The sequence below is a fragment of the Tachyglossus aculeatus genome, chromosome 5, assembly GCF_015852505.1.
Source record: "Tachyglossus aculeatus isolate mTacAcu1 chromosome 5, mTacAcu1.pri, whole genome shotgun sequence".
Lineage (NCBI taxonomy): Eukaryota > Metazoa > Chordata > Mammalia > Monotremata > Tachyglossidae > Tachyglossus > Tachyglossus aculeatus.
Window position 1 is genome coordinate 72,397,742 of NC_052070.1, and position 144,179 is coordinate 72,541,920.

Genomic DNA, 144,179 nt, shown 5'->3' on the forward strand with positions numbered 1-144,179 from the left:
TTCTCTCCGCGCTCCCTGCCAGAACAAACAAGAGCAGAGACCCAGCGCTCTGGGGAAATTTTCAAAGACAACTTGTTAGAAAAAAGGAACTGAGGGAAGCGGCACAGGTGGTTAGTACAGTGCCGCGCCTCTCGGAGTTGGGGCTTTTGTTTGGGGGTGATGGCTGCACTGCTCACTTGCATGGGGGTGCTGCTGTGTGGTGGCTGTGAAATCAAATCCATTTAGACAACAAACGAGATGCGCTTGCTCCAGGTCCCCCGACTGAAGGCAGGGTGCTGAGCAGGAGTGAGAAGAGAGGATGCGGGAGGGAGAGAGGATAACACAGGGAAGGAAGTGGAGTCCTCAGGCCCCCTAGGTCCAGGCAAGGAGAAAGGGCCAAGTATGTCCATTCCCAGCAGAAGCAGCAGAAGGGTGGGCAGGATACTGGCCCCAGTGCCGAGCCTGGGGGGTGGGAAGTGGGTGCAGTGGGGAGGGGGGCTGGCCTAGTCCCATTTCACCTCCCTAACCCTGATGCCATATCCCCATGGTAGTGTGACCCTAACTCCAACCTGGGAATGCATGGAGATAGGAAGCTGGGAGACTGGGAGCTTGCTGTGGGCAGGGATTGTCTCTCTTTATTGCTGTATTGTATTTTCCCAAGCGCTTAGTACAGTGCTTGGCACACGGTAAGCACTCAAATATGATCGAACGAATGAAAATCATGGCTTCGGTTAAACACGTACTCTGTGCCAAGTACTAAGTGCTGAGGGAGATAAGCGTGGTGGACACAGACCCCGCCCCGCATGGGGCTCACAATCTAATGGGAAGGGAGAACTGGCATACTCAATCGTATTTACTGAGCGCTTACTGTGCACAGAGCACTGTACTAAGCGCTTGGGAAGTACAAGTCGGCAACATATAGAGACGGTTCCTACCCAACAACGGGCTCACAGTCTAGAAGGCATTGAATCCCCATTTTATAGTTGAGGAAACTGAAGCACAGAGAAGTTAAAAAATAATAATAATGATGGCATATATTAAGCGCTTACTGTGTGCAAAGCACTGTTCTAAGCGCTGGGGAGGTTCCAAGGCTATCGGGTTGTCCCATGGGGGATCACAGTTTTAATCCCCATTTTACAGATGAGGTAACTGAGGCACAGAGAAGCTAAGTGACTTGCCCAAAGTCACACAGCTGACAATTGGCAGAATCAGGATCTGAATGCATGACCTCTGACTCCAAAGCCCGTGCTCTTTCCACTGAGCCACGCTGCTTCTACGTTAAATGGCGTGTCCAAGGCCACACAGTGGGCCAGTGACAGAGCCGGGATGATGGAAATGGCCACCAGAAAAGGACCAACTGACTCTCTTTGCTTGTCAGACCCAGACCACCGTAGGAGAAGTCCTGTATGGTATCAGATTCCCTGGAGCCTCTGGGAATGGCCATTCCACCTGCCCCCTCCTAAGGGATTGGGAAGGTGCTCATGAACCAATAGGAGCAGCCTCCCTATTGACCAGCGTTTATTCTGGGGCCGTTCCACCGTGCTTCTTGGCCAGCATGTTCCCCCTTGGATGCAGGTATCAGGTGTTTGCTCGGCCCCTCAGTCATGAAGGGGTTAAAGGACAAGTTATGCTCAGTGGTCCTGGTTCAGCCTTTCACTCAGGCTGACTGGGGCAAGGGGGCGAGGAGGAGCCCCCACCTGCCCGAGGAGTAATGATGTTTCCAACCTCCAGCGCAGGTTTGCCTGCAAATTACTTCAATTAACGGGCAGTCTCACCCATCTGCTTCCAATGAATAACTCTAACGGGCCGTGGAATGGGCTTTGTCTGCAAGAACGGAAGAGCTTCCCCCCCGCCCCCTGGTCTCCCCTGTGGAGCAAGGAGAGGGCTTCTGGGTCCTCACTCTCTAATTAGAGCTCTCAGCTCTCTAGCTTTTGCAGGAGTCAGGTCTTATCCCACTCCCCACCCTGCCTCGTACAACTGGGCCCTGCAGAAAACTCTCCCATAGGTGAACCCTAGGGAGAGTCGGCCTCCCTCAGCATCCCAGAGGCAGAGGAGCAGACCCGAATGCAGATATCCCTAAGGAATAAATTGCAAGTGGAATCTTGGGCCGGCACTCTTTTGCCTTTATCTTTAAAGAAGGTCAGTGACCAGGCGAATAGCCAATGGAGAAGGGTTTTGTCCAATGTGGCAGCCCAACAGTATTTGTTAAGTATTTACTATGTACAAAAGAGACACAGGAGGGCCGCATGCTCTTGGATCCTTCCGGCGCCGCAGAGAAAAGCATCTGTAGTGACTGCCACCGAAGGGCCCTGATCCCAGAATGTGTTGTGCTCACTTGGCCAGGGATAAAAGCTGTTCCCGTACACACCCATGGCATGAGCCTTCCACGAACCCTGAGAAATCTGGTGGCTGTGGGATGCCCTGAACCTTGTGCCCCAAGGTACCTGAAATTCTGTTCCTCTAGCTGCTGATTTTATTTTCATTTTATTAACTTGTGTTGTATTTTAATGCTTCGTTATTCTTGACGTGTCTCTCTCCAGTCCCTTCTCTTCATTTACACTCTTAGAGACCGTGTCTAATTCCCACCTGTTTATTCTCTCTCAGTCCTTAAAACAGTGGGGTTTGTTACGGTATTTAAGTGTTTACTATGTACCAGGCACTGTATTAAACGCTGGGGTAGGTACAAGAAAATCAGCTTGGAGTCCATGTCCCACATGGGGCTCACAGTCTTATTTCCCATTTTACAGATGAGGGAACTGAGGCATAGAGAAGTTGTGACTTGCCCAATGTCACGCAGCAGGAAAGTAGTGGAGCCAGGATTAGAATCCAGGTCCTTCTTACTCCCAGGCCTGTGTTCTGTCCATTAGGCCATGCTGCTCCTCACTGCTATGTTCTGTGCACAGTAATACTTTGACTCCTACTACTTATAATAATAATAATAATGGTATTTGTTAAGCTCTTACTATGTTCCAAGCACTGTTCTAAGCGCTGGGGTAGATACAAGGTAATCAGATTGTCCCATGTGAAGCTCCCAGTCTTAATCCCCATTTTACAGATGAGGTAAACTGAGGCACAGAGAAGTGAAGTGACTTGATCAAAGTCACACAGCTGACAAGTGGCAGAGCCGGGATGAGAGCTCATGATCTCTGATTCCCAAGCCCATGCTCTTTCCAGTAAGCCACGCTGATTCTTGTGGCTTATCCTTGTCCCCATTTCACAGATGAGAAGGCCAAGGTCCAGAGAAGTTAAGTGAATTGCCTGAGTTCACACAGCAGGCCAGGGAGGAGCTGGAACTCAAGTTAGTCTTTTTCACTGTTCTCTTTCCTACTTAGACTGTGAGTCCCATGAATTACAGGAACTCTTGTCCAACCTAATTGACTTGTATGTGCCCCAGCACTTTGAACAGTATTTAACTCATGCAGGAAGCACTTAAAAAATACCAAAAAAAAACAAATGAATAAATAAACAAGGTTGCACTGCCTGTTGGGTCAACATAGGCATTGCTGGTCATGCCATCATGCTGGCCCAGAGGCCTCATCATTCATTCATTCATTCAGTTGTATTTATTGAGTGCTTACTGTGTGCAGAGCATTGTACTAAGCACTTGGTAAGTACAAGTTGGCAACATATAGAGATGGTCCCTACCCAACTGCGGGCTCACAGTCTAGAAGGGGGAGATAGACAACAAAACAAAACATATTAACAAAATAAAATAAATAGAATAGTAGATATGTACAAGTAAAATAGAGTAATAAATCTGTACAAACATATATACAGGTGCTGTGGGGAGGAGAAGGAGGTAGGGCGGGGGGGATGGGGAAGGGGAGAGGAAGGAGGGGGCTCAGTGTGGGAAGGCCTCCTGGAGGAGGTGAGCTCTCAAGTAGGGCTTTGAAGGAAGGAAGAGAGCTAGCTTGGTGGATGTGCGGAGGGAGGGCATTCCAGGCCAGTGGGAGGACGTGGGCCGGGGGTCGATGGCGGGACAGGCGAGAACGAGGCACAATGAGGAGGTTAGCGGCAGAGGAGAGGAGGGTGCAGGCTGGGCTGGATCCGTTGCTGATGAGAATGCTTTCTCTGATGGTCATCAATCAATCAATTTATTAATGGTAGTTATTGAATTGGTAGGCATGTTCTTTGGCCACAGTGAGTTTACAGTCTAAAGGGAGACACAGGAATTAATATGAATAAATTATGGATATGTACCCAAGTTCTATGGGGCTGAGGGTAGAGTGAATTGGTACAGATCCAAATGCATAGACAATGCAGAAGGGAAAGGAAGTCAGGGAAAAGAGGGCTTAATTGGAGAAGACCTCTTGGAGATGTGACCTTAATAAGGCTTTGAAAGTGGGAAGAGTGGTGGTCTGGTATATATGGAGTTTCAAGCCAGAGCAAGAATGTGGGAAGGTGTTTCATGGTAAGACACGTGAGATTGAGGCACCATGGACAAGCTAGTGCTAGAGGCTGGACTGTAGTAAGAAATCAGTGTGAGATGAGGTAGGAGGGGGTAAACTGAGTGCTTTACAGTAGATGGTAAAGAGTTTCTATTTGACGTAGATGTGGCTGGGCAACCACTAGAGGTTCTTGAGGAGTGGGAAGACATGGAGTGAACATTTGTTTAGAAAAATGATCCATGCAGCGGAGTGGGGAGGGACAGGAAACAGGGAGGTCAGCGAGGAGGCAGATGCTGTTGTCAAGCAGGATAAGGCAATTGCTTGGATCAGGGTGGTAGTAGTTTGGGTGGAGAGGAAAGGGTGGATTTTAGTGTTGTGAAGGTAGACCTGACAGGATTTGGTGACTGAGTAGGAGGGTTGTATGTAGAGCTGGTGAGGTTAGTGAAGAGGCCAGGAAGATAGGTGGAAGAGCAGTAAATTGCTTCAGAACTCTTCTAAGTGCTCTAGCAACTCTGATCACAGCAAAACCCCCTCTCCCTAGCTTCCCCCCTGCCCCCGGCCCCATCTGAGCCTACTGCTAGCTGAACCCAAAGTGTCTGGGGAGCTTAGGGTGAAGAAGAAAACCAAAGGAAATTATATTTTAATGGTCTCAAAAGAGCACCTGAGATGTAATTCATCTCGTTGGTGAAAAACTTTAGATTTGTTGATGTCATCAATTAATCCCTGGCAGCTCCAATTACAGAGTAATTAACCTTTTTCAGGCTCCAATTACCCAGGCTCTCTGCACCCAATGCACACTCCGCCCTTCTGCTGTTGATTAGCTGGAGCATCTTGCGGGGGTGGGGGCCTGGAAACCACTGGCATATGCTGGGGAGTGGGAGTGGGTGGGCATGGCTGGACCCCTTGGGAGTCCGTTCTGCCTTCTCTCCCCAGTCACTGCTCCTACAGACCTTAGAAACCCAAGGGGCACAAGGAATTAGTTTCAACTCAGTTCTGCAGAGTCCTAAAATCCGTGTCTTTGTCATATCATCCTCCCTGTGTGACTTGGGGGCCAATGAAAGTCCACTGGAGGTGGGGGGGGGGACATTGTATCCTGCCATATCCTTCCTCCTCTGACTGGTGCCCAGGTAAACCAAGGAATGGAGGGTCCTGTCCTACTGCCTTCTACCCACTCGGACTTTTTCCCAGGTGAGAGTCTGAAGGAAACCCCTGGGGAACTAGTCCAGCTGTAAGCAGTTAGTGGCTCTTCTCCTAACCTCAGCATGGAGGTAGGACACCTTGCTAAGTGTTCTTCAAGCCACTAAGCAGACAGTTCTCTACCCTCTGCAGGCTGAAACAAGCCACGGAGGTGGAAGGACATGATCACTTCTGATATCTGTGAAGTATACTGAGCAAATGCTGTGCTAAGCAGTGGGATAGAGAGAAGGTAATCAGATAGGACCCAGCGCCGGTCCTACATGGGGCTCCCGGGTAGGTGGAGAGGACAGACACATCGAAAAGAGGCATGAATTCCCGACAATGGGACCGTTTGTAGAAGCACAAGAATTTCAAACTAAAAGCATAGGTAGTGGGAGCATCCTCAGGCTCCTCTCTGCTTCTCCCAGAATCCCACCCCTGGCTCAAAACCAGAGAACCAGCATGGTGTAGTTGATAAAACAGAGGCCTGGGATTCAGAAGGTCATGGTTTCTAATCCTGACTCCACCACTTGTCTACTGTGTGACCTTGGGAAAGACACCTAACTTCTCTGTGCCTCAGTTACCTCATCTGTAAGAAATGGGGATTAAGAGTGTGAGCCCCTTACAAGACAGGGACCGTGTCCAACTTCTCTGTGCCTCAGTTACCTCATCTGTAAGAAATGGGGATTGAGTGTGAGCCCCTTATAGGACAGAGGCTGTGTCCAACTTCTCTGTGCCTGTTACCTCATCTGTAAGAAATGGGGATTAAGAGTGTAAGCCCCTTGCAGGACAGGGACTATGTCCAACTTGATTAACCTCAGGGTTTAGAACAGTGCTTGGCACATAGTAAGTGCTTAGCAATTACAGAATTATTAAAAGCACTGCAGCTTCCCAAGTGTTCCGGTGGTTTGGCAGTCAGGGTGTTGCTGGCCCCTGATGGGAGGGTTCTGCAGCCTTGCAGGGGTGGTTCAGTGGAGGGCAGCTACTCAACCAGATGACTAGCCAAGATGGAGTGAGTGAGGGGATAGTGAAGCTCTCACCCAGGACCCTGGACTACACTGCATTCAACTAAGCCCAGCAGCTCTGTGCAGCCCCTCCAAAAGAGAGAGGAAAGGGGCTGCCAGGAGGGATCCGGCTAGAGCTCTGAATCCTGGTCCTAAATCCAGGTACTGGGGAGATCAGCCTTGATGATGATGGTATTGTTAAGTGCCTACTATGTGTCAAGCACTTATCTAAAAGCCGGGGTAGATACAAGCTAATCAGGTTGGACGGCCCCTGTCCCACATGGAACTCTTCTAGACTGTGAGCCCGCTGTTGGGTAGGGACTGTCTCTATATGTTGCCAACTTGTACTTCCCAAGCGCTTAGTACAGTGCTCTGCACACAGTAAGTGCTCAATAAATATGACTGAATGAATGAACTCAGTCTTAATCCCCATTTTACGGATGAGGTTGCTGAGGCCTAGAGAAGTGACTTGTGCAAGGTCACACAGCAGGCATGTGACATGTCCAGGATTAGAATCAGGCCCATGTTCTACCCACTAGGCCATGCTGCTTCCCATGCAGCCTTCTCCCTGCAGCTCTCTGGGCCTGAGATCTATGGTGAGGAAATAGTTCCCTCTGTTCTCTCCCTAGCCCTCCCACCACCCCAGCCTACCACATTCTCCAAAACTTACATTTAGGGAGGCGGCATGCCCTTGTAGGCAGGGCACGGAATGGGAAGCAGGAGACCCGGATCCGAATCCCAGTTCTGCCCCTGGCCTGCTGGCTAACCTTGATAATAATAATAATTATTATTATGGTAGTTAAGCACTTACTATGTTCTAGGCACTATACTAAGCACTGGGGTAGATAGAAGGTAATAGGGTTGGACACAGTCTCCATCCCACATAGGGCTCCCAGTCTTAATCCCCATTTTACAGATGAGATAACTGAAGCACAGAAAAGTTAAGCAATCTTAGGCAAGGCTCTTATTCCCATTGTACAGAGAGGCTGAAATGATCCACGGGAGAGTGACTGTGTTTTACTGGATTATCTTGTGTCTGTCCTAGGACTTGGCCCTTAGTAACTGTTGTAATGATTATTTATGTAATCAGCTGACTCCCTCCCACATGACCCTCAGAACCACGCAGCTGCCCTCAGCCACCCCCTGTCCCTGGGGTTATTTGTGGACCTGCAGCCCTCGATCTGTTGCCAGCTAATTGGAGGCTAATAGGAGATGCCTGCAAAGTCTGATCTGTCTAGTTCCCGTCCATTTCCGCTCCCACACCAGAGACCTCAGGAAGAAAACCATGGAGGCTTGTGCTCCTGTTTATAGTGCTAGGGGGACGGAGTCGACCCAAAAAGGTCCAGATTAATTTGGAAGCTTTGGAGAACAGCCCTGGAATGGTTTCTGTCCCTGGATGCAGTAATAGGAATTGACAGGCTGGGAGACTGGGTCTGTCTGCATCAACAGGGCTCAGGGCTATGCTGGTAATCGGCAGAAACTGCCTGCCGCAGATAAGGGACTCATCTCTGGGTGGCAGGTTAGATGGGGAGGGAAGGAAAGGGAAAGAGAGAAAGGTGGGGGGATCCAGGAGGCAGGAACAAGGAGGTGAGTCAGGCAATCATGTTTATTGAGCACTTACTATGTGCAGAGCACTGTACTAAGCCCTTGGGGGTGTGCACGAGAACAATAAACAGGCACATTCCTGGCTCACAACCAGCTTACAATCTCAGAGGATAGAGGGGAAAAGTGGTAGAGGAGATCCAGACTGTCTGCAGTTATGGGGGCTCTTGTCCCGTGATCCATCAAGCAATGTCTTCCAGTGGGTAGCTGTGGGAGGAGTCCGTCCTAACTGATAGGTCAGAGGACTCGATATAAGGATCTGACACCAAGCAGGATCCACCTCCCCAACTGAATTTTCTTTCTTTTTTCTCCAGGTAGGGGCAGAACCAAAACTTAGCTCATGGTAAAGGACCCAACCCAGATTCTCTCTCCTCTCGCCTGTGTGGGGTTTATGTCTCAGCTGAGCACTTGAGAATCTCCAGTCTCCTGTGAGAGGATAAACACTGTAGGAGGAGGAAGCTCCGCAAGCGCTTTGCCAGGGAAGATCGTGAGGAGAAGGGTCTCCAAACTCCATCTGCTTTGCGCCTCCGCTGATGGCCGAACGAAAGGACCTGAGGGGAAAAACAACAAGGAGAGCAAAAGTGTAGACCTGCAGAAAAATGCCCTGGCATCCAGGTGTGTAAAGCACTGTTATCAGGGAATGTTGTTGAAATCGCCTTCTCTGGACCTCTTTGGGACAAGTTAGACACCAATCCATTTAAGATGTTTTAGACAGAGTCCAGCACAGAGACAGGACATGCTAGACTAGAAGACCTCTGGGGTCTCTTCCAGGCTCATTAATCTTGCTATTTTCTGAACAAAAATGCAGGATTATGGGAACTGTATAAAGTGAGACACGGAGGGGCTTTGTATATATGGTAAAAATCAATCAGGGGTATTCACTGCTCACTGTGTGCAGAGCACTGTAGTAAGCACCTGGGAAACTACAACAGAGTGGGTAGACATGATCCCTGCCTGCAAAGAGCTTAAAGTCCACGTGTGGGTGTGTGCGTTATTTCACTCCTCCGTGTGGGGTTGCCTCTTGTCTGACCAAGCCCAGATCGTGTGGATAAATAAAACCTCCAAATCTGAAGCATTACACTAATCATTCCATTTCTCGTTACCACGTAATTGCTGTTGACTCATTGCAATGAACTTGCCTTGTTGGAAGCCAGCTCTGCAGGGAGACTTGGAAGGGAACAGCACCAGGCAATGGCTCAGTTTGGGGGAGGTGTCCGGGCAGAAGGGGGCCAGTTAAATAAAGGCGGACTTCTTCCTGGGGAGCCACAGCATCTGCTCACCACCCCAAGTAAGGGTGGATTTGTGAGACTCTTGTACAGTTCCCCACCCCCACTAGTTTCCAGCAGTTCCATAGCAACTGCTGCTGATGAGACCATCACTTGACATCCTCACCGACGCTCCTGCAAAGCTTCAAACTCTGCAGGGGGAGGACCGGGAGGAGGCATGAGGGGAAGAGGGCAGGGAAGGTTAATGAAAGATCAGCAAGCCACATCAAGCAGCAGAAAGTTGCCTCTAATTGGGTAGACCAGCCAGTTTTAGTAACAGAGAAGTCTGGCTGTCTCCAGAGACAAATAGTGTACCAGATGAGCCCTGTGAGCATCGGGGTGAAATGCACCAGCACGTTTGAGGTCGTCTGGAGAGCCCCCAGGAGAAAGATTGAAATGACCAATGGCAAGAGAGAGAGAGAGAGAGAGAGAGGAAAGAGAGAGAGAGAGAATGATCTGAGGTAGGCCCTTTGAGGCAAATTAAATTAATCAAAGGGAGGTTGTACTAAGCGCTTAGTACAGTGCTTTGTACACAGTAAGTGCTCAATAAATATGACTGAATGATTGAATTTAGGTGTTTAAAAACAAGATCAACTCCCTCCTGTCTGTAATGGTTTAGGGGTCACCCTGCCTTCCCTTTTCTGATGCCCTGGGTTTGAAAGAAATTTGTCACATGGGTCTGACTAAGAGTTACTTACTCTCCCCCCTTCAAAGCCTCACTGAGGGCACATCTCCTCCAAGAGGCCTTCCCTGACTAAGCCCCCTCTTTTCTCTTCTCCCACTCCCTTCTGCATCGCCCTGACTAGCTCCTTTATTTCATCCCCCATCCCAGTCCCACAGTACTTACGTAATTTATTCATTTATATTAATGTCTGTCTCCCCCCAGGTCTAGACTGTAAACTCGCTGTGGGCTGGGAATTTGCCTGTTCATTTTTCTATTGTACTCTCCCAAGTGCTTAGTAGGTGCTCTGCACATTGTAAGTGCTCAAGAAATACTATTGAATTAATAAATGGATGGATGAATGACTCTGGGTGACTTGAAACAGTGGATAGGTCTCACACAAATATATGGGGCCTAGTGGATAGAGCCCAGGCCTGGGAATCAGAGAACCTGGATTCTAATCCCAGTTCTGCCACTTGCTTGCTGTATGACCTTGGGCAAGTCACTTTACTTCATTTTTCTGGGCCTCAGTTTCTTTATCTGTCAAATGGGGATCAAATATCGGTTCTTCCTCCTATTCAGAATATAAGTCCCATATGGGTCAGGGACTTTGCCTGATCTTCTAACAGTAATAATAATAATGGTATTTGTTAAGTGCTTACAATGTGCTAGGCACTGTACTAAGTCTGGGGTGGGTACAAACAAATGGGGTTGGACACAATCCCTGTCTCACAGTCTCAGTCCTCATTTTACAGATGAGATAACTGAGGCACCGAGAAGTGAAGTGACCTGTCCAAGGTCACACAGCAATTGGTGGAACCAGGACTTGAACCCATGACCTTCTGATTCCCAGGCCCGTGCTCTATCCACTACCCAACTTTTCATTCATTCATTCAATCGTGTTTATTGAGCGCTTACTGTGTGCAGAGCACTGTACTAAGCACTTGGGAAGTACAAGTAGGCAACATATAGAGACAGTCCCTACCCAACAGCGGGCTCACAGTCTAGAAGGGGGAGACAGACAACAAAACAAAACATATTAACAAAATAAAATAAATAGAATAAATATGTACAAGTACCCAACGCTGCTTCTACTTGGGTCTTCTATTAAACCCAATGCCCAGTACAGTGCTTGGCACATAGTAAGCACTTAACAAATACCATTATTATTATTACTGTTACAAGATCAGGCACCAGTCCCTGACCCATATGGTACTTATATTCTAAATAGGAGGCAGAACCGATATCTGATCCCCATTTGACAGATGAAGAAACTGAGGCCCAGAAAAATGAAGTAAAGTGACTTGCCTAAGGTCATACAGCAAGCGACAGAACTGGGATTAGAACCAGCGTGGCTGAGAAGCAGCATGGCTCAGTGGAAAGAGCCTGGGCTTTGGAGTCAGAGGTCATGGGTTCAAATCCCAGCTCCACCAATTGTCAGCTGTGTGACTTTGGGCAAGTCACTTCACTTCTCTGGGCCTCAGTTACCTCATCTGTAAAACGAGGATTAAAATTGTGTGAGCCCCCCGTGGGACAACCTGATCACCTTGTATCCTCCCCAGCGCTTAGAACAGTGCTTGGCACATAGTAAGCACTTAACAAATACCAACATTATTATCATTATTATTATTATTATTAACAGATACCATTAACAAAGAAACAATCAGAGCACAAAACAATATGGAAAACTGACTAAAAGGCAAAAGTGCAGGGGACAGTTTCCTTTTCCGAGGGACAAGAGGTTGGGCTACTGGTCACCAGAAGATTGGCTCCTTATTCTCTGGCCTCACAAGGAAGTTTCTCCCCATTCCTTTTGGGGGCCCAGATTTCAGATGCAATGTCAGACAGCCTGAGCCACTCTCTTCCTTGGCCTCCAGTCCTGTTGATCTGGATCTCTGATGGCTTTCCAATCCCAGGCAATGGCTGACCCCAGTAGCTTAACAAAACCTCGTCATCATCATCAACAGTAATAATAATAATAATAATGTTGGCATTTGTTAAGCACTTACTATGTGCAAAGCACTGTTCTAAGCGCTGGGGGGGATACAACGTGATCAGGTTGTCCCATGTGGGGTTCACAGTCTTAATCCCCATTTTACAGATGAGGTAACTGAGGCTCAGAGAAGTTAAGTGACTTGCCCAAGGTCACACAGCAGACATGTGGCGGAGCCGGGATTCGAACCCATGACCTCTGATTCCAAAGCCCGGGCTCTTTCCACTGAGCCACGCTTAGTGCCTACTGTTGGAAGCACTAAGCTACTGTTGGAAGCACTTTGCAAGTGCTTGGTAACCTACATCAAAATCAAAATCATCTTTCTTGTTCCCCTTCTATCTACACTCACTCCCTTGGTGAACTCATTCGCTCCCACGGCTTCAACTATTATCTCTACGCTGATGACACCCAAATCTACATCTCCGCCCCTGCTCTCTCTCCCTTCCTCCAGGCTCGTATTTCCTCCTGCCTTCGGGGCATCTCCATCTGGATGTCTGCCCACCATCTAAAACTCAATATGTCCTAGACTGAACTCCTTATCCTCCCTCCCAAACCCTGTCCTCTCCCTGACTTTCCCATCACTGTAGACGGCACTACCATCCTTCCCATCTCACAAGCCCACCACCTTGGTGTTATCCTCGACTCCACTCTCTCGTTCACCCCACGCAGCCAATCCGTCACCAAAACCTGCCGGTCTCGCCTCCATAACATCGCTAAGATCCTCTCTTTTCTCTCCATTCAAACTGCTACCTTGCTGGTTCAATCTCTCATCCTATCCCGACTGGATTACTGCATCAGCCTCCTCTCTGATCTCCCATCCTCCTGTTTCTCCCCGCTTCAGTCTATACTTCACTCTGCTGCCTGGATTATCTCTTTACAGAAACGCTCTGGGCATGTTACTCCCCTCTTCAAAAATCTCCAGTGGCTGCCTGTCAACCTACACATAAAGCAAAAACTCCTCACTCTCGGCTTCAAGGCTGTCCGTCACCTCGCCCCCTCCTACCTCACTTCCCTTCTTTCCTTCTCCAGCCCAGCCCACACCCTCCGCTCCTCTGCCGCTAACCTCCTCACTGGGCCTCGCTCTTGCCTGTCCCGCCGTCAACCCCCAGTCCACGTCCTTCCCCTGGCCTGGAATGCCCTCCCTCCTCCACGCATCTGCCAAGCTAGCTCTCTTCCTCCCTTTAAAACCCTACTGAGAGCTCACTTCTTCCAGGAGGCCTTCCCAGACTGAGCCCCCTTTCCCTCTCCTCCTCCCCATCCCCCCTGCCCTACCTCCTTCCCCTCCCCACAGCACCTGTATATATTTGTACAGATTTATTACTCTATTTATTTTACTTGTACACATTTACTATTCTATTTATTTTGTTAATGATGTACATATAGCTATAATTCTATTTGTTCTGACGATTTTGACACCTGTCTACATGTTTTCTTTTGTTGTCTGTCTCCCCCTTCTAGACTGTGAGCCGGTTGTCAAGTATGGACCATCTCTATATGTTGCCGACTTGTACTTCCCAAGTGCTTAGTACAGTGCTGTGCACACAGTAAGTGCTCAATAAATACGATTGAATGAATGAATGAATAGGCATATTCCTACCCTTGAGAAACTTAGTCTAGTTTCCTTCTCTACCTTTCCTCATTTGAGCTGTCTCAAATTACCACTCAGGCATTTCCAAGCGACTGGTAACATTATAATTATCCCTGGAGTCAACCTTGTGGACTCAAGATTTAGTGTTTGAGGGACATCCTGTAGCAAGTACCCAATTCTCACTTACCAGCATGGCATAGACCTGCCCTAGCCAAGGTGATCATAATTAGAGAAGCAGTGTGATTTAGTGGAAAGAGCACCGACTTGAGAGACAGAGGAAATGGGTCCCAGTTCCTCCACTTGTCTGCTGTGTGATCTTGGGTAAGTCACTTAACTTCTCTGTGCCTCAGTTACTTTATCTGTAAAATGGAGATTAAGACTGTAAGCCCCACATGGGATAACCTGAGTACCCTGTATCTACCCCCAGCACTTAGAACAGTGCTTGGCCCATAGTAAGCACTTAACAAATACCGTAATTATTATTATAATAACTGTGGTATTTGTAAAGCACTTACCGTGTGCCAAGTAGTGTCCTAAGCACTGGGTAGATGCAAGATAATCAGGCCAGACACAGTCCCTGTCCCACATGGAGGTTACAGTCTAAGGGGAGCAGGGAGAACTGGTATTTCATTCCCATTTCATAGCAAAAGGAAGTCAATGTCCTTATAACCCAGGTCCTTTGGCCCCCATGCCCATGTTCTTTCCACTAGGCCTTACAGGCTTTTTGATGAGAGTTATACATATTGTCTGCTTAGACCATCCTTAGCCATCATCATATCCCGTTGTAATGCAAATCCCATTAAAAATATCTTCATTTCAATATCACTTTACCACCTCGGGTTCATTCAGCCTAGCATATTGTTGGCATGGGCTCAGTAGTAATTAAGTCTACAGGCTGCTCAGCACGACTCAAAAACCATTAAAATTGGACGGGAGATGGTGGAGGAAAAACCAAGATCTCTGAATCCATTCTCAAGGGAGATAGAAGAACTGGAAACATCAAGATCAAACAAGAAAGGAGCTTTGGGCTATAGTAGATGCATAATTGTGATGATGAGGCTAGCGAGGTGATGATGGTGAATATGTATCCATAATAGCCAACCACAGGGTGCTATAACCCAACTTTCTGCAGAGCTGATAAGAACTAATTTTGCCTTGTATGGCAAGAGGATAAATCCTGATTGGGGAGAATAAGGTGGTTGGTTCTGGACGAGGGGATACAGAGAGGGCGAGAAGGAGACTAAGGAAGAGAGAGATATTTGGGAGAAGAAGAGATGGCTGACCAAGCCAGGCAGAATGGGGCTGATTTCAGTCAGTCTTATTTATTGAGACTTACTGTGTGCAGAGCACTGTACTAAGTTCATGGGAGAGTACAGCATAACAATAAACAAACACATTTTGAGCTTTAGAGTCTAGAAGGGAAGACAGGCATTTATGTAAATAAATAAATTACGGGTATGTACATAAATACTGTGGGGTTGGGGGGGGGGGTGATGAATAAAGGGAGCAAGTCAGGGCAACGCAGAAGGGAGTGGGAGAAGAGGAAAGGAGAGCTTAGTCAGGGAAGGGCTCTTGGAGGAGATTTACCTTCAGTAAGCCTCTGTAGGTGGGGAGAGTAATTGTCAGATAGGAGGAGGGAGGGCGGTCCAGGCCAGAGGCAGGACGTTGGCAGCAAGATGGAGGTAATAATAATGATGGTATTTAAGTACTTACTATGTGCCAAGCACTGTTCTAAGTGAGAAGGTTTCCCCCTCCCTCCCTGAATCCCTTTCAGCTGGACATATCCCCGGGATGGAGGGGCCCCCAAGGCTCCCTGGAGGGAGGGCGCTCCAGGCCAGAGGCAGGAATTGGCAGCAAGATGGAGGCAGCAATAATGATGGTAATTCGTTAAGTACTTACTATGTGCCAAGCACTGTTCTAAGTGAGAAGGTTTCCCCCTCCCTCCCTGAAGCCCTCTCAGCTGGACATATCCTTGGGATGGAGGGTCCCCCAAGGCTCCCTGAAATCTGCTTGATCCCATGCTCCCCTGGAAGTTCTTCCCTTCCTTCTCCAGGCCTGTGAACTGGGAGCTCCCTCTAGACTGTAAACTCACTGGGGGAAGGGATGCTGTCTACCAACTCTGTTGTATTGTACAATCCCAAGAGCTTAATACAGTGCTCTGTATACAGTAAGCACTCAATAAATATGGCTGATTGGTTAATTGATTGGGAGGCAGGGAGGCAATGAGGTCCCTGGTATAGTGAAGAAGCGTGTTCCAGCTGTGCCTTACTCACTGAGGCAGCGTGGCTTAGTGGAAAGAGCCCAGGCTTGGGAGTCAGATGACATGGGTTCTAATCCTGCCTCTGCCACTTGTCTGCTGTGTGACCTTGGGCAAGCCACTTAACTTCTCGGTGCTTCAGTTACCTCATCTGTAAAATGGGGATTAAGACTGTGAGCCCCACGTGGGACAACCTGATGACCTTGTATCTACCCCAGCACTTAGAACAGTGCTTGGCACATAGTAAGCGCTTAACAAATACCATCATTATTATTATTGGAGGGAGCCCAAGAATGCCTGGACCAGTGGCTGTGAGGGACAGTGAAACTAGACCCCATTCCAGGTCCACCCTCCCAGGCCCCCAGCCCCCCACCAGCCAATCCCAAGAGAAGAACAGGTGGAAGAGGTTGGGGTTCTGGCCGCTCCAGAGGTGAATCTGACCCAGCAGCCCTCATTCCCAGAGCCTTTCCTTTCCATTAAGTTAACAAAAGAAAATTTCATTGCCGCTGACCTTTAAGTATTAGATAATTTATCGTGTGTTTACCCACAGTGACATGGACTCCCTGCTGGGGATTTAATTACTAACCCAGATTGTTTCAATAAAGCTGCAGGGAGACAATTACTAGGTGATATTTATGATCAGGTGTAAATGTCTCTTTCTTTTTCTGCCTCTGCCATATTTGTTTATTCTTTACCCTCTGCATTTTCTTTGCAAATTCACTGAAACTCCAGGGAAAATCCTCCCCCAGATATCTTTCTGGCTGCCGCAGAGAGAGAATCGGAGTTGGAGGGGAAGGTAATAATTGAGCAATGAATCAGGAGCAGGGCATCTCAGAGATAAGACTCTCCCCTACTCCCAGCCCATGCCAACCATCAGAGGTTCCATACCATGCCAGCTCTTCCTAACAGTATTTAGCCACTGACAAAGTGCCAAGCACTGGGGAAGATACAAGATAATCAGGTCTAAACTGTAAGCTTCTTGCATGCAGGTAATATGTCTACCAACACTTATACTGTATGTACTCTCCCCGGCCCTTAGAACAGTGCTCTGCACAAAGTAAGTGCTCGATAAATAGGATTAATTGATGAGCTGAGGTCAAACAAAGTCCCTATCTGACAGGCGGCTCACAGTACACAGAGTGTGTATCCTATCCCCATTTCACTGATGAGGAAACTGAGGCCCCGAGAAGTTAACTGATTTGCCCATGATCACACAGCAGGCTAGAGTTTGGAGTGGTATCTGTATATTCTGTGTCTCAGTCCCGTGATCTTTCCTCTAGGGCAAACTTCCTCCCTCCCCTGATATTCAGTTAATTCTATGTATAGAGCACCCACTGAGGCTATGACAAGGAGATGCCAAACCAAGTGCAGATCCCTAAGTGCACAGAGGCTGTAGCCCGCTTCTACGCATCTGCATCTCTGCACACACTCTGAATCTCTCAGGCATCACCCGACCCGGATGGAAGCATCTCTGGTGGGATCCAGAGCCCGCCACTACTGCCCACTCACCTCCCACTCCCTTCTGCGTCACCCTGACTTGCTCCCTTTGCTCTTCCCCTCTCTCCCAGCCCCACAGCACTTATGTATATATCTATAATTGTATTTATTTGTATTGATGTCTGTCTCCGCTCCCCACCCCATCCTGACTGTGAGCCCGTTGTGGGCAGGGATTGTCACTCTTTATTGTTGTACTGTACTTTCCCAAACGCTTCGTAAAATGCTCTGCACACAGTAAATGCTTAATAAATATGATTGAATATATGTGATATTTGTCAAGTACTTACTATGTGCCAGTACTAAGTACTGTAGAGGTACAAGTTAATCACATTGGACACAGTCCGTGTCCTACATGGGGCTCACAGTCCTAATCTCCATTTTGCATATGAGGTAGGTAACTGAGGCACAGAGAAGTTAATTGATTTGGCCAAGGTCACCCAGCAGACAGGTGATGGAGCTGGGTTTAAAATCTAGGTCCTTCTGACACCCAGGCCCATGCTCTATCCATTAGGCCTGCTTCTCTAACTCTCTTACTGCCTCATCATCAGCATAATCATCATTATTTCACAGATATTTATGCCTCCACTGTGTACAAAGTACTCTCTCGGCACCAACAGGAGAGCTACCAACAGCTGTAACTGTAATTTATTTATAGTCATGTCTGTCTCCCCCTCTAGTTTGTAAGCTCCGTGCAGGTAGGAAACATGTCTATTACCTCGGTTTTACTGTACTATTCCAAGTGCTTTATTCCAGTGATTTCTTGATTGATTGACTGGTTGATTGAGGAAATGCAAGACTGCAGAGAAGGAGAGAAGTTAGGACTGAAGAGGCAGAGTTGGGAATCATCTACACAAAGATAGTAGTTGAAGCTGTGGAAGCAAATTAATTCTCCAATCAATCATATTTATTGAGCACTTGCTGTATGCAGCGCACTAAACCAAAGTGCTTAGGAGAGTACAATATAACAGAATTGGCAACACATTCCCTGCCCACAGTGAGCTTATAGTCTAGATGGAGTGATAATGTACTCTTCCAAGTGCTAGTACAGTGTTCTGCACATAACAAGTGCTCAACAAATGTGATTGATTTAAGTAGAGAATGTAAGAGGACCTAGAACAGAGTCTTGAGGGGCTCCCAGAGTTAGGGGGTGGAAGCATTCATTCATTCAATTCAGTTGTATTGAGTGCTTACTGTGTGCAGAGCACTGTACTAAGGGCTTGGGACAGTACGCTATAACAATAAACAGTCCCATTCCCTGCCCAGAAGCTTGTGAAAAAGATGGAGAGTGAGTGGCCAGAGAGATAGGAGGAGAACCAGGAGAGGACAGCCAAAGTTGGATAATGATTCCAGGAGAAGGGGGTGGTCCACAGTGTTGAAGGCAGCTGAGAGGTCGAGGAGGTTTTAGATGCAGTAGAGGATGCTGGATTTGGCAAAAAGCAGATCAGGACACCAAAAATGGCTGTTCTTGGTGCAGGACTGTGTGGGGCAAAGATGCTAATAAAATCTTTTCCCCGCTCCAGGCCAGGACCCAACAAAATCCCAAAAGCCTTGGTGGTGAGGAGGGGCACAGCAGGGGAAAAATCCAAGCTGTAGCAGGGGAAATGGGGAGGCAGAGGCAGAGTGTGGGCCAGAAGATGAAATTTTTGCCCAAAACTCAATTCTGACCCGAACTGATGTGGTCTAGTGGATAGAGCAGGGGTTTGGGAGTCAGAAGGACTGGGTTTTGATCCTGGCTCCACCCCCTGTCTGCTGGGTGACCTTGGGCAAGTCATTTCACTTCCTGGTGCCTCAGTTACCTCATATGTACAATGAGGATTCAAACTGCAAGCCCCATGTGGAACAGGGACTGTGTCCAATTCGATTTGCTTGTATCCACCCCAGTGCTTAGTTCAGTGCCTGGCACATAGTAAGCACTTAACAAATGCCACAAAGGATTATTACTATTACTATTATTATTATTGTGTTCCAGGATGAAGAGCACGGAAGGCTGCGGCACTGACGGATGGGGGATGACAAGGACTTTCCTGTCCATGTTATGTCTGCGCTTCACACCGGGGAACAGTGTAGGTAAGCTACAGAAGGAAGGAGGCAGTTTGCAGGCTATAAAGAGCAAGACTGTGACTCAGAGCCCGAAGGGAGGGAGTAGCAATTGTTCCAGAGAGAGATGGTGATGTGCTGCGGGGAAGGAACAAAGAAGCAGGAGAGGAGGGACTCGGAAACCCACACTTCTCTAAGGGCACAGGGCATTAACAGGACACTGCCAGGAGAGGAACAGGAAACCTCTGCCCTTACCCCAGACCCATCCTCCCGCCCCAAATCTGAGCAACTCGGAAAGAACCCTCCAGCCTCTGAGATGATGTCACAGCCCAATAACTACACTCCAGAGCGACAGTGAAACGAGAGCAAAATCCCCGAGTCTCTGTGGTAACCATTATATATTCATACCCTAATAGATCTGTATTAAATTTCACAACTCAGACGCTGATGTATTTAATCTACCTTCCTCCTGCTTTTCCAAACACAGGAATGGATTTTTTTTTTTCCTGTTTTGGCCACATATTCCTTCAAGAACATCTATTTTTAAGTTGTAGTTGTCATGTAAGACTTGCCAGGGATAATACAAGAACGTATATATGAATCACCGTGGGCCAATGAATTTAAAAATAACTGAGACATCACCAAAGAACATCTGATGCCTCCTGGAAAACATGAAAAGAAAATTGGATTTAGAAATAATTATGCTTTTCCATCACCCACTTTTTTCTGCTCTCGGCTCTCTCTCTTGACTCCCCACTGCTGCTGGGAGCCACGTTGCCTGGAAGGAAGCTGGTTTTCCTTGCTGGGATGGCCATTTCCTCCAACAGCCCCACCCAGCATATAATGCTGCACCTGAGCCTCCACCAACCACAAACCTGCTTTCCATAACTAACATCTTGACCTGAGTGTCTGGTGATGTGCAGTTTTAAAATACCCAGGTGGATAGAGAGAGAAAGAGATGGGGAAATCGGCATGGGAGATTTCCGCTTGCCTGGGGCCAGTGACAATTTACAGTGGGCCACTAATGAAGATGCGTGATTTCATTTTGGTCTCCTATCTGTGTATTTCAGCAGGGTATATGGCAAGCACACACATGTCTTATCTCTGAGCCCCAAGAGCCTCTGGCTGCATGAGACTCCTTAGGCAAAGTTTAGGAAAAAGGAGCATCACCAGCCATGCATTTAGGCCTAGTGTGGAGGGCTGGTCAATTTTTTTAATCTAAGGAAGTAGCATCAGAAAGAGCATGAGCTGGGAGTCAGGAGACTTAGATACTACTTCCTATTCTGCCACTTCCCCGCTGTAGGTCCTAGGGTAAGTCCTTTAACTTCTCTGTGCCTCCGTTTTCTCATCTGTAAAATGGGGATAAGATGCTTGTACTCCTTCCTCCTTAAACTGTGAACCCCACAAAGGACAAGGAACTGTTAGATCTTCTTACAGTGTATTAAACTCTCCCAAATGCCTAGTATGGTGCTCTGCACACAGTAAGCGCTTAATAATAATAATAATAATGGTATTTATTAAGCACTTACTATGTGCAAAGCACTTCTAAGTGCTGGGGAGGTTACAAGGTAATCAGGTTGTCCCACGGTGGGCTCACAGTTTTAATCCCCATTTTACAGATGGGGTAACTGAGGCCCAGAGAAGTGAATTGACTTGCCCAAAGTCACACAGCTCACAGTTGGCGGAGCTGGGATTTGAACCCATGACCTCTGACTCCAAAGCTCGGGCTCTTTCCACTGAGCCACACTGCTTCTCCAATAAATATGATCAAATGAATGTAGCTATTCCTGGGCTTAGTTTAGTGTTTGGCATGTAGTAAGTGGTTACAAAATACCACAATTATTATTATTAGGCAGACAGGCAGATGGAAAGGTAGAAAAATAATATTCAACAGTGAGAGTTGATAGATATTGGAATGGAAGGCAGACGGAGACTTCGGACTCTCCTTTGACAGGTTTTAAAAGGAAGAGATGAGGCTCTCATGATGATGATGATGATGATGATAATGATGATGAATGACTATAATAAGCAGTGCCATTCTTATTTCAGACCTAATTAGGGAGAATGGCTGTAATAGCCTCTCAGAGCTTCTCAAAGTGTGACCTTGGGCAAGTTACTTCACTTTTCTATGCCTCAGTTCCCTCATTTGTCAAATGGGGATTCTGACTGTGAGCCTCATGGGGGGCGTGGACTGTGTCCAACATGATTATCTTGTATCTACCCCGGAGTTTAGTTCAGTGCATGGTACGTAATAAACGCTTAACCAATACTATTTTTAAAAAGCATCTTCTGTCTTTAGGATTCAGTGGCTTTGTAGCCATTTAAGGGTCTCCCAAGATGATATTTCCCAATTGATCAATCAGTCAGTGGTATTTATGGAGCACTTACTGTGTGCTGACCACTGTATGAGGCACTTGGGGGAGAACAACACAGTAGAGTTAGTAGTCACAAACCCTGCCCACAAAGAGTTCTCAGTCTACAAGAAGAGACAGATATTAAGATAAATTACTGGTAGGGAAATGGGAAAGTATAGCCATATGTACTTAAATGCTGTGGGATTAGGGGTGGGGAGAGTATCAAGGGTTTAAGGGATACAAATCCTAGTGCCAAGGTGACATAGAAGGGAAGGTGTATCGGAGAAATGAGGGCCCAGGAAAGAAGTCAAAGAAGTTAGACAAGGAGATGGCACTAGCTATAGGGTTGGGAAATGCAGAGGGTCAGACCATGAAGCCCCCAGCCCCTGAGACTAAGGTCACCCCAGACACCCCCTCTAACTGTAAACTGTAGTGGATAGAACACAGACCTGAAAATCAGAAGGTCAAGGGTTCTAATCCTGACTCTGCCACCTGCTGCTGTGTGACCTTGGGCAAGTCATTTCACTTCTCTGTGCCTCGGTTACCTTATCTGTAAAAGGGGGATTGAGACTGTGAGCCCCACATGGGACAGGGACTAGTGTCCAACTTGATTTGCTTGTATCCACCCCAGCACTTAGTACAGTGTCTGGCACATAGCGAAGTACTGGGAGAGAATACGTAGGTGGGAATTAGATACATTCCCAGTGATCTTCCCACTGGGGCATGGAAGAGTAATGAGAGAGGGACAACCCATTGTGAAGTGCATAGGCATAATAATAATAATTAATAATTATGGTACTCATCAAACACTTACTATGGCCAAGCACTGTTCTAAGCGTTGAGGTAGATTCAATGTAATCAGGTTGGACAAAGTTCCTGTCTGACATGGGGCTCATAGTCTTAATCCCTATTTTATAAATGAAGTGACTGAGGCCCAGAGAAGTGAAGTGAGTTGCCCAAGATCACACAGCAGACATGTGACAGAGCCAGGATTAGATCCCAGTCCTTCTGACTCCCAGGACCGAATGCTATCCCCCAAGCCACGATGCTTCTAATGTGAGTACTTTGCCCACATTAGCCAGCTATGGATGGAACTGAGCCCAGACGCTCAGTCCTCCTTCCACTAGATCAACAGCAGGCCTAGAGTAGATGACAAGCACCTATTTGAGTGTATCTCTTGCTTCTGATTAACTCTCCCAAGCGGTTAGAGCGGTGCTCTGTGCCAGGAGATGCTCAATAAATAACAACGATGTCACAAACCCTGTGAAGGTAATATGGTCAGGCAGTCTGACTCCCCAGAGCTGTTGAGTAGAAAGAACAGTAAATCAGTCAATCATATTTGTCAGTCACTCGTATTTATTAAGTGCTTACCGTGTTAAGACCACTGTACTAAGCACTTGGCAGTGTACAATCTAAAAATATTACAGACACATCCCCTGCCCACAACGAGCTCACAGTCTAGAGTCAACGAAGACTCCAAGATAGCTTCCCTGAGGAATCCCTGATGGCGTTCAGCCTGTCATCCTACAGTTGTGGTTTGGATGATTTCTCCCAAGGCGTGTGATCTCACGGAGATGAAGCCGAAGGCAGGACACAATGGGAGCAGACCATCGTCCTCAGATTCTGGCAGGCGGGGAGGGAGTCGGGGTGTGTATGTGTGTGTGTGTATGTGTGTGTCTGTGTGTGACGGGCAGGGACGGACGGTCGCACCTTGCTGAAGGCGGCCAATGGGTCTGCAGGTGGGCCCATGGCTCACCGTAATGTGGCAGGGCCCCCATGCACCGGGGCTGCTTTACAAGCTTGTTGGAGGCCCAGATGGGCTTTTCATTAGCAGGGAGCCCCTCAGCAGCCCCAGATCAATAGCCTCATTAGCAGAAGACGATGGGAGTCGGTGGAGGGAGCCGGGAGCTGCTAACAGCACAGGAGGGAGTTTAAGCGGTGTTTCACCTGTCAGCACCGTCAATCACCTTAACGAGGGGATCGGATCCGGATTAAGGAATCGGGGAGGATAAATAATTTTTATAGGGTTTGCGGCTCCTGTTTGCTAACTGGGATCAATACGAGGCCAAATTGGGTGCACAACGCCCAGCAGAACACAATTACTTAGCTCAGGTTGGAGATTTTTTAACATTCTCTGTTCTCTCTATCTCTGCCTGTCTCTCCCTTGCTCATTTCCTGGTCCTCTCCTCTTCCCTTACCACCTTCCTCTTTCTCTCTGTTTTCCTTCATGTCCCTGGATAGCCGCGGAGACATGACCACGATGCGAAGGAACGAACGACGCGATGCGGACGTGAGGAGCATCTGCCCCAGCTTCGAAGGAGGTGAGAGTTGTGGATTTCAGGGATGAGGCAGGTTCCTACTTATGGACCCCAACCTGAGTGAGGAGCAAGAGGGAGACGGTCTTCTAGACTGTGGGCCCACTGTTGGGTAGGGACTGTCTCTATATGTTGCCAACTTGTACTTCCCAAGCGCTTAGTACAGTGCTCTGCGCACAGTAAGCACTCAATAAAAATGATTGATTGATTGAGAATTTTCAGGCAGAAATGGACTGGAGGCCTGCTCCCAGGGCCCTTTACTCCCCTTGCACCAACTTATGACCTTGAGACCTCAATCAAACCTAAGCCTACAAGCAATATCGCTGGCCTTACCTCCCTGTCTCCCCTCTCAGCTCTTTTAGGAAGGGCAGAGATAGGAAGCAGTGTGGCCTCATGAAAAGACCACTGGACTGAGAATCTGAAGACTCAGGTGCTGGCCCCCACTCTGCCACTGACCTGTTGTTTGGTCCTGGGCAAGTCACTTGTGTCTCAGTTTCCTCATCATCAATCGTATTTATTGAGCGCTTACTATGTGCAGAGCACTGTACTGTAAGTACAGTACATCCTCATCTGTAAGCACCATGGCTTAGTGGAAAGAGCACGGGCTTGGGAGTCAGAGGTCATGGGTTCTAATCCCTGTTTTGCCACCTGTCAGCTGTGTGACTTTGGGCAAGTCACTTAACTTCTCTGTGCCTCAGTTACCTCATCTGTAAAATGGGGATTAAGACTGTAAGCCCCACATGGGATAACCTGATTACCTTGTATCTAACCCAGTGTTTAGAACAGTGCTTGGCATATAGTAAGCACTTAATAAATACCATCATTATTATCATTATTATGGGAATAAGATACCATCTCTCTACCTCTTAGCTTGTGAGCCCTTCATGAGACATGTACGTATCTAACCTGATCAACTGAGAAGCAGCATGGCTCAGTGGAAAGAGCACGGCCTTTGGAGTCAGAAGTCATGGGTTCGAATCCTCACTCCACTCACTCCATGTCTGCTGTGTGACCTTGGGCAAGTTACTTAACTTCTCTGAGCCTCAGTTACCTCATCTGTAAAATGGGGATTAAGACTGTGAGCCCCACGTGGGACAACTTGATCACCTTGAATCCCCCCACCAGCGCTTAGAACAGTGATCTGCACATAGTAAGCGCTTAACAAACGCCATCATTATTATTATTAATATTAACCTGATTATCATGTATCTATTCCAGCACTTAGCACAGTGTTTTTGGCAAATACTAAGAGCTTAATAAATGCCACAGTTGTCAACTGACTGGATGGGTCTGGTCTGGTCTGGTCCTGTCTTAGGACAGGTCTCTTCCCTCCTCTCCTGACTGTTCAGCAGATTAACCAAGCAACAGGTTTTAATGAAACTGGACAGGCTGGTAATGGAGAGCAGAGGGATAACGGGTACAAGGAGGAAATACAGGATCAATACCCAAATCCAATTCATTAGGCACTTATAAGGAGACAGAAATAGCCTGCCAATAGTTTGTGCCAGAGTCATCTAAAGCTCTTTAGTTCAGCCCAGATGGCCCCCTGCTTGGAATTGGCTGCTCAGGTCAGCTCTAAAACAAAGGCAAAGAGTCTCCATTAAAGTCACCCAGGGGTCCTGGACAGGGAGACTATGGAGTAACTTAGTGGAAACAGCACAGGCCAGGGGAGTGAGGGGACCTGGGTTCTAATCCCAGCTCCACCGCATAGCTGCTGGACAAATCACTTAATTGCCTCAAGTTCCGTTACCTGCAAAATGGGGACTCAGTACCTGTTGTCCCTCTTACTTAGACTGTGAGTCCCACGTGGGACCTGATTATCTTGTATCAGTGCTTGGCACATAGCAAGTGTTTAACCAATACCTCGGTTGTTATGGGTGAGAGGAGCTCAGGCCTTGTCCCCTGTGTCAAAAGAGGTTGTCAGCAAGCACAAGGCTCCCACCCATCTTGGAGCTTCCGGGGGGTCATCAGTCTTCGACTGGAACTGAAATCTATCACTCAGACCGATAACCCTTCTGTCCTGAGGGCCCTTACAGCAGGAACAGGGATCTGGGGAGGTGGGACCATGATAAGAAGGCAGGAGTCGTGGTGTGCAGCCATTACCCTGCTGTGGGCCCAATGGAGAGAGCATGATTCTGGAAAACTGGAGACCTGGGTTCTAGGAAACATGTCTACCAACTCTGTTATATTGTTATAATAATAATAATGGCATTTATTAAGTGCTTACTATGTGCAAAGCACTGTTCTAAGCTCTGGGGAGGTAACAAGTTGATCAGGTTGTCCCACAGTCTTAATCCCCATTTTACAGATGAGGTAACAGGCACTGAGAAGTTAAGTGACTTGCCCAAAGTCACACAGCTAATTGGCAGAGCTGGGACTTGAACCCGTGACCTCTGACTCCAAAGCCCGTGCTCTTTCCACTGAGCCATGCTGCTTCTCTCCCAAGTGTTTAGTAGAGTGCTCTGCACACAGTAAGCACTCAATAATTATGACTGATTGATTGATTCTAGTCCTAGTTCTGCAAGTAGGGAATGCCGGCTGAGGTTCTGCCATCAGTGGTGAAGGCTTCTGACCAAATGACCACCAAAGGGCATTCCATGAGGTGGACAGGCCTAACAGGAATCCTGAAAAATGCCTGGCTAACGTGGATGGTGAGTACCTTCTGCCAAGTTACGGTGCCACGGTAAAGCATTGACACTGCGGTCACTTTTACTTCAGCCATAAACGGGCCTGATAAATTTGCTTATCCTTCACTGTAGCCCACCCCCTTGCTCACTGCATTCTGAGTCCTAAAGGGTAGGGATTGGAGAGTGCAAATGGTGATGAACAAACCACTATCACTCTATTCAATTCCTGAAGTCTCTGGAGCGAGGCTCTCCCATCCCTCTCGATGGTAGTTTCCGTCGTCATAAATGGAACTCCACCAGACTCCGAAGGCCTGTCAGTTCTCCATGGTGGCCCCGGATCAGTATTAGCTGATTAGTGATGAACCCATGACGTTCAGAAGCCCTACCAACGTCCAATGGGTCTCTACAGTGGATCCCAACTGGGCATTTGGGGCTGAGTCTTCCTCTAGCCTGGGACACTGTAATGAGAAGAGGGCATGGAGCGTGGTGGGTTCTGGAAAGCAAGGAAGTTTTCCTCCCTCTCACGCCTTGCTACCTGTCTCTGTTTTATGGGTGTGGGGATGTGAGAGGGTCTCCCTAGCCCTGCGTCCTTTTTCCTAATTATAAAGTACCAAGCATTAGGATAGGTACATGGCATTTATAAAGTACCAAGCACTAGGATAGGTACACGGTAATCAGATCAGTCGCAGTCCCTGTCCAACAAACGACTCACAGTCTAAGAGGTAGGGAGAGTGGGTGTCTTATCCCCAGTTTACAGCTGATCCTGGCTCTGCCGCTCATCTGCTGTGTGACCTCAGGCGAGTCACTTCGCTTTCTGTGCCTCGGTTACCTCATCTGTAAAATGGGGATTAAGACTGTGAGCTCCTTGTGGGACAGGGGCTGTGTCCAACCTGATTAGACTGTATCTACCCCAGCTTCTTAGAACAGTGCTTGACACATAGTAAGTGCTTAACAGTTACCATCATTATTACTATCATTATTATCGTTATTATAGAGATTAAATAACTTGCCCAGGACCACCACACCAGTAGTAGGATGAGCCCCCACTGGTCCTCTTACACTGGGCCCCCCGGCTACCACATGAGAGACAAACTGCCTCTTAATAATAATAATGGCATTTATTAAGTGCTTACTATGTGCAAAGCACTGTTCTAAGCGCTGGGGAGTTTACAAGGTGAGCAGGTTGTCCCACGGGGGGAAATCACAGTCTTAATCCCCATTTTACAGATGAGGGAACTGAGGCACAGAGAAGTTAAGTGACTTGCCCAAAGTCACACAGCTGACAAGTGGCGGAGCCAGGATTTGAACCCGTGACCTCTGACGCCAAAGCCCGGGCTCTTTCCACTGAGCCACGGTGCCTCTTGCCCCTGGCACTCCCATTAGTCCCTGCTCCAGCCAGGGCCAGGCCTTAAGCATTGGCAACAGCCTGAGTGCTTCTCAATTTTTAGAAGGCCACGGTTCTGGTTGTGACTTTTATGACTGTTGGGCTGAGTGGAGCCTGAACTTCTGCTCCTCTAATCATAGCACCCTACTGCTCTTGTGGCATCAGTCGTGTTCTTATCTCTTTTTTTTTCACCTTTCCTTTTGTGTTTTTCACTAAACTCCTCTCCAGCTGACTCTTAGATTGTGAGTCTCCTGAGGACCAGGGATCCCTTCTATATCTCACTTAGTGCACTGCTTTGCACACTAAAGGAACGGATTATTACGAATATCACAGTGGAGTTGGGACTAGAATCTGGCTCTCCTGACCCTTCAGGCCCAAGCTCTTTCCATATCCTGCCTCTTTTTTTTCCCCCTCACAAAAGATACCGAGAAGGCCAAGTCAGGAGGGGTACGATTTCCAGGGCCAAGTCCCTGGGGATGTACCTTCCTGGTGCTGAGCAGGTGATGGAAACTCAAAATGGCCCTGAAGACTTCAGGGAAAGCCAGGGGGAGGTTGAAAATAAAACAGAATCAACTGAAGAACCTGAGGGAAATCTCACTGCAGTAGAGAGACAAACCCTGGCTTGAAGCCCGACTAAATTCTGAAGGGGGTTGGTGATTTCTGAGTTGGAAACCCAAGCAGACAGACAGACAGACAGACAAATGGCCAATTCCAGGCTCCCAGTGGACCCCGCTACCATTCATGATGATTCAGGAAGAGAGAAGACAGCATTAAAAGCCTGTCTCCGAGTGGGGAATGGGCTTGTAATGGCCCCACTGAAAGTTTATCCACAGAGACAACTGCTGGGTAAATCTCCCTTGTGCCACTTCAGTGAGTTTAACTCCTCTGGGAAGCAGGCACTTTGAGTGGGGGGGAGCAGGAGAGAAGGGGCTGTCTCCCCCTTCCCCCTAATTCCATCTCCTGGTTTCCTGGCTAGGAGATGGATGGGCCCAGGAATGACTCCTTCCTTGAGGCTGAGTAGAGTGGGAGCGAAGTTGGGAGAGAGAGGAGACACCCCCCCCACCATCTGTCAAAGAACCCCTGACAGAGCTGGCCCCAACCATGTTCCCCTCACCCAACTCCTCACCCCAGGAACACCCCCCTATTCAATTTCGGGTTTCTCAAAACAGCCAGCCTGGCACTACAATTTGATTAGCAATTTACACCTTTATAAAAGGATTAGCAGAACTCAATTCTTTTGATGTCTGATTCTTAATTTGCATCCTTAATGAGGTGGGATCTCATCCAGCAGTGTTCAGTGCAGGCGGGGAAGAAAGAGGGGCTGGGTTGGGCTGGCAGGCTGTCCGGGATGGTTGGCGATGGGAAGGCAGAGTCCAGCTAGGAGGGTTAGGAGCCCCAGGACCCAGACCTGGGGCAATCGGCAGGGTCAGTGCCATTGGGCAGAAGAGAAGGGCTCCCAAGCATTTCCCCAGGGCTACTGACCACCTTTGACCCTTTGCTCAGACCTTCCCTCCTTTCTGGAACTCCCTCCCCCTTCTTAGCTGCCAGACCACAGCTCTGGCCCATATTTAAAGCTTTCGGAAATCCCTGGAGACCTTTCTCAATTACACTCCCTTGGTTTCAGTGCTTTAATGCCAACCAGGCACTAATGTACTTCCAACCACCTGGCACACTGTTGTACATTCTCTACTGCTTAAGGATTCACCTAAATATCCACTTTCCCCTTCTCATCTACACTGCAAGCTCCTTGAGGGCAGAGATTCTGTGGCTTCCGTGTTCACTCCCTATCCAGCCACCTCCAAATATGTCCCCTCCACCCAACTTACCCCTTGTCTCCAAGACCACCACAAGGACTGGTGGGGTAAGAGGCAGTGGACCCCACCCCCCTCAAGATTTTTCCTTTGTCCCAACCGATTCATACTTCCCAAGTGCTTAGTACAGTGCTCTGCACACAGTAAGCGCTCAATAAATACGATTGAATGAATCCCATCCCACCCAATACCAACCCCTTCCATATCATTCTATCCCAATCTGGTTCCCATGCCTCTGCCAGACCTAAAACAAGAGGCTTCAGGCTGGGAAAAGAAACAGATATGGTAAGACAATATCAGAAAAAGGGCACCAGTCTCTGATGGAGTTTGGGAAGAGAAAAGGAGGGTATGCAGATGTAGGGGCCATGGGCTGAAGGTTCTCTCATGAACTGAAGGGAATTGAGGAAACATTTTAAAACAGCAAGACAGGAGATGAAGCCACAAAGGATGGGATTTGGGAGGCTAGAGGTGAGGGTGCCATGCTACAGGAGGAAGCCAAAAGGATGAGGGACAGGGCAGGGTGTCAATCATAATAATAAATAATAATGATGATGGTATTTGTTAAGTGCTTACTATTTGCAAAGCACTGTTCTAAGCACTGGGGAGGTTACAAGGTGATCAAGTTGTTCCACGGGGTGCTCACAGTTTTAATCCCCATTTTACAGATGAAGTAACTGAGGCACAGAGAAGTTAAGTGACTTGCCCAAAGTCACACAGCTGACAGTTGGCGGAGACAGGATTTGAACCCATGATCTCTGATTCCAAAGCCCGTGCTCTTTCCACTGAGCCACGCTGCTTCTCAATCAATCAATGACACTTATTGAGTGCCTACTAGGTGCAGAGCACTGTACTAAGAGCTTGGAAGAAGTTAGAAGACATGATCTCTGTCTTCAAGGTGTTTACAGCTAAGCAGGGGTGACAGACATTTAAATTAATCACTTGGAGGGAGTGTGGCAGTACAAGTATTTAGGTATGAGAGGCTAAAGTCATAGTCCAGGGATATAAGGTAGGGAGATGAGAGATTAATCGGGGAAGGTCTCCTGGAAGAGACTTACTCTCAAAAGGGTTCTGAAGATAAGGAGAGTAGTGATCTTCCAGATATGAAGAGAGAAGGCATTCCAGGTAATGGGGAGGGGGTGAGCAAGAGATCAGTGGAAGGAAAGACAAGAATGAAGCACAGCGAGTAGGTTAGAGAGGAATGAAAATTATGAGCTGGAGGGTAGTGGGAGAAGAGAGTGGATAAATAGGCTTTAAAGTCAATAGTCAAGAGTTTCTGCTTGGTGGAGAAAGGGATGGGCAACCTTTGGAGGTTTGTGAGAGGTGGGGAGATGTGTGCAGTTTTAGAAAAATGATTCAGGCAGCAAAGTGAAGTGGAATACAAACTGAAAAGGGGAGAGACCAGAAGACAGAGGATCAGTGAGGAGGCTCATGGGGAAAGGATGGGGTGAGGGTAGGTTTGCCGAATTGCCATTCAGGGATGCTAGCATGGGACCACACAATAATTTAACTCTGTGTGAAAGTAAAGGTCTGACCCACTGCCTTCTACCTTTTGAGCTAGGGCCAGTGTTGAGCTTGTGGATTCTGGGCAGATTAAAATGTCATAGGCCCATTTTGTAGATGTACATTCGGGTCCACCGTAACCTAGACTGTTTCTCTGAGGGGGATCCCTGACACTCAACTCCCCTCTTTGCTCCAGAGCCTTTGCTTTCCCCTTTCAAGCTTCTCTTCACACAGGCATCGCTTCTGAGCTGGCGAACTCGGACACTGGAACCTAGGCGGAGGGACGCTGGGAGCTGGGAATCGAAACAAAGGGCACAAAGGTGGCCTAGACAGGGGACAACCAGCTGAAAACCAGACCGTCTGATATGAAGCCAGACAACTGAGCCCCCTCCTTCTCTGAGACCAAGCTCAGTGAGGAAGAGCGGGCCCAAATCCTGAGCATCCTTAAGGGATTTTTTTAATGGTATCTGTTCAGTGCTTACTATGTGGTAGGCACTGTACTAAGTGATAAGGTAGATACAAGATAATCAGGCTGGACACAGCCTATGTCCCACATGGGACATAATCCCCATTAATCTTAATTAGACAGATAATCACCATGAGGTAACTGAGGCACGGGGAAGTGAAGTGATTTGCCCAAGGTCACGTAGCAGAAATGCGGTTTATCTTGGATTAGAATCCAAATCTTTCTGACTCTTTGGCCCACGCTCTATCCACTAGTCTGGGTCCTAATCCCGGCTCCACCACGTGTCTGCTGCGTGACTTTGGGCAAGTCACTTTATTTCTCTGGACCTCAGCTACCTCATCTGTAAAATGGGGTTTAAGAGTGTGAACCCCATGAGGGACCGGGACTGTGTCCAACCTGATTAACTTGTATCACTTAGAGCAAGGCTTGGCACATAGTAAGTGCTTAACAAGCGCTACTATTATTATTATTACTAAACTATGCCGCTTCAGGTATGTCCCCAGCTGCAGGGACTGCAGTGTCCTCAGCCCCTCCCTGGCACGTCCCAGCCGGCTGCGGGCAGCAGGAAAGGTGAAGGAGCCGGCCCACACAGCCACGGCTGGCTGCTTCCCAGATGGCCGCCAGGACCCCACCGAGGCAGAGTGTACGTCTGCTCCTCGCTTCTTCAGCATGCAGCCTGCACGCTTGCAGTCTGCTGTAATTAACTCCACTTAATTGTAGTGCACTGGATACAGAGATGGGGATGGAGGGAAGGACAAGGGGAAAGGGACCTCTCTGGCTGGGAAGTCTCCCCCACTCTCCATTACCCACTCTCCCTAAGTTGGAGAAAGCTCTGAGGGGTGGGGACGGGGGGAGAAGGGGCCAGAGCAGCATCTTGGTCTTTGAATCCACAGCTTTGACTTGCCTGTTGACTCAGAATGCAGCCAACTAAACAATCTGCCAGTCACATTTATCGAGCACTTACTATGTGCACAGCACTGTAATAAGCACTTTGGGAGAGTACGATTCAACAATAAACAGATAAATCCCCCGCCCAAGACAAATTTACAGTCTGGAGCCCAGGAGGGACAGAAATATAAACCGGAATCCAGGCAGGCAGTGTTTCCAGATGTTTTCAGCCCACTGGACTAGCAGGACTGCTGTGCTGAATTAAACAGCTGTTCATCCGTTTAGCCCCAGAGGTGACTGCAACCCCCCCATAAGGTGACAAGGCACCATAGGGTCACTACCGCTAGAGAAGCAGCGTGGCTCAGTGGAAAGAGCCCGGGCTTTGGAGTCAGAGGTCATGAGTTCAAATCCCAGCTCCACCAACTGTCAGCTGTGTGACTTTGGGCAAGTCACAACTTCTCTGGGCCTCAGTTACCTCATCTGGAAAATGTGGATTAAGACTGTGAGCCCCCCGTGGGACAATCTGATCACGTTGTAAACTCCCCAGTGCTTAGAACAGTGCTTTGCACATTAGGTGCTTAATAAATGCCATCATTATTATTATTATTCCCACTGGCCTGGCCTTTTGGGATCCTACAGAAGGGAAGATATATGGCCTGGGAAATGTCCATGGGGAGAGAAAGATCAGAAGAGATGGGAAAGAAAGTCAGGGAGTAAGTACCAGAAAGAAGGGTTGAAACCACCCTTCCCACGGTGTTGTTAATGTCCCTGGAGCCCGTGGCTGGTGGGGATCTTTCATTCATTCATTCATTCAATCGTATTTATTGAGCGCTTACTGTGTGCAGAGCGCCGGACTAAGCGCTTGGGAAGTACAAGTTGGCAACATATAGAGACAGTCCCTACCCAACAACGGGCTCACAGTCTAGAAGGGGGGGACGGACAACAAAACATGTGGACAAGTGTCAAGTCGTCAGAATAAATAGAATTAAAGCTAAATGCACATTATATCTTCTCTTACAGGTATATATCTGTCCCCCTCTCTAGGTTTTAATCTCACTGTGGGCACAGAATGTGTCTGTTTATTGTTAGAGTGTAATCTCTCAAGCGCTTAGAACAGTGCTCTGCACACAGTAAGCATTCAATAAATACAACTGAATGAATGAATGAACAGCAGCCGTTCCAGTCTGGATTGGAATCCGCTGCTAAGGAGAGGAGCTGGAGGTGGGGATGAAGAGTCCTGCCCCACCTCCAGCTCTAACATGGGGAACATTAGAAAACGACTGGTTCCTCCCCCCCACCTCCTACCCATTCATCTCCCACTCCCCGCCCCTACAGCGGGCTGGCAGTGTTGGGGTTAAGACCCCAAGCCGTAAAAGCCGGTCACAGCGGTGTCACTTCCACCTTTTCAACCCTGACATTTAATCCATTCCCACAGATCAAGGGGCCGTCTTGATTTTCCCTTTAATTATCTCTTTCCATCCAGGAACATGGCCTTCCTCTTGGCCCCACCTGTCAGAGGGATGGCACCTGTGCCGCCCTGCAGCTGGCTCCAAGATGGGACTGACACCTTTTCCCCTCCTTCCCGTTTCCCCCTAATCCCAGCTCCTTCCCCACCCTCCACCCCCAATCTGTCCCACCTGGCGGAGGGCCTACCTGGGCCCAGCTCTGGTCCTGCCGAAAACTTGGCGAGCTAAAGGAGATGGTGGGGAACACCAGCGTGGGATGTCTTAGTTCAGCTGGGCCATCAGGTGGGCTGGGATTCTTGCTGCTGATAGTCCTTCATGGAGATTTCAGGAGGAGCGGGACAAGTAAGGGAAGTGGCGGAGGAAAGGTCGGCACGGGACATTGGAGGAGAGAGGAGAAGAGAAAGGAGATGTGGGGAGCTCTTCCTCTTCTGCTATTCTGAGACCTCTCTGTCCTCCATAATAATAACCGTGGTATAATTGTGAGAAGCTGCGTACATAGCCTAGTGGAAAGAGCCTGGGCATCAGAGGACTTGGTTCTAATTCATTTGCCACTTGCCTGCTATGTCATCTTGGGCAAGTCACTTCTCTGTGCCTCAGTTTCCTTATCTGCAAAATGGGAATTACATCCTACTTAGATTGGGAGCCCCATATGGGACAGGGACTGTGTCCAATCTGATTATTTTATAGCGTGGCTCAACGGAAAAGAGCACGGGCACTGGAGTCAGAGGTCATGGGTTCAAATCCCGGCTCCGCCAATTGTCAGCTGTGTGACCTTGGGCAAGTCACTTAACTTCTCTGGGCCTCAGTTACCTCATCTGTAAAATGGGGATGAAGACTGTGAGCCCCCCGTGGGACAACCTGATCACCTTGTAACCTCCCCAGCGCTTAGAACAGTGCTTTGCACATAGTAAGCGCTTAATAAATGCCATTATTATTATTATTATTATTCAGAACAGTGCTTGGCACATATTACACACTTAAAAAATACCAAAATTATTATAATTGTTATTATTTGTTAAGCGTCTACTGTGCGCCAAGCGCTGTACCAAGTTCTGGAGTCTTGTTGTCTCATGCTGAGGAGTCATCTCCGACCCATAGCAACACCATGGACACATCTTTCCTAGAATGCCCCACCTCCGTCTGCAATTGTTCTGGTAGTGTATCCACAGAGTTTTCTCGGTAAAAATACAAATGTGGTTCACCAGTGCCTCCTTCCGCACAGTCAAGTTGAGTCTCTGCTCTTAACTCCCTCCTATGCCCCTGCTCTGCACATAGTAAGCGCTCAATAAATATGATTAAATGAATGCTGCTCAGAACAGGGGAGTCTTGACTTGGAGCAGATTGCCTTCCACTTGTTAGCCACTGCCCAAACTAGGATTGGAATGAGTATGCCTCTGCTTGACTCTCCCTCCCATAGTCGAGACTGGTAGAGGACTGGAAACTCTCCAAGTGCAACCCTAAGAGGGAAAGCTCTGGAGTAGAGACAATCAATCAATCAATCAATCGTATTTATTGAGCGCTTCCTGTGTGCAGAGCACTGTACTAAGTGCTTGGGAAGTACAAGTCGGCAACACATAGAGACAGTCCCTACCCAACAGCGGGCTCACAGTCTAGAAGGGGGAGACTGAGGACAGAACCAAACATACTAACAAAATAAAATAAATAGAATAGATATGTACAAGATAGAGTAATAAATATGTACAAACATATATACATATATACAGGTGCTGTGGGGAAGGGAAGGAGGTAAGATGGGGGAGGTTCTCGTCCCCGGCTCTGCCACTTGTCTGCTGCGTGTTCCTGGACAAGTCACTTCGCTCCTCTGGGCCTCAGTTCCCTCCTCTGTCAAATGGGGATTAAGGCTGTCGGTCCCATCTGGGCCAAGGACTGTGTCTAATAATATTAATCAAAGGTCAGGGGTTCAAATCCCTGCTCCGCCACTTGTCAGCTGTGTGACTTTGGACAAGTCACTTTGCTCCTCTGGGCCTCAGTTCCCTCCTCTGTCAAATGGGGATTAAGGCTATAGGTCCCATCTGGGCCAAGGACTGTGTCTAATAATATTAATCAAAGGTCAGGGGTTCAAATCCCTGCTCCGCCACTTGTCAGCTGTGTGACTTTGGACAAGTCACTTCGCTCCTCTGGGCCTCAGTTCCCTCCTCTGTCAAATGGGGATTAAGGCTGTCGGTCCCATCTGGGACAATCAAGCAGCAGCATGCCTTAGTGGAGAGGAACTAGAAGCTCCTTAGAGAAGCAGTGTGGCTTAGTGGAAAGAGCACGGGCTTGGGAGTCAGAGGACGTGGGTTCTAATCCTGTCTCTGCCACTAGTTTGCTGTGTGATCTTGGGCAAGCCACTTCTCTGTACCTCAGTTACCTCATCCATAAAAATGAGGATTAAGACTGTGGCCCCATGTGGGACAACTGGATTACCTTGTGTCCACCCCAGTGCTCAGAACAGTGCTTGGCACATAGTAAGCACCTAACAAATACCTTCATTATTATTACAGTTTAAGTGGGAGGGAGAACATTTTGCAGGGGAGGACCTGAGTCGCCTAGAACTTAAGTGACTTTCCCAAAGTCACCCAGTAGGCAATCAATCAATCATCAGTAGCATTTATGGCAGAGAAGCAGCGTGGCTCAGTGGAAAGAGCCCGGGCTTGGGAGTCAGAGGTCATGGGCTCAAATCCCGGCTCCACCACTTGTCAGCTGTGTGACTTTGGGCAAGTCACTTCACTTCTCTGGGCCTCAGTTCCCTCATCTGTAAAATGGGGATTAAGACTGTGAGCCCACTGTGGGACAACCTGATCACCTTGTATCCCCCCAGCGCTTAGAACAGTGCTTTGCACATAGTAAGCACTTAATAAATGCCATTATTATTATTATATTATTATCATTACACATTTACTGTGGGCAGAAATCTATTCCAAGTGGCAGAGTCTGAATTAGAACTCAGTTCCTCTAATTCCCAGGCCCCAGCTTCTTCCACTAGGCCTTGCTGCTTCCCTGTTCTGGTTTACAAAGGAAGAAAGGAATGAAAGAAGAGGGGTCTCAGTTGAGGAGGGAGGGGAAGCAGGGTGGAAACCTTGAAAAGGCAATGTCTGGGCAGCAGAGACTGCGCTTGCAGGACCAGAGGAAGGGAGAGCTCAGAGAAAAGCAGCAAAAATCATGAGGGGGATGGAAGTGTTGACTTGTAGGGAAAAGTAAAGGTCCTGTGTGTATGCAGCCCATCTCAGTGACGACTGGAGGGGAGGTGGGGGCATATCGGAGCCCGTTAGCGAAGCCAGAGACCCACCATGGGTAGGCTCGAGTAGAGCCGGGGCAGGGACTGTCTCTATATGTTGCCAATTTGTACTTCCCAAGCGCTTAGTACAGTGCTCTGCACATAGTAAGCGCTCAATAAATACGATTGATGATGATGAAGGAGATAAGCACCAGTCATAGGACTCAACCCTCAGGCTCCACCTGCAGTAACAGCCAGCTAGCTGACTCTGAACCACATGACCAAATGTGAGCTCTTTGAGGGCAGGAATGGTTCTGTTTGTTTTCATATTGCACTCTCCCAAGCACTTAGTACAGTGCTTTGCACACAGTAAGTGCTCAATAAACACGACTGAATGAATGAACTAGGAATAGATGGGAATTAAGGGAAGTAAAACTGTAACTGAAGACAAAGAAGACCTTGACAGAGATACCCCACTTCTCTTTTTATGGCATTTTTTAATGGCATTTATTAAGCACTTACTATGTGCCAAGCACTGTTCTAAACGCTGGGGAGGTTACAAGGTGATCAGGTTGTCCCACGTGGGGCTCACAGTCTTCATTCCCATTTTACAGATGAGGGAACTGAGGCATAGAGAAGTTAAGTGACTTGCCCAAAGTCACACAGCTGACAATTGGCGGAGCCGGGATTTGAACCCATGACCTCTGACTCCAAAGCCCGGGCTCTTTTCCACTGAGCCATGCTGCTTCTCTAAAAGTGTTGAGCACTCACTATGTGAGTAGCAAACAAACACTGTTCCAAGCATTGGGGTAGGTACAAGTTAATTTTTGTAATTAATTAATTACAATTAATTAATTAATTAATGAGCCCCTTCTTTCCTCTCCCCCTCGTCCCCCTCTCCATCCCCCCGTCTTACCTCCTTCCCTTCCCCACAGCACCTGTATATATGTATATATGGTTGTACATATTTATTACTCTATTTATTTATTTATTTTACTTGTACATTTCTATCCTACTTATTTTATTTTGTTGGTATGTTTGGTTCTGTTCTCTGTCTCCCCCTTTTAGACTGTGAGCCCACTGTTGGGTAGGGACTGTCTCTATGTGATGCCAATTTGTACTTCCCAAGCGCTTAGTACAGTGCTCTGCACATAGTAAGCGCTCAATAAATGATTGATTGATTGATTAATTAGGTCAGACACAGTCCCTGTCCCACTTGTGGCTTACAGTCTAAGTAGGAGGGAGAACGGTTATTCCCATTTTACAGATGAAGAAACTGAAGCACAGAGAAGTAAAGTGACTTGACCAAGATCACTCAGCAAGGAATTGGCAGAGGCAGGATTAGAACCCAGCTCCTTCTGACTAACAGACCAGAGTTCTCTCCACTAGGCCATCCTGCTTCTTCCATTGAGCCATCCATTCTAGATTGTGAGCCTGTTGTTGGGTAGGGACCGTCTCTGTATGTTGCTGATTTGTAATAATAATAATAATGGCATTTTTATTAAGCGCTTACTATGTGCAAAGCACTGTTCTAAGCGCTGGGGAAGATACAAGGTGATCAGGTTGTCCCACATGGGGCTCACAGTCTTAATCCCCATTTTACAGATGAGGGAACTGAGGCTCAGAGAAGTCAAGTGACTTGCCCAAAGTCACACAGCTGACAAGTGGCAGAGCTGGGATTTGAACCCATGACCTCTGACTCCAAAGCCCAGGCTCTTTCCACTGAGCCACACTGCTTCTCTGTACTTCCTAAGCGCTTAGTACAGTGCTCTGCACACAGTAGGCACTCAATAAATACGATTGAATGAATGAATTCAGGCTCCGAGATTCACCTGCCTGGGACTAGGTGGAGATAGAATCCTGGCTAGATCGCAGGCAGGCACCTGAGTCCATAGGGAGGGGAAAATAATAGTAGGTAACAATAATAATAATAATATTTATTACTCTGTATCAAGCACTGCAGAAAATACAAGGCAATCAAATCTGATGCAATATTTTCCCACAAAAGGCTTCCAGTCTAAGATGGAGGGGGTGCATAAGTGCTTGACAAATGAGCCTGTAAACCAACTCCCTTCTGATTCCACATGGTTTTGTTCTCTGTCTCCCCCTTTTAGACTGTGAGCCCACTGTTGGGTAGGGACTGTCTCTATACGTTGCCAACTTGTACTTCCCAAGCACTTAGTACAGTGCTCTGCACACAGTAAGCGCTCAATAAATACGATTGATGATGATGATACAGGTGCTGCTCCCTGTTGCTGGGTGTCCTGTGACACCTCAAACATTTCTCTCACAGATACTGTCCGGGAAGGCTGCTCAAAGCTGGCAAGAACCTCCACTGCCTCTACTTGGCTCCCTCTGCATTCGTCACTTTTAGACTGTGAGCCCACTGTTGGGTAGGGACTGTCTCTATATGTTGCCAACTTGTACTTCCCAAGCGCTTAGTACAGTGCTCTGCCCACAGTAAGCACTCAATAAATACGATTGATTGATTGATCACTTCACTCCAGTTTCAGTGAAGCCCCAGCCCAGGGACCCTCAGCTTGGATGTCCTGACTACTGAGAACAGTGTTTTCATGGCTCCACATGGGTCCCAGAGCTTCCAACAGAAGGTTTGGAGGTAGTGTGGTCCAGTGGAAAAAACACAGGATTGGAAGTCAGGATACCCAAGTTTTAGTCCCACCTTTGCTAAGTGAACCTGGGCATTTTACCTTCCTGGGTCCACTTTTCTCTCATTTGAATTTTTTTTAAAGGTATTTGTTAAAGTGCTTTTATTATATGCCAGGCACTGTGCTAAGTGCTGCGGTAGATACAAGCTAATCAGGTTGGACACAATCCATATCCCACATAGGGCTCCCAATCTTCCCCCCATTTTGCAGATTAGGTAACTGAGGCACAGAGAAGCAAAGTGACTTACCCAAGGTCGCACAGCAGATCCAACACAGAGCCAGGATTAGAACCCAGGTTCTTCGGACTCCCAGGTTTGTCCTCTATCCACTGGGCCTCGCCACTTCTCAATAGGGATAAATGGGGATAAACCATCTGCTCTCTCTACCTCTTAGATTGTGCATCCCAGATGGGACATGGACTGTGTCTGAACTGATTATCTTGTATCTATCCCAGCTTAAGCACTTAATAAGGACCTTAACTAACTAATTGAGGGCACATGCCTTCCTTTCGGCATCTCGGCCAACACAAATACCCATCTGGGTGGGGGTCCAGGGAGAGAAACTCACTATGAGGGAGCTTTCATCAGGCAGTAACCTCACGAAGTGGAGGTTGGGGTGGGGAGGGAGGGGGCAGAGGGGCTGCGTAGGCCGGTGGGCTTCACATAGCTGTTGTCTTTGCAGACTTGGATCCAGCCGGAGACTTGGGAGACCCCAGGGAGGAGTAAACACTTCATCTTTCTTCTCTGGAGCTGTTTAAGCCAGGGGGAAACCTGTGGATTTCCCCAGAGAAGTTGGGTCCGAATTCCAGAGCCCAAAGAAGGGGGAGAAGGATGGAGGAAGGGTATGAGAAAAGGAGAAGTGAGAGGTTTGGGGCTGCAAGGTGTCGAACACTGAATCCACCATGAGGGCTGCCCGGAGGGTTGGGGGATGGATGGAGAGGGGGGCTGAGTGGTGTGTAATTAGAATGAGCCGTCACCATGGCAACCAGGGGCAGCTGAAGCTAAGAGACGAGGTAATGAGATGCCACCTGCAGCCCGACCGGACCACCACCTTTTGGGTCTGCTCACCTTCCAGCTCCTCTCCAGAGTAATTGCTGTATCCCGGCAACCAGCATAGCAACCAAGAGACGCTCTCCCTGCCACCCCAGCTGGGCGGCAGTTGCTAGGAGAAGCAACCTTTCTCCAGGGGACATCTGCGTCGCCAAGGGCAGACAGGTGCGGGCCAAGATTTTTCTGGTGCTTGACCCAGCCCCAAAGCTGTGGGTCCTACAGGCCCCAGGATGGGCCCCACCCCAGTGAAGCCCAAAATCAATCAGTGGGAAACACGGACAGGGAACCAGATGTAAGGTGGAAACCTTGGCAAGTCCAGAAGCTGTAGCCCTCTGTGACCTCTTGCTATTCAATCAGTCAATTAATCATATTTATTGAGCACTTCCCGTGTGCAAGATCTAGTGGATCAAGACACAGTCCCTGCTCACGATAAAGGTATATCCATCTTTAGTGCTGTCAGGGACTGGCCACTCTAGGAGAGGCAGAACAAAGCACCCCTGTCCCATCACCTGTTTTTTTTTTAATGCTATCTGTTAAGCGCTTATTATGTGCCGGGCACCCTACTAAGCACCGGTGTAGATACAAGATTGTCAGGTTGGACACAACCCGTGTCCCACATGGGTCTTACAGTCTTAATCCCAACAATAATAATAAATAATTATTATTATGGTATTTGTTAAGTACTTACTATATGTCAAGCACTGTTCTAAACGCTGGGGTAGATACAAGGTAATCAGGTTTTCCCACGTGGGGCTCACAGTCTTAGTCCCCATTTTACGGATAAGGTAACCGAGGCATCCGAGAAGTTAAGTGGCTTGCCCAAGGTCACAAAGAAGACAAGTGGCGGAGCCAGGATTAGAACTGTGGTCCTCTGACTCCCAAACCCATGCTCTTTCCACTAAGCCACGCTGCTTCCCCATTTTACAGATGAGGTAACCGAGGCCCAGAGAAATGAAACGACTGTATATATGTTTGTACATATTTATTACTCTATTTATTTATTTATTTATTTTACTTGTACTTATCTATTCTATTTATTTTATTTTGTTAGTATGTTTGGTTTTGTTCTCTGTCTCCCCCTTTTAGACTGTGAGCCCACTGTTGGGTAGGGACTGTCTCTAGATGTTGCCAATTTGGACTTCCCAAGCGCTTAGTACAGTGCTCTGCACATAGTAAGCGCTCAATAAATACGATTGATTGATTGACTTGCCCAAGTCTGACTCCCAGACCCGTAGTCTGATAATAATCAATCAATCAATCAATCGTACTTATTGAGCGCTTACTGTGTGCAGAGCACTGGACTAAGCACTTGGGAAGTCCACGTTGGCAACATATAGAGACAGTCCCTACCCAACAGTGGGCTCACAGTCTAAAAGATCTAATGATGATGATGATGATGATGGTGGTATTTGTTGAGCACTCACTATGTGCCAAGCCCTGTTCTAAGCACTGGGAGGGATACACGGGAATCAGGTTGGCCCATGTGGGGCCTCACAGTCTCAATCCCCATTTTACAGATGAGGTAAAGGAGGCCCAGAGAAGTGAAGTGACTTGACCCAAGTCACACAGTGGTGGAGCTGGAATTAGAAGCCATGACCTCTGCCTCGCTAGCCCCGGCTCTTTCCACAGAGCCCCGTTGCTTCTCTTGGACTCGGTCCCGCTGCTGCTGGACTTCCCCCTCATCCCCCTCTCCATCCCCTCCATCTTACCTCCTACCCTTCCGCACAGCACCTGTATATATGTATATATGTTTGTACATATTTATGACTCTATTTTACTTGTACATATCTATTCTATTCATTTTATTTTGTTAGTATGTTTGGTTTTGTTCTCTGTCTCCCCCTCTTAGACTGTGAGCCCACTGTTGGGTAGGGACTGTCTCCATATGTTGCCAACTTGTACTTCCCAAGCGCTTAGTACAGTGCTCTGCACACAGTAAGCGCTCAATAAATACGATTGATTGATTGATTGATTGCTGGGGGAGGGACCATTTCCCAGGCCAGGTTGGGCCCTTGCAGCTTTCTGCAGGTGGCCAGAACCCCAGGAAGCATGGACCCCCAACTCCATTTAGCAGCTGCCTAGGCACCCCGTTGTTGCTCACACCCAGGGAAGGTAGCAATTTACACCGTAGGCACCAGGAAGCAACACATTCAATCAATCAATCAATCAATCGTATTTATTGAGCGCTTACTGTGTGCAGAGCACTGTACTAAGCGCTTGGGAAGTACAAGTTGGCAACATATAGAGACAGTCCCTACCCAACAGTGGGCTCACAGTCGAAAAGGGGGGAGACAGAGAACAAAACCAAACATACTAACACAATAATAATAATAATAATGGTATTAAGCACTTACTATGTGCAAAGCACTGTTCTAAGCGCTGGGGAAGACACAAGGTTATCAGGTTGTCCCACATGGGGCTCACAGTCTTAGTCCCCATTTTCCAGATGAGGGAACTGAGGCCCAGAGAAGTGAAGTGACTTGCCCAAAGTCACACAGCTGACAAGTGGCAGAGCTGGGATTCGAACCCATGCCCTCTGACTCCAAAGCCCAGGATCTTTCCACTAAATCATCATCATCATCAATCGTATTTAGTGAGCGCTTACTGTGTGCAGAGCACTGGACTAAGCGCTTGGGAAGTACAAGTTGGCAACATATAGAGACAGTCCCTACCCAACAGTGGGCTCACAGTCGAAAAGGGGGAGACAGAGAACAAAACCAAACAGACTAACAAAATAAAATAAGTAGAATAGATATGTACAAGTAAAATAAATAGAGTAATAAATATGTACAAAATAAAATAAATAGAATAGATACGTACAAGTAAAATAAATAAATAGAGTAATAGAGTAATAAATATGTACAAATATTCAATAAATATTTGAATAAATATTCAAAAATGGCAAGGCAGAAACAACCTGGTTGTCCGCTCTTTGGCCTGTCCTTCGCAGCCCTGCGCGCTCCCGACGCCGCCCGGCGTTGCCTGGCAACCAGCGGGCCCGGGGGGCCGCGCATCCCCGGACCGGCACTGCCCCCTGCTGGTGCCTCGGCCCAACTGCCGGCAGCCCAGGCGACGTCAGGACGCTGGGCCAGGAATAATAATAAAATAATAATAATAATAATAATAATAGCATTTATTCAACGCTTACTATGTGCAAAGCACTGTTCTAAGCACTGGGGAGGTTACAAGGTGAAGAGATTGTCCCAAGGGGGGCTCACAGTCTTCATCCCCATTTTCCAGATGAGGGAACTGAGGCCCAGAGGAGTGAAGTGACTTGCCCAAAGTCACACAGCTAAGTGGCAGAGCTGGGACTTGAACCCTTAACCTATAATTCCAAAGCCCGGGCTCTTTCCACTGAGCCAGGCTGCTTCTAATGGGCCAAATGGGCAAACACCACTTCTTCCCAACGGTGAATACGCTCAGCTTTTAACTTTTTTTAAAATCATTTTCATACATATTTACTCAGAGAAGCAGCGTGGCTCAGTGGGTAGAGCCCGGGCTTGGGAGTCAGAGGTCATAGGTTCTAATCCCGGCTCCGCCAATTGTCAGCCGTGGGGCTTTGGGCAACTCATTTCTCTGTGCCTCAGTTACTTCATCTGGAAAATGGGGCTGAAGACTGTGAGCCCCACGTGGGACAACCTGATCACCTTGTTTATTATAATTATATTATAAATATTATTATTATTTTCCCCAGCACTTAGAACAGTGCTTCATTCATTCATTCAATCATATTTATTGAGCACTTACTGTGTGCAGAGCACTGTACTAAGAGCTTGGGAAGCTTCAATCAATCAATCGTATTTATTGAGCGCTTACTGTGTGCTGAACACTGTGCTAAGCGCTTGGGAAGTACACGTTGGCAACATATACAGTCCCTACCCAACAGTGGGCTCACAGTCTAAAAGGGGGAGACAGAGAACAAAACCAAACATACTAACAAAATAAAATAAATAGAATAGATATGTACAAATAAAATAAATAGAGTAATAAATATGTACAAACATATATACATATATACAGGTGCTGTGGGGAAGTGCTTCACACAGTAAGCACTTAATACCATTATTATTATTATTTAAATAAAGCTGTATAGGGCAGGGGGAGAGGCTCATTGATAAAGGTCTATCCATCTTCAGTGCTATCAATAATGATAATACTGATGGTATCTGTTAAGCACTTACTATGCGCCAAACACTGTTCTAAGCGCTGGGGGAGATGCAAGGTAATCAGGTTGTCCCATGTGGGGCTCACAATCTTAATCCCCATTTTAAAGATGAGGGAACTGAGGCCCAGAGAAGTGAAGTAGCTTGCCCAAAGTCACGCAGCTGACAAGTGGTGGAGCCGGGATTAGAACCCATGACCTCTGACTCCCAAGCCTGTGCTCCTTCCACTGAGCCACGCTGCTTCTCTAAGGGCTGGCCATTCTGGATTAGTAATAATAATAATGGTATTTATTAAGCGCTTACTATGTAAGGGGGAGGCAGAAACAAGCACCCCTTTCCCATCGCCCTGACTTTCTCCCTTTGTTTCTTCCCCCCAGCCCAGCCCCACAGCACTTATATCTGTAATTTATTCATTTGTATCGACGTCTGTCTACCCGGCCGTAGACCATAAGCTGGTTGTGGGCACGGAATATGTCTGTTTATTGTTGTACTCTCCTCAAGCGCTTAGTACAGTGCTCTGCACACAGTAAGCACTCAATAAATATGATTTAATTGAATGAGGGAAGAGCCAGGGCTCCCTTTGTGGACTGGTGGGCGACCTAGTCCTGGACTCCCTCCTGGTTGTGAATTCCGTGAAGGCAGTGAGGAGGGAGAGGAAGAGGAGGAGGGAGCATTGTACTTATAACAAAAAAAAGGGAACAGCCTTCCTGGTATTTTTTTATGGTATTTATTAAACGCTTACTATGTGCCAAGCACTATTCTAAACTCTGGGATAGATGCAAAGTAATCAGGTTGTCCCTCGGTGGGGCTCACAGTATTAATCCCCATTTTACAGATGAGGCAACTGAGGCATAGAGAAGTCACATGGCTTGCCCCAAGTCACACAGCTGACAAGTGGCGGAGCTGGGATTAGAACCCACGACCTCTGACTCCCAAACCAGTGCTCTTGCCACCGAGCCGCACTGCTTCTCCTGTTCCTGTGCCTATTCTCGTTCAATCGTATTTGTGCTTGGGAGACTCCAATATAACAATGAACAGACACACTCCCTACCCACAGTGAGTTTCTCCCTCTCCCAACCAACAAAAAGCAGAGTGGTCTAATGGTTAGGGCATGACTCTGGAAGTCAAAAGGATGTGGGTTCTAATCCAAGCTCTGCCACTTGTCTGCTGCGCGACCTCGGGCAACTCGCTTAAATTCTCTGTGCCTCGGTTACCTCATCTGTAAAACAGGGATTAAGACGGAGAGCCTCATGTGAGCCCACTGTTGGGTAGGGACTGTCTCTATATGTTGCCAACTTGTACTTCCCAAGCACTTAGTCCAGTGCTCTGCACACGGTAAGCGCTCAATAAATACGATTGATGATGATGATGTGGAACCTGGACTGTGTTCAATCTTATTAGCTTGTATCTACTCCAGTGCTTAGGACAGTACCTCGCGCACAGTAAGCTCGTAACAAATACCATTTTTAAAAAAATCTTCTCCCCTCTGACTTACCGGCAAGGTGGAACCCTGGGGGAGGCTGAATCAAGGGGCAGGTGAGGGAGAGGAGAGGCCACTGAGGCTTCTTTTTTAAAAAAAAAACAAGAATTTGCCGCTTAACTGCTTCCACTCCCACCACCACCGGCCCACGCCTCAAAGCCGTAGAAAACCCCGTGGAGAAATCCCTTCTGACTTTGGTGCCGGAGGCTCTGAGCGCTTACTGTGCTCAGTAAGCGCTCAATAAATACGATTGATTGATTGATTGATTGATTGATTGATTGATTACTGTGTGCAGAGCACTGTGCTAGGCGCTTGGGAAGTACAAGTTGGCAACATGAGGAGACAGTCCCTACCCAACAGTGGGCTCACAGTCTAAACGGGGGAGACAGAGAACAAAACCAAACATACTAACAAAATAAAATAAATAGAACAGATATGTACAAGTAAAATAGAGTAATAAATATGTACATACATATATACAGGCCATATAGGGTGGTGCCAAACTAGTAGTAAAAAGGGGAATGTGAACCTCAGGGAAAAGGCCAAGTTTTGTCCCTCACGGTGGACTTCGCGCACTAATAATTGTGGTGTTTAAGCACTTACTCTGTGCCACATATACAGGTTGAGATGGCAGCTCTGCCACCGGCTCTGCCACCGGTGTGACCTTCTGCAAGGCTCGCGGCCCCTCAGTTTTCTCACCTGTACAATGGGAGACCACCACTGCTTTCCCTGTTTGATAGACTGTTAGCTCCAGCAGAGAAGGAGCTACGCCTGCTCTGATGATCTTGCACCTACCCCCAGCTTCTTGGCACCTAGTAAGGGCTTAATCCAACAATTATCACAGACTTTTTTTTTTCTTTTGAAGAGAAACCATTTCAAGTTCAGCTGAAGCGATTCCAAGAGGGGTGAAACAACGTTCCAGTATGATTACACTCCGGCCACTAAGTAGCCCTGTCGTTTCTTCCAATTGGCGAGTGTTTTAGACCGTGAGCCCACTGTTGGGTAGGGACTGTCTCTATATGTTGCCAACTTGTACTTCCCAAGCGCTTAGTCCAGTGCTCTGCACACAGTAAGCGCTCAATAAATACGATTGATGATGATGATGATGATGACCACCAGCCCGCCCAGACATTTCTAACTAGTCGACAAGCTTTGCGGTAGATAAATTTGGGGGAGTGCTACCTCAGAGACCAGGACCGGGCTTGGTTATTTCGAAAGGAAAAGAATTCCATTCACGATTCACAGAAAAGAGAGGGGAGATGGGGGAAATCGTGTGTATTCCTTCCGTCTGACCCTTTAAGCTAGCTGAATGCTAAATACCAGAACCGTGACAGGTTCAGTCCTGAGGGAGAGGAAACGATTAACTCCAGGCTTTTCTATTTATTTTCTTAAGAATACCACTCAGATTGTATAGCACTTGGTCTTCATCCTCTAGTAGTAGTAGCTCTTACTGTATGCAGAGCACTATACCAAGCACTGAAAATATATATGTATATATATATTACATATATATTATATATGTATATATGTTTGTACATTTTTTTTACTCTTTATTTATTTAATTTATTTGTACATATCTATTCTATTTATTTTATTTTGTTAGTATGTTTGGTTTTGTTCTCTGTCTCCCCCTTTTAGACTGTGAGCCCACTGTTGAGTAGGGACTGTCTCTATATGTTGCCAATTTGTACTTCCCAAGCGCTTAGTACAGTGCTCTGCACATAGTAAGCACTCAATAAATACGATTGATGATGATGAAAAAGAATACGCAGTGGGGAATTAGACATGGTCTCTGTCCTTTAAGGGCTCACAATCTAAATATCTGCAGGGCCCAGATGGGAAAGAGAGAAATGCTGATAGAGCCACAGAGGAACTAAAACACAGCTGGTTAACCTACATTTCTGCAGCCTGCCCAGTGCCTTAATTCTTCAGGAATTCAGGGCAACAATCTAAAAACAATTTCCCCAAATTATTGACTCCCTTGAACATTTATTACTCTGAACCAATCGCCTCTTTAAGTGCCGGGAGGGACTTTCCTGAGAACTTGGGTTCTTTTTAGCCTAGAAGAGTACTAGAGCAGGGAGGAAGCAAGAATTGTAGTTTAACCAGTGGCTTAGTGGAAAGGATATGGGAGTCTGAAGAGCAAGGTCCCGGCCTCAGCTCTGCCGGTAGCCTGCTGTGCCACCTTGAGCAAGTCAATTAACTTCTCTGGGCCTCAGTTTCCTCATCCGTAATATAGGAATAAGATGCCTCTCAGATGTCCCTCTCCTCTTAGATTATGAGTCCCCGTGTGGGACAGGGACTGCGTTTGATCCGATTAACTTGTATCTACCCCAGCCCTTGGCTCACGGCAAGTATTTAATAAATGCCGTCATTATTATCATTTACTCCCAAGGATCTAGGCAGCGTGAGAGCTGGAGGCTCGAAGCCCAGTGGTGTTAGTAGCTGCTCCCCTCCTTCCACCCTCCCCTTCTCTCACACACGCCTTTTGCAATGCCAAGCTCAGTGGAAGGGAATGGAACCCACTATTGTCACAGAGCACTCAGTGGGAAGGAGTGTGGCCTAATGGAAAGAGCACAGAACTGGGTTCTAATTCCACACTAACCTGCTGTGTGACGTTGGGCAAGTCACCTCACTTTGCCGTGCCTTGGTTCCCTCATCTGAAAAATGGGGATTTAGTGCCTGTTCCCTCTCCTTAGACTGTGAACTGCCTGTGGGGCCTGATTAGCTTGTATCTACCACAGTGCTTGGCACATAGTAAGCACTTAGATACCACCATATTATTATTTTTTTAAAAGACCAAAGGGATGCTAACCACCTTCCTAAGCCTCCTGAGGTGTCTCAATTCCACATCTTCCCCACCTGAGCTCCGACTCACCCTGAGAGCTCCCTCACATCACAAAGCAATTATGGAATGGCAGGGAGGGAACTGAGCTTTTTTTGAAGATCTTTAAAAAAACAAACCCGCTAGCTTGAACAGCTCATGCGGAAGAGGCGTAACCTGGGAAACAACCCTACCCCTAGCTGGGCGCATCATGATTTCTCTGCAGAGATCTTGGCACAAGGCCAGGGACAAGACTATGGCTCAGTGCCTGAGGAAGCAGTTGCAAGGCAGAGCCTCCCTGCCTTTTCAAATACTGAAGTGAAAGTCATGAGGACGGGGGAGGTGGGTAGAGGGAAACAGACTCTGTGACAAGAGAGTCAATAAAAAGGGGCCGGAGGGGTGAAGATCAGGCTTCATGGGTGACTTCATCCGTTCTTCGCTTATTCTGACTCAGGAGAAATGCCATTAAAACCAGTTGTGTTTTCAAAGGTTATGGTAAACCTTTTGTTCTATAGGAAGCAACAGCTCCAGTTTGGGCGGGGTGGGAAGGACAGACAGGGAGGGAGGAAGGGGAAGGAGAGAAAGGGGGAGGATGAATAGGAAGGGAGGGGCAGGGGGCAAGCGGAGAAGAGATGGAAAGGAAGGTAAGGAGAAGGGAAAGAGGCAAGGAAAGTAAAGAAGTGGGGGAGAAAGGAAGGAAAGGAGGGGGATGGAAGGAGGAATGGGAAGAGAATGACAAGAGAATAAAGACAAGGGAGAAGGAGCAATGGGAGGAGATGGAAAAATGCTAGGGAAGAGAAAATGAAAGAGGAGATGTGAGGGGGCAAAGGACTAAGGCGGAAATTCCCAGCTTTTGCTCATTTGTGTTTCCGTTAACTTACTCTCCTCCGTCTCCTGGGGCTCTGATATGGGAGAGGCTGTTGGAATTGCAGGAGGAGATGCATTGGGGATTCTAGATCCCAAGATGCTTTGGCATCTTGCTGGGGTAGGGGACTGGCTTTGCCAAGAGAAGAAGCCTAACCCAGACTCCTCATAATCACCAGGAGGACTGGGGTGTTAATGACTCGGGACTTGAGAGGCGACTTTAAAAGCTGACCTTAGGAGGACTGTGTGTCTGTACGGACAGGCTTACACACCAACTGTTTATTGTTGTACTGTACTCTCCCAAGTGCTTAGTAGTGCCCTGCACATAGTAAGCACTCAATAAATATGATCAAATGAAAGAATGAATGGGAGAACTCCACCCGGGTCTGTGAGTCAGGGGCGTCAGAGGACACGGGACGCGGAATCAGAAGATCCAGCTCGGCCACCAGCCTGCCCTGTGGCCTTGGGAAAATCATTTAACCACTCAGTGACTCAGTTTCCTTATGGGGACAAGATCCCTGGTCACCCCACCAGTGAGACTGTGAGTTCCGTGAGGGACAGGAACTATGCCCGATGTGACTTTCTGGTATCTACGCTGGCATTTAGCCCAGTGCTTGGCACAATAAGTGCTGAATAAATACCACACCTAAACAGCTCAAGCTTTCCCACCTGGCTTTCACGCTGCTCTGGGCGAATGTAATGACCGTCTGCATCGCAAATGCTCTAGGATCTGCCCTAATGAGCAACAGGCCCTTTCTCCTGCTCCCTTCAACCCCTGGGGTATTCTGGGTCTGGGCTGAGTCCCCAGAACAGCCCGTTTCCCTGGTACAAGGACACCAACCCCTTTGACCACCATTTCTCTCTTTATTGTGTACAAGTGATTTAGCCCCTCTCCAGAGAAGGGGTACTGAGCCCCGACGTTTGCCTGCTGCCCGGGCCACCCCAAGACAAGAGCGATCCAAGTCATCCCTCCTGTGGGACTGTAATTTGGACCGCGTCCGGCTGCGGGGGGTACTGCCGCCTCTTCCCAATTCGGCTTTCTCGTTCAGGGCCCAAAGAACTCCTGCTTGCAGAAACCTGTGTAGAGGGGCTGGGCCTGGACCCCTCGCCTGGAAGAAGGAACAGAAGAAAGGGTGGTGACCGGGGGAGAGGGAGTTATCATCTAGCTTCTAGGAATTTTGGGTCATCCAGTCAATGGGTACTGACTGAGCACTGGTCTAAGTGCTTAGGGGAGTATAACGGAGGTAAAATAAACGGTCCCTGACCTCTGGGGTCTTTAAATCTGAAGAAGTTTACAACTTTATAATCTAAAGAGTTAATCATTTCTACTGTGTGCAGAGCACTGTACTTAGCATTTGAAAACACGATAGACTGTTAAGTTTGCTGTGGCAGGGAACGTCTACCAAGTCTGTTGTATTCCCCCAAGCGCTTAGTGCAGTGCTCTGCACACAGTAAGCACTCATTATATGCCACTGATTGAATACAATAAAACAGACACAATCCCGGCCCTCCGGGAGCTTACAATAAAGCGGAGGAGTTTACAATCTTTGGGAAGGAGGGAATGAACAACAAAGTTTTACTACCCGCCTTTCATAGGTTTGCTTTAAGATGGACACTTTGCAGATTCAACTAATATTGGATTATCTGGGCTAGGTGGTCAGGGCTAAGTCTGGACAATTGAAATTCACATTTCGGCATCGATCCCCTTGTGTTTTACCTGGGCCAGGTGCTATCATTCTGCCAAGGGGTCGAGGGAAGAGGTCACTTCCTCCCCAACCCCCATGGGATCCTCAAGCTGGAGCTTCATTCCCGGGCTGATTGACAACTATGACCCTCAGGATCTCGGTCTCTTCCCGGTTCAGCTTTCTGACTCTGATCTGGTCATTTTATTCCCCCCCCACCCCGTTTCTCCTCTGAAAAATGGGGTTAGGTAAGGGAGTACAGTCAGGTCTGCTCTAACATGTGATTCCTCTAGGTTTTAATAATAATAATAATGGCATTTATTAAGCGCTTACTATGTGCAAAGCACTGTTCTAAGCACTGGGGAGGTTACAAGGTGATCAGGTTGTCCCACGGGGGACTCACAGTCTTAATCCCCAATTTACAGATGAGGTAACTGAGGCCCAGAGAAGTTAAATTAGACTTTTAGACTGTGAGCCCACTGTTGGGTAGGGACTGTCTCTATATGTTGCCAACTTGTACTTCCCAAGCGCTTAGTACAGTGCTCTGCACACAGTAAGCGCTCAATAAATACGATTGATTGATTGATTAAATGACTTGCCCAAAGTCACACATCTGACAACTGGCGGAGCCGGGGTGTGAACCCATGACCTCTGACTCCAAAGCCCATGCTCTTTCCAAAGAGCCACGCTGCTTCTCTGGTTCTCTGGATAGGACCCCTGTATATATGTATATCCTGTATATATGTATATATGTTTGTACATATTTATTTACTCTATTTATTTATTTAATTTATTTGTACATATCTATTCTATTTATTTTATTTTGTTAGTATGTTTGGTTTTGTTCTCTGTCTCCCCCTTTTAGACTGTGAGCCCACTGTTGGGTAGGGACTGTCTCTATATGTTGCCAATTTGTACTTCCCAAGCGCTTAGTACAGTGCTCTGCACATAGTAAGCGCTCAGTAAATACGATTGATGATGATAATGATGACGACTCCGGTTTGTGGAATTAGACTTCCACCAATGAGGAGAAGCATGGCTCAGTGGAAAGAGCCCGGGCTTGGTAGTCAGAGGACGTGGGTTCTAATCCCAGCTCCGCAACTCGTCTGCTTTGTGACCTTGGGCACGCCATTTAACTTCTCTGTGCCTCAGTTACCTCAACTGTAAAATGGGGATTGTGAGCCCCACGTGGGACAACCTGATTACCCTGTATCTACCCCGGTGCTTAGAACAGTGCTTGACGCACAGTAACCGCTTAACAAATACCATAATTATTATTAACAATGCATGTCTATATGGGTAGAATGCCCAGGCAATGCTGGAAAAAATAGTTGTGTAAATGCACATAGCATCAGACTCAACACTTTGACTACAATGGGAGTTTGTATAAACATGAAGTTCATGCGCTACAGGATAAATGACTTTGTGTAAGACTGGTTGTGGGAGGAAAGGAGAAAATAAAACCACAGCAGCATGACTATTCCTCTCCCATGCCCCTGGATTGAAGCCGATCGAATTGAACCCCTTATTCAAAAGTGAAACTCCTTGCTCCCCGAGAACCACAAATAGCCTGACCCTCCCCCTGGTCTAACTGCAGCACAGTAGAATGGGTTCCCGTACCTGAGGAGCTCACAGCGGAAATCTGCCAGGCGAAGGTAAGCGCTCTGAATGTCTGTCACATCCTTGGAACTCCACAGCCTCTCGGCAACGGCCCCGGCCCTGGGCCTGCAGAACAAAGCACGGGCTTGTGTGACCCTGTTTTCCAGAGTCGGGGAGAGAGGAGGACGGGCAGAGGGGAAGAGGCCTGGATTCTGTTACTCCCGAGGTGGAGTAGGTGGAAGAAAACCTGACAGCTTCTTGGGGCTGCGGGTGTGGGGGAAGAGGAAGAAGGAAGTGCTTTGGAGGAGGCAAGAGGAGTGACAGCCAAGCCGGTTAGCAACTGGTGCCTTTCCTCTGCCTTTGTTCAAGGATCTGGTTTGGTTAAAGCTGCCTGTGACCACTAAGAAAGAGGATGAGGTGATCCTCTATTTATTACTCTATTTATTTATTTATTTTACTTGTACCTATCTATTCTATTTATTTTAGTTTGTTAGTATGTTTGGTTTTGTTCTCTTTCTCCCCCTTCTACACTGTGAGCCCACTGTTGGGTAGGGACTGTCTCTATATGTTGCCAGCTTGTACTTCCCAAGCGCTTAGTACAGTGCTCTGCACACAGTAAGCGCTCAATAAATATGATTCATTGATTGATTGATCCCGCTGAATTCAGCATGGCCTAGTGAATAGAACAGGGGCCTGGGAATCAGAAGGACCGGGGTTCTAATCCTGGCTCCACCACTAGTCTGCTGTGTGACTTTGGGTAAATCACTTTACTTCTCTAGGCCTCAGTTCCCTCATCTGTAAGATGGGGATTAAGAGCGTGAGCCCCATGTGGGACAGGGACTGTGTCCAACCTGATTAACTTGTATCTACCCCGGCACTTAGAACAGTGCTTGTCACATTGTAAGTGCTTAACAAGTACCATTATTATCATTATTATTTCCCTGCAGGACCTAGGTTGGCAGAGCCTGGGCTCTGGGTCCTAATGACTGTGTAACTCCCATGGTGGTCAGTCATCCAATTCTAAATGAACTGGTTTGTTCCCTGGCTGGTACTTATAAAGTAATGAATGTTTTTCTGTCCATTTTGAGGGTTTCCTTTCTTTCAGCCTTGAGCCTCCTCTGCTACAGCTCCTGCCACCAAATTCCATAGCTGACCTGAGAGGAGAAAGCAATGACTTTGAAGCAAGTCGGGGGGTTCGGGGTTCTCCCGGAGGAGCACTTTAAGAATGCGTACAGTTAGCCTACTTCCACAAATGGCAAGTGTGACGTCATTCCGTTAATCTCCGGGCCCGTGACAGCTGTCAGGGGCCGCCCTAGTAACTGCTCAAAGGCCATGGAAATCCCGTGGTTGAGATGAAAAGAAGAAAAGTTAAAAGAAGAAAAAAAGTATCTTTAGGGAAAGAGGAACTCCATGCAAACCAGTAGCAGCAGCTCTCCGAAAACTGACGATAGCCATAAACAGCTGAACAGGCCAGATAGGGAAGATAACCCCAGGCTTAAGAAGGCAGGGATGAAAGAGAGGTCATCAAACTATACTCTCCCTTCCACAAGGGAAATGCAGAACGTGAAGCCTTACAAGTATATATGTGTGTCGGAGAGGGTGGGGCGGGGGGCAAGGGGAGATTTTTGGCTTGGAATAAGGCAAGGTTGGAGTCGATCGAGAATAGGGAAACTGAAAACAGGAAGTGACTCCACATACAAAGAAAAGCAGAAAACTCCAGCCGCCAGCCAGGCCCCGAGGAGGGGTCTGCTGTCCTGGTTGAAGTCATTTGTACTACTGACAACTCATGCCAAATTCCAGACTAAGGGACTGTCACGTGGAGGAGAGGAGCATTATTCAGCAAAAAGCTCTCCAAGACAGAACCCTCCTCCCCTCTCCAGTGACAAGCAGAGGTACTTTACTTCTGCGCCATCAAGCCCAGAGAGGGGAAACTCACTGCTAGTGGACAAGAGTACATCCCCCCTCGAGCCCACAAGGCCCTTCCAACCACCTTGCTGACCTTTCCTTACCAGAGCCTGGGGGTCAGGTTAGTTGCATCCACATACTCGCCCCACATGCAAGCCTCTCCCCCAATCACCAGCGCCTTCTGCTCGGGAGTACCTGAGGAGACAGAGAGCGAGGAGCCTGTGGCTTTAGAAAAAAAAAAGGATCACATGGCAACACCCCAGCCCAGCCATAGCCTAACAGAAGGCTCATGAACTCCAGGGTAGGAGGGGCAGGATGGGATCTTATCAACAGGCGGCCTGGTGCACCGCTGTTCAGGAGACGGAAAAGTTCTCACGCCTACTGAGAAGCCCCTTCCAACCCCTCCGGGGAGCTGTTAGTCAATCCAGGGGTCTTTGGGGCAGGACCGGACTAATCCATGCTCTCTTGCAGGGGCCTTCCCGAACCACCCCCAACACCACGTACCTTCAAACTGCAAGGGCTCCACTTTGTAGGCCTCAACCCAGTCCTGGCCATAACCAATGCGGTTCAGGTACCAGGGGGCAGAAAGCAAAGCTCTGTAGCTGGCGTTGGTGACTCTCTCCAACTCTTTACGGTAGGATCCCGCGTTCTCTCGCCACACATGGACTACAGTGTCACCTTTCACCTGGTTGGAAGGCACAAAAGGCAAAGGCCCCCGTGGAGAAGTCAAGGTCCAGAGCACCCAGGCCACAAACAGAGAACCCCTGGCCCAATCTCCCATGAGTTCAAAAGAAGGCCGCTGATGAACCCGCTCCCGCGTGTTGCCCGGGCAACCCAACACCCCCACAGTCCTCGAGAACCAGAGGATCAAAATGAGGGGAACGTGGAAGTGCTTAATACCACAATCAGGTGCACCACACATTCATGGCCCACACACAAGACACGCCCCAGGATGGGGCCATCCACAGGCCTGGCCATGACCTGCCTCTGACTACCTTGGCACAGACCTGCCCCTGTCTCTCCAAACGAGAAAGAGCATCATCACTCTAAAGCTCTGACCCAGAGACCCTCCCCTCAGGCTCAGTGAAAAAGTTCTTCCTGATGAAGAAGATGGGAAATTGGTAGCATGGGATGGTGCTTTGTGGGACACGCTGTTCGGCATTCACCCTGATCCCTAAGATCCGCTCTCGGCTCACGTCTCCATAAACTAGGGAATCGAGTGCGTGGTCTGGGATCAGAATAGGCTTCAGGAAAGCCTAGTAATGGCCCACCACCATTAGATACGTATGAACGTCCCTGTCTTCTTAGTAATTTTGGTATTAAATGCTATGTGCCAAGCATTGTATTAAGGACTAAGGTAGACAACAAGAAAACCAGGTCAGACACAGTCTCTGTCCCATGTGGGGCTCACAGTCTAAGCGGGAGGGAGAACTGGTTTTTAATTCCCATTTTACAGATGAGGAAATTGAGGGCAGTGAAGTCAAGTGACTTGCCCAAAGCCCCGCACCCTGGCCTACTGGAAAGGGCACAGGCCTGGGAGTCGGGGGACCTGGGTTCTAATCCCAGTTTTACCACATGTCTGCTATATGACCTTGGGTAAGTCACTTCACTTCTCTGTCACTCAGTTCCCTCATCTGAAAATTGGGGATTCAATACCTGTTCATCATCATCATCATCAATCGTATTTATTGAGCGCTTACTATGTGCAGAGCACTGTACTAAGCGCTTGGGAAGTACAAATTGGCAACATATAGAGACAGTCCCTACCCAACAGTGGGCTCACAGTCTAAAAGGGGGAGACAGAGAACAAAACCAAACATACTAACACAATAAAATAAATAGAATAGATATGTACAAATAAAATAAATAAACAGAGTAATAAATATGTACAAACCTATATACATATATACAGGTGCTGTGGGGAAGGGAAGGAGGTAAGATGGTGGGGATGGAGAGGGGGACGAGGGGGAGAGGAAGGGGCTCAGTCTGGGAAGGCCTCCTGTTCTCCTTCCTAAGACTCTGAGAACCATACAGGACCCAAATATCTTGTATCTACCTCAGAGCATAGTAGTTCTTGGTATATAGTAAATGTTTAACAGATATCACAATTATTAATATCATTACCTGAGCCACAGGGAGCCTCTAGAACAAACCCAAAGACACGGCACTGCTCCAGCTCCAAGCTGCAGTGAAACTGGGTTAGATCCAGCTAAGCGGGTGTGCTGGACAATCAATCAATCAATCAATCATATTTACTGAACGCTTGATTGATGGGCAAATGGGCAATTGATGGGCAAAGCTGAGCACTCTGCTGGCCCAACTCAGGGCCTAGAATTTGGGCCCCTGAAGACCTGCCCAACTTGGGACAAGCTTCCCTCTACACTATAAGCTTGTTGTGGGCAGGAAACACGTCTATCAACTCTGTTACATTATACTCTCCCAAGCGCTTAGTATAGTGCTCTGCACACAGTAAGTGCTCACTGATCAGTTAATGCTCCAGGAAATTTGAACCACAAAAGGAGCCGAGTCTCCTGTCCCCTTCTTAGAGGTTAGTCTTGCCCCATACAACCCTCTTCCTACCCCAGCTGGACCACAAGATAACGATAATAATAATTTTGGTATTTGATAAGTGCTTACTATGTGCCAAGCACTGTTCTAAGCACTGAGGGAGATATAAGGTAATCAGGTTATCAAATGAGACCACAAGATAACAATAATAATAATTTTGGTATTTGATAAGTGCTTACTATGTGCCAAGCACTGTTCTAAGGACTGAGGGAGATACAAGGTAATCAGGTTATCAAATGAGACCACAAGATAACAATAATAATAATTTTGGTATTTGATAAGTGCTTACTACGTGCCAAGCACTGTTCTAAGCACTGAGGGAGATACAAGGTAATCAGGTTATCAAATGAGACCACAAGATAACAATAATAATAATTTTGGTATTTGATAAGTGCTTACTATGTGCCAAGCACTGTTCTAAGGACTGAGGGAGATACAAGGTAATCAGGTTATCAAATGAGACCACAAGATAACAATAATAATAATTTTGGTATTTGATAAGTGCTTACTACGTGCCAAGCACTGTTCTAAGCACTGAGGGAGATACAAGGTAATCAGGTTATCAAATGAGACAAGATAACAATAATAATAATTTTGGTATTTGATAAGTGCTTACTATGTGCCAAGCACTGTTCTAAGGACTGAGGGAGATACAAGGTGTCAGGTTGTCAAATGAGGCTCACAGTCTTCATCCCCATTTTCCAGATGAGGTAACTGAGGCACAGAGAAGTTAAGCGACTTGCCCAAAGTCACACAGCTGATAAGCGGCGGAGCCGGGATTAGAACTCATGACCTCTGACTCCCAAGCCCCCGCTCTTTCCATTGAGCCATGCTGCTTCTCTACGCCTTCAGATGTAGAAAGAAGGGCCAATAATATCCCAAAGAACACAAAGGGGCTGCCCAATTTTTCAAAAAGAGGCTTTGGGAACCACCTAGAGAGGAGGAAGGGAAGAGAGGGTAGGGGAGGTCAGGTCTGGGCCCGATCTGCTTCTCTGGGCCACGCCAAGAAAGACTGGCTGGGTCTGTGTTGTTTCCTTTGCTCTTTATTTCTGGGGACTTGATGGAAACTCCGGAGAGTCTGCCTGGAGGCCAGTAGTGACAGCAGGCTGGGAGAGAGGAAACAGCAGACTCGGTGGGACACTGGAAAATGAAAAAATGAACAGCCCATAGGTCTGGGTTTGCCTCCGGACCGGTGGGGAATAGAACCCATTAAGTCCTCAGTTTAAAACAGTTCTCAGGTCCCATGCCTTTTTAGGGATGTCATGGAAAAACAAGACGGGGGAGAGCATTCCAGGACCCCTTTCCCATCGAAGCTTGGCCCAAGTTCAGAGATTAAAGGGCACTTTAGAGAGAAGGGTAAGGAAGAAGGAAGGTTATAAATGAGGCCATGGGTAAAAGCTTCTCACCACAGTGCATGATTCCCCAAAGCCATGACAGGGGCATAGGAAACAAGCGGGCAAGGCTGCCAGACCCCCCCAGCTGGCCATGGGGCAGTCGCCGACCCTTTCCAGTCCTTCTCCCTCCCTCCCTCACCTTCACCCCATTGTCAAACACCTCCTGCCACACCACGTAGCCCTTGCCGTAGGAAGAGACGATAGACAGCAGCCTGCAGTGGGAGAGAAACCGACAACATCACTGGTTGTCCCCTCGGCAGTTGGGAGGAGTGGAGGACATGAGCTTGGGATCAGGGGTCTTTGCAGCCCAAGCAGATGCCCTGCAAAGAGCATCTAGGGGGGAATTCTCCACTTTAACCTCCACCCAATCAACCAGGGTTGGCTTCCCTTTCCTGCTTAACCACTACTGCTGTAATTAAGACCGCAATCTGCTGCATGGAGCCATGACAAGATCTGGTTCTTAGCATGAACAAGTGGAAGGCAGGAAAGGTCAGCCCCTGGGAAAATGGAGAGTCAGTTTCCTGGTCAAGGGAGTAGAAGGATGATCATGGAGGGAAGATTAGTATTATAAAAGGCCACCTCCTGTAAGTTCTACTGTGTCAGGGGGAAGAGGAGGAGACAGGAATTAGCTTGCACCAGAGAAAATGGAATTTTTTGGTCAAGTCTCTCTTCTAGGGTGTAGGGGCAGGCCATGGCTAACCACAATTCCCAGGCCCCATTCCACGTCCACAGCCCGCTTAGCATACCACGGTGACTCCGCTCCTTACTTCTGAATGTACAAAGATTCCAGTTTTGTGAAGTCTTGGCCGAAGCCTACTTCCTCCATGAAATACCGGATGTCTGGATTGGATCTCCTGCATTCCAAGAAAGAGATCGAATGAATCCCTCCAAGTCACAGATTCCCGGAAGGGACAGAGCCTAGGCCCTTGGGGTGGGGAAAATTTTAGACTGTGAGCCCACTCTTTTAGACTGTGAGCCCACTCTTTTAGACTGTGAGCCCACTGTTGGGTAGGGACTGTATGTTGCCAATTTGTACTTCCCAAGTGCTTAGTACAGTGCTCTGCACATAGTAAGCGCTCAATAAATACGATTGAGGATGATGATGATGATAATCTGAGGGCCTGTCGTCTTAGGTAGGGAGAGTGTTGATCATGGTGGCTAAGAATGGGATCATAAAAGTCTGTAAAACCGCCATTTCCCCCTTTCCTCCTACTTCAGGGAAGAGGGGAAAGGCTAGACTTGTCACTTGGATGATATCTGGGACTAGGGTTTCTCCACCCACCCACGGAGCCAGACCTACAGCCAAAGAACCAACTGGAAGACCCCTACCCCGTGGAGGACCCCTGTGCCGTAAGCCAGACCCACTGCTCCCTCCGGGCTCCACAGTTCAATATGGCAAGAAATATCTGGACAGCTAGACGATTGTACCAATCAATCAATCGTATTTATTGAGCGCTTACTGTGTGCAGAGCACTGTACTAAGCGCTTGGGAAGTACAAGTTGGCAACATATAGAGACAGTCCCTACCCAACAGTGGGCTCACAGTCGAAAAGGGGGGAGACAGAGAACAAAACCAAACATAGTAACAAAATAAAATAAACAGAATAGATATGAACAAGTAAAATAGAGTAATAAATATATACAAACATATATATACATATATATAGGTGCTGTGGGGAAGAGAAGGAGGTAAGATGGGGGGGATGGAGTACCAGCAAGTGAAGTCGACTTCATCTCCCCCAAGATGCAGGTAGAAGTCTGGGAAGACGGAGCTGATCTCCGAGAAGAGTTTGGCCATGAACTCATAGGTGCTGTTGAGGATGGGATTGACTGGTCCATAGGTTCCGGAGGGTGCGGGTCCCACGTAGCAAGGCGTCAGCAAGCCAGGAGCGCCTGGTCCAATGGAAATCCAACCTCAACACACACAGACATACACCCACTGGGGGAAACAATGGGGATGGGGGAGAAGGCTTTCCTGACCACCGGGAATGTATTGCTACAACCACTCTCCGTCACCCAAATCCTAACTAACCCTAACCACGCGCCCAGATCTCATTCAGGTCCAGACTGGGATCTTACTCAGGACTTTCTCAAGCCAACCAACCCAGACACTTCAGTTTAAGCCATTATCCAGAATCCACCTCTCTCTTCCCCAATCCCAAAGAACTGTGGCCACGTTGAAAACACTGGCAAACCTTTGCTGGCTACTCCCACCCATGGCCTAGAGCCATTCCTTCTGGGGAGTGACCTGGGTTCATTCCTGAATTTTTTTTTTATAAAGGGTTTATGAGTGACCTCATCTGGGGCTGCCCTCCCCTATGTACTCAGCCTACAGTACAAACAGGAGAGGCTATTGGAGTCCCTGCAGAGCCCATCAGAAACACTAATAATAATAATGATGGCATGTATTAAGCGCTTACTACGTACAAAGCACTGTTCTAAGCGCTGGGGAGGTTACAAGGTGATCAGGTTGTCCCACGGGGGGGCTCACAGTCTTAATCCCCATTTTACAGATGAGGTAACTGAGGCCCAGAGAAATTAAGTGACTTGCCCAAAGTCACACAGCTGACAATTGGCGGAGTGGAATTTGAACCCATGACCTCTGACTCCAAAGCCCGTGCTCCTTCCACTGAGCCACGCTGCTTCTCTACCCACAATTCCCCCCATCTTGTGTCGTTCTGACTTTTTCCTCCTTTAAATTTTGGGCCAAACTGAGCTCTCAAGAAGCAGGTTTAATAACTGTAATAATCACTGTGGTATGTATTAAGCGCTTACTATGTCAGGCACTGTACTAAGCGTTGGAGTAAATACAAGGTATTAGGGTTGGACAAAGTCCCTGCCCACACAGGGCTCTCAGTCTTAATCCCCATTTTACAGCTGAGGTAACTGAGGCCCAGAGACGTTAAGCGACTTATCCAAGATCACACAGCAGACAAGTGGTGGAGCCAGGATTAGAACCCAGGTCTTTCTGACTCCCAGGACCATGCCCTATCCACTAGACCAGACTGCTTCTTATAGGTAGGTTTCTAAGACCTACCACTAAATATTCCTAACAGATAATAACTCTGACAATACACGGCCAGGACAGGGCACATCAAGCCATCCAAAATATTTATCGACTGCTTACGCCGTGCACAGCACAATACTAGGTGCTTGGTAGAGTACAACAGAATTAAGAGGGATGATCTCTTCCCTCAAGGATCTCACATTCCCTGGATTGTGGAGGGTCAAGGAGGGAATTAGGAACAGGAAGCGGAGGCAAAGAGTGTAAATAACCCATTCAAAGTGTTTGGACAGGAATGATAGGAGGGAAATGGGGCGATAGCTATATGGTACGATGGAGTCAGGGTTTTTGCTTTCTTTAAGGTGAGGGATATGTGAGTGTGTTTAAAAGCAGAGGGGAAAGAGCCATCAGAGGCTGAGCAGTTGAGGATTATGGTCAGGGAGGGAAGAAGAGTGGATACAAGTGTTTTACTAAGACGTGAAGGGAAGGAGTAGGATGTAAGTAAAGGAAATAGATTTTGAAAGGAGGCAGTTGATCTCACTTTGAGAGTGGTTGTGGGGGCAAGAAGAAACTGAGGAGGGTGATTTGGGGGAGTTCATGCCTGATGGTTCATATTTTGTCAACACAATTATTAAAATAATTAATAATAATGATTATGGTATTTGTTAAGCGCTTACTCTGTGCCAAGCACTGTTCTAAGCGCTGGGGTAGATACAAGGTAATCAGGTTGTCCCACGTAGGGCTCACGGTCTTAATCCCCATTTTACAGATGAGGTAGTAAATGAGGCACAGAGAAGTTAAGTGGTTCGCCCAAGGTCACACGGCAGAGAAGTGGTGAAGCCGGGATTAGAACCCACATCCCAAGCCCGTGCTCATTCCGCTAAGCCATACTGCTTCTCTAACTGGCAAGATGGGTAAGGTGGGGAGAAATGGGGGCCCTGGGGGTTGAAGGAGGGAGACATGTCAGATGCAGGCAAAGGGCATGGGAGTCAGTAAGGGGGAAATATTGTCGCCGGGGAGAGGAAAGAATGGAATTAGAGTAAGCGAGGATGAATTTAAGATGGATGAGGCTGGTCAGATGATTAGATTTCTACCAGAAGCACTCTATGATGTGAGCACATACATGGAGGAAAGGTACTGTGGAGGTGATCCAGGGTACAGGCTGATGGTAGAAGATGGATGGAGGGACAAAGGAGTGAGGGAGTTCAATTCAGAGGAGAGGGTGGTGTCGAAGGCAGGAATTTGAGTGTCAAGTGGGGAGGTTGGGTAGGGAGTCAAAATGGGGCACAGTTGCCTGGGATAAGTGAAGGGGGTCAAGAGACTGGAGGTCTCTAAGAGGGGAGAAGACAGTTTTGCCAGGAGAAGGTGTTTGAGAGAAAAATGGTGAGGGGGTTGTGGTTGGAGAGTGGCATAGAGTTAGTGAGGTTAGATTATAAAATGATCTATAATTATAATTGTAAAATGATTATAGATGAGATCAGCATGTGGCCTAGCTGGTGAGCGGGTGAGGTAGTGGGGTGGTGCAGGAAGTAAGCAAAATTAAGGAGTACAAGGAAGCGGCAGCTGAGAGGTCATGAGGAATGTCCACATAGATACTGAAGTCCCCGAGGATCAATATAGGGATTGAGAAGGACAAAAGGAAGGTGAGAAAGGCAACAAAATCACCCAGAAAATTGGAGGTGAAGCCCAGGGGGTGGTAGATGACAGCAACTAGCAGCTGAAGTGGGTGGTAAAGGCAGATGACACGAGCTTCCAAGGAAGGGGAGTGATGGAGGAGATGGAAGAATACAAAAGTGGCATCCTCAGATGTGGTTGAAGGTGGGTGATTAAAGGGTGTGGTGTGGGGGAAGCGTCACGGTGAAGGTCAAGAACCTTTAGGGCTTCTAGACCCAGAACTGGAGAGACCCATTTTCAGTTCCTAGCAGGAGAGACCGCAGATAGTGGTCCCTGGTCTGGAATGACCGTGGCTTCTAGACAGCCTCCAAAGCCCTCCTCCTCAGACTGTGAGCCGCATGTGAGACGGGATTGCCTCCAACCTGATTAACTGGCGACTACCCTGGCGCTTAGAAAAGTGCCTGACACATAGTAAGTGCTTAACAGATGCCATTATTAAAAACAGAAAAGCCAAGTGTTTACTGGGAGTCAAGTACTGTACTAAACAGTGAGAAAAAAAACAGACAAGAAAACAATAAAGGTGAGAATTAGACATGGTTCCTGGCTCCAGGGCCAAAAGTCCTCTCTCTTCCAAGTACCCAGGCCACCATAAATAGGGAAAAAACCAGGAAAGAAAACGAAGAAGAAAATCTGTACTTACCAGGAGCCTAGCCTGGGAGCGGCCCATGAAGGTAAGGTATTAGCAAGTGAATGACAGGCTCTACTTGGGACAGGGAGGCCATTTTCCAAGGGCTACTGAGAGCCCAAGGTAGATCTCTCCGTCTGGTTCTTACCTTGCCCCCAAGATAAGGTGTGGCCGGGGGTGTCAAACTCTGCAAGGACTCGGATGCCACGTAGCCTCGCATACTCAATTACGATCTTCACGTCCTCGGGCGTATAGACGTGGGTGGCAGAGTTGTAGGCCCCCTGGAAGGCAGAAGCAGCCCTGTGTGTCTATCACTATGGGGAAACGAGCACATGTGGGTATGCACATCCTTCCTACAGACCCCTTCCCTCCATCCCCAGTGAGCTCCTCAGTCTCCTTTCGGGGAGCAGCAGGCAACAGATGACCTGCAGACGGCCAAGGAGAGGGGCGGTAGGGTGGACGGCGGCTGAGTTGTGGGCATGGTGACGGCCTTGACCCAACCCACCCCCCCACTGTCCAGCCCAAACCCATGACTCTGGCAGTCCCATGACACTACCCACCTTTCTGCTGAGCTCGGGGAAAGATACACTCTCAAATGGGAAGGAGGGGTCATCCACTATGTGCCAGTGAAATACGTTGAACTTGTTGTAGGCCATGACGTCCTGGAGACCAGAGCACACACAGACAGATACTACACAAACCTGCTGCAGGCAGGATTCAAAGACTCACGGGGAGCCAGAATGGCTTCACACTCTGGATACTACAGTCTAGATGTGAGCCCCTCTAGACGTGAAGCTTGTTGCGGGCAGGGAATGTCTACCAACTCTCAACTTCTAAGTACTTTGTACAGTGCTCCCCCTCGTCTCCCCCTCCCCCTCATCCCCCTCTCCATCCCCCTCATTTTACCTCCTTCCCTTCCCCACAGCACCTGTATATATGTTTGTACATATTTATTACTCTATTTATTTTACTTGTACATATCTATTCTATTTATTTTATTTTGTTAGTATGTTTGCTTTTGTTCTCTGTCTCCCCCTTTTAGACTGTGAGCCCACTGTTGGGTAGGGACTGTCTCTATATGTTGCCAACTGCTTAGTACAGTGCTCTGCACACAGTAAGCGCTCAATAAATACGATTGATTGATTGCTCTGCATACTATAAGCACTCAGTAAATGAGATTGATTCACATCCACCTTGCATCCACCAGATGCAAGAGCTGGGAATCCCAAGCTATTCCCGAGCTGACTTCTCTTCAGTTGCCACTCCCGGAGTTGGTGGAGAGGGGAGCAGGAAAGAAGGGGGAGGATCTGCCATCCATGACCCCTGAGAGTCAGCAAGAAAGGTCTGGGCAAAAATAGTCTGCTCCGGAGAAATGATCTTCCAGGAGGAAGTCCACGCTAAATGGAATCCCACAGAGGCAACAAGGGTGTCTGAAGGAAACAGGTTCGACAATTCCCACTGGAGGAGTTATTCAAGGGCACATTCCTCTCCACAGGGAGAGCCGGGTGGGCTGGGATGTGGGTAGCATCTTCCCCCACCCATTGGAGTCTCATGGAAACCACCCTGCAATCCACGGTCAACACCTGTGAAAACATCACAGTCTCAAGAGAGGTGTGCCTAGGCTGCGGAGCTCAATGGGCCTCAAAGGGAATCACCCATGGCACCCAATTTGCCCCGCCGGGAAGATTTTTCTTTTTAATGGTATTTGTTAAGCGCCTTAGAACAGTGCTTTGCACATAGTAAGCACTTTATAAATGCCATCATCATCACTAAATATAAGTCAAGCACTGATCTAAGCCCTGGGGTGGAGACAAGTTAATTGGGTCAGACACATTTGGTTAAGGACCTGAGGAGGTCGCTTGGATGTGCTGCCAACCCTGTACACCCTAAGGTGTCTTGTGTGACACTCTCAGGATGGGGAAGGGGCACAGGCATCAGGTTGGCATAGTGATGATGAAACAGACTTAGAGATAAACCCAGGCCAGGTGAGGGGTTGGATCAAGCCAGCAGGACCCACTTCAGATACCTCTTCTGTTCAAGCTGGAAGCAATGTGGCCTGGTGGAAAGGGCATGGGCTTGGGACTAAGAGGCCCTGGGTTCTCATTCCGGCTTTACCACTTTCCTGCTGTGTGATCCTGGGCAAGTCACTTAACTCCTCTGTGCCTCAGTTCCCTCATCTCTATTCAATACCTGTTCTCCCTCCTACTTACATTGTGAGCCCCAAGTGGGACTTGATTATCTTGTATCTACCCCAGGGCTTAGAACAGTCCTTGGCATTCATTCATTCAATCGTATTTATTGAGCGCTTACTGTGTGCAGAGCACTGTACTAAGCGCTTGGGAAGTACAAGTTGGCAACATATAGAGACGGTCCCTACCCAACAGTGGGCTCACTGTCTAGAAGGGGGAGACAGACAACAAAACAAAACATATTAACAAAATAAAACAAATAGAATAAAGATGTACAAACAAAATAGGGTAATAAATACATACAAACATATACACATATATACAGGTGCTGTGGGGAGGGGAAGGAGTAAGGCAGGGGGGATAGGGAGGGGGAGGAGGGGGAGAAGAAGGAGGGGGCTCAGTCTGGGAAGGCCTCTTGGACGAGGTGAGCTCTCGGTAGGGCTTTGAAGGGAGGAAGAGAGCTAGCTTGGCAGATGTGTGGAGGGAGGGCATTCCAGGCCTAGGGGGATGATGCGGGCTGGGGGTCGATGGCGGGACAGGCGAGAATGAGGCACAGTGAGGAGATTAGCAGCAGAGGAGTGGAGGGTGTGGGCTAGGCTGGAGAAGGAGAGACGGGAGGTGAGGTAGGAGGAGGCGAGGTGATGAAGAGCCTTGAAGCCGAGGGTGAGGAGTTTTTGCCTGATGCGTAGGTTGATTGGTAGCCACTGGAGATTTTTGAGGAGGGGAGTAACATGCCCAGAGCCTTTCTGGACAAAGACGATCCGGGCAGTGGTGTGACGTATGGATTGGAGTGGGGAGAGACAGGAGGATGTGAGATCGGAGAGAAGGCTGATGCAGTAATCCAGATGGGATAGTATGAGAGCTTGAACAAGCAGGGCAGCGGTTTGGATGGAGAGGAAAGGACGGATCTTGGCAATGTTGTGGAGGTGAGACCAGCAGGTTTTGGTGACAGATTGGAAGTGAGGAGTGAACGAGAGAGCGGAGTCGAGGATGACACCAAGGTTGAGGGCTTGTGAGACGGGAAGGATGGTGGTGCCGTCAACAACGATGGGAAAGTCAGGGAGAGGGTAGGGTTTGGGAGGGAAGACAAGGAGTTCAGTCTTGGACATGTTGAGTTTTAGATGGAGATGTCCTGAAGGCAGGAGGAGATGCAAGCCTGGAGGGAGGGAGAGAGAGCAGGGGCAGAGATGTAGATTTGGGTGTCATCAGCATAGAGATGATAGTTGAAGCCATGAGAGCGAATGAGTTCACCAAGGGAGTGAGTGTAGATAGAGAACAGAAGGGGACCAAGAACTGACCCTTGAGGAATCCCTACAGTAAGGGGAAGGGAGGGGGAGGAGGAGCCCGCAAAAGAGACTGAGAATGAACGGCCGGAGAGATAAAAGGAGAACCAGAAGAGGACAGAGTCTGTGAAGCCAAGGTTGGATAGCGTGTTGAGGAGAAGGGGGTGGTCCACAGTGTCAACAGCAGCTGAGAGGTCGAGAAGGATTAATAAGTGCTTAAGAAATACAATAACAATAATAATAATAATGAGTTATTATCATTACGATTCTTATTATGCTCTGTGAAATACCCCCTGGACTTCTGACACTGGGACCTGCCTAAGGCCTACAGAGTGCTGGTGGGATGACCAGTGTTTCAAGGGTTAGGATCAGTCCTAAGGTTTGGCGCTTTCTTGCTCAGTCATCCGGCCCCATGAATATAGTTTCCTAAATCAATCAATCAAAGGCATTTATTAAGCGCTTTACTGTACAGAGCACTGTTCTAAGTGCTTGAGAGTACCATACAAAATAGTTAGCAAGTACATTCCCTGCCCTTATGAGATTATGAAACAAAAGCAAACCCTCAAGAGAGAGATCATCAGAGGACATACCAGTGTCTCCAAGATGGAGGTCAGTGGCAAGTAATGGCGGGAGGTGTCAAGGAGCAAACCACGGTGAGGGAAGCGAGGAAAGTCCACGATTTCTGTCTTGTTGACAAAATACTGGAAAGAATAAGCATGGGAAGACCCATCGGTGTGGTACCAGCATTGTTTAATGGAAGGAGCAAGGGAAAGGAAGTCAGAGGATCTGGGTTCTAATCCCGGCTCTACTACTTACCTGCTGTGTGACCTTAAGCAAGTCACTTCATTTCTCTGCGCCTCAGTTCCCTCATCTGCAAAATGGGGATTCAATATATGATCGCCCTCCTACATGGACTGTGAGCCCCAAGTGGGACCTGATTATCTTCTCTCTACCCCAGCACTTAGTACAGTGCTTAGTACACAGAAAGCTCTAAACAAAATGCCGCAATTATCACCCCCCTCACCTACAGAATTCTATGAATGAAGCGGCCTCTAGGTCGAGATGATTCTCCACTAATTTCCACTCCTCAACTTCCCTTTCCCCCGCATACCTCTGACATCCCTTTACTACAAGTGTGGCTTATGTGAACTTCTCTGGTGACCACAGGCAAGATTTAGTTGGCTGTTCCAGACTCCTGCCCTCCAATGCTACCCCGGCATTCTTCCTTGAACTGCGGCCTTCCCCTCGTGATTCCATATCTCAGCTTCTGCATTCTACACGTCACCTCTTAATGTGTGCTCATCTTTCTGGTTGGTGAGAGCTAGCTTAGTTGTTATGTTTTAGACTGTGAGCCCACTTTTGGGTAGGGACTGTCTCTATATGTTGCCAAGTTGTACTTCCCAAGCGCTTAGTACAGTGCTCTGCACACAGTAAGCGCTCAATAAATACGATTGATGATGATGATGATGATAAAATATTTGCTGAGTGTCCACACTGGGCCAAACATCACAGTCCAGTACACATTTACATATGATTCCCGTTGTCGTCCGTACATGCATGCATGCATGCATGCATGCCGTACCCACCCAACACACCCTCTACAAGGGCTACCTTTTGAACAGTGCCCATTCATTAATTTTATGTTTCCATTTGATTGTCATTTGCTTTCTTTAAAATTTCTACTTTTCTTCCTATTTTTTTTAAGACTAATTGCTAGATAAAGCATTTGCAGTAGTTAGGCTCTGTGGTGTCAAACCAATACCAATTCACAGACTGCCACGGTTTCTGATGCCAAAATGGTCTCACCATCCTCTGGTCTCTCATTCCCTCTCCACTGCAGAAGGCACATAGTTTAATAGCCTAGGACTTTTGATAATTGGAGCTAATTTGGAAGTGAAGCAAGGAGCTGGGGAAGATCATTTCTCCAGCTCCATGGGGAACTTACCGTTCCTTCGGCAGATCTCCAAACCAGTTGGCTGAAGGTTTCCAGGCCTGTGAGGAACCAAAGAGTGTTAGAACTGGGAGAAGAGGGAAGCAATTTTCCGCAAACGGTGGGAGATACCCCATCCTGAAAGTGAACTAAGGTTGGCAGGATGGGATGTAAGTTCGCTGTGGGCAGTGAATGTGCCTATTTATTGTTTTATTGTACTCGCCCAGGTGCTTAGTACAGTGCTCTGCACACGATAAATACGAATGAATGAATGAATGGTAAAACAATAGGAAATCTTCACCCACAGAACATTTCTCTCCAGTCTGCATTTGCTAACCGGACACACAGAGTTCTGGCCCAGGATGGAGCCAAGAGAATGATTTAGAATGAATTAAAAAGTTGTCTCCATTTCACCGGTCAAATCCAAGAGAAGGATGTGGTAGCCTTTCTTCGGAAGAGCGTGTGGATAGCAGGCAAGAGTACATTGTTGATGTTTACTTCTGGTCTTGCAGATAAACATCTGCCCCAGATGAGCAGGTAGAGAGCGGGTGCAGGCCCACAATAGTTACCTCATTCTTCGGGGGCAAGGCCCAACTTCGCTCCCCTCCCACAGCCCTCATGTCACTATTCACCACGTCTCATTTCTGGAGGACAGAAGTGAGGCAGGCTGATGATCTGCCATCCAACCACATGGGCGGATGATTTTTAAAGCCCGGTATTGCTGAATCCTGATTACGTCAGTCTGTTGACAAGGTCCCAGGTTAACTGTTCTCAGATTTAAATTCTTCGGGAGAGCGGAAAAGGTGAGGACCTAAGTAGCTGGAGCCCCAAGGTTTAGGGTGGGGCACAGCGGCTTGCTTTGAACGATGCTCCTCATGGTACTTGAGGATTGGTCTGATCATATGATGCTCAAGGGGTCAATGAGCCTGGCCAGTCAGCAGGCCAACGGCATCTATCAATAAATGCAATTGGGCAGCTCCTCAATTAGTTAATCGTCGGTCACCCATCCTGGTCTCTTGCATCACCTTCGCCATCTCTTTTGGCAGTTCTACTGCTCATTAGTACCTAGGCCAAAGGACACGAAGGGGCAGATTGGAGTCCATTTCGCTACTCATTGGCTGCTCTAGTGATGGGAGAGAAGGCTGAAGCTACAACTAAAAATTTGATTTTTATGTTATCACTGGATTTCACTTCTCCATGCTCTCCCTGTCCGTGAGCGTATCGCGGGTTGGCTTTCTAATTACCAGTGGCGTTATTTTGTCCCCTTTATAAACAGATAAAATAAAATTAAAATTAAATTAAATTGAGAAAGGAGGGATTTTCTCCACCCGCTCCTTGCCGGAAACAGAATCGATTTTGGTGACAAATGCAATTCGGCTGAATCGGAGAGAAGTGGGCAAGTACGGTAGTAAACAAGAAGGCCTCTGAACATGATAATATCAAAAGAATAAACCCAGTAACCAAAAATCACAACTGCCTCTTAAAAGTGGCCTGCACCAATGGTGAAAGATGGAGTGTGTGGGTGGTGGGGTTGGTGCCACCTTCCCCAGTAAATTATATACATATTAATATATGTATATATGTTTGTACATATTTTTACTCTATTTATTTTATTTGTACATATCTATTCTATTTATTTTATTTTGTTAGTATGTTTGGTTTTGTTCTCTGTCTCCCCCTTTTAGACTGTGAGCCCACTGTTGGGTAGGGACTGCCTCTATATGTTGCCAATTTGTACTTCCCAAGCGCTTAGTACAGTGCTCTGCACATAGAAAGCGCTCAATAAATACGATTGATGATGATGATGATTCCTGTGGCAACTTAGTTCTGACCGTTTGTTGTTTTGTTGGCATCTCTGCAGGCCTAGTTCTTCAACAGAGCCCCAGTTCCAGCCCTGAGCGCCTCCTTCCTTACCCCTCCTGACAATAACACGTCACCGCAAGCAGGATTCCTGACAAAATTTGGCTTTTTCTCCACTAGGACAGTCACTGCTATTGTTGGAGGATGTGGCTCAGTGCAGATAAGACTTAGCTCTGCACCCCCCTCCCCAAGAGCCTCTAGGATCCCCAAGAAAGGTTTTCAGCATCTGCCACAGGGTCCTTTTATACTTCCTGTACCATCAGAAGGCTCTGCCAGGATTCCACAACTCATCCATTCATTCAATCGTATTTATGGAGCACTTACTGTGTGCAGAGCACTGTACTAAGCGCTTGGGAAGTACAAGTCGGCAACAGATAGAGACAGTCCCTACCCAACAACAGGCTCACAGTCTAGAAGGGGGAGACAGACAACAAAACATGTAGACAGGTGTCAAACAGTCAGAATAAATAGAATTATAGCTATATACGCATCATTAGTAAAACAGAGTAGTAAATATGTACAAGTAAAATAAATAAAGTAATAAATATGTACATATATACAAGTGCCGTGGGGGGGATGGAGGTGGGGGGGCGGGGAGGAGGAGAGGGAAAAGGGGGCTCGGCCTGGGAAGGCCTCCTGGAGGAGGTGAGCTCTCAGTAGGGCTTTGAAGGGAGGAAGAGAACTAGTTTGGCAGATGTGTGGAGGGACAGTGTTCTACACCAGGGGAAGGATGTAGGCCAGGGGTTGATGGCAGGACAGGCAAGAATGAGGCACAGTGAGGAGGTTAGCGGCAGAGGAGTGGAGGGTGCGGGCTGGGCTGCAGAAGGAGAGAAGGGAGGTGAGGTAGAAGGGGATGAGGGGATGGAAAGCCTTGAAGCTGAGAGTGAGGAATTTTTGCTTGATTCGTAGGTTGACAGGCAACCACTGGAGATTTTTGAGGAGGGCAGTGACATGCCCAGAGTGTTTCTGTACAAAGATAATCTGAACAGCAGAGTGAAGTATAGACTGAAGCAGGGAGAGACAGGAGATGGGAGGTCAGAAAGGAGGCTGATGCAGTAATCCTGTCGGGATAGGATGAGAGATTGAACCAGTAGCGGTTTGGATGGAGAGGAAAGGGAAGATCTAGGCAATGTTGTGGAGGTGAGACCAGCAGGTTTTGGTGATGGATTGGATGTGTGGGGTGATTGAGAAAGCGGAGTCAAGGATGACACCAAAGTTGAGGGGTTGTGAGACGGGAAGGATGGTAGTGCCATCTACAGTGACAGGAAAGTCAGGGAGAGGACAGGGTTTGGGAGGGAAGATAAGGAGCTCAGTCTTAGACATGTTGAGTTTTAGATGGCAGGCAGACATCCAGATGGAGATGTACTGAAGGCAGGAGGAGATATGAGCCTGGAGGGAGGGAGGGGGAGCAGGGGCGGAGATGTAGACTTGGTGTCATCCGAGAAGAGATGATCGTTGAAGCCGTGGGAGTGAATGAGTTCCCCAAGGGAGTGAGTATAGATAGAGAACAGAAGGGGACCAAGAACTGACCCCTGAGGAACACCTACAGTAAAGGGATGGGAGGGGGAGGAGGAGCCCGCAAAGGAGACTGACAACTCCTTATCCCAGCTGGGCCCTCGGAACTTGCCACCACTTCAGGGGAAGCTTTAACATTTCCATCATTCTTCCAGTCCCCAAAAGAGGCAATTCAGTCCCAGCATCCTCCTCCAACCCCACCGTACCTCGGAGCGCTCCCCAGACTTCCTCTGCCTTCAGGGAGAACTGGTCTTCGGACAGGATCAGGGTGTCTGAAATGGCACCAGAGAGTCGATGTTTTGGAAAAAAATCTCCATTCACCCCCAATCCTCACCCATCCCATTACCAACTAGCATCCTGGACAGTGTCTAGTGGGATGTTTGGGGTTATTTTGTAGAGGTGGGAAAGTCTCATACACCAGCAATTACAAAACTGGAGTTGGTTTTCAGGAGCTAAATGCACCTGCTGGAAGACATCAAGCAGCAGTGGTATAGAAACCACATGGCCGTTTCAGATTCAGGAGACAGTGACCCATCATTTGGCCACTGCCAGTGACTGAACAACAAGAGAGCAAACTGAAGAAGTGAGGGGTTGGGCAATGAGTTCGCTAGCTTCTTCTGGAAATACCGCTAGATTCTCTGACAACCACTAAACTTCACTGCATTTCCATTTCCCTTTCTTGGAGGTCGGGGGGAAACAAACAAAAAAACCCTCCTGGCCCCTGGTCTCTGGAAAGGGGGACCAGAGTGGTTAGAGTTGGCCCAACAGCACAACAAAGTCTCTGTGGATGCATGTAATGTGGTCATGATGGGGGTGAGCAGAGCACTACAGAGACCTTTTCAACCACACACACACACTCACCATAACCTTAACCCTAATTAGTTTGTGTGTGTGTGTGTGTGTACACAAATGTACAATATCTACAAAGACCTTGGAGCACCCAGATGAAAGATGCTTTCTATGAGCTGTACCACACATTCTTTCCTCTGTATTCATTCATTCATTCATTCATTCTCTCTCTCTCTCTCTCCCTCTCGCTCAAAGCCCAAGTTCAGGATGTTTTGATGTGGATGAGTCATATCAGGCCTCCTCGCCTCACATTCTGGGTCATATTGTACTGCTACAAGCAGGTGGGTGGCAGAGAGGGCCAGAATCCTGCTGGGAAGACTCAGACCTTTGATCTAGCGCACAAAGCAAGCTCTTCACTCCCCTCCCCCTTCCTTCTTAAAGGATATTTTTCGAGGGGGAAGTCAGTGACCCTTTCAAATTTCTACAGTGGAACTAGAGCTGCCCCAGCCTGAGGCTATCCTGGCATTAACACTAATATTTCAACCTGGGACTGCGTATGTCTACATGTTGCAGCTCCCCGGGAGGAAAATTCAAAATGGAATTTCATACATCATTCAAGTTAACCAAGATTTTTGCTTCCTATTATGTAGAGCCGATGGTACCTCTCTAAAAAACCATGGGGACAGTTTTGTCCCTGGCTTCTATAAACCCATCACACCTGGATTTCCCTTCCCCAGTTCCAGACTTTGTATCCAAGGATAGACAAATTGAGGATAGTAAAGACGCCAAACGCTCTAGGGTACAACTGACCTTTTACCCCACAAATAGTGATTAACAAAGCATTTAAGCAAAATAACGTGACATTGATAGGTAAAATTACATCCCCATGTGGGACCTATGTCTTGCTTACAGCTCTCCAGGGAATTCAACGAAGGGAATCCATCACACCCTGGGTTGACCACAAAGACTGTTAGTGTGGAGTCATTCGCCTGGTCTTCTCCGGCCTCTGCAAAAAAAAAAAAGAGGGATCTGATTGTTCTCTTATCCACAGAACTGGGCAGCCTGATTCAGAATGAAGTAGGAGGCCCAGGTAAGCCCACCTTGTTATTATTTTTCAGGAAGGAAAAGCGTCCTGAGGAATTGGGCTGCCTAGGCCTCTTATTCATATGAGGGGAAACCACACCGTTCAGGAAGGTGTAACCACAATTCTTGGGGACCAACCTTTAATTTTTCTTGCCCTCCAGCTTAGCCTAGAACAAGTCTCCAGACACAGTCGGAAAACGCCCCAAATTCCACCTACAAAATTCAAACCATGTGCAGTTTTTGAGTGTACTTACGAGCCCATGTTTTATACGAGCTACAAGTTCAGTGACTCCTCGGGGATTTACAGCTTCCTATGTCCCCTTACCTCCCTCCCTCCCACCCAAGCCATAAATCTGGGACCACTGGGTCCCACTGCTAGGGATTTATACCTAGCCCCATGAACAGCTGCTCCTCCCTAGGAAGGACAAGCAATAAAGAGACTGGTAAATCCATAAATTGATTTGAGCAAAAGTGGTCCAGAAATTGTCCTAATTGTGGGGGAAAGGAGGCAACCAGCAGAAGCCAGGACGGGAGAACTACTCCTATGGCTTTCTGACTTAAATAGCTCCAGGCTTATGGGATTTGGCCGAAGAGGGACCTGGTTGGACCGAGAGCCAGCATCTCTGAAGTTAAGACAACAGTCCCCAACCTGCCATTCTGATGAACTGATCCCACAAGGGGAAATCTGAATAACCTTGGGAAGAAGGGAAAAGGTTCCAGGGCTTAGGACAGGCTTCTCAAGGAGCCCCCTCCACCTCCACCCCAAGCAGACTCTCCCAAGGTGCTGGAAATTTGGGTGGGGTGGTGACGGGGTATAAGGAGCAGAGTTGATGAGTGCACCCACCCACTCCGCTTAGCTCAGTTGCAATGATGCTGCACAACCTACTTTGGATGATGTCTTTCTGGGCAATGGAAGCGAAGCTCAAAATTGCCTCAAAACGGGGCACCTCCCTTACCAATCCATCACATGTATTTACTGAGCACCTACTAAACACTTGGTGTCTGGTAAAGTACGGCACAGCAAGAGAAATGGCCCCTGCCTTCTAGGAGCTTGCACGGATTTACAAAACAGTGGAAGCAGGAGGAAGAACAAGGATAAAATAGGGAGTAGTGAACGTCAGGAAGAAATAGCTGAATAATTGAGCGTAAACATCATTACACACAGAATATAATCATCATTAATCCTCACCATACCTCGTTCTCCTCACCGTACCTCGTTCTCACCTGTCCCGCCATCGACCCCCGGCCCACGTCATCCCCCGGACCTGGAATGCCCTCCCTCTGCCCATCCGCCAAGCTAGCTCTCTTTCTCCCTTCAAGGCCCTGCTGAGAGCTCACCTCCTCCAGGAGGCCTTCCCAGACTGAGCCCCTTCCTTCCTCTCCCCCTTGTCCCCCTCTCCATCCCCCCCATCTTACCTCCTTCCCTTCCCCACAGCACCTGTATATATGTATATATGTTTGTACATATTTATTACTCTATTTATTTATTTATTTTACTTGGACATATCTGTTCTATTTATTTTATTTTGTTAGTATGTTTGGTTTTGTTCTCTGTCTCCCCCTTTTAGACTGTGAGCCCACTGCTGGGTAGGGACTGTCTCTATATGTTGCCAATTTGTACTTCCCAAGCGCTTAGTACAGTGCTCTGCACATAGTAAGCGCTCAGTACATACGATTGATGATGATGATGATGATCATTGTCATTGTTCCATTCCTGAAAGAGAACTTCTCTCCCCTCCCAGCTTACCCAGAACATAACATCCCTGTGTGCATAGTCAGAGAAGAATTTGGGGGTAGGGAGGGAGGGAGGGAAAGAAAGAGAGAGAGTACACATGCGTGTACAGGCACGCGTGCTCTGAGTCATGGCTGCTGATACTGCTATTCATTCCCAATGTGGTCTCAGAACCACCTGCTCTTCAAGGTCAGGCTTCTCCCCTGTGCCCACCTCAAGCCAGCCTTCTTCCTCCCTGGGGTGAGCTGAATCAGGCAGACCAGGGTGGTGGCCTTTCCAGGAGAAGGGTAAAAGGAGCAACAAGGATGGTGCTCCCTTCCCTCCCTCTTCACCACCTAAAATGAAAACCAGTCCTGCATGAAGGCCAGCAGGGACGGGACCCAAGGCACAAAGCAGACCCCACAGTTACTCGAACAAGGAGTGCTGCCAGTTTCCAGGGAGAGAGAACCCTATCCTCATCATTAAAGAATCCAGGGCCCAGCAGAGAGAGCTGGACCACCTGCTAGGAGGGGAAAAGCCTCTGGACGTTGGCTCATCCCAGGTCTTGTTCCTATTCAGGAAGGAAGGACGGGACTTGGTCCCAGAGGTCAGGGAAACTCAAAAGAGAGCGCTTGGAGGCCCAGTCACAAATTCACTGAGGAGAATGTGGGGAGGGGTGGAATAGATTAGGGAAACGCTGAGAAGACTTGCAGCTTTTTGCCCTGGAATGAAACATACATCCCAACCCTGCCATCCTCACAAAATTTCAGAGTGGTAAGAATTCTGTCTTCCCTCATTACGCTATAAACTCCTTGAGGACAAAAGGTTGTGTCCTTTCTAATTGAGTACTCAGACAACATTCTTCATATTCTAGATATCTGGATCCACCAGGGTTAGAAATCTTGATTTCAGCCTTGAACCACCTGAGAATCTCTGAAGGTTTCGGAGCAGAGGAATGATGTGGTCGAACTGACGCGGCTAACAGACGAACCTTGCCGCTGTGAGACTAGACTGGGCCTGGGAAAGGCTAGAAGTGGTTACTAAGAGGAAATTTTCAGGAATCCAGATGTAAAGTGGGGGGACCTGGTAATGGTGCTGGAACTGATAAGGGGAAGCAGAGTTAGGAGATATTCAAGAAAGAAATTGGCAAGAGTTGGACATAACCTGGATGCAGGGGGGATGAAAGAGAGAGGATTTCGGAGATGACTTCAAGATTTAAACCATAAGGGACTGGCAGGGCCCTAAACTATAATAATAATAATGGCATTTATTAAGCATTTACTATGTGCAAAGCACCGTTCTAAGCGCTGGGGAGGTTACAAGGTGATCAGGTCGTCCCACGTGGGGCTCACAGTCAATCCCCATTTTACAGATGAGGTAACTGAGGCCCAGAGAAGTGAAATGACTTGCCCGAAATCACACGGCTGACAATTGGCGGAGCCGGAATTTGAACCCATGACCACCGACTCCAAAGCCAGTGCTCTTTCCACTGAGCCACGCTGCTATGCGTGATGTGGATTTAGAAGACAGTGAGGGAATGGGAAGGAAGATGATAGGCTGCTTGTTGAATGGGGACAGGTTGGAGACTCGGAGGTGGTGACAGCACCATCCCTGTGTCTGGTGCAACGCCCTGTGAATTTAGGGGATCCATTCTTTGCAGTCCATACCCACCCAAAGAATTACACAGAAACTCCTTACCACAAGATTGGATCTGGAGTGAGACCAGGGTTTGAAGCAGGCACTTCAGGATCGTAGCTATAGGTGCCATTTTGCATCCCTTCTGGTAGACAGTGAGAAGCAGCATGGCCCAGTAGAAAGAGCATGGGCTGGGGAATCACAGAACCTGAATTCAAATCCCAGCTCTGCCGCTTGTCTACTGTGTAACCTTTAGGCGAGTCACTTAGCTTCTCTGTTCCTCAGTTTGCTCTCTTGTAAAATGTGGATTAAAGCTATGAGGTCCACGTGGGACATAGCCTGTGTCCGGCCCGATTATCTTGCATCTTCCCCAGCACTTAGTACAGTGCCCGGAACCTAGTAAATGCTCAAATACCATTAAAAAAAAATAAGCACAGTCATTGCCCAGAGAGGATGGCATCACTTGTGGCACATGAGCTGGCTAGATATAGCATCGATTTCACTGCAATGGGCGTGACTGGGCAACCTGATGAAGGAAGGATGACTCACGGGCACGGGTGCTCAATGCACCTTGTTTTGGAAAGGTCTTTCCTCATCGCACTGAGGACAACTGTGGGTGGTTTTGCCACGAGACAATTGCTAAGCACAGTTCTTCCAAAACTGATCAGAGCCAAAAGTCACTGGGGGCACTGCCCTACTCTGAAACGGCCTCCCTTATGGGCGGCATACGTTTCTACCACCTTCTGATTCTGGTCTTTTTGAATACTGCTTTACAATACTTTCTGTCACTGTTATTCTTTGTTTCGTTTTTCATTGCTTGCTTTTATGGGAAAGAGGAGGATCATACTCAAAGATGACTTCCGGAATGGGTGGGCCCAGTGACGTTTGTTTTTCCTGACATTTCGGAGATATTCTGCTCGGTGGCTACGGACTGCACCTGTCCTTCCACACGGCTGTCTCACAATCTGGGCCGCTGGGCATAGGAAACTGGGCAAGAGTGTGGCTGGCTCAGTGTAAATCATCACCACTGCTGGAAAAACAACTCAATTGTTGGCAGAAGAACGCACCTTTCTCCTCTTAACCACTGGTGCCTGAACACCCCTCATCCTGAATGGCAAGAGACCAGGAAAGAGGCACCACGTTGTATTTAATTATTGTTATTATTAATAATTGTAGTATTTGTTAAGCACTTACTTTAGGCCAAGCACTGAACAAAGTACTGCTGGATATGCAAGGTAATTAGGTTGGACACAGTCCCTGCCCTACACGGGACTCACAGTCTAATTAGGAGGGAGAACAGATACTTAATCCCCATTTTACAGATGAGGAAAGCGAGGTCTAGAGAAGTGAAGTGACTTGTCCAGGGCCACAGAGGAGGCTAGTGGCAGAGGCGGGCTTATTCATTTATTCATTCATTCAATCGTATTTATTGAGCGCTTACTGTGTGCAGAGCACTGTACTAAGCGCTTGGAAAGCACAAGTCGGCAATATATAGAGACGGTCCCTACCCAACAACGGGCTCACGGTCTAGAAGGGGGAGACAGACAACAAAACATGTAGACAGGTGTCAAAATCTTCAGAACAAATACAATTATTGCTATGTGCACATCATTAACAAAATAAATAGAATGGTAAATATGTACAAATAAAATAAATAGAGTAATAAATCTGTACAAATATATACAAGTGCTGTGGGGAGGGGAAGGAGGTAGGGCGGGGGGGGGATGGGGAGGAGGAGAGGAAAAAAGGGGCTAGTCTAGGAAGGCCTCCTGGAGGAGGTGAGCTCTCAGTAGGGTTTTGAAGGGAGGAAGAGAGCTAGCTTGGCGGATGTGCGGAGGGAGAGCATTCCAGGCCAGGGGGAGGACGTGGGCTGGGGGTCGACGGCGGGACAGGCGAGAACGAGGCACGGTGAGGAGATTAGCGGCAGAGGAGCGGAGGGTGCGGGGTGGGCTGGAGAAGGAGAGAAGGGAGGTGAGGTAGGAGGGGGAGAGGTGATGGACAGCCTTGAAGCCGAGACTGAGGAGTTTTTGCTTGATTCGTACGCTGAGAGGCAGCCACTGGAGATTTCTGAGGACAAGAGTACCGTGCCCAGAGCATTTCAGTACAGAGATAATCCGGGCAGCAGAGTGAAGTACAGACTGAAGTGGGGAGAGACAGGAGGATGGGAGATCAGAGATTAGAACCCAGATCCTCTGACTCTCAGGCATGTGCTCTCTCCATTAGGCCACGCTGCCTCCCATTTCATGGGCACAGTGTGCAAGAGACTCCCAGGGTGATCCGCTCACATCCTTGGCTACAATCTCACTGTTAATAATAATAATAATAATGGTATTTGTTAAGCGCTTACTGTGTGCCAAGCACTGTTCTAAGCAATGGGGGTAGATATAAGGTTACTGGGTTGTCCCATATGGGTCTCACAGTTTAATCCCCATTTTACAGAAGAGGTAACAGGCACAAAGAAGTTAAGTGACTTGCCTAAGGTCACACAGCAGACAAATGGCTGAGCTGGGACTAGAACCCAGGTCCTTCTGATTTCCAGGCCCACTCTCTATCCACTTGGCCAACTAAAGCTTTGAATTTTAGTTCTTTCCCCAGTCTCTCTCCAACTCTCTGGCCCCCAAGACTTGAAGGGAAAAGCATATTATGCAAAAACATGCCTAATTCAGTTTTTAGAAAATGTTTCTAAAGACAATTCCACAGGTGTCCTGTTGACTGGGGGTCCAGATTAAGTGCTGTACCTGCCGTACCATGTAAACAATGCCACCTCCTTGAAATTGAAGCAAAAGCCAGAGAGTAATAAAAACATTATAATTACGGTATTTCTTAAGCGCTTACTATATGCCAAGCCCTGTACTAAGCACTGGGGTAGATACAGGATAATCAGGCTGAACAGAGACCCTGCCCCACATAGGAGAGAAAACAGGTATTGAACCTCCACTTTATGGATGATGAAACTGAGGCACGGAGAACAGAAATGACTTACCCAAATTCAAACACTGGGCAAATGGCAGAACTGGGATTAGAAGCCAGATCCTCTAACTCCCCAGCCCATGCTCTTTCCACAGGGTCACACTGTTTCTCACTGGCTAAGACATCCAGCTTGGCTTGATGTGGGTAGAGAATGTGTCTGTTGATTGGCCCTGCTGAGAGCTCACCTCCTCCAGGCGGCCTTCCCAGACTGAGCCCCTTCCTTCCTCTCCCCCTCGTCCCCCTCTCCATCCCCCCATCTTACCTCCTTCCCTTCCCCACAGCACCTGTATATATGTATAGATGCTTGTACATATTTATTACTCTATTTATTTATTTATTTTACTTGTACATATCTATTCTATTTATTTTATTTTGTTAGTAGGTTTGGTTTTGTTCTCTGTCTCCCCCTTTTAGACTGTGAGCCCACTGTTGGGTAGGGACCGTCTCTATATGTTGCCAATTTGTACTTCCCAAGCGCTTAGTACAGTGCTCTGCACATAGTAAGCGCTCAATAAATACAATTGATTGATTGATTAATTGATTGTTGTATTGTAGTCTCCAAAGTACTTAAAACAGTGCTCTGCACACAGTAAGCGCTCAATTAATACGACTGACTTATCTGCTGGCCACAGAACTCAGCCCAAGTTCACGTCCCAAGATCTGTCCTATTGGCGGTGGCCAGCTGAGTCTTTATTGGGGCTCGCTTGGTAGGGTGCTAGGGAGCACTCAGTACAACGCTCTGCACAAAATAAGTAGTCAGTGAATACCACTGGTTGGAGGCCCTGACTTAACCAGGTCCTGGACCACTGCAACAAACCCAAAGGGATTCCCGGTGGAACTGGTGGCATTCCAGGATTCCCTCCATTTCCTTTGCGGGCTGCTGGGAACGCTGGCAGCACGGGCATCAGTGTCACTGGTCCGTCCACTGGCACTAAGCATGGCCTAGACTGCGAGCCCGCTGTTGGGTAGGGACCGCCTCTATATGTTGCCGACTTGTACTTCCCAAGCGCTTAGTACAGTGCTCTGCACACAGTAAGCGCTCACTAAATACGACTGAATGGCCTAGTGGAAAGAGGACAGTTTTGTTGTCTGTCTCCCCCTTCTAGACCGTGAGCCCGTTGTTGGGTAGGGACCGTCTCTATATGTTGCCGACTTGTACTTCCCAAGAGCTTAGTACAGTGCTCTGCTCACAGTAAGCGCTCAATAAATACAATTGAATGCCACTTGTCAGCTGTGTGACCTTGAGCAAGTCACTTCACTTCTCTGGGTCTCAGTTCCCTCATCTGTAAAATGGGGATGAAGACTGAGCCCCACGTGGGACAACCTGATCGCCCTGTATCCCCCCAGCGCTTAGAGAAGTGCTTTGCACATAGTAAGCACTTAATAAATGTTATCATTATTATTATTATTCCCCATTTTCCTGAGGAGGGAACTGAGGCCCAGAGAAGTAGGAAGTTCACCTCCTCCAGGAGGCCTTCCCAGACTGAGCCCCCTCCTTCCTCTCCGCCTCCCGCTCCCCATCCCCCTGCCTTACCTCCTTCCCCTCCCCACAGCACCTGCATATATGTATATATGTTTGTACATATTTATTACTCTATTTATTTTACTTGTGCATATTTATAATATTTTATTTTGTTAATATGTTTTGTTGTCTGTCTCCCCCTTCTAGACTGTGAGCCTGCTGTTGGGTAGGGACCATTTCTCTATGTTGCCAACTTGTACTTCCCAAGCGCTTAGTACAGTGCTCTGCACACAGTAAGTGCTCAATAAATACGATTGATTGAATGAATAAAATGAATGAATGACAGACCTGGGGGTCAGGTGACTTGGGTTCTAATCCCAGCTCTGCCACGCGCCTGTTGTGTGACCCTGGAAAAGTCACTTAACTTCGCCGGGCCTCCGTTTCAACTGTAAAATCAGGATTCAGTCCCGGATCAGTGAACAAGCAGTGTGGCTTAGTGGAAAGAGCCCAGGCTTGGGAGTCAGAGATCATGGTCTCTAATCCTGGCTCCTCCACTTGTCGGCTGTGACACTCTGGGCAAGTCATTTAACTTCTCTGTGCCTCAGTTACGTCATCTGTAAAATGAGGATTAGGACTGTGAGCCCCACATGGGACAACCTGATCACCTTGTAACCTCCCCAGTGCTTAGAACAGTGCTTTGCACATAGTAAGCGTTTAATAAATGCCATCATTATTATTATTATCTTCCCTTCTACTCCCGGGGAATGTGTCTACCAACCCTGTTATATTATACTTAGTGCTTAGTTCAGCGGTTTGCCCGCAGTAAGCACTCAATCAATACAATTAATTGATTAAGTACAGCCTTTTGTAACCAGTTTCAACCTCCTTAAGGGTTGGGTTAGAGATACAGTAGCTGTAAACCTCCTTTTATCAGGGCTGGGGACTGAGCCTCATTAGAGCTCGCTATGGGCGGGGAGTGTGTCTGCTAATTTTGTTGAGTTGTACTGTCCCAAGCGCTTAGTACAGTGCTCGGCACATGGAAAGTGGCCAACAAATACCATTATTATTATTATTAATAGATGTTCCCTCTCCTACTTAGACTGTGAGCCCAGTGTGTGACAAGGACTGTGTCCCACCCAATTAACTTGTATCTACCCCAGTACTTAGAACAGTGCTTGACACAAAATACATGCTTAACAACAAATACCATTAATTATTTATATTACTATTACTTTTAAATTAGAAAAGATGTTTCTTGCATTCAAAACCAGGCCATTCCTAAGGGGAATGTGCTCACTTATGGACTCCCATGATTATTTTTTTAAAAAAATTTAAAAAGTTGCTCTAGACTAGGGCCTTTCAGGACATTCCTCCTGCAGGGAAGTAAGGTTTGTTTTCCCTTTGGTACAGTGCTCATTTACCCTCTTTTCAGCAGTTCCCCAACGTTCCCCCACTAGGAGGGCAGGACGGGTCACTGGAGGGGTGTCTGAACATGGCCCCTTTGATCAGGACCTACAACCCAGCCACATCTCCTCCAAGAGGCCCTCCCAGACTGAGCTCTCATTTTCCCTTTGTACTTGCTTTATACCCTTTATTCACCCCACCATCAGCCCCACAAGACCTCTGAATACATCCATAATTTCTTTTAATGACCAGAGAACGCAGCGTGGCACAGTGGAAAGAGCACGGGCTTGGGAGTCAGGGGTCATGGGTTCAAATCCTGACTCCGCCAATTGTCAGCTGTGTGACTTTAGGCAAGTCACTTAACTTCTCTGTGCCTCAGTTTCCTCATCTGTAAAATGGGGATTAAGACTGTGAGGCCCCCGTGGGACAACCTGATCACCTTGTAACCTCCCCAGTGCTTAGAACAGTGCTTTGCACATAGTAAGCGTTTAATAAATGCCATCATTATTATTATTATTATTATTATTATCTTCCCTTCTACTCACGGGGAATGTGTCTACCAACCCTGTTATATTATACTTAGTGCTTAGTTCAGCGGTTTGCCCGCAGTAAGCACTCAATCAATACAATTAATTAAGTACAGCCTTTTGTAACCAGTTTCAACCTCCTTAAGGGTTGGATTAGAGATACAGTAGTTGTAAACCTCTTTTTATCAGGGCTGGGGACTGAGCCTCATTAGAGCTCACTATGGGTGGGGAGTGTGCTAATTTTGTTGAGTTGTACTGTCCCAAGTGCTCAGTACAGTGCTCAGCACATAGTGAGCACTAGACAAATACAACTGATTGATCAGGGCAGCCTGATTGTTTAATGATCTCTGATGAAAAACCATCTTAGATGAACCTAATTAACAGTATTTGCTGGACAACCACTTTTTGCAGAACACTGTACTAAGGACTTGGAAAAGTACACCAGAAGCAAGAGATACAGTCCCTGCTCTCAGGAGGCTTTTATTGAACAGATGACCTCCTGTAAACAAATGATCCAGTCCAAAGAGCCTTTTTCATGAGTAAAAGCTCTCTCTGAACTAAGGGCCAGAGTAGCATTTAGAAATATAAACCCTGTAGCTCCCTTAAATCACCTCTCCAAAAGGAGCCTGGATGCTACTGGAGTGAAGCCCTCCAGCTTGAATCATAAATCTATTTAGCAGGGCTGAAAAGAAACCCTGGCACATCCTAGTTGGGGTGGAATAGATGAAACAATTGAATTTCTCAAGTTCTCAGCCAAAAGATTCCAAAATCAATGTGTGCCGGCCCTCCCCTCTCCTTTCCCCATCTCCTGGTGAATCCACTATGAGAGAGAAGCAGAATTAGCTCCATGACTCAAATGCCTTTTAAAGTGCCCTCCGATAATAATACTGATGATATTTGTTAAGCGCTTACTATGTGCAAAGCACTGTTCTAAGCGCTGGGGAGGTAACAAGGTAATCAGGTTGTCCCACGGGGGGCTCACAGTTTTAATCCCCATTTTGCAGATGAGGTAACTGAGGCCCAGAGAAGTTAAGTGACTTGCCCAAAGTCACACAGCTGACCGTTGGGGGAGCCGGGATTCGAACCCATGACCTCTGACTCCAAAGCCCGGGCTCTTTCCTCTGAGCCACGCTGCTTCTCCGATACTCAATCAGCAGACGCACAATTAAACATTTGCTCCAAACTAGAAAAAAGACTCAAGGGGAGCCTCAATTTTTCCCCGGTATTTCAAAAGCTGAGCTTCTAGTATCTTCAGTTTTCCAACGCAAGCAGGGTCAGGATGCACAATTTTTTCCAGATTGCAGATCACCTTGTCACCCTGCCAAACCCGCAGCCTCATTTGCAACCTGGGAGCGGCTTCACCACTTCCAAGGCCGAACTATGGTGTGCAGATTTCCAACTTTAGCTTCCTAACAGAGCAGGGATTTGCCCTGGTGGAAGTGGAGATATACACTTAATTGTTAAGCGGTGTGGCCTAGTGAAAACAGTATGGGCCTGCAAGTCAAAGGACTTGTATTCTAATCCTGGCTCCGCCACTTGTCTGCTGTGTGACCCCGAGCAAGTCATTTAACTTTTCTGTGCCTCTGTTACGTCAGCTGTAAAATGGGGGATAAGACTGAGCTCCCTGTGGAACAGGGACTGGGTCCCACCCTTTTACCTTGTACCTACCCCAACGCTTAGTACAGTACCGGGCACATAGTAAGAGCTTAACAAATACTCCAAAAAAAAAATGAAACAAGTAGGGTAGTTGCATAGATAGCAAGTCTTCTCGTTCATACAGTCCATCACGAGCTATTCCTTTAATGGGAAGCCCATTTCCTGGAGAACCACCCCCACCAGAAGAGTTTGTGGCAGTAGCTTGCTACAAAAGAAAACGGAGCAGTGGGCAAAGAAATCGGACCTCTGGTTTGTCGTTCTACTTTAGGGAAGGGAGAGATGGCAGAAGGCAAGAGTTTGAGATTTCTTTCTCAATCTATCAAAGGTATTTAGTGAACACGCACTGTGTGCGGAGGACTGTACTAACTGCTTCGGAGAGAACAATGCAACAGAGTTAGTGGATTCGTTTCCTGCCCACAGCAAGCTTACATCTATAGACGAGCCCACTGAGGTGAGATAACTTGTATTAATAAAGTACCTTCATTCCAAAAGCCTATCAATCAATCAATCGTATTTATTGAGCGCTTACTGTGTGCAGAGCACTGTACTAAGCGCTTGGGAAGTACAAGCTGGCAACATATAGAGACAGTCCCTACCCAACAGTGGGCTCGCGGTCTAGAAGGGGGAGACAGAGAACGAAACCAAACATACTAACAAAATAAAATAAATAGAATAGATAGGTACAAGGAAAAGCCTACCATCCTTGTTTCTTCTATAACCTTCGTGGTTCTCCAACTAACCCTTTGAGGTAGTTGGCCCTGAAAGAGCCTCAAATTCCAGAACAAGAGAATGTGTATTCTCAGTCAATCATATTTATTGAGGGCTTACTATGTGCAGCACACTGTACTAAGCACTTGGAAGAGAACGCTATAACAAAATAACAGACACATTCCCTGCTCACAACAAGCTTACAATCTAGACTCCTCTCATCAATGCTCCCATCTTTCTTCTTCTTTGGAGAATAATAATAATAATGATAGTAATAATAATAATAATTTTGGCATTTGTTACGTGCTTACTATGTGCCATGCAATGTACTAGGCAGTGGGGTGGAGACAAGCATTTCGGGTTTCTGTCCCACATAGGGCTCACATTCTTAATCCCCATTTTTCAGATGAGGTAATAAGCACAGAGAAGTGAAATGACTTGTCCAAAGCCACACAGCAGGCAAGTGGTAGAGACGGGATTAGAACACATGACCTTCTGGCTCCCAGGACTATCCACTACGCCATGCTGCTTCATAATGCCATCTACCTTGGTTATAGCAGAGTGGTTGGAGGATTTTGAAATACATATATTATAAAGCTCTACCCTCCAATCTTTGGGATGCCTTCACCCTAGCTCATACTCTTCCTCCCTCTCAAGCTAACCTTCGCAATGTGCCTCACTCCCAAATCATCCACCTCTAATCCTTCCTCCTGCCACAAACTCCCTTCCTCTTAAAATCTATTCGGCCTCAGCTCTCCCATCTTCAAAGCCCTCCAGAAATCCTTCTTCCTCTAGGCAGCCTTCTTTGATTAAAAGTCCACCTTCCCAAGTCACATCCATCTAGTAGTTGCACTTACCACTTGAACAGTAAATCTGTTAGATTTCAAACTTTCTAAGGGCAAGGATCACGTCTTCATTCTCGACTGTACTCTCTCAAGTACTGAGTACAGCGGCCTGTATCCAACGGGATCTCCAAAAATACTACCGACTAGCTAATAAGGCTCTCACTTCTCCTCTTCACCTTCCCTTCTGCATTGTCTATGCATTTGGATCCATACCCCTTAAGCACTTGACATTCACCCCACAACACTCATGTACATATCCCTATACTCTCCCATTTCCCCTATCGATAATTTATTTCAATGTCTGTTTCCCCTTCTAGACTTTAAGCTCCTTGTGGGCAGGGAACACGTCCATCAGCTCTACTGTACCCTTCTCTCCCGAGAGTCTGGTAGAGGGTTCAGCACACGGCAAGCACTCAATAAATACCACTTATTGACTGCTGGATTGATTGGTGTTGGAATGGAATTCGATCAAATATAAAATCAAGTTAAAAAGATAAACCAGAAGGGAATTTGATCACTTTGCAGTCCCAGGATTTTATGGAAGAGAAGCAGCGTGGCTCAGTGGAAAGAGCCCGGGCTTTGGAGTCAGAGGTCATGGGTTCAAATCCCGGCTCCGCCAATTGTCAGCTGTGTGACTTTGGGCAAGCCACTTAACTTCTCTGTGCCTCAGTTATCTCATCTGTAAAATGGGGATTAAGACTGTGAGCCCCCTGAGGGACAACCGGATCACCTTGTAACTATTATTATCATTATTATGGAGATGTTTGCAAAGCCTAAAAAGAAGGAGGCCTTAATAACATCCAATAAATACAATCGATGCAATGCTCCTTGGTTAAGCAAGCAGACGCACACACACGCAAACACCCCCACCCCTTTTTGGCAATGCGGCACAGGAAGTTGTCACTTCATCAGCTGGCGGTGAATCTACCAAGCAAGCACACAAACAAGAACTTGGAACGACAATCAAAACTACTCTTTGACAACAAAAGGGTGTGATTCATAATTATTAGGTGTTTGATAGGTCTGTGATCTATAGACAAATAGGATATGAGTAACCGAGCAGCAGGTGAGAGCGTGGTTCAATCATCTGCCTCCAGTCTTAAAGATCTACAATTAATTTAGCCAACAACCTGCAATCCACACCCTCCCATCTGCAGGATGCCTTCACCCTAGTTCACACTCTTCCTTGCTCTCAAGCTAACCTTCTCAATATGCCTCATTCCTGAAATTCCCACTTCCAACTCTTCCTCCTCACAACTCCCTACCTCTTAAAATCCCCTAAGCCTCGGTTCTCCCATCTTCAAAGTCCTTCAGAAATCCCATCTCCTCCAGGCAACCTTTTCTGATCAAGTTCCACCCGCACAGGTCAAATTCATCCAATTACCGCACTCAGCACCCAAAGCACTTATGAATATTCTTCACATATTAACTTACACGTATTTAGCTATTTACTAAACAAAGGCTTTCTCCTCCTAGAACTAACAGTGAATACCTTGTGCCTGTCAGTATTCCTCTTCAGATTGTACACCCCTTAAGGGCAGGGACTGGGTTTTTATTCAATGTGTACTCTCCCCTGCACATTTTTTTCATGGTATTTGTTAAGCTCTTACAACGTGCCAGGCATTGTACTAAGTGCTAGGGTAGGTATGAGATATTCAGGTTGGATACAGTCCATGTCCCACATGAGACTCTCATTCGTAACTGTCATTTTACAGATGAGGTGACTGAGGCCCAGAGAAGTGACTTACCCAAGGTCACACAGCATACAAATGGTGGAGTTGGGATTAGAACCCAGGTCCTCTTGACTCCCAGCCCCGTGCTCTATTCACTTTAACACAGTGTCTGCACACAGTAGGTATTCAATAAATACTTTTGATTAATCATACTGAAAAAGACACCGAAAACATCTACCTAGGCTATTTAGCAATTCCTTGGCTCAAATTTACAGTAGAAGGGATCTGGAAGGTCTGACCCACCCCAACAACAGGAGAGATCCTATATTAATGCTGCTATTCCCCAACTCAGATGTAGTATCACACATGGCCTACAGGAAAGGACATGAAACTGGGAGTCAGAAGACCTGGGTTCTAATCCTACCTGTTCTCCCACCCACTTAGACTGTGAACCCCATGTACCTGGTTATCTTGTATCTATCCTAGTGCTCAGTAGAGTGTTGGACACATAGTAAGAGTGTTACAAATACTACAAAAAACAACTGTTATTAGTAGTTGTAGTACAAAAAAAAAACACTATGAAAGAGACTATTCTTACTTGACAAATGATTAGCACAGGAGACTAGGTGAGTTGACAGTCCACTAACTGTAAAGTTGGAAATTAATCTATTAATTTGATCTGTGTTGAGAGTCACCCCATTAGATTGCAAACTCCTTGATGGCAAGAACCATACTGTATTTTCTACAGAACTTTTCCAAAGGCTTAGTATCATGCTCTGCATACAGGAGGTGGTCAATAAACATTACCAATTGGTCCAAGTGCCTGATGGGCAGCAATGTGCCACTTCTCTGTATTGTAACAATCAATGAATTAATCAATGGTATTTATTGAGCCCCCTCTCAGAGTCGCACCTGGAGAGCTTCCAGGATCCTACGAGTCTCAACTATGGGAGGGAGAGTCAAGCAGAGGCATATCCACTCCATTCCTAATTTGGGCAGTGCCTAGCAAGTAGAAAACAATCTGCTACAAGTCAAAACCCCCCAGTGCTGGGCAGCAGTGACATGGAAGAGAGTTGAGGGTAGAGAATCAAGTTGACTGCACGGAAGAAGCATCAGCAATCGTACTAGTAGTGTATCCACAGAGTTTTCTTGGTAAAAATTTGGAAGCTGCTTCCTTCCACGCAGTAAACTTGAGTTTCCGCCCTTACTCTCTCCCATGCAGCTGCTGCCCAGCACAGGTGAGTTTTGACTTGTCGCAGATTGCTTGCCACTTACTAGCCACAGACCAAGCTAGGAACGGAATGGGTCGGCCTCTGCTTGACTCTTCCTCCCGTAGCCAACACTGGTAAAGTACTGGAAACTCTCCAGATGCGATCCTGAGAGGCACTTGGGAGAGTTGTGTATATATATATATATATATATATATATATATATGTACATATCTATTATTTATTTATATTAATGTCTGTTTCCCTATCTAGACTGTAAGCTCGTGAGCAGGGAACCTGTCTACCAACTCTGTTGTACTGTGCTTAGTACAGGGGTCTGCACATAATAAATGCTCACTAAATACCATTGGGTCAAGGAGAGAATTGGAGGAGAGGAAGTACAGACAGCAAGTGTAAACTACTAGTTCGAGGAGGGAAGGCTAGAAGCAACCACAGCCGGATTTTGGCTCCCCACTCCCCTGCATATCATCCTGGAGCCTCAATCCCAACCTGTCTCGCCCCATCGGGAGGGACCGAAGCAATCACGCGGAGAGGTCTCCGCCAAACCTGGAAACTTGGAAAGGCCATGGTAGCTGCTGCTTTGGTCACTGCGGCCACAACCGTCACTCTGGACTCTGACCCGTAAGGAACCTGAAATTCTGCTTCTCTAGCCCCAGTACTCTACTGCTCTTTGTTCTTATTTTGTGTATTTTTCCTTATCTTTTATGTTGTTTTGGTGCTTACTGTTTCATCTTTCCTGATGTGTCTATCTCCAGTCCCCTCTCCCCTCCTATGTTTTTAGACTGAGAGATCCTTGAGGGCCAGGGACCATGTCTTACCCGTGTATTCTTTCCCCGGGCTTAGTACAGGGCTCAACAAACAATAAGGACTTAATGAATACCATTACTACTACTTCTAATGATAATGATGGTATTAAGAGTTTACTGCTGCCAAGTACCGTGCTAAGAACTGAGGTACACACAAGATCTCGTTACTACTGAGAAGCAGCATGGCCTAGTGGATAGAGCGCAGGCCTTGGAGTCAGAAGGACCTAGGTTCTAATCCCAGTTCTACCACTTGTCTTCTGTGTGACCTCGGGCAAGTCGCTTAACTTCTCTGTGCCTCAGTTTTGGGGATTAAGACAGTCCCATGTGGGACAGGGACAATGTCCAGCCCGATCTGCTTGTATCCACCCCAGTGCCTGGTTCATAATAAGCACCTAACAAATACCACAGTTATTATTATTATGACTACTGCTTGAACACCCTGATATGTTTATGCCTGTGATATTCATTGACCAGCCAGGATTTAGGCAATAGCGATCCACTTTCTAGATTTGGCCTTTGAGGTTATGTTTTCTTTGGCTAGACAAAAATGCAATCGTAGCCATCTTAGAATTCAAGCTCTTAGAGGGCAAAGGCTGCATGCTTTGTTATATAATGTCAGGTCTTTGTCGGTAAGAAAGAAAATACATAGGTTTTAATTAGGGTTACATTCTTGTATTACGCAAATTATTCCAGCAATAGACCCAGTTGGCTTTGTCACACTACCACCCACCTTTATTTGGAAGCTTTCATCCCCAGGCCCATACATAAGTCAGCTCTTTCGTGAAAAGATGTCTGCGAATCAAGATGTCTGCTTCTCTCTGTCGTGAGATGTCTGCTAATCAAGAGAGCACTGGAATTCAGTCCAACAACTATGGACTATTGTGGGGGCCTACCTCTTTTTATGGCTCTCAGGTATTTGATCTTTGGTCGCTGCTGAAAGAATGCCAATTGCAGTAAGGTATTATTGGTCTCTGCTCATTTGTAGACAAACTATTCACCTGCAAATTTAGAGAAACCTAAATGAGGAGTAACTTCAGATTCAGAAGAAAAAGAGATTTGTCAAAGGTTTGCCCTATCCTCATGCTGACATTTTCTGTGTGTATTTTGTTTACAAAAATACTTCTCGTTAACTTTTGCTAGTTATTGCTCGTTAATTCAACTGCGACATGAGTGCCAGTTACCTTGATTTTATAGGTGGGTGTTGATTGTTCTTTGAAATGAAACCCAAAGAGGGGGAAAGGATCCCACAAGTCAGCATTAGACTTTGAGCTAGTGGAAAAAACACCACCACCCTGGGAGTCGGAGGATGTGAGTTGTAATCCCTGCTCCTCCTCTTGCCTACTGGGTGACCTTGGGTTAGGCACTGGACTTTCCTGTGCCCCAGCTTCCTCGTCTGTAAAATGGGGATTCAATACCTGTTCTCCCTCCTTGTCCACTACATGCCCACTACTTCTGTTGTACTGTACTCTCCCAAGCCCTTAGGACAGTGCTCTGCACGTAGTAAGCGCTCAGTAAATACCATTCATTGACAGGTTGATACTTGGACTGTGAGCCTCATGTAGGACAGAGACTGTGTCCAACCTAATTAACTTGTATCCAACCCCAAGCTTAGAACAATGCCTGACACACAGTAAACACTTAATGAATACCAGTTATTTTGTATTATTCATTCATTCAATTCAATCGTATTTATTGAGCGCTTACTGTGTGCAAAGCACTGTACTTAGCGCTTGGGAAGTACAAGTAAGTATAGAGACAGTCCCTACCCGACAACGGGCTCACAGTCTAGAAAGGGGAGACAGACAACTAAACAAAACAGGCAAACCTTTCAGGGCAGACATATCCATGCTTCACTAATGTTTTAGTGAAGTCAGTCAACCGTATTTATTGAGCGCTTACTGTGTGCAGAGCACTGTACTAAGTGCTTGGGAGAGTACAATATAACAATACAACAGAAACACTCCCTGCCCACAGTGAGCTTACAATCCAGAGGGGTCAAGTGCTTAGTTAACTCACCATACAAATATTTTCCACATGTAACAAAAATTCAAAACCTGCTCCATTGAGTTCCCTGTGTGATGCTAAGCAAATCTACCTGAACCAGTTCCAGAATCCCAGCCTCCTTGCCTGGTTTTTCGGCTAAAGAGGAAAACTATACTGTTTGGGTAAAGCCACCTTGGCTTCCTGGTCGACCCACCAATCTAAAGTCATATCGCACACCTCATCAGGCTACCTTTGCTGCAAACAGATCCATGGGTTTCAGCACCAACTCCTTATCTAGACAACCGGCTTTCCTGATCTGCAGCTAGGACACTGTGGGACAAAGGTTGAGGGGGAGAGAAAGCTGAAGAAACTTGGGTTAGATCCAGTGACGAGTATCCAATGGTTGCTCTCAGCTCTTAGCTGAGATGAGCCATCCTTCATTAAGATCCCTACTCTCCCAAGTGCTTGGTGCAGTGCTCTGCGCTCAATAAGTACCATTGATGATGATGATCCCTAACAGATGGTCTCCAATCCCAACCCAAAACACATGACCTGGGGGCCATGTGGACTTTTGAAGCCTGAGACTTCCCTACAACCTTCCAAGAGCTCCTGCCGGCCACGCGGCTCCCAAATCCTGTCTCCCACAGGAGTCGGAAACTGGGTGGAGCCGGGCTTTGGGCTAGAATACTGTTAGGAAATTAGGGAACGGTGGAACAGTAACACAAACGTGGTTGGATACAATGCGCCTCGGTGTCAGAAGAAATGGATATATACAGTACTGTGACCACCCAGACCCACCAGGGGAGGACAGGGACCCCTCACTGTACCCCACCCCTCCACTCCAACTAATGCAAGGGGTAGAAACTCTCTCTATGGACAGAAACGGTAGAGGATTTCCCCATCCTAACAGTCCACGGTGGGTATGGGTTCAATCCCAATCTGGGCTCCCGAGACAGGTGACTGGTGACCGCTCATCCCGTCCTGCCCAGCAGAAGGTCCTTATTGGGCTGCCTGCTGCTGACAGGCACCTGACTGCTCCTGATTTCCTCTGCAACCGGCTGGAACGGATCAGGGTCTACTGGCTCCACGCTGTCTGCTCTAGGTTTTAGGTACAATGTCAGTCAGCCAGTCGTATTTATTGAATACTTACTGTGTGCAGAGCACCGAACTACGCACTTGGGAGAGTACAATACAACAATGCAGCTACAACACAGGGCACTGAAACAGCACTGTGTACTGGGGGGTGTGCAGTGGGGTCCACTCTTGGCTCAAGGTCCTGTCGAAAGTCCCATTCAACTCCAAGAAGAGCCAGGTATAGCTCTAGAGCCATCGGCTGCACACCTCTATTATAGGAGGTCTATATGCATTTAAAACATTAGACAGTCTTTTGCTCACTAAACTGGCGCTGTGTAAGGGAAGAAGGAGAAAACTTCAAGATGCTAGCTTTGATGTTTAATGGTTAATTATTTCTGTGTTTGACCACCCTCTAGCGTGTCAATTTATTGGTTTCCAGAGCACTGTACTAAGCACTTGAGAGAAAACGTAACAGATGCATTCCCTGCCCACAATGCACTTACAGTCTAGTGGGGGGAGAGAGACATTAATATAAATACATAAATTATGGATATGGGCATAAGTGTGTAGGGCTAAGGGTGGGGTGAATAAAGGGAGCAAATCAGGGTGACACAGAAGGGAGTGGAAGAAAACAAAATAAGGATTTAGGGACGGCCTCTTGAAGGGGATGCGCCTTCACTAAGGCTTTGAAGGGGAAGCAGGGGAGAGTAATTGTCTGTCGGATATGAAGAGGGAGAATGTTCCGAGCCAGAGGCAGGATGTGGGTGAGAAATCGGCAGCAAGGTAGACCAGATCAAGGTACAGTTAATAAGTTGCCTTTAGAGGAGCGAGGTATGTGAGCTGGGTTGTAATAGGAGAATAGTAAGGTGAGGTAGAAGGGGGCAAGGTGCTTGAGTGTCTTCAGCCAATGGTGAGGAGTTCCTGTTTGATGTGGAGATGGATGGACAACCACTGGAGGTTCTTGAAATGGGGAGAAACATGGCCTGAACGTTTTTGTAGAAAAATGATCCGGACATCAGAGGGAAGTATGAACTGGAGTGGGGAGAGACAGGGGACAGGGAGGTCAGCAAGGAGGCTGAAACAGTAATCAAGGTGGGATAGGATAAGTGACTGGATTAATGCGGAAGCAGTTTGGATTGAGAGGAAAGAGTGGATTTTGGCGAGGCTGTGAAGGTTGAACTGACAGGATTTAGTGATAGATTGAAAATGTGGGTTGAATATGTGGGTTTGCCTTCAAAGCTCTCCATCACCTTGCCCCCGCCTACCTCACCTCCCGTCTCTCCTTCTACAGCCGAGCCCGCACACTCCGCTCTTCTGCCGCTAACCTCCTCACTGGGCCTCGTTCTCGCCTGTCCCGCCACCGACCCCTGGCCCACGTCCTACTTCTGGCCTGGAATGCCGTCCCTCCTCACATCCAGCAAACTAGCTCTCTTCCCTGCTTCAAAGTCCTACTGAGAGCTCATCTCCTCCAGGAGGCTTTCCCAGACTGAGCCCCCCTTTTCCTCTGCTCCTCCTCCCCTCACCATCACCCCGACTCCCTCCCTCTGCTCTACCCCCTTCCCCGCCCCACAGCACTTGTGTACATTCATACACATTTATTATTCTATTTATTAATGATGTGTATGTATATCTATAATTCCATTTATCTATTTTGATGCTACTGATGCCTGTCTACTTGTTTTGTTTTGTTGTGTGTCTCCCCCTTCTAGACCGTGAGCCCGTTGCTGGGTAGGGATTGTCTCTATCTGTTGCCGAACTGTACTTTCCAAGTGCTTAGTACAGTTCTCTGCAGACAGTAAGCACTCAATAAATGCAACTGAATGAATGAGAGAGATGAGTCAAAGATAACGCCGCAGTTAAGCACTCACCAGTGTTACAGATAATCAAACACATTCTCAATGTACATCTCGTTTCAGCTTTAAAACACATGGGTTTTGGCTCTACAACACTAACTTCCATTATGGCACCAGTGAGCTGTGGCGAGCGTGGGAGCCGCCGATTAACGGGGCAGTAATTTTCAAAGCTGCTATTGGTTGTAGAGGGAAAGAGAAGGAGGTGATAATAATGAGAATAATAATGACGGAACTTGTTAAGCGTTTACTATGTGCCAAGCACTGTTCTAAGTGCTGGAGTATTGTTCTAAGATAACTGATCTCAAGGCAGAATCAGAGGGATGGGTTGAGATATCCATCTTACTTCTGAGGAAATAAAATTCAGCTACCTATCAGGGAACCTGTCTGACTCAATTTAAGTACATTAATGTAACTATATTTAATTCTATTTGTTCCGAAGACTTGACACCTGTCCACATGTTTTGTTTTGTTGTCTGTCTCCCCGTTCTAGACTGTGAGCCCACTGTTGGGTAGGGACCGTCTCTAGATGCTGTCAACTTGTACTTCCCAAGCACTTAGTACACAGTAAACGCTCAATAAATACTATTGAATGAATGAATGAATCTACATTTGATTGAGAACACTATTCTGGGTAAATATTGGTTAAAAAATAATAGAATTTATTAAGCATTTACTATGTGCCAAGCATTGTGCTAAGCACTGGGGTAGATACACGATAAACAGATTGTGCATGGTTCCTAACCCACATAGGGCTTACAGTCCAAAAGAGAGGGGAAGAGTTGTCTTATCCTTTCCATTCAATTCATTCAATCGTATCTATTGAGCACTTACTATGTGCAGAGCACTGTACTAAGTACTTGGAAAGTACAATTCAGCAACAGATAGAGACAATCCCTGCCCACATGGGCTTACAGTCTAGAGGATAATTATGGTATTTGTTAAGTGCTCAACTATGTGCCAGGCACTGTACTAAGCGCTGGGGTGAATATAAGCAGATGGGTTGGACACAGTCCCTATCCCACACGGGGCTCCCAGGCTCAATCCCCATTTTACAGATGATGGAACTGAGGCGCAGAGAAGAGAAGAGACTTGCCCAAGGTCACACAGCAGATAAGCGGCGAAGCCGGGATTGGAACCCATGACCTTCCGACTCCCAGGCCCGCGCTCTATCTACTAGACTGTGAGCCCGCTGTTGGGTAGGGACCATCTCTATATGTTGCCAACTTGTACTTCCCAAGCGCTTAGTACAGTGCTCTGCACACAGTAAGGGCTCAATAAATACGATTGAATGAATGCTGCTGGATGAAAATGACGCATGGAAGCTAAGCGACTTTCCTACAGTCACACAGCAAACAAGGGGTGGAGTTGGGATGAGAATTCCAGGTCCCATGACTCCTGGTCTTGTGCTCTTTTTCCCTGGGTCACGCTGCTTCCCTCCGTCCTTGAGGAACCAATTCCCATTTGTAACATTGTTCCAGTGGGAAAACTGGCTCCAAATTACATTTTGACTTAAAATGTAGCTTTCAGGAGCAAATCTGTGTCCTAAACCCAAGGACTGCCTATCTTTTCCTCCCCAGAAGCCGACTCTCCCACCTAAACTACGTGGCCAGGGCAGGGTCCCAGTTCAGCACACCAAGGCAGCTCCCGTAATAAGACGCTGACCAAAATCTTGGTGAAGCCTCTGAAGAAAAACTAATTGCATGAGCTGCCCAAAACGGTGACACCATGTCTTCCCCTGGATAAAAGATACTGAATAATCTACCAGATAAATCCAGGAAAGGAATGAGGGCAGGAAGTTTTGGCTCTAGTCACAATAGTGTTGCGACTAGTCCTCGGCTCCACACTCAACGCTGTCCCAACAAAACAGCCACGATGGGGGACTAGTATGGCGAAGGGAAAAGAGGCCTCAGTTGGTCCAGTTTTGTACTAGACAGTGTGGAAAAGGGATATAGGAATTATTAGGTGTTATCAGGCCAACACAGCTACAGCAGCGCCATCAAACCTCACATTAGGAGAAATGTAATGAGTTACAGCAGCACCATCAAACCTCACATTAGGAGAAATGTAATGAGTCCCAGCTGGTCTAGCCCATAGCCATCTCAGTCCACTGCTAATCTTACAGAGGAAAGTCAAGGAAACCTCTGATCATTCTGAAACAGAACAGTGACAGGTAAGATCCTGAGGCAGAAGGGAAAGATAAAAATCCAAAAACATGGAATGCCTGGATCTCAGAGCAAGGAAGATATAGGGAGCTCAAGCGGCATAAATCCCTCCAGCTTTAGCAGCCCCATCCTCCTGACCCCTAAGCCAGCTTTTTTTTTTTAATAGTCTATGTTAAGCACTTATTATGTGCCAGCACGGTACTAAGCACTGGGGTAGATACAACCTAATCAAGTTAGATTCAGTCCATTGTCCCACACAGGGCTCACAGTCTTAATCCCCATTTTATAGATAAGGAAACTGAGGCACAGAGAAGTGACTTGCCCAAAGTCACATGATAGACAGGTGGCGGAGCCGGGATTTCAAGAAGTCTTTATGTCTGAGGGGGCTTCTTGAGCTCACATCGCCTTCCTTGACTAGGCCTTTATGCCCCTTACTTGCTTTCCTACTGAAACGTCTTTGCACTTGGATTTTTACCCTTCTAGACTGTAAGCTCCTTGCGGGCACGGAATGCGTCTACCAACTCTGTTGCAGTGTACTCTCCCAAGTGCTTAGCACAGTCAGCACTCAATTCCATTAAGACTTGACAGTCACCCCACCCTTAGCTCCACAGCACTTACGTGCGTATCTATAATTTATTTTCAAGTCGGTCTCCCTCTCCAGACTGTAAGTTTCTGGTGAGCAGGGAACAGGTCTGCCAACTCTGTCGTATTGTATTCTCACAGGCGGTTAGTACAGTGTTCCGCCCACAGCTAAGAGAAGCAACTGGCGGATAGAGCACAGGCCTGGGAGTTATAAGGACCTGGGTTCTATGCCCGGCTCTGCCACGTGCCTGCTGTGTGACCTTGGGCAAGTCACTTCATTTCTCTGTGCCTCAGTTACGGCACCTGTCAAATGACTTAGTGGACAGAGCCCGGGCCTGGGAATCAGAAGGTTGTGGGTTCTAAGGTTCTCTGTGCCTCAGTTCCCTCACCTGTACACTGGGGATGAAGACTGTGAGCCCCCCATGGGATAACCTGATCACCTTGCAACCTCCCCATTCATTCAATCGTATGTATTGAGCGCTTACTGTGTGCAGAGCACTGGACTAAGCGCTTGGGAAGGACAAGTTGGCAGCAGCTAGAGACGGTCCCTACCCAACAGCGGGCTCACACTCTAGAAGACAGTCTAGCAGCACAGTCCCCAGCGTTTAGAACAGTGCTTTGCACATAGTAAGCGCTTAATAAATGCCATCATTATCATTATTCTCTGTGCCTCAGTTCCCCCACCTGTACACTGGGGATGAAGGCTGTGAGCCCCCCATGGGATAACCTGATCACCTTGTAACCTCCCCATTCATTCAGTCGTATTGAGTGAACGCTTGTGTGCAGAGCACTGTACTAAGCACTTAAATGTCATCATTATTATTATTCTCTGTGCCTCAGTTTCCTCACCTGTACACTGGGGATGAAGACTGGGAGCCCCCCATGGGATAAGCTGATCACCTTGTAACCTCCCCATTCATTCAATTGTATTGATTGAGTGCTTACTGTGTGCAGAGCACTGGACTAAGCGCTTGGGAAGGACAAGCTGGCAGCAGCTAGAGATGGCCCCTCCCCAACAGCGGGCTCACAGTCTAGAGGGACAGTCCCCGGTGCTTTGCACATAGTAAGCGCTTAATAAATGCCATCATTTTTATTATTCTCTGTGCCTCAGTTCCCTCACCTGTCCACTGGGGATGAAGACTGGGAGCCCCCCATGGGATAACCTGATCACCTTGTAACCTCTCCATTCATTCAGTCGTATTTATTGAGCGCTTACTGTGTGCAGAGCACTGTACTAAGTGCTTAATAAATGCCATCATTATCATTCTTCTCTGTGCCTCAGTTCCCTCACCTGTACACTGGGGATGAAGACTGGGAGCCCCCCATGGGATAACCTGATCACCTTGTAACCTCCCCATTCATTCAATCGTATTTATTGAGCGCTTACTGTGTGCAAAGCACTGTACTAAGCCATTGGGAAGGACAAGTTGGCAACAGCTAGAGACGGTCCCTCCCCAAAAGCGGGCTCACACTCTAGAAGAAAGACAGTCTAGAAGCACAGTCCCCAGCATTTGGAACAGTGCTTTGCACATAGTAAGTGCTTAATAAATGCCACCATTATCATTATTCTCTGTGCCTCAGTTCCCTCATCTGTACACTGGGGATGAAGACTGTGAGCCCCCCATGGGGTAACCTGATCACCTTGTAACCTTCCCATTCATTCACTGAATTGTATTTATTGAGTGAGCACTTACTGTGTGCAGAGCACTGGACTAAGCGCTTGAGAAGGACAAGGTGGCAACAGCGGGCTCACAGACTAGAAGGACAGTCTAGAAGCACAGTCCCCAGTGTTTAGAACAGTGCTTTGCACATAGTAAGCGCTTAATAAATGCCATCATTATTATTATTCTCTGTACCTCAGTTCCCCGATCTGTACACTGGGAATGAAGACTGTGGGCCCCCCATGGGATAAGCTGATCACCTTGTAACCTCCCCATTCATTCAATCGTATTGATTGAGCGCTTACTGTGTGCAGAGCACTGTACTAAGTGCTTAATAAATGTCATCATTATTATTATTCTCTGTGCCTCAGTTCCCTCACCTGTACACTGGGGATGAAGACTGGGAGACCCCCATGGGATAACCGGATCACCTTGCAACCACCCCATTCATTCACTGAATCGTATTTATTGAGCGCTTACTGTGTGCAGAGCACTGTACTGAGCGCTTGGGAAGGACAAGTTGGCAGCAGCTGGAGACGGTCCCTCCCCAACAGCGGGCTCACAGTCTAGAGGGACAGTCCCCGGTGCTTTGCACATAGTAAGCGCTTAATAAATGCCATCATTATTATTATTCTCTGAGGCAACTTCTAGAGACGGTCCCTCCCCAACAGCGGGCTCACAGTCTAGAGGGACAGTCCCCAGCGCTTTGCGCATAGTAAGCGCTTAATAAACGCCATCATTATTATTATTCTCTGAGGCAACTTCTAGAGACGGTCCTTCCCCAACAGCGGGCTCACAGCCCAGAGGGCTGGTCTCGAAGCACAGTCCCCAGCGCTTTGCACATAGTAAGCACTTAATAAATGTCTCTATATGTTGCCAGTTTGTACTTCCCAAGCACTTAGTACAATGCTCTGCACATAGTAAGCGCTCAATAAATATGATTGATTGATTGATTATTCTCTGAGGCAACTTCTAGAGACGGTCCCTCCCCAACAGCGGGCTCACAGCCTAGAGGGCCAGTCTCAAAGCACAGTCCCCGGCGCTTTGCACATAGTAAGCGCTTAATAAATGCCATCATTATTATTATTCTCTGAGGCAACTTCTAGAGACAGTCCCTCCCCAACAGCGGGCTCACAGTCTAGAGGGACAGTCCCCAGTGCTTTGCACACAGTAAGCGCTTAATAGATGCCATCATTATTATTACTCTCTGAGGCAACTTCTAGAGACAGTCCTTCCCCAACAGCGGGCTCACAGCCCAGAGGGCCGGTCTGGAAGCACAGTTCCCAGCGCTTTGCACATAGTAAGCACTTAATAAATGTCTCTACATGTTGCCAATTTGTACTTCCCAAGCGCTTAGTACAATGCTCTGCACATAGTAAGCGCTCAATAAATATGATGGATTGATTGATTATTCTCTGAGGCAACTTCTAGAGACGGTCCCTCCCCAACAGCGGGCTCACAGCCCAGAGGGCCGGTCTCGAAGCACAGTCCCCAGCGCTTTGCACATAGTAAGCGCTTAATAAATGTCTCTATATGTTGCCAATTTGTACTTCCCAAGCGCTTAGTACAATGCTCTGCACATAGTAATTGCTCAATAAATATGATTGATTGATTATTCTCTGAGGCAACTTCTAGAGACAGTCCCTCCCCAACAGCGGGCTCACAGTCTAGAGGGACAGTCCCCAGTGCTTTGCACATAGTAAGCGCTTAATAAATGCCATCATTATTATTATTCTCTGAGGCAACTTTTGAGATGGTCCCTCCCCAACAGCGGGCTCACAGCCTAGAGGGACAGTCCCCAGTGCTTTGCACGTAGTAAGCGCTTAATAGATGCCATCATTATTATTATTCTCTGAGGCAACTTCTAGAGACGGTCCCTCCCCAACAGCGGGCTCACAGTCTAGAGGGACAGTCCCCAGTGCTTTGCACATAGTAAGCGCTTAATAGATGCCATCATTATTATTATTCTCTGAGGCAACTTCTAGAGACAGTCCCTCCCCAACAGCGGGCTCACAGCCCAGAGGGCCGGTCTGGAAGCACAGTTCCCAGCGCTTTGCACATAGTAAGCACTTAATAGATGACGTCATTGATTATACTCCGAAGTGAGAGTTGAAGAAGGGCCGTTGCGCTCAATAAATATGATTGATTGATTGATTACTCTCTGAGGCAACTTCTAGAGACAGACAGCGGGCTCACAGCCCAGAGGGCCGGTCTGGAAGCACAGTTCCCAGCGCTTTGCACATAGTAAGCGCTTAATAGATGACGTCATGATCATACTCTGAAGTGAGAGTTGAAGAAGGGCCGTTGCGCTCAATAAATACGATTGATTGATTGATTATTCTCTGAGGCAACTTCTAGAGACGGTCCCTCCCCAACAGCGGGCTCACAGCCCAGGGGGCCGGTCTGGAAGCACCGTCCCCAGCGCTTTGCACATAGTAAGCGCTTAATAGATGACGTCATTGATTATACTCTGAAGTGAGAGTTGAAGAAGGGCCGTTGCGCTCAATAAATATGATTGATTATTCTTTGAGGCAACTTCTAGAAACGGTCCCTCCCCAACAGCGGGCTCACAGCCCAGAGGGCCGGTCTCGAAGGACAGTCCCCAGCGCTTTGCACATAGTAAGCGCTTAATAGATGACGTCACGATTACACTCTGAAGTGAGAGTTGAAGAAGGGCCGTTGCGCTCAATAAATATGATTGATTGATTATTCTCTGAGGCAACTTCTAGAGACGGTCCCTCCCCAACAGCGGGCTCACAGCCCAGGGGGCCGGTCTGGAAGCACAGTCCCCAGCGCTTTGCACATAGTAAGCGCTTAATAGATGACGTCATGATTACACTCTGAAGTGAGAGTTGAAGAAGGGCCGTTGCGCTCAATAAATATGATTGATTGATTATTCTCTGAGGCAACTTCTAGAGACGGTCCCTCCCCAACAGCGGGCTCACAGCCCAGGGGGTCGGTCTGGAAGCACCGTCCCCAGCGCTTTGCACATAGTAAGCGCTTAATAGATGACGTCATTGATTATACTCTGAAGTGAGAGTTGAAGAAGGGCCGTTGCGCTCAATAAATATGATTGATTATTCTTTGAGGCAACTTCTAGAAACGGTCCCTCCCCAACAGCGGGCTCACAGCCCAGAGGGCCGGTCTGGAAGCACAGTCCCCAGCGCTTTGCACATAGTAAGCGCTTAATAGATGACGTCATTGATTATACTCTGAAGTGAGAGTTGAAGAAGGGCCGTTATTGCGATGCGGGCGGGCGGGGCCGCCTCACCTGCAGGGCGGGCGGGGCCGAAGAGGAGGCGCAGGTAGCGGGCGAAGGCCTGGTCGAGCACGGAGCAGCCGGGCTGCACGGCCGAGGCGGCCGCGTACCGGAGCCGGAAGCGGCCGGGGCTCAGGGCGGTGCTGGGCCCCGGGGCCTCCGTCAGCCGCTGGGGCATCGGCCACACGGCGGACGCTCGCCCGCCGGCCAGCAGCAGGACCAGGACCGGGGCCACGACCCGAGCCAAGCGACCGCCCATGGCCGCGCCGCCCGCTCTTCTCCTCACACCGACCGCTCCTCTCCTCACACCCACCGCCCCCTGTCACCCGGACGCGCGCATGCGCGCGCGCGCGTCTGGGGGCGCGTGACAATGGCGGGGGCGGCTGAGGGGGGGCGGCACGTGACCCCCAACGCGCGGGCGGGACGAGGGGGAGGCCCCATGGCGGGCCTGGCCTAGCGGGCGCCCCTTCACTCAGTCAGTCAGGTGATAGGCAATTTCGGGGCCTATCTGGCAATTAATTCTATTAATGCCTGTCAGCCAGTCGGATAGGCGATTTCCGGGCCTATCTAGGAATTAATGTCAGTCAGGCGATTTAGGTGCCGTCTATGAATTAATGCCAGTCAGTCAGTCAGGCGATTTCTGGGCCTACCGAGGAATTATTTCTAGTAATGTCCGTCAGCCAGTCGGATAGGCGGTTTAGGTGCCATCTAGGAATTAATGCCAGTCAGTCAGGCGATTTCTGGGCCTGTCGAGGAATTATTTCTATTAACGTCCGTCAGCCAGTCGGATAGGCGGTTTAGGTGCCGTCTATGAATTAATGCCAGTCAGTCAGGCGATTTCTGGGCCTGTCGAGGAATTATTTCTAGTAATGTCCGTCAGCCAGTCGGATAGGCGATTTAGGTGCCATCTATGAATTAATGCCAGTCAGTCAGACGATTTCTGGGCCTGTCGAGGAATTATTTCTATTAATGTCCGTCAGCCAGTCGGATAGGCGATTTCTGGGCCTATCTAGGAATTAATGTCAGGCAATTTAGGTGCCATCTATGAATTAATGCCAGTCAGTCAGGCCATTTCTGGGCCTATCGAGGAATTATTTCTATTAACGTCCGTCAGCCAGTCGGATAGGCGGTTTAGGTGCCGTCTATGAATTAATGCCAGTCAGTCAGGCGATTTCTGGGCCTGTCGAGGAATTATTTCTATTAACGTCCGTCAGCCAGTCGGATAGGCGATTTCTGGGCCTATCTAGGAATTAATGTCAGGCAATTTAGGTGCCATCTATGAATTAATGCCAGTCAGTCAGGCCATTTCTGGGCCTGTCGAGGAATTATTTCTATTAACGTCCGTCAGCCAGTCGGATAGGCGGTTTAGGTGCCGTCTATGAATTAATGCCAGTCAGTCAGGCGATTTCTGGGCCTGTCGAGGAATTATTTCTATTAACGTCCGTCAGCCAGTCGGATAGGCGATTTCTGGGCCTATCTAGGAATTAATGTCAGGCAATTTAGGTGCCATCTATGAATTAATGCCAGTCAGTCAGGCGATTTCTGGGCCTGTCGAGGAATTATTTCTATTAACGTCCGTCAGCCAGTCGGATAGGCGGTTTAGGTGCCACCTATGAATTAATGCCAGTCAGTCAGGCGATTTCTGGGCCTGTCGAGGAATTATTTCTATTAACGTCCATCAGCCAGTCGGATAGGCGATTTCTGGGCCTATCTAGGAATTAATGTCAGTCAGGCGATTTAGGTGCCGTCTATGAATTAATGCCAGTCAGTCAGGCGACTTCTGGGCCTGTCGAGGAATTATTTCTATTAATGTCTGTCAGCCAGTCAGATAGGCAATTTAGGTGCCATCTATGAATTAATGTCAGTCAGTCAGGCGATTTCTGGGCCTGTCGAGGAATTATTTCTATTAACGTCCGTCAGCCAGTCGGATAGGCGATTTCTGGGCCTATCTAGGAATTAATGTCAGTCAGGCGATTTAGGTGCCATCAATGAATTAATGCCAGTCAGTCAGTCAGGCGATTTCTGGGCCTATCGAGGAATTATTTATATTAATGTCTGTCAGTCAGGAAATTTCTGGGCCTATCTAGGAATTTAATGTCTGTCAGTCAGTCAGATAGGCAATTTCTGAGCCTGTCTAGGAATTATTTTTATTCATGTCAGATAGGCAATTTCTGGGCCTATCTAGGAACTATTTATATTAATGCCTGTCAGCCAGTCGGATAGGCGATTTAGGTGCCATCTATGAATTAATGCCAGTCAGTCAGGCGATTTCTGGGCCTATCGAGGAATTATTTCTATTAATGTCTGTCAGCCAGTCGGATAGGCGATTTAGGTGCCATCTATGAATTAATGCCAGTCAGTCAGGCGATTTCTGGGCCTATCGAGGAATTATTTCTATTAATGTCTGTCAGCCAGTCGGATAGGCGATTTAGGTGCCATCTATGAATTAATGCCAGTCAGTCAGGCGATTTCTGGGCCTGTCGAGGAATTATTTCTATTAATGTCTGTCAGCCAGTCGGATAGGTGATTTAGGTGCCATCTATGAATTAATCAATCAATCAATCAGTCGTATTTATTGAGCGCTTACTATGTGCAGAGCACTGTACTAAGCGCTTGGGAAGTACAAATTGGCATCACATAGAGACAGTCCCTACCCAACAGTGGGCTCACAGTCTAAAAGGGGGAGACAGAGAACAGAACCAAACATACCAACAAAATAAAATAAGTAGGATAGAAATGTACAAGTAAAATAAATAAATAAATAAATAAATAGAGTAATAAATATGTACAACCAGTTTTAATGCCAGTCAGTCAGGCGATTTCTGGGCCTGTCGAGGAATTATTTCTATTAACGTCTGTCAGCCAGTCAGATAGGCTGTTTAGGTGCCATCTAGGAATTAATGTCAGTCAGTCAGGCGATTTCTGGGCCTGTCGAGGAATTGTTTATATTAATGTCTGTCAGCCAGTCGGATAGGCGATTTCTGGGCCTATCTAGGAATTAATGTCAGTCAGGCGATTTAGGTGCCGTCTATGAATTAATGCCAGTCAGTCAGGCGATTTCTGGGCCTGTCGAGGAATTGTTTATATTAATGTCTGTCAGCCAGTCAGATAGGCGATTTCTGGGCCTATCTAGGAATTAATGTCAGTCAGGCGATTTAGGTGCCATCTATGAATTAATGCCAGTCAGTCAGGCGATTTCTGGGCCTGTCGAGGAATTATTTCTATTAACGTCCGTCAGCCAGTCGGATAGGCGATTTAGGTGCCATCTATGAATTAATGCCAGTCAGTCAGGCGATTTCTGGGCCTGTCGAGGAATTATTTATATTAATGTCTGTCAGTCAGATAGGCGATTTCTGGGCCTATCGAGGAATTTAATGTCTGTCAGTCAGTCAGATAGGCAATTTCTGGGCCCGTCTAGGAATTATTTTTATTCATGTCAGTCAAATAGGCAATTTCTGGGCCTATCTAGGAACTATTGATATTAATGCCTGTCAGCCAGTCGGATAGGCGATTTAGGTGCCATCTATGAATTAATGTCAGTCAGGCGATTTCTGGGCCTGTCGAGGAATTATTTCTATTAACGTCCGTCAGCCAGTCGGATAGGCGGTTTAGGTGCCGTCTATGAATTAATGCCAGTCAGTCAGGCGATTTCTGGGCCTGTCGAGGAATTATTTCTATTAACGTCCGTCAGCCAGTCGGATAGGCGATTTCTGGGCCTATCTAGGAATTAATGTCAGGCAATTTAGGTGCCATCTATGAATTAATGCCAGTCAGTCAGGCCATTTCTGGGCCTATCGAGGAATTATTTCTATTAACGTCCGTCAGCCAGTCGGATAGGCGGTTTAGGTGCCGTCTATGAATTAATGCCAGTCAGTCAGGCGATTTCTGGGCCTGTCGAGGAATTATTTCTATTAACGTCCGTCAGCCAGTCGGATAGGCGATTTCTGGGCCTATCTAGGAATTAATGTCAGGCAATTTAGGTGCCATCTATGAATTAATGCCAGTCAGTCAGGCGATTTCTGGGCCTGTCGAGGAATTATTTCTATTAACGTCCGTCAGCCAGTCGGATAGGCGGTTTCTGGGCCTATCTAGGAATTAATGTCAGGCAATTTAGGTGCCATCTATGAATTAATGCCAGTCAGTCAGGCCATTTCTGGGCCTGTCGAGGAATTATTTCTATTAACGTCCGTCAGCCAGTCGGATAGGCGGTTTAGGTGCCACCTATGAATTAATGCCAGTCAGTCAGGCGATTTCTGGGCCTGTCGAGGAATTATTTCTATTAACGTCCGTCAGCCAGTCGGATAGGCGGTTTAGGTGCCGTCTATGAATTAATGCCAGTCAGTCAGGCGATTTCTGGGCCTGTCGAGGAATTATTTCTATTAACGTCCGTCAGCCAGTCGGATAGGCGATTTCTGGGCCTATCTAGGAATTAATGTCAGGCAATTTAGGTGCCATCTATGAATTAATGCCAGTCAGGCCATTTCTGGGCCTGTCGAGGAATTATTTCTATTAACATCCGTCAGCCAGTCGGATAGGCGGTTTAGGTGCCACCTATGAATTAATGCCAGTCAGTCAGGCAATTTCTGGGCCTGTCGAGGAATTATTTCTATTAATGTCCATCAGCCAGTCGGATAGGCGATTTCTGGGCCTATCTAGGAATTAATGTCAGTCAGGCGATTTAGGTGCCGTCTATGAATTAATGCCAGTCAGTCAGGCGACTTCTGGGCCTGTCGAGGAATTATTTCTATTAATGTCTGTCAGCCAGTCAGATAGGCAATTTAGGTGCCATCTATGAATTAATGTCAGTCAGTCAGGCGATTTCTGGGCCTGTCGAGGAATTATTTCTATTAACGTCCGTCACCCAGTCGGATAGGCGATTTCTGGGCCTATCTAGGAATTAATGTCAGTCAGGCGATTTTGGTGCCATGTATGAATTAATGCCAGTCAGTCAGTCAGGCGATTTCTGGGCCTATCGAGGAATTATTTATATTCATCATCATCATCAATCGTATTTATTGAGCGCTTGCTATGTGCAGAGCACTGGACTAAGCGCTTGGGAAGTACAAGTTGGCAACATATAGAGACGGTCCCTACCCAACGGTGGGCTCACAGTCTAAAAGGGGGAGACAGAGAACAAAACCAAACATACTAACAAAATAAAATAAATAGAATAGATACGTACAAATTAAATAAATAGATGGAGTAATAAATATGTACAAACCTATATACGTTAATGTCTGTCAGCCAGTCGGATAGGCGGTTTAGGTGCCATCTATGAATTAATGTCAGTCAGTCAGGCGATTTCTGTGCCTGTCGAGGAATTGTTTATATTAATGTCTGTCAGCCAGTCGGATAGGCGATTTCTGGGCCTACCTAGGAATTAATGTCAGTCAGGCGATTTCTGTGCCTGTCGAGGAATTATTTATATTAACGTCTGTCAGTCAGATAGGCCATTTCTGGGCCTACCTAGGAACTATTTATATTAATGCCTGTCAGCCGGTCAGATAGGCGATTTCTGGGCCTATCTAGGAATTATTTATATTAATGTCAGTCAGATAGGCGATTTCTGGGCCTACCTAGGAATTAATGTCTGTCAGTCAGTCAGCTAGGCCATTTCTGGGCCTATCCAGGAACTATTTATATTAATGCCTGTCAGCCAGTCAGATAGGCGATTTCTGGGCCTATCTAGGAATTATTTATATTAATGTCAGTCAGATAGGCGATTTCTGGGCCTATCTAGGAATTAATGTCTGTCAGTCAGTCAGCTAGGCCATTTCGGGGCCCGTCTAGGAATTATTTTTATTCATGTCAGTCAGATAGGCAATTTCTGGGCCTATCTAGGAATTATTTATATTAATGTCTGTCAGCCAGTCGGACAGGCAATTTAGGTGCCTATCTAGGAATTATTTATATTAATCTCAGTCAGGCGATTTCTGGGCCTATCGAGGAATTAATGTCTGTCAGTCAGTCAGATAGGCAATTTCTGGGCCCGTCTAGGAATTATTTTTATTCATGTCAGTCAGTCAGATAGACAATTTCTGGGCCTATCTAGGAATTATTTATATTAATGTCTGTCAGCCAGTCAGATAGGCGATTTAGGTGCCTATCTAGGAATTATTTATATTAATGTCAGTCAGATAGGTGATATCTGGGCCTACCTAGGAATTAATGTCTGTCAGTCAGTCAGATAGGCAATTTCGGGGCCTATCTAGGAATTATTTATATTCCAGTCAGTCAGATAGGCAATTTATGTGCCTATCGAGGAATTATTTATATTAATGCCTGTCAGTCAGATAGGCAATTTCTGGGCCTATCGAGGAATTTAATGTCTGTCAGTCAGTCAGATAGGCAATTTCTGGGCCCGTCTAGGAATTATTTTTATTCATGTCAGTCAGATAGACAATTTCTGGGCCTATCTAGGAATTATTTATATTAATGTCTGTCAGCCAGTCAGATAGGCGATTTAGTTGCCTATCTAGGAATTTTTTATATTAATGTCAGTCAGATAGGCGATTTCTGGGCCTATCTAGGAATTAATGTCTGTCAGTCAGTCAGATAGGCAATTTCGGGGCCTATCTAGGAATTATTTATATTAATGTCTGTCAGCCAGTCAGATAGGCGATTTCTGGGCCTATCTAGGAATTAATGTCTGTCAGTCAGTCAGATAGGCAATTTCTGGGCCCGTCTAGGAATTATTTTTATTCATGTCAGTCAGGCAATTTCTGGGCCTGTCCAGGAATTATTTTTATTCATGTCAGTCAGTCAGGCAATTTCTGGGCCTATCTAGGAATTATTTATATTAATGTCTGTCAATCAGTCAGGCAATTTCTGTGCCTACCTAGGAATTATTTATATTAATGTCTGTCAGTCAGATAGGCAATTTATGTGCCTATCATCTAGGAATTATTTATATTAACGTCAGTCAGTCAGATAGGCCATTTCTGTGCCTGTATAGGAATTATTTATATTAATGTCTGTCAGTCAGATAGGCAGATAGGCAGTCAGATAGGCAATTTCTGTGCCTGTCTAGGAATTATTTATATTAATGTCTGTCAGTCAGATAGGCAATTTATGTGCCTATCATCTAGGAATTATTAATATTCATGTCAGTCAGTCAGATAGGCAATTTCTGTGCCTGTCTAGGAATTATTTATATTAATGTCTGTCAGTCAGATAGGCAATTTCTGAGCATATCTACAAACTATTTATATTAATGTCTGTCAGTCAGACAGATAGGCAATTTCTGTGCCTATCTAGGAATTATTTATATTAATGTCTGTCAGTCAGATAGGCAATTTATGTGCCTATCATCTAGGAATTATTTATATTCATGTCAGTCAGTCAGATAGGCAATTTCTGTGCCTGTCTAGGAATTATTTATATTAATGTCTGTCAGTCAGATAGGCAATTTCTGAGCCTATCTACAAACTATTTATATTAATGTCTGTCAGTCAGATAGGCAATTTATGTGCCTATCATCTAGGAATTATTTATATTCATGTCAGTCAGTCAGATAGGCAATTTCTGTGCCTGTCTAGGAATTATTTATATTAATGTCTGTCAGTCAGGTAGGCAATTTCTGAGCCTATCTACAAACTATTTATATTAATGTCTGTCAGTCAGTCGGGTAGCCAATTTCTGTGCCTATCTATGAATTATTTATATTAATGTTTGTCTGTCAGATAGGCAATTTATGTGCCTATCATCTAGGAATTATTTATATTAATGTCCATCAGTCAGTCAGATGGGCAATTTCTGTGCCTACCTAGGAATTAATGTCTGTCAGTCAGATAGGCAATTTCTGTGCCTATCTAGGAATTATATTAATGTCCGTCAGTCAGTCAGTTAGGCAATTTCTGTGCCTGTCTAGGAATTATTTGTATTAATGTCCGCCAGTCAGTCAGATAGGCAATTTCTGGGCCTGTCTAGGAATTATTTATGTTAATGTCTGTCAGCCATCAGTCAGATAGGCAATTTATGTGCCAATCTAGGAATTATTTATAGTAACGTCAGTCAGTCAGTCAGGCAATTTCTGGGCCTATCTAGGAATTAATGTCTGTCAGTCAGTCAGGCAATTTGTGTGCCTATCTAGGAATTATTTATAGTAATGTCTGTCAGTCGGTCAGTCAGTCAGATAGGCAATTTCTCTGCCTATCTATGAATTATTTATATTAATGTCTGTCAGTCAGGCGATTTATGTGCCTGTCTAGGAATTATTTATATTAATGTCTGTCAGTCAGTCAGATAGGTGATTTCTGTGCCTATCTATGAATTATTTATATTAATGTCAGTCAGTCAGATAGGCAATTTATGTGCCTATGAATTATTTATATTAATGTCTGCCACTCAGTCACTCAGATAGACAATTTATGTGCCTATCTATGAATTATTTATATTAATGTCTGTCAGTCGGTCAGTCAGATAGGCGATTTATGTGCCTATCTATGAATTATTCATATTAATATCAGTCAGTCAGATAGGCAATTTATGTGCCTATCTATGAATTATTTATATTAATGTCTGTCAGTCAGTCAGATAGGCAATTTATGTGCCTATCTAGGAATTATTTATATTAATGTCTGTTTCCCCATGTATACCATAGGCTCATTGTGGGCAGGAAACGTGTCTACCAACCATGTTGCATTGTACTGTCCCAAGCATTGGTACAGTGCTCTACACACAATAAGTGTTCAATAAATCCCATTGATCAATGGCGGGCGGCAGTTCAGTCAGTCAATCAGTCGGTTGTATTTATTGAGCGCTTCCTGTGTGCCCAGTACTGGACTAAGCACGTGATCATGGGTTCAAATCCCGTCTCCGCCAATTGTCAGCTGTATGACCTTGGGCAAGTCACTTCACTTCTCTGGGCCTCAGTTACCTCATCTAGACTGTGAGCCCGCCGTGGGGTAGGGACCGTCCCTATATGTTGCCAACTTGTACTTCCCAAGCACTTAGTACAGTGTTCTGCACACAGTAAGTGCTCAATAAGTACGATTGAATGAATGAATGAATGAATGGAAAATAGGGATGGAGACTGTGAGCCCCCCGTGGGACAACCTGATCACCTTATATCCTCTCCAGTGCTTGCAACAGTGCTTTGCACATAGCACTTATCAAATGCCATAAGCAGCGTGGCTCAGGGAAAAGAGCACAGGCTTTGGAGTCAGAGGTCATGGGTTCAAACCCTGGCCCCACCAATTGTCAGCTGTGTGACTTTGAGCCAGTCACTTCACTTCTCTGGGCCTCAGTTACCTCATCTGGAAAATGGGGATGAATACTGTGAGCCCCCCATGGGACAACCTGATCACCTTGTATCCTCTCCAGTGCTTACAACAGTGCTTTGTACATAGTAAGTGCTTAATAAATGCCATAAGCACTGTGGCTCAGTGGAAAGAGCATGGGCTTTGGAGTCAGAGGTCATGGGTTTGGAGTCAGATGTCATGGGTTCAAACTCTGGCTCCGCCAATTGTCAGCTGTGTGACTTTGGACAAGTCACTTAACTTCTCTGTGCCTCAGTTACCTCATCTGTAAAGTGGGGATTAAGACTGTGAACCTCCCATGGGACAACCTGATCACCTTGTAACCTCCGCAGCGCTTAGAACAGTGCGTTGCATATAGTAAGCGCTTAATAAATGCCATCATTATTATTATTATTATTATTATTACTAGTCGGCGCTGTGGGGCTGCCAGGGGGAAATGAATAAAAGGGAGTAAGTCAGGGTGACACAGAAGGAAGTGGGAGAAAAGGAAATGAGGGCTTAGGGCTCCGAAGCAGCATGGCTTTGGAGTCAGAGGTCATGGGTTCAAATCCCAACTCCGCCAACTGTCAGCTGTGTGACTTTGGACAAGTCACTTAACTTCTCTGGGCCTCAGTTCCCTCATCTGTAAAATGGGGATTAAAACTGTGAGCCCCCCTGGGGACAACCTGATCACCTTGTAACACCCCCCCAGCGCTTCGAACAGTGTTTTGCACATAGTAAGCGCTTAACAAATACCATCATCATTATTATTATTACCCCCCTTTTCTTCTTCCTCTTGTCTGTAAAGGATTTTAGTGCCTGTCTCCTCAGCTAGATTGTAAACTCCTTGAGGACAGGGATCAGGTCTACTCTATTGTCCTCTCCCAAGTGCTTAGGGCAGGACATACAGTAAGTAGATAGAGATGGTACCTACCCAACAACGGCCTCACTGTCTGGAAGTTCACTGTGGGGGCCAGAAGGACGGGTGCCATCACTCTTTCAGGTTTACAGTGGTGAGCTGATGAGGGGAATTGCAGTTGAAGGGATTATAGAAAACCTTTATGACAGTAATCAATGTGAGACCCTGGAAGGCAGAAGGAATATGGAAAAACTTTCTGACATTAATCAGTCTGAGACAAGAGAGGGGTTGCAAAATTTCTGGATCCTCTACAGTGTAAGTTATTCATTGTGAGATCAATTCAACTACCTGAGTCAGTCTTTCATAACCTTCTACTGGCCACACCATTAATCAGTCGATAGTATTACATGGTTATTCTGTACAGAGTACTGTACTAAGCATTTGGAGCGTACAATAGAATCAGACACAGAAGTTTGCAATCTAGAGTGGCCGCTCCCCTGTTAATCCTCATGCAGGGGAAATTTATTCAGTCTTCTTTCACCCTTTCACCCTCCTTCCACTCATCTGAGCTATTGCAAAATTCTTCCAATCTTTCTTTAGTAAAGCCTCAGGCATCCGCTCTTTCCTCCCAATTCCCCTGACCTAGTAAGGACCCTTAAGGAACTCCCTTACCCAACACAGAGATATTAATCTGCCAATTATTGGCACCTTCTCCTCCTCCTGGAAACTAGTTTTAGGTTAACTTCCAGCGGTTTTATTTTCTCATTTCTGTAAATTGGAGGCAATCTTTTCCTGTTGTTCTTAATTTCAATTATTCCCAGGGGCACAGAAGCCCTGGTGCTGGCTGTGACTGCCGGTTCGGGTTTCCTCTGCAGGGCAGTCCTTCTATCAGTAGCTGTGGTCAACCTGCATCTAGAATTTTCACCGTTTGCTTTAAGGCACTCAGTCAGCTCTCTTCTTCACCCCCTACACCCCACCTTGCACTCTTCATTCCTCTCAAGATGACCTGTACCTGTTCTTGGTTCTACTGCCACCAACCTCTTGGCCTTTCCCCCTGCCTGGGGAAATTTCTTCCCACTTCAAATACAACAGAGCAGAATTCTCCCCATCTTCAAAGCCCTCCTGAAATCAACTCTCCAAGATGCCTTCCCCAAATAATCTGTAATTTCCCCAGGTCATATCCCCCCAACTGCAACTTCGACACTGCTGCGGCTCCTAAGCACTGGCAATCACCCAAAGCACCTGTATATATGTATATATGTTTGTACATATTTATTACTCTATTTATTTTATTTGTACATATCTATTCTATTTATTTTATTTTGTTAGTATGTTTGGTTTTGTTCTCTGTCTCCCCCTTTTAGACTGTGAGCCCACTGTTGGGTAGGGACTGTCTCTATTTGTTGCCAATTTGTACTTCCCAAGTGCTTAGTACAGTGCTCTGCACATAGTAAGCGCTCAATAAATACGATTGATGATGATACAAATATCTTACCTAGCCTATAACTGTCAGTCGATTGCATTTATTGAGCGTTTACTGTGGGGAGAGCACTGTACTAAGCACGGGGAAGAATACAATGCAACAGTAAACAGGCACACTCCCTAACCAGAAGGAGCTTACAGTCTAGAGGGGGAGACAGACATTAATATCAATAAATACATTACAGATATGTACATGGTAAACAGGCACACTCCCTAACCAGAAGGAGCTTACAGTCTAGAGGGGGAGACAGACATTAATATCAATAAATAAATTGCAGATATGTACATAAGTGCTGTGGGGCTGCGAGAGGGAAATGAATAAAAGGGAGCAATTCAGGGTGACACAGAAGGGAGTGGGAGAAAAGGAATTGAGGGCTTAGGGCTCCTCAGGTACATAACCCCCTTTCCTTCTTTCTCTTGCCTGTAAAGGGTTTTAGTGCCTGTCTCCTCGGCTAGATTGTAAACTCCTTGAGGACAGGAATCAGGTCCACTCTGGCAGGGCATAGAGTAAGTGCCCAATAAACATTGATTAATTGAATTCTGAATCCCACTGGGTAACCTAGGCCTGCACTTCTCACAACTGTCTCCCTAAAATGTAAAAAGTTTACTAGTTGTCACTCTCTCCTACGTTCTCCTTTCTAGGTATCAGTCCCTGCTTGTTTTTTATATGCTATTATAAATGCTATTTTTTTAAAATATTCTCCTGCTATTTTTTCTTGTCAATCTTCCCTGGTCTTGAGTACCTTTTTCAATATATGTAGCAGAAGGCCTTCTGCAGTAATCTAAACACCTCAAAAACTGGCCTAACTTCTTGTTTGCATTTCCCTGAGTCTCATTTCTGAATGTAAACGTTGTGTTTATTTGTTATAGTTATGTGGCAAAATACTTCAAACTGGCGTAAATTCTCCAATTCTCTAACTCTACTCCAACACCCACATGGAAAGAGAACTTTAATGGGTATATTTAACTCTTTAATATAGTACACTATAAAAAGTGTGTTTGTGCAATTGCACCTCATAGTTGTCAGCCCCTCTTTTTTATAGATGCCATTTAGATCAGGCAATGATTATATCTTGAAATCACTCCTGGAATAGTCATGCAGTTAATTATACATAACCGTGGTTTATCAACTTAACATTACAGTGTGGAAGTGAACCTAAAATATAAATTTTCCTCAGACAAATTTAAAGTGTTTCCGAAAATATTACGTTAAAAGTTCAGTTTTTTGTGGTTTTTTTCAGTTATTTGTTAAATGCTTACAATGTGCCAGGCGCTGTAATAAATGCTGGGGTAGATTCAAGCTAATCAGATAGATCCCACATGGGGTTTACAATCTTAATTCCCATTTACAGATGAGATAACTGAGGCACAGAGCATCAGGGTTACACAGCGGGCAAGTGGTGGAGTTAGGATTAGAACCCAGATCTTTCTGACACTGGGCCACGCGGCTTCTCAGCTTGTTCTCAGTTCAGTTTGTTGAACTGATATCATTGATTTTGAAGCTAAAATACAAAGCAGGACTTAGTCCCCCTTTTGCACTGTTAGGCTAGGATAGATTTAAGGGGAAATTAAGACCAAGAAAATAATAATAATTGTGGTATTTGTTAAATGCTTGACTGTGTGCCAAACACTGTGCTAAGTACTGGGGTGGGTTCAATCAAATTGGATACAGTCCCTGTCTATGAGGAAGGGCGAACAGTTATTTAATCTCCGTTTTACAGATGAGGAGACTGCAGCACAGAGAAGTTAAGGTACCTATTTAAGGTCACATAGAGGGCAAGTGACAGAGCTGGGATTAGAACTCAGATTGGGGCCCAGAAAATAAATTGTTTTTTTCCATTTTTAACACTTGTGACTGGCAAAATTTCTAACAAGAATTAAATCCATTTCTGAAGGCAGCCCTGGACCGGTGGACCCAGTTTAAAAAAAAAACAAAAACAAATAGTAGGAGTAATAGTATTTATTGAGCATTTACTATGTGCAGAGCACTGTGCTAAACACTGGAGAAGAGTACCCAGATGGGAATTAGACCACGGTCTGTGTCCCTTGTGGGGCTGACGATCTAAAAGTATGTCGGGAAGAGACACAGATTCATGATCACCTTTGCTTGTTGTGGCATACATAGTATAGTGATTAATTTATTGTCTATAGGTCCCAGACGGGGTGGGCTGAAAGATGTGAGGAGAGTTATATCTCCTTATATCTTACATTACACTTGTTCAGCCAGGAAAAAGAGACTGCTTGATTCCTTAGAGTCAATGGCGCATTCATGTAAAACCCGAAGAGGACCGTTCCACCATTAGGATAACATGATGTTCTTTTCAGAAGGACACTTAGTGCAGATTTCTCCTATTACTTCCATCCAAAGAACAATTCCTTAGATTGCTTTCAACCCAGTCTTCATTAAATTTACTATATTTGTGGCTGAAAAATCAGTTGAAGACCCTTCTGGCAGTGCTAGAAATTCTGCCCTCGTTTTTCCTCTTTTATTTTTTTGTTGCTTATTATGACTGTCTGTTGGTTCGATGGGCACTGATTGGCAGCAGACAGGTGATTTATGCCACGCTTTGACAGTTCATTACGAACACCGCAGCCTAGTTACATGTGGCATTAAGACAATATTGTTATTAAGTAGCCTGTGGTGGGATGTTGCATCACTGCTGGTATCTGACAGCAAGGTAATGGATCTGGAATAGAATAGATTATGGACAGCCTTTAATGTTTAATAATGACTTCACTGTCCATTATTGCCAATTTTTTTAACATTGGATGCCAGTGGTGAAGGCAGCCTTTAGCCTCCCTACATACAGGGACCGTGTCTAATTCAATCAAACCAATCAATCAATCAATCGTATTTATTGAGTGCTTATTATGTGCCGACCACTGTACTTGCACTTGGGAGAGTGCAATACAACCGAATTGGCAGACATCTTCCCTGCTTATAAAGAGCTTAGAGTCTAGATGGGGAGACAGACGTTAATTCTCCCCTATGTGTTCTCTCCTAGTGCTCAGAACAACGCTCCGCACCCAACGCTTAATAATTACCACCACTGCTACCAAAGATGGTTTTTGAACGGGCATTTTGATGCTCATTCATCTTAGCCCAAAACTCAGAAGCCATTCCCAAAAGTGCCATCCGTTATTAGTCAAAGGATGGAGGGATGGATAAATCAATCAATCAATCAATCAATCGTATTTATTGAGCGCTTACTATGTGCAGAGCACTGTACTAAGCGCTCGGGAAGTACAAATTGGCAACATACAGAGACAGTCCCTACCCAACAGTGGGCTCACAGTTATAAATCAACTGAGAGCATGCGAAAGTGCTTTGGGCAGTTATTGGAAGGGTGTAATCTGGGAAGATGCAACTTGAATCAGGAAATGCCTTCTGGAGGAGATAGGATTTAGAAGGATTTTGAAGATGGGAAGAACTGTGCTTTGATAGATTTTAAAATCTAAAATTCAGATGTAATTCAGGAAGGAAGAAGGATATAAGTGATAGTTGTTGGGGCGGTAGCGGTTTTGGAAATACTACTGGGAAGCTAAGGAGTCCCACAATAGTTAGAGTCCCTCTAAGCTTTCTCCTCAGTCTGAAGCAACTGCTCTCAATTAGTTATAATAATAATAATGGTATTTATTAAGCGCTTACTATGTGCAAAGCACTGTTCTAAGCGCTGGGGAGGTTACAAGGTGATCAGGTTGTCCCACGGGGGGCTCACAGTCTTAATCCCCATTTTACAGATGAGGGAACTGAGGCCCAGAGAAGTGAAGTGACTTGCCCAAAGTCACACAGCTAAGTGGCAACTTGTCTATATGTTGCCAACTTGTACTTCCCAAGCGCTTAGTACAGTGTTCTGCACACAGTAAGCGCTCAATAAATACGATTGAATGAAAGGGTAGGAGCCACTTCTCATCCATCTCCTTAATCTTTTGACCAGTCGTCTACGATCCTCGGCTATTTCGGGTCTGTTTTTAGGGACCGGACCCCCCCATCCCACCCCCACTAAAATGCACTCACTATTATTATTCTATTTATTTTATTAATGATGAGTATTTATTATTCTATTTATTTTGATGCTGTTGATGCCTGCCTACTTGTTTTGTTTTGTCGTCTGTCTCCCCCTTTCTAGACTGTGAGCCGTTTGTTGGGTAGGGATTGTCTCTATCTGTTGCCTAATTGTACTTTCCAAGCACTTAGTACAATGCACTGCACACAGTAAGCGCTAAATAAATGTGACTGAATGAATGATGAAAGTGGCAGAGCCGGGATTTGAACCCATGACCTCTGATTCCAAAGCCCGTGCTTTTCCCACTGAGCCACGCTGAGATACCATCTGATATCACCAGAGACATCGAGATACTATCTGATATCCATTCATTCAATCGTATTTATTGAGCGCTTACTGTGTGCAGAGCACTGTATTAAGCGCTTGGGAAGCGCAAGTTGGCAACATATAGAGACGGTCCCTACCCAACAGTGGGCTCACAGTCTAGAAGTGAAGTCACTTTAGAGAAGTGAAGTGACTTGCTCAAGGTCACACCGCAGGCATGTGGTGGAGCTGGGATGGGGATTGAGACTGTGAGCCTCCCGTGGGAGAGAGACTGTGTCCAATCCGATTTGCCCGTATCCACCCCAGCACTTAGTACAGTGCCTGGCACATAGTAGGCACTTAACAAACACCACAAATATTTTTATTACAATTATTAGGTATACCACAATTATATTATTATCATTATTATCATGTAACACGTCCCACTCCCTCGTGGATTTCCCTTTCCTCTTCCCTATCATTTCCCACGTCCAACCCCTTTCTCTTCTCTGTGAGCCCACTGTTGGGTAGGGACCGTCTCTATATGTTGCCAACTTGCACTTCCCAAGCGCTTAGTACAGTGCTCTGCTATCCAAGGTGCTGGTTTCTGGGATACTACTTGGGTGCCACCAATCTGACTGTAAAAGGGGAATTGTTCTGTAGGAGCTTTGGGGACAAAATCTTCGAGCGCTCCTGTTACCCCCAATCCGTGGCAGACAAGGCTGGGGGGAAATGCTATCTGTATCCCACTCTAGACTGTAATCTCACTGTGGGCAGGGAACATGTCTACCAGTTCTGTAATATCATACTCTCCCAAGTGCATAGTACAGTGCTCTGCGCACAGCCCTCAATAAATACGATTGATTGATTGATAACTCATTGGAGGAGGAGGGACGCTCCTTGAGTCTCAGAGCACAAAAGGACCGCAGTCATTCCCAATTTTCCCTTTCTCCCTTATAAGAGCAATGTTTTCAAAGCACTGTTGAGATCATGGATTCAAGATATTCAGATGTCTGGAATAACAAGGCAGCATTCTGAGAAAAGGCATTATCCCTGGAAAACAACCCCATTATCTAGTAGAAGTGCAGTGCACAGAGGAAGTGTTCAATAAATACCACTGATTGATTGAGTTAGGTTCAAGTGCTAGTGAAAATCAGCAACTAAAACCAGTATAAAATGAGGGAAAATTATTGGGCTCTGGTATGCTGTCTCTTCTTGATACAAGATTTCTACTACTAGGTGATGTAAGGTTTAATATTAATACTTACAGGGTAAAGCAGGCTTTCATTTAATTCACAGGTGACAAATTTACATTTACCTCTAGTAATAACAATTATTATTATTATTATTATTATGGTATTTGTTAAGCACTTACTATGTGCCAAGCACTGTACTAAGCGCTGGGGTAGATTCAAGGTCATCAGGTTGTCGCACGTGGGGCTCACAGTCTTAATCCCCATTTTACAGATGAGGTAACTGAGGCAGAGAGAAGTTAAGCAGCTTGCCCAAGGTCACACAGCAGACAAGTGGCAGAGCCAGGATTAGAACCCACGTCCTCTGACTCCCAAGCCTGTGCTCTTGCCATTAGGCTATGCTGCTTCTGTGAGGAGCCTCAAGAAGCCATATGCTTACCTCTGTGTATCACTTTATCTGCTTTTCAAAGTGTTATATTTTCCCTGAAATTTGCTACATTTTTCCAGCTCCACCAGTTACAATGCAGGGAGTTTTAAACATTTTTTTAAAAAAAGAAAAGGAAGATAAATAGATATGGCTTCAGGGAACAGTAGGGATAGAGAAAAGAGAATACATTTTCAGAGCCAGAAGCCCCAGTTAATCCCAGATCTACCATTGGACTGCTAAATCACTTAACCTCTTTGTGCACATCTGTAAAGTGGGGATAATAATATTTCTTCGTATCCCAAGTAGGTCTCATAAGGACAGCATTATTGATGTGAAATCACTTTGGGGAAAAATTATATACCGTCAAGGTACTATGATTATTGTAACAAATAATACTAATAAAAGGGATCTCCCCATTATAACACTCTTCTGAGATATTGTCATTTAATTTTAATACCACATTTCTTACAACCATTTCACTTTGAGTTGACACTGCCAAGCCTACCTTAACTTAAAAACCTCCACTCCTTTCCTCCTGAACCATTGAAATATTTTGATTAATTTGAAGAGAAAAGTAAATCCAATTTCAATTTAGCATTAAAGAATGACAGATTAGCACCAGGTGTCTCTTAGAAAAATAGGATGTGAATAATAATGCTTGAAGATAAATAAATTAGACATGTTGATAGAAAAATCAAATTCAAAATATTTTATTGAGTACATATTTATATTGCTATTTGATTTTATGGTTTTTTATCAGTTTTAATATATCGTTTTGGTCAATTTTTTTTTGTTGGAGGAATGCATTAATGTACTTTACATCATTTCCAAAGGGAAATTATACTTTGTTGAGTGTTCTTTCCCTCAAGAAATAGTCTAGTTTTATAGGCTAAATAAGAACACCAACAGGAGCACAACAGTACATGAAAGGAATCAATGGCCTCAACATAGTTCCTAATAAAAAACCATTTCTGTAACCCCAAACCCTACCACCCTTCACCTAGGGGACCTCTTGCTGGCCATTTCTGTCAAGAGAACAATGACTAAGTGTCTTGATTATGATGATCATCTTGTCTTATGCCGTCGAGTCGTTTCCGACCCATATACGACTCCCTTTTTACTGCTGCCCGTGGTCTCTCTCAAGCAGAATTTATAAACAGATGGCAGTGGGGAGGAAGTTGCTTCGCTGCTACCCATTCTTCATCTGTTGTGTGAATAAATGTGGTATCGGAGGAGAAGGAAGATGTAAAAAGGATGAGTCTTCACTCTCCCTGATATAGACAGGATCCTTCAAGAATGGGCAGCCTGATTTACAGTAATATTTTGTGGGACCTATGAGGGGTATAAATTGCTAGACTGTAAACTCTTTGAGGTCAGGGATCATGTCCATTAACTCTACTGTACCCTCCCAAGAGCCTAGTACAGTGCTCCGCATAAGATAAGCACTGAATAAATAGATCAGTTGATAAGTTTCACAAACGTCTTTACTGAAAGGTCCAGATAGAGCATATATCTGGTACATGAATATACCAAATTAGTAGACCAGAAATCCATCAAAGGCAAAACTTTGCTTAACCCTGACTGAACTTGATTCTCAGGGTTATCCTCATTTAATAATTAATGGTAATACTAATATTAATAATTGTGGTCTTTGTTAAGCACTTACTATGTGCCAGGCACTGTACTAAGCACTGAGGTGGATACAAGCAAATCAGGTGGGACACAGTCCCTGTTCCACATGGAGTTCAGAGTCTTAATATGTTTGGTTTTGTTCTGTTTCCCCCTTCTAGACTGTGAGCCCACTGTTGGGTAGGGACTGTCTCTATATGTTGCCAACTTGTACTGCCCAAGTGCTTAGTACAGTGCTCTGCACACAGTAAGTGCTCAATCAATACGATTGATTGATTGATTAATCCCCATTTAGCAGATGAGGTAACTGAGACACAGAGGAGTTTAGTGCTTTGCCCAAGGGTACACAGCGGAAAAGTGGCAGACGTGGGATTAGAACCCAGGTCCTCTGACTCTCAGGCCCGTGCTCTATCCACTAGGCCATGCTGCTTCTCTAATTTCTCATTTAGATCCCCACTTTTCCGGTTCTCTCCTCCTCAACCTTCAACACGATAACAGGCTCTAATCTGAGTTCATGCTCTTCCTCTGGAATGAACCAAAGATCAGCTAAAGCCTCAACCCTGAATCATCAATCGTATTTATTGAGCGCTTACTATGAGCCCTTTCAGACTGTGAGCCCACTGTTGGGTAGGGACTGTCTCTATGTGTTGCCAATTTGTACTTCCCAAGCGCTTAGTACAGTGCTCTGCACATAGTAAGCACTCAATAAATACGATTGATTGATTGATTGATGTGCAGAGCACTGTACTAATCTTGACAAGTTCCTAAATCTCAAGTTTGCCTTTCAGAAGCTTCTGCATGTTTTCATTTCCAAACACTCCTTGAAGGGAACTCATCAGGTCTTGTTCTGGTTGCGAGATTCCAGATTCCCTGGCACAGACCTCTTTCAAGATTCTCTTTATAGCTTTTCCTAACCTTCTAATAGTGTGTTGGCTTCCCAGAAGAAGATAAGAATCCCTGTTCTCCCTCCTCCATTCCTTACATTTCTCCCCTACCATATTTCCTCTACGATTCACACAGTAAAAGCTCCACTCCTCAGAGGTTCCTGGCACTGTGACCCAAGGACTCAGCTGTTAATACGTTCTATTTCCCATTTTGCGACGTCAGTAAACTTCTTTAAATATGTGCAAGCTCATTCTGTAGACTGTAAGCTCCTTATGGGCGGGGAACTCATATGTAGTACAGTGCTCTGCACACAGTAAGCACTCAATAAATACTATTGATTGACTGATGAAAATGTTGCAATTAGTATACACAAAGCAACATCAATCTGAATCTGTTCTTTTGTCTTCAGTGGGTTCACAAATCTACTATACCGCTAACCAAGATAACATGTCTCCCAAGAGCTCAGTGAAAACAATTGACTAATTTAATATGCTTGAACTTTCAGGATAAAATTAGCATGCAAAACCATCTGCATCTTATATTCGAGAGCTTTATCTAATTTCCCATTTTGCTTTTTGTTTGATCTAAAAAAAAACATGCCAGCTTATAACTCAGGAGGTAAATTATCTTTAAAAATTCTCAATAGGCCAAATGAATTTTTTGCCCAAGAGCAAAGGAGAGATTTTGGAAAACGAAACACTTTCTGAAAAGCCAAAATCTCCTTCGGTTGTACATCATCTGTTTGGAATTCTACATTCAGATGAAAGGGATTTATTTTCAGACACCTGCCACAGTCAGTTTTACAAATGCCATTTTTATCTTCCACAAAGGAATTACGATGTAATTTTTGAATGGGGTTTTACGTTAACATTTTATCGAAGGTCTCTGCATTCCAGAAAGTACTCCTATCACTCGAGTGCGTGTATAGCAGGACTCTAGGTTAAGTAGGAACTCTGTACCTAGTGAAACAGGGCATACAAAGGGATTTCTGGTGCTCATAGCAGAATGTTTTCCCATAGGTCCACTCCTGTTTGTCTTGTCTCCATCCACGTGCTATTTCTCCCTTCTCACTACCTCCAGCATTCCACTCTTCCTACATCCCCTCTGCCCTGTTTCCCCTCTGTGCTATTGGAAGGCAGAACTCTTCCACCGCAAACACGAAAATGAGTATCTTCACAGATCCAGATGAAGAAAACACAGGGTTTTATTTTTTTTTTTGCCTTTCCTCTGCACAGTAAAGGAACGCCCCCGCCGCACCCACCCCCAACCAAGTCCTGTGCAGTCCCAACAGTCTCTGAAACCACTTCAACCCTCCCAAGCATAAGGTAACCAGATGTTCCATATGTTCTGGAGTCTTCCTTTTTACACTGCTTTTCCCCTTTCCCTTGGAGAGTTGGAAGAAAGAAGGCACATAATTGCCCCATGTTTAAGTGGCAACAAGTCCTTCCTCTCTCCAGGAGCAGAGGATGGATAAAGCCAGATCCCAGAGGGTGAGTTTTATGCCCATAACTGAAATGGTACAACCCCAAGTCTGGAGCCTCCCTACCCAACAATAGCCACTCTGAGACTCAGCGTTTTTGGGTTGAGAGAGTTGAGCATTAATTTCCAGACTTCTCCTTCTTGCCCAGATCTACATTGCTCCAACTATCCTCTGTCTTAATTAGCAAGAGGTAAGGCGACGGCTCTGCCTATACAAACACACAGAGAGTCCATCTGGACGTTGAGTAGACTATCAGGTCTATCATCTCTTATCTCCATACCCTGCTATTAATGAAGACGTTATTTTGCGGGTAACAAAGATGCTATCTCGCCTGACTCAAATCTACAGTTTGAGGACTGAAATGGGATCTTTAGACTGAGGCCTGAGTTTTAATTTTTATTAACCTTTAGAGGAGCCTCTGCGAACCCCATAAGATTAAATCTACTGTGGCTTATTTATTCAACTTTCCCGTAACTGTTACATTAATTACTTTTAAAGAGAACATGACTAGAAGTTCAACTACTATTCTGAGAGAGTATTCTTGGCCTTTAATATATTTTAAATGAAAACTGTCGTATATAGAGGAGCTATTAAATTATCTTAACCAAACAGGAAAGTATTCAATTGAAAACGCTGATTTAAATTTAACAATCCAATTCTTTATTTTTGAAAAAGCATGTCTTGTTATCTTGCCTACTCATCAAGCTCTTAGCTCAGTAATAAAACCCTCGGTCTTCTCCTGACTCAGCCGACTTTCTCTTTGCAGTGGTGCTCTCCCAGCTCTCCCCAGTACATCAGTTAGCTTTCTTCTCCATTTGTCTGCTCTGTGACTTTGGGCAAGTTGCTTAACTTCTCTGTGACTCAGTTACTTCATTTGTAAAATGGGGATTAAGACCGTGAGCCCTATGTTGGGCGGGGACCACGTCCAGCCTGATTACATTGTAATTACCCCAGCGCTTAGTATACTGCCTGGCACATAGTAAACACTTACCATACACCATATAAATAAATAAATGTAACAAGATCAAAGGCTCTTCACACTACTGAGGAAAATTAAATGCAATCAAATTACATTTTATCTTTCTCAAAGAGACAATCCGAATCTAAACAGAGTTTGCATCTATAGCAGAGCAAAGGAAACTCTCCTAGCTTGTATCTTCCCCTCCGAGGAGACTGATGTTGCAGTTCTAATCGAGGGCCTAAATCCGTAGCCCTCTGCCTGGAGCATCTCACTGACATAATGGAAGTGCAAACACAGAAGAACTGGTCCTTTCTGAAAGGTACAAATAGTGCAGTAGCATTTATTGAGTGGTTTCTAGGTGCAGAGCACTGTACTAAGTGCTAGGGAGAGTACAGTTGAATGGGAGACATGATCCTTGCCCTTAAGGAATTTTGTTGTCTAATGGGGGAGGCCTGAGGACAAAGAGTCCTGCAGCTAACTGCATCGGCCTTTGAGTCTGAGCACACTTCAGCATAGTTTTCCGCTGATTATTATTTCACCTCATAAAGGTTTTAGTGTGCCAGTGTGGTGGCTATTTAATGGCATAAATGGAATTCTCAGAGAGACACTTGGGAAAAGCAAGAATTCATTGTGGGAGGGGGGTGAGTATAAACATGAAGAATGTCTGGGCTTAGCAGAGAGGGTAGCTCTTAGGCTGTGAAAATATTTGCGAAGGAAAATACAGTCTCAAGAAACCCATTTGCTTTACGATATAACTTGGGTATAAATTTCCACTACCGAGATTCATTCAGACATAAAAGGGTCTTTCCTTTCTATTTGTTTAATTTTGATATTATCCCGAGTACGCAGCTGTTGCCCTTTTATTAAAGCATTCTACTATTCCATCTGCTTCACCAAGTTCTTCAGAGCCAAACTGAAGGGAATCAGTTAGGTTTTCTGGAGGTGAAAGTTGTTTTTTATCTCTCTCTGTTTTGAGCAAGTGCTCCTCAAAGTGCTTCAGCTGGGATGAGACCAGTTAGGATAATCCTCCCGGGAATTCGATGGATTGGAAACCATTTCCTCCTCCCTATTTCCCTCTCTCTCCCACTCCTTCACAGTAGGGATTGTTACTCTAGGATCCATCCTTGTGAAATCCAAGTGGACCATTTCCACCATTTCACCTCAGAGATGGCTGCATTCAATCAATCAATCAATCAATCGTATTTATTGAGCACTTACTGTGTGCAGAGCACTGTACTAAGCGCTTGGGAAGTACAAGTAGGCAACATATAGAGACAGTCCCTGCCCAACAGTGGGCTCACAGTCTAGAAGGGGGAGACAGAGAACAAAACCAAACATATTAACAAAATAAAATAAATAGAATAGATATGTACAAGTAAAATAAATAGAGTAATAAATATGTACAAACATATATACATATATACAGGTGCTGTGGGGAAGGGAAGGAGGTAAGACAGGGGCATGGGGGGGGCGAGGGGGAGAGGAAAGAGGGGGCTCAGTCTGGGAAGGCCTCCATATTCCAAAGGAATATGTGACCATCCCTGCATAACTATGTAAGACCCATGAAGAACCTCTGAGTTATGAAGTGTCTCATTATTAAGAAGCCCGTTATCTTAGCAAATATCATATTGAGGAAGGAAAAACTGATTGAAGAATTGAAGAAGTATAAGGTCAGAGCAGAACAGTTCAAACAGACTGGGTGGGAGGGGGTGTCCAATGGGTTATTCAGAAGCTAATGCCCCAATCTATCCACTCCACATTGAGTTGGAATTGAGAAGACAGAGACTAGAAAACTGGTTTACCATCGATCGATTGGTTGTCCGTGTTTTCGAAGGGAAGGCAGACCCGATGAGCTTAGATTAAGCATCTTGAAATAAAAATGTAAGTCTCTGCCCCAGGTTCCGGTACCCGTTGGTTCCATCGGGTCTGAAGCAGTTGGTGGTAAATTCTGGGACAGTTAGAAACCGTTGGAACAGGGTTGGCCGGGATGAGCTTGGGACCAGGGGAAATGAGGGGAGAAGGGGAACCTTCTCCAGAACCTCCTGGAGTTTTAACTGTCTAGAGCACTCACAATTCCCCATCTGTGGGGACCCTTGGATGAGTTTGAAGAGTGAGGATTTTGGCAAGAGGGGAGGTCAGAAATCAGGGCTCCCGGAGGAGAGGAATGGGCGAGAGCCTCTGAGGGCCCTTATTTGATGGGAGGAGGTCACAGAATGGAGAGAGGAATCACCTGAGAGAGTCATTGTGAACTGAATCATCTTTGGAGAGTTATGGAAATGGAGGGGAGGAAGGTACGGGAGTGACCGACTTAGTCTGAGGACCTGGGAGGCTATTATGGGGTCACTCTTGTGATAGGGGTAGGGCGGATATAGGCTGGAGGGGCTGTTACAAAGAATTCCCGCTCCATCACAGACTGATCCTCAGGTAGATCAAGTGGGCTCCGGCAGGAAATTCCGCCTGTCACCTCTGCAGTTCCAGTTGATCTAGTGCACTCACTTTTGTGCTCAGATGGTCTGCGCCAATCTGCATCGTCCTGGGAGCCAGAGGACCCGGGTTCTAATCCCAGCTCTGCCACTTATCTTCTATATGACCTTGGGTAAGTCACTTCACTTTCTGTGCCTCCATTCCCTCAGCTGGAAATGGGGATTAATAATAATAATAATGACATTTATTAAGCGCTTACTATGTGCAAAGCACTGTTCTAAGCACTGGGAAGGTTACAAGGTGATCAGATTGTCCCACAGAGGGCTCACAGTCTTCAACCCCATTTTACAGATGAGGGAACTGAGAGGCCCAGAGAAGTGAAGTGACTTGTCCAAAGTCACACAGCTGACAGTTGGTGGAGCTGGGATTTGAACCCATGACTTCTGACTCCAAAGCCCGGGCTCTCTCCACTGAGCCACGCTGCTAAGACCGTGAGCCCCATCTGGGACAGGGACTGTGTCCAAGCCAATTTCCTTGTACCTACCCCATCGCTCAGTACAGTGCCTGACACAAAGTAAGCGCCTAACAAATGCCACAACTCTTCTTCTTACTATTATTCTTCTTATTATCTTCTTACTATTATTATTATTATTAACAGGGCCAGCCCGCTTCTGCTTGAACCATCTCCTCCGCAGCCCGGCTGGAGCTTCAGGAGACAAACCATGAGGTCAGCAGGGGCCCCCGGGTCAACTGCAATGTCAGGAATTGCTGCAAAAACATAGCAAAGCTCCATGTGAGTATTCCCCACTCCAATTCTGTGGATCTTGGTGGGCCCCTATTTATGGTCCTGATGGGCCCAGGGCATAGAAGCTCACTAATCCACTCCACTTCCCCCTGGCTGAAATTGCTCTTTTCTGGTCTTTTTGGAGCCTTTTTAGACTGTGAGCCCACTGTTGGGTAGGGACTGTCTCTATATGTTGCCAATTTGTACTTCCCAAGCGCTTAGTACAGTGCTCTGCACATAGTAAGCGCTCAATAAATACGATTGATTGATTGATTGATTGATTGATTGGAGCATGCAAACACTGCTGCCTCCAGGCATGAACACCCCTCCCCTGGCACTGCCCGCAGAGATTGTGATAAGGGAGTGGGGCAGAGAGGAAGAGCCTAGGGCTGGCGGACAGCCATTCTGGAATCCCCTCAGGGATAACGTTTTTTGCCCTGTGGTGACTGTGAGCCCGTTGTCGGATAAGGACCGTCTCTACATGTTGCCGACTTGTACTTCCCAAGCGCTTAGTACAGTGCTCTGCACATAGCAAGCGCTCAATAAATACGATTGAATGAATGAATGAATGAATGAAGGGCCCTCTGGGGCCAAAGCTGGTTTCACACATTTGGTTGCCATGAAAATCTGCCTCCCCCTCCCTTTCCATGTGACATAATTCTTTCACGCCCCACGTATCATCATCATCATCAATCGTATTTATTGAGTGCTTACCGTGTGCCTCTGCACTGTACTAAGTGCTTGGGAAGTACAAGTTGGCAACATATAGAAACAGTCCCTACCCAACAGTGGGCTCACAGTCTAAGAGGGGGAGACAGAGAACAAAACCAAACATACCTACAAAATAAAATAAACAGATATGTACAAGTAAAATAAATAAATAAATAAATAGAGTAATAAATATGTAGTTTAATGCCATAAAGACATACAGAAACCTGTTCTAACTCCTGAACCCAGAGAGTTTCTTTGGCGAGGACCCCTGATCCACCCCACTCACTCCAGAGCCATTGTGTTCCCCTCCCAGGTTACTGTTCAAACAGGTGTCACTTCTGATGAAAGCATGTAAAAAAAAAAATTAACCATCTGTCACCCCTGTGTTGACTGCCCTGATGGTATGCCCTGAGGCAATTACCTCACTACCCACTTTCCGGCTATGTACGGAAGTGCTGTGGGGTTGAGGGAGGGGTAAATATCAAGTGCTTGATGGGCTTGATTGACTGGGAGTTTATTGAGCGCCTACTGTGTGCTGAAGTCAGCACTAAGTGGTTGGTACAGTACAAAATAATAGAATTGAAACATATGATGCCTGCCCACAAGGAGTTACAGTCTTGAGATCACTTATTGTTAGACAATTCCAATCACCAGCCTCTTCTAGGGTTCAAATCCAGGCTCTGCCAACTGTCAGCTGTGTGACCTCGGGCAAGTCACTCAACATCTCTGTGCCTCAGTTACTTCATCTGTAAAATGGGGATTAAGACTGTGAGCCCCACGTGGGACAACCTGATCACCTTGTATCCTCCCCAGTGCTTAGAACAGTGCTTTGCACATAGTAAGTGCTTAACAAATGCCATCATTATTACTCTAGCTCAAAGTTTCACGGGATTCTTCATGCTTCTTCATGCCAAATCTTTGAGAAACAGCATGGCTTAATGGAAAGAGCAGGGCTTGGGCATCAGAGGACATGAGTTCTAATCCTGGCTCCGCCACTTGTCTGCTGTGACTTTGGGCAAGCCACTTAACTTCTCTGTGCCTCAGTTACCTTATCTGTAAAATGGGGATTAAGACTGTGAGTCCCACATGGGACAAACTGATTACCTTGTATCTACCCCAGCACTTAGAACAGTGCTTGGCACATAGTAAGTGCTTAACAAATGCTATAATTATAATTGTAGCTGACCGTGAGAAAAAAATGTAATAGACACTCCATTCAGTGTCCATTTCACTTCCTTAACTGTTATATAAGGAGTAAATTGGGCCCCCATGGAGATTCCAGTGAGATTTGTTTCCTGTTTTTTGTTTTGTATTTGTGAGCACCGATTCTGAACTTGATAGTAATAATAGTAATAACTCTAATATATAATAACTATAATAGTAATAATAATAATGGTAATTAAGCTCTGGGGTAGATACAAGGTTATCAGCTCAAACACAGTCTCTGTCGCCCACAGGATGCTAAGACCGTGCTTATGTTTTGTTTCCCTTATTTTAATAAGGTTACCTGTCAATACAATGTGTTGTTCAAGGATCATATTTAGTAGGTTCAGGATATAACACATAGGTATATGCAAATCCTTCTCAGTTTTGCCTCTGGTGGTTTTTGATTTGCTGTTTGTTGCAGTCATTTAATATTTATTGACCGCCCAGACTGTATTGGTGTTATACAGAATATTCACATAAAGCAGTTGATGCCTTCTAGAAGTTCGCCTCTTAAGCAAAATGACACCTCACTCTCAAATGATACATATAGTATAGAAAATACAAATACCACTCAAGACATGCCAGAAAATACTTCGCTCTGTGATTAGGTAAGTCTGTGTAAGGCTCTTCATTCATTCATTCGTGCAATCGTATTTATTGAGCACTTACTGCGTGCAGAGCACTGTACTAAGCACTTGAACCAAGCTCTTAAGCCAACATCGGGTTACCACTTATCTGTGCCTTGGCATCTGGAAAATCTGGCTAGCGGATGAAATAGTAGCTAGTGACAAGGGCTAGATTTGCTTCATCGTCATTGCAGATGGGTCCAAACCATAAAATGCTGATCCTATAGACCGAGCGTTGAAGTGACACTGGCACAAATGGGGACACTCTAGGGAACCAAGGAGAGATCCCAGTTATTCAACCCTGAATCTAATTTCAGGGGAAAAGGCTGTAGGAAATCCCAATTCTTACACTGGAGCTGAGGAGGTAGGGAAAGCCATGTCCTTCAAAGCAGACTGTGCAGCTCAGCTGCTGCTCCCTCAATACCATGCTTGGTGAGTCATCCAGATTTGTCTTGGACAGTGTGATTTTCAGCTGATCTGTACCCCATCAGGTACTGAGACACGACTGGATCTCTTTATGGTAGATATTTTCATTTTAAGCACTCAGGTTTCCTTGGTCTCAGTTCCCATTTCCAAGTTCCATGGTACAGAAGCAGCACTTTTTTTTAATGGTATGTGTTAGGAGCTTACTATATGCCAAGCACTGTATCTCTTGGTAGATACAAGCGAATCAGGTTGGACACAGTCCCCATCCCACATGGGGCTCACAGTCTTAAGCATTCAATCATATTTATTGAGCACTTACTGTGCGCAGAGCACCGTACTAAGCGCTTGAAAAGTACAGATTGGCAACGAAGAGAGACGGTCTCCCTACCTAATGACGGGCTCACAGTCTGATGAGAAGCAACAAAAGACAACAATTCCAAACTTAAGCAGATCCGAACGCATTAATAATTAGGACAAAACAGTGTTAAAGGACATTGCATTAAGCATGGTGGTAAGAGACCCTCTCAGGACACCTTCCAACGAAACGAGAGAATTGGAAAAATTAGATAAAAAACTAATTTAGGAAGCTACTCGTCATTGTGCAATCTCTAAACAGAAAATACCATCCAGATGTATCGTTTCTAAGGCTATCAGGGGAAAAGACCAAGGAAAATGCCGCTGTCAGCTAAAAAAACTAAGAAAAATCAGGAGCCTTCAGGAAAACAATGTCTCAAATTCCTTGAGGAATCAAATCCTGATTTAAATGACTAACTTAATAAGCAAAATATATTTGCTTTCTAAATCTGAAAAAATTTAGCCCATCTAAAATAGAGTTTGGAAACTGTTATTCGTATGAAAAAATGCTGATTTCCTGTATTTCACTACCTGCAAACCCACAGATGGGGGAGGGCGGGGAGGAGAGAAAGGTGGACTGCTAATTTTCTTAGGCTCACTGGCAAGAATCAGCTAAACTTTGAAGCAAATTTCCAGAGCAAAAAATATTGCTTTTAAGGGCCAAATGTGGTTGTGGAATGCAGGAAAGGTATTTTGGTTGATATCAAATTCTATCTAGGAAGGCTTTTAGAAACAGCCATGATTCACGTGAAGGCAGTCATTAGTAGGATGAGTCGGGTCAGCTTTAGAGCCGCTATTCCGTCTAAATCATCCATACATGTGCAGGTAAGCTGGAAATTGTCCAAAGTTTAAGGTAACTGCATCCATCAAAATCATTTTTAAATGATCAAAATTTGTTCACTGGTTAGCCGAACAGCACCCGTTTTCGATTTCACAGATTGTTTAAAGTTAGCTTTTTATTTAATCCCCATTTTACAGATGAGGTAATTGAGGCACAGAGAAGTGATTTGCCCAAGGTCACACGGTAGACAAGTGGTGGAGCTGGGATTAGAACCCAGGCCCTTCTGACTTCAAGGTCCATTCTGTATGCACTAGGCCATGCTGCATTTGTGTTTAGAAAGACCTGGCTGGAAAACACAAAGGCCTTGGGACATAATGGGGGCCAGGGATCCCCTGGAGAAACACTCTAGGTTTGGGAATCTCCTGGTCTACTTCTTCAAAATCTCAGGAATAGTGAGATTTTGAACACAGGTTGTGTTGCAAGTCCGGCGTGACATGAGTGAAGTCCCGGACATCTCCTCGACTGATATTTGCAAGCGCCGTCAATGGCTACCCTCTTCGGTGGGATTCTTGAAGGGTGCGGAAGATAGACTTTAGGGACTGTGAAACGGTAGGGAACCCCTATTTTGCCTCCACAGATCATTAGATTGTAAATTTCTTGAAAGCAAGGATTGAGTGTATTGTGTGACCTTGGGCAAACCACTTCACTTCTCTGTGCCTCAGTTCCCTCATCTGGAAAATGGGGATAAGAGGGTGAGCCCATATAGGACAGGGACTGTGTCCAACTGATTAACTTGTATCTACCCAAGATGAGCAGCAGCCGTGGCTCGGTGGAAAGAGCCCGGGCTTTGGAGTCAGAGGTCATGGGTTCGAATCCCGACTCCACTGCATGTCTGCTGTGTGACCTTGGGCAAGTCACTTAACTTCTCTGGGCCTCAGTTACCTCATCTGTAAAATGGGGATTAAGACTGTGAGCCCCACATGGGACAACCTGATCACATAGTAAGCGCTTAACAAATGCCAATTATTATTATTGTTATTATTATTACCCCAGCACTTGGCACATAAAAAGTCCTTAATAAGTACCATTTTTATTATTATTATTGTTATTGTTATTATTATTAAGTGGTGTTCTGAGGGGCTTGCCTCACATTCCTTAATTTGCTCATGGGGAAAATGGAGATGTTTAGTCAAGATGATGAGGCAAAATTGAGGGCCTGTCATCTAGCTATAACGATCACCTGGGAACGTGACCACTAATTTTGTTGTATTATACTTTCCCAATCAATGTTTATTGAGCGCTTACTATGTGCTGAACTCATTGATTACCTGGAAGGCTAAAAGTCAGTTGACAGAGCCCTTGGTGAAGGGTTCCATTTGGCGTCTGGCCCCATCACATAGCCATTACCCCTCAGTTTTCCCTGGCTTAGACTTCATTTTCCTTTTGGGTGGAATGAAAGGAATTACCATGGCGCATTAGGGTTAGCAGTAGTTTTTATCAGGAGGGAAAATGTGTGTGCTAGCTTTTTTTTTATGACCTGGATAGCTCATAGAACTTTCTCCTGCAGTTTTTACAGTCACTGGAGACATTCAGTTTTGCTTCTTGTGTTAATGCCAAAGAACGTGGCCCGCGGCCTTCCCAGGTTACTAAAATGGGCCTTGGCACTAAGCAGCAGTAGCAACAGGCTACTTCACTTGGCTCCCTTAGCCCAACATTATTTGGGCGATTCCCCCATCCGTGACGAAGTGGGAGTAACAACTGGGGCAGGGAAAGGAGGAGACCCTGGGGTCATCCAGGGAGGGTGAAGAGTCTAGCAAGGCACTAGGATCATGAGAAATAGAGGCAAAAAGATGTGGACCTCTGAAGAAGAGGGAAACAGGAGTATTCAAACAAAATAATGGATTCCGAAGAAGGCCAAACCCAAGCACTGACAACAGGAGCTAAGGAAGAAAAATAATAGAGTGAGGTACTTGAGTCCGTCAACGGTATTTACTGAGCATCATCATCATCATCAATCGTATTTATTGAGCGCTTACTATGTGCAGAGCACTGTACTAAGCGCTTGGGAAGTACAAATTGGCAACATGTAGAGACAGTCCCTACCCAACAGTGGGCTCACAGTCTAAAAGGGGGAGACAGAGAACAAAACCAAATATGCTAACAAAATAAAATAAATAGGATAGATATGTACAAGTAAAATAAATAAATAAATAAATAGAGTAATAAATATGTACAAACATATATACATATATACAGGTGCTGTGGGGAAGGGAAGGGGGGGATGGAGAGGGGGACCAGAGAAGGTCAAACCCAAGCACTGACAACAGGAGCTAAGGAAGAAAAATAATAGAGTGAGGTACTTGAGTCCGTCAACGGTTTTTACTGAGCATCATCATCATCATCAATCGTATTTATTGAGCGCTTACTATGTGCAGAGCACTGTACTAAGCGCTTGGGAAGTACAAATTGGCAACATATAGAGACAGTCCCTACCCAACAGTGGGCTCACAGTCTAGAAGGGGGAGACAGAGAACAAAACCAAACGTGCTAACAAAATAAAATAAATAGGATAGATATGTACAAGTAAAATACATAAATAAATAAATAGAGTAATAAATATGTACAAACATATATACATATATCCAGGTGCTGTGGGGAAGGGAAGGGGGGGATGGAGAGGGGGACCAGAGAAGGTCAAGCCCAAGCACTGACAACAGGAGCTAAGGAAGAAAAATAATAGAGTGAGGTACTTGAGTCCGTCAACGGTATTTACTGAGCACTTTACTTGGCTAAAGCCCAACCCGGTTTTGGGGGGAGAGGGAGAGGCATGAGGTTGCAGGTAAAGAGTGGGGAATTGAACAAGGGAGGTGGAGGGCAAGCCTGAGAAACTGGAGGTGGGATTTGGGTGGAAGCTTATTCTAGATGTCCCTGCCACCAGGCAGTAGAGGGAAAACCACCCTCAAAACATGAAGTACGGCACGGAGGGGGCTTAGTTCCTAATAAACCAAAAGAGTTGAAATTTCCTGATCCCTGTGAGGCAGAGATAATTGTCTTTTGATGGGGATCCTTTTTTGTGGGCCTGTTAAATGAAATTCAGGTCTGTTGTAGTTATTTACACTTTTTAGGGAAAAATCACAGCACTTGCTCTTATTCTTTCCCCTCCGTCGTGGTGCTTGACCTCATCGCTAGCCTTGGTGAAAGATGTTTTGATGCGGGAAATACACCCTCTGTCTTGCCTTATAGCTTTCTCCCTGTGGAAATGCAAAATGTTATTTCTTTCTTAATGTATCCATATCACGTTGTTCCCATGGCACTCTATTGAAAAAAAAAAAGACATTCTAATATTTACTATTCTTTTTCTCAGGATCTCATAGTGGATTAGCATGAAGGGCATCAGGGATGTGATATCTCTTCCCACAAACATACAGAGGCCAGCTCACTTAAATCTTGAAGTAATCCAGTAATCTTACAGTCTTTGTTCTTTACACAGGGTATTTCTCTGGCTTTACAAGCACTGAATTATGGAAATTCTTTTTCTTTTCTTTCAACTCTCTGTGTTCCATATTGTGGCTTTTACTATTTGAAGTGGAGTATCAATTTGCATTTGGATTTGAACAATCTTTTCTACTCTCGAATTTAGTTTTGCCACACAAGTAGTAAGTTAATCTTTCTTGGTGTCATTAACAGTAAAGAATGCTTTGTGTATTCTTTTCTAGGATCTAACGTTTCCAGTAGAATTTGTATTTTTCTCCTTTCCTACGCTGATCCTTGGGGACTTAGTACAAGTGCTTAGTACAGTGCTCTGCACACAGTAAGCGCTCAATAAATATGATTGATTGACTTCAAAACCCATGCAGATGTTCCGACAATCCTTCCACTGCCCAATTCCTGTCACTCTCAACTCCACTCACCTCCTGTACCACCCAACCTTCCCCATTCACCAACTTGAACACACTTAATCTCATCATTTCTAATTACTGCCCAGTCTCTACCCTCATCAACTCTGAAATCCTTCTATCCAACCATGATCTCCTCACCAGCCTTCTTTGCCACACACTTCCTCCCCATAAATTTGTCCTGTTTCTCATAGGGACTGTCAATCTTTGGACCCCATCCAATTTTCTCAAGTCATTATACCCCATTTATTATTATTATTAATAGTAATAATAACAGGGTATTCGTTAAGCACTTACTATGTGCAAGGCATTGTACTAAGCTCTCGGGTACATACAAGCAAATTGGGTTGGACACAGTGCCTGTCCCACATGGGGCTCCCAGTCTCCATCCCCATTTTACAGATGAGGCAACTGAGGCACAGAGAAGTGAAGTGACTTGCCCAAGATTCCACAGCAGACAACTGGTGGAGCTGGGATTGGAACCCATGACCCATGACCCAGAACCAAGAGAAGCAGCGTGGCTCAGTGGAAAGAGCCCTGGCTTTGGAGTTACAGGTCATGGGTTCAAATCCCGGCTCTGCCAATTGTCAGTTGTGTGACTTTGGGCAAGTCACTTAACTTCTCTGTGCCTCAGTTACCTCATCTGTAAAATGGGGATTAAGACTGTGAGCCCCCCCATGGGACAACCTGATCACCTTGTAATCTCCCCAGCGCTTAGAACAGTGCTTTGCACATAGTAAGCGCTTAACAAATACCATTATTATTATTATTATTATGACCTTAGAGAAGCAGCGTGGCTTCGTGGAAAGAGCACGGGCTTTGGAGCCAGAGGTCATGGGTTCAAATCCCGGCTCCACCACTTGTCAGCTGTATGACTTTGGGCTGGTCACTTAACTTCTCTGTGCCTCAGTTACCTCATCTATAAAATGGGGATGAAGACTGTGAGCCCCCCGTGGGACAACCTAATCACCTTCTAACCTCCCCAGTGCTTAGAACAGTGCTTTGCATGTAGTAAGCGCTTAATAAATGCCATTATTATTCTTATTATTCTTATTATTCTTATTCTTATTCTTATTCTTCTTATTATTATTATTATTCCAGGCCTATGAAGTATCTACTACCCCATGCTATGTCTCTCCATACCTAAACTACCTTTCCTTGATTCGTAAATTGACTCTCTGAACCCCACCCTCTCTACTGAATTCAACTCACTCATTTATCCCTTCATTGATCTCTTACCACTAACCCACAGGCCTGGATCACCTCCACGGTCTGCTTCCTTTGCTCCCGTGCCCAGGCCGCAGAGCGTTGCTGGCGGAAATCCGCATATCAGGCCGAACTTGTCCATTTACTATTCAGCCTTGCCAGCTTTAACGCTGCCAACTCCTCTGCCCAGCAACATTATTTCTCTGTCTTTATTGATTCCCATTTCCACTGCCCTCACCATTTGTTTCAGATATTTAACTCCCTCTTCAAACCCCTATCCCTCTGTTCCCCCATCTCTTGCCCTTAACGACCTGGCCACATACTTTATTGAGAAAATTAAGACCATCAGGTGTGATCTCCCTAAAATTTACCCTACTCAATCAATCAATCAATCAATCATATTTATTGAGCGCTTACTGTGTGCAGAGCACTGTACTCCTCTCCAGGCCCTCCCTCCTCTTGCCCTTTCTTTGACTTTCCCATTTTACCCGGCAATATCTCAAGAGGAGATCTCCCACCTCCTCTCAAAATCCACCCCCTCTACCTGAGCCTCCATCCCCATCCCTTTACACCTTAACAAAACACTCGCCCCTTCCCTTGCTCCCTCCCTGTCATCTTCAATTGTTCAATCAATCAATTGTATTTATTGAGTGCTTACTGCTTGCAGGGCACTGTACTAAGCACTTAGGAGAGTGCAACACAACAATACAACAGAAACATTCCCTGCCCACAATGAATTTACAATCTAGAGGGGGAGACAGACAGGAATATAAATAATATGGCCACAAGTGCTTTGGGGCTGGTGACTAAAGGGAACAAGTCAGGGCAATGCAGAAGGGAGTGGGAAAAGAGGAAATGAGGTCTTAGGGAAGACCTTTTGAAGGATAGGTACCTTCAATAAGGCTTTGAAATGGGGGAGAGTAATTGTCTGGCAGACATGTAGAGGGAGGACATTCCCAGCCAGAGGCAGGACATGGGTGAGAGAGACAAGATTGGGGTAGCGTGAGTAGGTTGGCCTGTAGAGGAGTGAAGTGTGTGAGCTGGGTTGTAAGGGAGTAACGAGATGAGATAGGAGTGGGGAAGGTGATTGAATGCTATAAAGTGGATGGTAAGGAGTTTGATGCGGAGGTGGATGGACAACCGCTCTAAGTTCCTGAGGAGTGGAGAAACATGGATCGAACATTTTTGTAGGAAAATGATCCAGGCAGCAGGGTGAAATATGGACTTGAGTGGAGAAAGACAGGAGGCAGGGAGGTCAGCAAGGAGGCTGATACCGTAATCGAGGCCGGATACGATGAGTGCTTGGATTGAGGAGGTAGCAGTCTGGATGGAGAGGAAAGGGAAGATTTTAGTGATGTTGTGAGGGTTGAACTGATAGGTTTTAGTGATAGATTGAGTATGTGGGTTGAATGACAGAGAGGAGTCAAGGTTACAGGCTGAGAGACAGGAAGGATGGTGGTGCTGTCTACAGTGATGGGAAAGTCACAGGGAGGGCAGGGTTGGGGTGGGAAGATAAGGAGTTCTGTTCACTCACCGATTCATTCAATCATATGTATTGAGCGCTTACTGTGTGCAGAGCACTGTACTAAGCACTTGGGAAGTACAAGTTGGCAACATATAGAGACGGTCCCTACCCAACAGTGGGCTCACAGTCTAGAAGATGGCTTCCTCCCCCCTACTTTCAAGCATCGTCATGTATTCCTTACCTAAAAAAACCCTCCCTTGAACCCATGGCTTCCTCCAGTTACAAATATGGTAGGTGAAGCGATGGGAGAGAATGAGTTACTCTAAAGCATTTTGAGCATGTTGTCTACAACCGTTGTATCCAGTTTCTCTCCTCCAATTATCTCCTTGACCCCCTCCAATCTGGCTTCCGCCCCCTTCGCTCCATTGAGACGGCCCTCAAAGGTCACCAATGATTTCCCTCTTGCCAAATATACTGGCCTGTACTCCATCTAAATCCTCCTTGTCCTCTCAGCTGCCATGGGACACTGTGGACCACCCCCTTCTCCTGGAAATGTTATCCAACCTTGGCTTCACTGACACTTTCCTTTGCTTGTATCTCTAGCCACTCATTCTCAGTCTCGTTCACAGGTTTGTCCTTTGCCTCTCATGACCTAACTGTAGGAGTCCCTCAAGGTTCAATTTCTGGGTCCCCTTATAATAATAATAATAATGGCATTTGTTAAGTGCTAACTATGTGCAAAGCACTGTTTTAAGCGCTGGAGAGGCTACAGAGTGATCAGGTTGTCCCACGGGGGGCTCACAGTCAATCCCCATTTTACAGATGAGATAACTGAGGCCCAGAGAAGTGAAGTGACTTGCCCAAAGTCACACAGCTGACTAGTGGCGGAGCCGGGATTTGAACCCATGACCCGTCAATTGTCCAACTCCACGCACTCCCTTGAGGAACTCATTTGCTCCCATGGCTTCAACTACTGTACCTGTGCAGATAATCCCCAAATCTACATCTCCACCCCTGATCTTTCTCCTTGTAGTCTTGTTTTTCCTCCTGCCTTCAGGACATCTCTAGTTGGATGTCCCACTGACGTGGGACACTTATTAACATGTCCAAAACAGAACTCCTCATTTTCCCAGCCAAACCCTGTCCTACTCTTGACTTCCCATCTCTGAAGACCACACCGCCATCCTCCCTATCTCCCACGCCCATAACTTTGGCTTTATCCTAGTCTCAACTCTCTCATTCAACCGACATATTCAATCTGTCACCAAATCTTGTCAGTTCTACCTTCACACCGCTAAAATCCACCCTTTCTTCTCCATCCAAACTGCTTCTAAGCCCTGACTTTTTTCAACTCCTTTTCCTTTCTGTTTTGCCCTTGCACTTGAATTTTCACCCTTTATTCACTCCACCCTCAACCCCACATCACTTGTGTACATATCCATAATTTATTTATTTATATTAAAGTATGTCTCCCCGGCTAGACTGTAAGCTCCTTGTGGGCAAGGAACCTGTCTACCAACTCTATTGTACTGATCTGATCCCTCTCCCTCTCTGCAGTCTCGCATTTCCTCCAGCCCTCAGGACATCTCTACTTGGATGTCCTCCCGTCACCTCAAACTTAGTACGGCTAAAACAGAACTTTTTATCTTCCCACTCAAACTCTGTCCTCCCACTCACTTTCCCATCGCTGTTGATGGCACCACTACCCTTCCTGTCTCACAAGCCCATATTATCCTTGACTCCTCTCTGTCTCATTCCACCCACGTATTCAAGCCATCACTAAATCCTGTCAGTTCTACCTTCACAACGTCGCCAAAATCCGCCCTCTCCTCTCCATCCAAACTGTTACCACGTTAATGCAAGCACTTATCTTAACACGCCTTGGTTATTATATTGGCCTCCTTGCTGACCTCCCTGCCTCCCGTCTCCTTCCACTCTAGTCCATACTCCATTCTGTTGCCCGAATCATTTTCCTTCCAAAACATTCAGACCATGTTTTCCACTCCTCAAGAAACTCCAGTGGTTGCCCATCCACCTCCACATTAAGCAAAAATTCCTCACCAATGGCTTTAAAGCACTTAACCACCTTGCCCCCTCCCACCTCACCTTGCTGCTCTCCTCCTACAACCCAGCCCGCACACTTCATTCCTCTGGTTCCAACTTTCCCATTATACTTCAGTCTCATCTATCTCACCACTGACCTCTCGCCCACATCTTACCCGTGGCCTGGAACGACCTCCCTCCTCATATCAGGCAGATAATTGCTTCTTCAAAGCCTTATTGAAGGCACATCACCTCCAGGAAGCCATTCCTGATTGATTCCTCCTCTCCTCTTCTCCCTGCCCTTCTGCGCCACCCATACTTGCTCTTTCATGCATCCTCCCTCCCTTCCCCACAACATGTATGTATAGATCTGTAATTTATTTATCTATTTATTTATATGAATGTCTGTCTCCCCTTCTCCCTGTCTCCCTGTCTCCCCTGTGAGCTAGTTGTGGGTAGGGAATGTGTCTGATGTTTTACTGTATTCTTCCAAGCACTTAGTACAGTGCTTTGCTCACATTAAATACTCAATAAATACAATTATTATTATTATTATTACTGTAGTCTCCCAAGCACTTAGAACAGTGCTCTGCACACAGTAAGCACTCATTAGTTACTAGTTACTTCTAGACTGTGAGCCCGTTGTTGGGTAGGGGCCATCTCCCCCTTTTAGACTGTGAGCCCACTGTTGGGTAGGGACTGTCTCTATATGTTGCCAACTTGTACTTCCCAAGCGCTTAGTACAGTGCTCTGCACACAGTCAGCGCTCAATAAATGCGATTGATTGATTGATTGATCTCTATATGTTGCCAACTTGTACTTCCCAAATGCTTAGTACAGTGCTCTGCGCACAGTAAGTGCTCAATAAATATGATTGAATGAATTAGTTACCATTGATTGACCGACAGATCTGAAAGTGTGCCAACTCTTAACTGTTGCATTTGCATGAAAGCAAATAGCAATTCGCCTAA

The 144,179-nt window shown here is 46.4% G+C and overlaps 1 protein-coding gene, 1 long non-coding RNA gene and 1 other non-coding gene across 4 annotated transcripts; 1 reads left to right on the forward strand and 2 right to left on the reverse strand.

Moving 5' to 3' along the window:
- The first annotated feature begins 13,597 nt into the window (after positions 1-13,597).
- LOC119928915 lies at positions 13,598-24,260 on the forward strand. Its single transcript, XR_005451111.1, has 3 exons — positions 13,598-13,612; positions 19,380-19,477; positions 24,043-24,260. It is a non-coding gene; the product is annotated as an uncharacterized LOC119928915 (long non-coding RNA).
- Positions 24,261-51,365: 27,105 nt separating this feature from the next.
- Positions 51,366-115,067, reverse strand: HEXA (hexosaminidase subunit alpha). 2 transcript variants are annotated; one of them, XM_038746384.1, is made up of 14 exons: positions 114,995-115,067; positions 75,449-75,544; positions 73,956-74,021; positions 70,390-70,436; positions 69,035-69,145; positions 65,533-65,634; positions 65,121-65,253; positions 61,382-61,562; positions 60,437-60,523; positions 59,809-59,881; positions 56,212-56,392; positions 55,812-55,902; positions 53,824-53,928; positions 51,366-51,630 (listed from the first exon to the last, which is right to left on the reverse strand). In XM_038746384.1, the coding sequence occupies exons 1-14, from the start codon at positions 115,050-115,052 to the stop codon at positions 51,567-51,569; spliced, it is 1,395 nt and encodes a 464-aa protein (XP_038602312.1). In that variant the 5' UTR covers positions 115,053-115,067; the 3' UTR covers positions 51,366-51,566. The 2 variants fall into 2 exon arrangements, with proteins under 2 accessions (XP_038602312.1, XP_038602311.1); XM_038746383.1 differs by lacking the exon at positions 114,995-115,067 and adding an exon at positions 104,834-105,095.
- On the reverse strand, positions 91,461-91,598 carry LOC119929260. Its single transcript, XR_005451392.1, has one exon. It is a non-coding gene; the product is annotated as a small nucleolar RNA SNORA7 (small nucleolar RNA).
- Positions 115,068-144,179: the final 29,112 nt, after the last annotated feature.

Excerpts from the sequence above, each read along its gene's own strand:
- HEXA (XM_038746383.1), bottom strand. The coding sequence starts at position 105,080 with ATGGGCGGTCGCTTGGCTCGGGTCGTGGCCCCGGTCCTGGTCCTGCTG. Across the intron at positions 69,146-70,389 it reads GGAGATCTGCCGAAGGAACG|TATTTTGTCAACAAGACAGA; the intron begins GTAAGTTCCCCA and ends TATTCTTTCCAG. Across the intron at positions 61,563-65,120 it reads CACCTTATCTTGGGGGCAAG|GCGCTCCTGGCTTGCTGACG; the intron begins GTAAGAACCAGA and ends CCATTGGACCAG.